A 144,179-nucleotide genomic window follows, 5' to 3' on the forward strand; every position below is an offset into this window, starting at 1 on the left:
TTGCTCCTGACATATAGCACCAACACACACTCATGCACACTCAGTGGCGTACGCAGGATTTTTTCAAGGGGGGGGGGGGGGGGGGGGGTTTAAAATCGGGTCCAAAATTTCGCAACGACTCAGGAAAATTTGAAAATCGCGCCGGCCAAAAAGTCGCTCAGTTGGTCTCGAAATTTGAAAATTTGACATTTTGCTCCTTTGGGGGGGGGTAAAGGTCACCTTTCTTAGGTCAGCCATGGGGGTAATTTTTTTTTTTTTTTTTTTTTAATAATTAAAAAAAAAAAAAAAAAAATCGAAAGGGGGGGGGGGGGGGTTTTAGGGATTTTTTAGGGAGGTTTACACACATAAAAATACCAAAGGGGGGGGGGGGTTTAACCCCCCAAACACGCACACTCCTCTTTCTCCTCAACAAGCCGAATTTGTGCATTTTAACCGACGAATGGTAGAGGCTGAACTAGACCGAATTTTTCGTCTCTTTCGTTCGTTAAGCCTCTATTTAACGAACGAAAGAGACGAAAAATTCGGTCTATAAGGCTGAACGTGACTCGGGGCGGGTGTCCATCTTTTGTTTGGGGATACAATCACACCATGGCTATACACATGCAATCAGATGGGAATGGTAGCAGTGTGACAAAACCGATCCTTCATCTCAACCTGTTTACTTATGGGTATTATCTGATGTTATATGTATTGTAAATATGTTATTTTTGTTATTGTTGTTCAGAAATGTAACTGACTAAAAAGAGAAAACCACGAGAAGCAAAACCAGATAATTAAAACCAGATAATTAAAACAGTCACTATCTAAAAAAAGAGAAAACCACGAGAAGCAATGGCATAAACAGTTACTGAAACCGCGTCTTGTGTCTTTATTTACCATGTTGATGTTGACGTGCTGGTGAGGGAAACGAGTAAGAGAGAGAGAGAATGAGAGAGGGTGACACCGATTCCGATGTAAAACAATGGGAGTGAAAGCAAGAAATTGAAATGAGTGGAAATGCTGATGAGAATAGACCGACATGGTAGAGAAATTGGGAGAGTGAGATAGAAAGGCACAAAGAAAAAGCTTAACACAGGAATGGTTTAAAAGGTATACAGCGAGAGGGAATGATCTTGTGCTGCTAATTAAGTGGCTGGTCCCAACAAACGTATATGGCATATCATACATTTTCGAATCATTACATGGGCATTCTCTTATTCTACAAAAATTTGATTTGTCAAAATCATACGAGAATTCATATCATATCCCTTTCTTTGGCAGGTTTCGGTATCTCAATTTACATTTGGGAAATATTCCCTTAGTTCGGGGGGGGGGGGGGGGGGGGGCTGTTCACTCATTTTCCATCCCGAACCTTGATGTGAAAAATTGTAGGCTTCGATAGCCCTATAATTTGCAGGACTGCGTGACTGCGTCTATTCGACACAACTAGAAAGTGTGTGCCTAGCTGCAGACTAAAATAGCCAGGCCGCGTCTTTTTTTCCTAACCTTGCCATCCTAACGCTGCATATTAATATTTGAATATATAAATATTTGCGCTGGTACGGTGTGGTGACGTGGAGATCACAAAATAAATCGGCCTGATTCTGGACAAACCAGTAAAGTCGCAATGGTTATGGACAAGTTACGACCTCGGTAGTCATTCGTTTTATACGGTAAGCCTCCCAATTTTATCACAATGTCACTTATTTTAAGTTAACATAGCACTGGACAATATTTAAGTAATATTGACTGCCTTCTGGGCAATACGACATATATCGCCCGAACCGAAGGTGAGGGTGATATATGACAAGTCGTATTGCCCTGAATTAGGCAGTCAATATTACTATTATTAACCACATCAGACATCTAGAGCAAACAAGAAACTCTTACTATCTTATACTCTTAAATTATGTAGGCTACACAGGGTTTCCTAGCATTAGAAGTTGCAAAAACATTGTCAAACCAGCACTGTTCATCCAGTGTTTGACAGATTTTCGATACACTGCAAACAGTTTGCCTAGGGTGTGATTGTTACGTCACAATGGAGTTCGCGCAAAGTGCGCATTTTCTAATACACGATGCGCGATGTAAATTACAATAGCTGATGCGCGATGTAAATTACAACTGGCACTACATTATTGCGCACTAGTTTAACACGCATTTTGCCATTGACTTTTCAGAGCGGGCTAAAATATTTGTCCATTGACTTACTGTATAACCTATATTGCCCGCCAAATTACACACAAATCCCATTGACTCTTCTGAGCGGGGTAAAATATTTGCGCATTGGTTTTCTATATAACCTATATTGCCCGCCAAATTACACACAAAATCCCATTGACTTTTCTGCGCGGACTAACTTATTGTAATTTTGGTGACTTATCCATCAAAACCTTGAGGGCAATACCATTTAAAAATTGCCCTGCTCAGATGTCTGATACGGTTAATAATATAGTATTAATGACTGCTTTGAGAGAAATAGTTGTTTTATTACGCTCAAGGGAAGGTTAGAATTGTGCTATTCCCCGAGGCTTGCCGAGGGGAATAGCCCAATTGTAACCTTCCCGAGAGCGTATGAAAACAACTATTTCTCGAATATTAAAGCAGTCATTAATACTTTTATATGCCGAAAAAAAATAGACTAAAAAATAAAAAATAAAAAATACTTTTTTTTAGTCGAAGGTGAGAGTCGAACTCTTGCGTACAATGAGTGATGAATCTTGCACCAACGCCTTACACCACTCGGCCATCGCGCGCTGTTCACATGCCTGGCAGTTTTGTACAATATATACATTAAAATGGATTAAAACCGGCTTCGGCGTGATGAATGCTTCGCAAAAGCACCCTTCTTTTACTTTTGCAATGCATATTGGCACGAACTTAGATCAAGATCTATCGGCAGATGTTTTTTTTTTGTTTTTGGAAGTTTATTTTCGTCTTCATGTCAACAATGCAAGATAAAATTGTCGGTAAGATCGATCGAGATTCAATTGTATTGAAATTACCGACCAATCCTTCGCACACATACGGTATCCTCGATCGCTCAAACCATTTTTTAACATGTAAACCTATGGGGTAACCATGGAGGCTGACCTATTTTTTTAATAACCATGGTTATTAAAAATATTAAATGTTTTATGCATGGTTACCGGGAATTTTACAGGAACAGTTGAAGTTTATGAATGCAATTCGACCAATCAGATGGCTGGATTTCTTAAGTGAGGTATATAATATCAAATATCGCATCAGATTCGGTGTGCGTGCATATCATGAATATTTATGACTAGTGCATGACGTAGAGTTCCTATTGAGCCAATCAAATGCAGCGGTAGGATGGCAAGGTTAGGGGGGAAAAAGACGCAGCCCGGACGCAGCCCGGACGCAGCCTGGCCCAAGCCATTCAGGGATTCTTTTTTTTTTCTGGACAACTTACCTATAACCAAGTCAGAGCGTAATAGGGGGCTCCTTGGGGATGACGGCCCTTTCCATATTTACCAAAGTAATGGATAATGAAAATAGGCAAATTATGTTGGCATTTTTAACATCCTAGCTACCACCCTCATCGGGTATAAATACCTTGCCAGCCCCCCTCCAAAAACTTAGAACAAATAAACGATATCATTGACATATGGGAGAACCGTTCAAAACACAATGGCCAGTATTCTGAAGTCTGGTTTAACTTTAAACCTAGGGTTTAAATGAAAATGAAATGAAACTTAGACCTGGGGGACGTTTCATGAAACAATGAGTCGGTGGTTTTCACCGACTAATATCATTTTCACTGACAATTTAGTCAGCGCTGACTAAATTTGACCAATCAGAGGCCTTGAAAATAGTCGGTGGCAATAGAATTGTCGGTGAAAATTGTATTAGTCAGTGAAAACCACAGACTAATTTTTTCATGAAACACCCCCCTGAAGTCTGGTTTAGTTAAACCCGCGTTTAACTCAGCCAGACTTCAGAATACGGGCTAATGAGTAAGCCTTTTTCATCACTGTCTTTTTTTAATGAAGCATTGAAACTCGCATAATTATTTTCTTCTCTTATTCACTTTGCAGCTTGGCCTATTTGTGTATTGAAAGTGCATTTAAATAAAAGACGAAGATAATGCGTGCTTCTCCGAGGAAAGGAGAATCATTTCCTTCTCAATTCATTCCTTGATGCTATGTCAGAAGAAGCTAAGAAGTTTTTTGGGGGAGGGGTGCCCCAAATCACTTGTTTTGTACTGAAAAATTAAATGTTTAGAATTTGTCTTTAATTCATGCATTTCTGTGTGGTATGCGGGGGGGGGGGGGGTATCGCCCCGTAGGACTTTTTTTAGAAGAAAAACTGAATATTAAGAATGTGTCATACATAAATACATACATACATATTGGTATTTATTTAGCGCCTTTACATGAACATGCTCATTTTATGTGTGTTTGTCTGCAATTGTACTGACTCGATATCACACCTATCAGCTATGACTATGTTCCTGGGAATGATATAACTCCTAATCAAATACACAAACTCTGTCGATCACTTACGAACAGAAAGCCTTTTAAATTTTAACACTACCCCTCTACCTTCCACTTAAATAAGGGCCTATACACAATACATGAATCATTATTCACAGACAGATTGCGTGTTTTTAGGCAAGTGCATTTTATCCGAAGACGAGGGTGTAATGCAGTGTGACTTAATTCAGCACTGTTATTTGTTTACGTCTCAGAAATTTGAGGTGAACCTACAATATATATATATATATAGAGAGAGAGAGAGAGAGAGAGAGAGAGAGAGGGGGGGTATAGGAGCACAGAAACATGATCATTCCGTCCGCACCATGCAGCCTACTCACTTGGCCCAAAAGAATATAAAATGTCGTGTCAAAACGATTGATACAATTAATAAATAATCTGAACAAAGCCTTCTGTATCGGTAGAGGCTGAATGGCCCTTAATTTTAAGCTAATTAACAGAAGAAGAAGAAGATACAGCGGATAGAGAAGAGCAGTTATAGCACAAAGAATGCACTTGCTTGATTATTTCTATTTATAAACTATATCGTTATTAAAAAAACAGCAACAGCAATGAATTGCGAATTCACAATGGTACTGAATATGGGGGAGGTGCGCGGGAGCCCTGATTTGTCTCTTTCTCGTCCTTTAGTTTCCCTTCTCCCTTTCCCTTTTCTCCTTTTTCTTGCCTATTTGAAACCTTAAAATCTGCCACAAGAACCCGACCGACAACCATAGATCTCTGCCGACATCGACAGATGCTTTTGCATCCATTTATTTATTTATGTCTTTGAGTTGAGGACTCTTGGAGTGTGTTGACACTTTTCAGAAGGTTAATTCATGAGACCACCAAAGAAATCAAAGAATTATGGATCCGCACATCTCAAAAAATCGCAGGGTATGGCAGCCCCCCTCCCAATGATAAAAATCAAGTTTGTAAAATGGAGTAAGGCCGACAGTGTTTTTTTAGAGTCAAATGTATTTGTTACCCTGTCCGCCCCACGCCCCAATCATATCGCCACACTACATCCCTAAAAAAGTTGATGAAAGAGCGCTATCTGTCAGGTTGTCAAGAACAAACTTTGTTTAAAAAGCATGCTTAAAACAGGAAGCTGTAATATCATGCTTAAAACTTGAATATGTTGGTATACATGCCTAGGGGCGGCGAATTCTTTTCATGACCGGGGGGGGGGGGCGAAATGTGAGGGACGAGGGAGCAGTGGCGTAATCAGCAAAAACGTTTGGAGGGGGGGGGGGCAGAAAAAAAATCCGCAACACCACCACTCGTACATGTTACATGCAGTCCACGAGGAATGTTACTCAAAGTGGGGGGGGGGGGGGTGGTGGGTGAGGGGGCTTAAGTATTTACGATCAGGTAGACCAAAGCGAGCGAAGCAAGTGGAGCGTTAATTGGCGTGGGGTCCAGGGGCAGAGCCCAATGAAGCTCAGGGGTTTTAGGCATTTAATTACGGTCAGATAAGCATCCAGGGGCCGTGGGGTCCAGGGGGCAGAGCTCCTGGAAGGTCAGGGAAAAACCATTCCATTTCAGCAACATTTGTAAATAACTGGTATCGAATTAGAAATAAACCTCATTTGAATTTTATTTCCAAGCCCCCCCCCCCCCCATCAGTACGCTAGTACAGTGCGAGGGAGCATAGTGAACGAGAGGGGTGAAGGTGACGGAAGTGACTACCCCCACGGATGTGACTACCCCCATAACATTTTCTTGAAGTTTTGTTGTATTAAAATAATGATTCATTACATTCCTTAGCAAAACTATAGTATAAAAACAAGCAATATACTTTTTTCACACTTTTCTACAATCCCGAGCGAGAAGAGTTTTGCATTTTTATACGCTGCACTCTTGGGCCCTCCAGAGCCTAACAGTGTGTTGCAGTCTTTAGTCAGTATTTGCTACAGTGGCGGATCCAGGGGGCGGGGTTAATGCTCATCTGACAGTAATTTATTGCCCCAAACCCCTGTGCTTCCGGGGGCTCCGCCCCCTGGACCCCACGCCAATTCGTGACCTGCCAGTGTCACAAATAAGGTATAAAATATGCTCATCTGACGATAATTTGATGTATGAAACCCCTGAGCTTCTGAGAGCTTCGCCCCCTGGACCCAGTGGCGTGGAAAAAAACACATGTTAATTTTACCTTTTTTTTTGGAGATGCCCCCCCCCCCCCCCCGGCGCTTAAGGGGGCAAATTTGCGCTGATACAACGATATCCAGTGGTATCCAAGTTGTGTTTTGGTGTTTTTTCCCCTTCGAGCTGGTTTTGAGAGGATATCATTCTAAAATCATGTGCTACTTTTTTATTTAATGGTACATTGTTTTCTAATAACAAACTTCATGAATCATGTTTATGATTGATGCACCTGATGACTGCCATTTACGTATGGCCGCGCCCCTTCTCCAAAATTTCCTGATTACCATTCTGCCACTCTTTCGAGGGGGCCGGCTTTTACACTAACCTTTTCAGGCATTATACGGCCGCTTAAACAAGCATATGCCTAGTATTTTTTCAAATAAGCCGAATTCCGACTCAGTTGTGCACAAACTAAAAATTATAATACGATCAGTCCCCCCCCCCCCCCCCCCCCCCCCCCCCCCCCCCTATCAATGAGCGCGCATTCCACACGCGCATATCCAGCCCCAAAGACGTTTAAATATAATCCTTTTTTCTCTTCTCCGTTCTTTTTTCTCTTCTTTTCTTCCTAATTGGGAGGGGGGCGGCCGTTGCCCCCCCCCCCTTGGATCCGCCACTGCTGTAGTACAGCATTATTCTCACATTTTCAACTCTCCTTTGAGAAGAAGAAAAAAGTGACTGGCATATCCTTTCATTAAATATACTCACAAAAGTAGGTTTGATGACCATTGTAATGGAAATGTAGATCACAAGCTAGGCATAATGCCAGATAGAAAATGATGTGTTGCCCTCTGAAAACATTTTTCCACAATGTTCAACTCTCTCTCTCTCTCTCTCTCTCTCTCTCTCTCTCTCTCTCTCTCTCTCTCTCTCTTGATCTTGCAAATAGACAATAATAAATTCGTACGGGCGTTAATACGTACGCAATTTAATGCAATAGATGTAATACCCAATAGTGACGCACACGTACGGGTGCGTTCAAGCAAGCAATCACGAGAGCAGAATTTAGCTGATCTAACTCCGGAAGAACATCAGAAACTCTGTTTATATTTGTAAGTAAAACATATTGAATGAAATAATTATACTACAAATAAATTTGATATTAACCATTCACATTTCGTAATCTGCCATGTTTTCTCATGATGTGAAGGTCAATTCAAGTATTATTAACCATTTAACGTAGCATCTGCTAATGATAGGGATTATCCCTGAAGAAGAGACGTAACCTGTAGTGTCTTGCACGGGGAACTCCCGGCGGCGTAAGCAATCTATCACTGGTACTGCAGGATTCGGCCCCCGATCAGTAGATCTGCATCTGTAATCCTTTGACATAGACTAGACTAGGTCTAATTGGATTAGCCTATTAGGTTTTACTTAGACCGAAAATTTCTGTCTCTTTTGATCGTTATCCTCTTAAATAGGTAGAGTCGGCTCCTCTCTTTATAATAGCCTAAATAGGGAGGCCAATGCCCGGGCGTAGGGCTTCTACGCCTACGATTTGTGCGCTCGTCGTCCAAGTCAGAAAATTACCAGAAGAAAAAAAATGGGGAAAAAAAAGAAAACAAATATCTATGGAATAAAATGTATAACAAATACACAATTACACACTCCACAACATACCTATAATCATGGATCTGTAACGGTCTTTCACCATTTGTTGACGATCTTGCAGATTTTGACGTTTTTAGATCCAATAATTCTGTTAGCAGACGACCTTGGCGCGCACATATGAGAAACTAGAAGGGTCCTAGAGGGCGATGAGGTTAGCTCACTAAAATCCTTCTCAATGACTGAAGGTAGAGCCTAAAAATATGGAATCAATTTAATATCAAAGAACTTTTGATAGAGATTAACATATCAGTTGTGCACAAATGTCACTTTTAACAACTAGAAAATATAACGAAAAACAATTATATCTTTTTAATTGCAGATTTTTACAAACTGCACATACGAAGGTAGATAGAGTACGATGTTTTTGTCAATCTTGCGTTGGTTTGAGCCCCATAGCTAGAGCCATCTCAAATTGGGGAGCAAAACTGTGAACAGATACGTCATTGTTCCAGCCCAAAATAGAAGTCTTGCGACATCATAATATGAATATGTATGAGGTCCGGTCTCATCGCGCGCAAAACAAATTTGACGTAGTCTCACACATAGTACCTTTTTCTCAGCACCAGACACCAGTGTCGTGCAGTAATGTATGAGAAGTGTAAAAAAAGACATTTTAGTAAAAAAAAAAAAAGTCTACGTGAGCAGTCTATACTCCAATTGAGAAGTGTAATGAATGTATGGTTTGAACGTGTGTGTGTTAGTGTATGATATCAATCATATCATCATATGGTTAGTGAGAGAGAGAGAGAGAGGGAGAGAAATATCTCCGTCAGTACACGTCTATCAATGCGTGCAGTCCTATTGACTATGTTTGATTCCGTATTGTGTTTGCTGCAAAGTTCTGTGCAAGTTGGATTTATCGATCGTGGATTTATCGATCGTTGATAGTGTCAAATTGATCTTTACTCATGAGGAAATAATTGGAATACAAACTAAGGTAGGCCTATTTATTTATTTCAATCATTTTCTTACTTTACAATGAGTGGCTTTCGAGCTTTCTCTCATTATGTTTTAAGTTTTGACCCTCCATGCCATGGCATGGCTAGCATGGCTCGATTGCGGCTTGCATGCAATTACCGTACCTGGACGGCCTGTAGTACTGTGTCGGTGTGTGCGACTAATTCAAGGCTAGCCGGTGATGATGAATGTACTTTCGCGCGAAGTTTTGAACTTGTTGTCCAGGCAATGACCATGATGACAAGCCCATTCCCTCGGGCCTGTCTAATTCTCGACGTAATATTTGGGACCATGAAATTGATTGTTTCAAGGCTCTTACGGACGGTCAGCCGTAGAAGGAAGGGAGTTCTTAAAAGCTGGATATCTCCTATTCGATGGAACTTCTGGAGTCGGCAGATGGGTGAATTTTCTTAGTGAAGGTAAATGCTTTCTTTTAATCTTAGTTTTATTATAAACAAATTAGTAATTAAAAAGTTAGATTTGGGCATTGGCCTCCCTATTTATAACTCCAGGGAGCTCCGACCCGACGCTAAAGCCTTAAGTAAAGGCAAGCCAAGGGGTGGAGCTCCAGAGTCAGCTTCTAAAAACGATTCAAACAGCGGGTTGGGCACGAAGAACTTTGCTCATCGAGCGCTGTATGAGTGACTTTACACGCTCTCATTGACCGATTTCTACATGCATGTGACACGATTGTCCATGTCCAGGTCGCTAGTGCTCATTGATTAATTTATCCCCCTTACAAATGCACATCTGCCAACAAAAGATGGATTAGTATTAAAGGGGACTCTTGGAAGTATGCGCACCTGACATGTCGCTAGGGAGGCCAATACCAAAATCTAACTTTTTAATTACTAATTTATTTATAATAAAACAAAGTTTGAAAGAAAGTATTTTCTTTAACTACATGTAAGACAACTCACCCATCTGCCGATTCAAGAAGTTCCATAAAATAGAGATATCCAGCTCTGAAGTTGGAGGTTTCTTCTACCCTAATCTGTCCGTAAGAGCCTTGAAACAATCATATTTCATGTCGCAAAATTACGTTCATCATTAGACAGGCCCATGGGGATAGGCGTGTCATTGCCCGGACAAAGTCCACAATTACGTTTAAAACTTCGCGCAAAAGTACATTCACTCGTCTACGGCTAGCCTTGAATCGTTCGCACATGAACACACCGACACAGGCAAGCCCCGATCCAGGCTGAAATCCAGCCATCAATGTGCGTACGACTACATCTTCTACTACTACTACTACGAACCGAAGGCGAAGGTTAAAAAATGAAGAAAAGATATCAAAATTGGCAGGAAAGAAATAGATCTAATTCATTGATATTTACCTTATTCCAATAACTTGATTTCCTCATAAGTATTCCTTATGATTCGGTCGGAGATCTACTGTACAATCAACAAGAACGACCTCCAAAATCAGCGCAACACATTATTTAATCCCCGGAATGATACTATGCGTGCATATCGCATACGTACCTGGATATCTCTTTCTCTCTCTAGCTCTAGCTATACGTGACAACTATGTATCATGCACTCGCATCATCATCCAATCGTGTCTTTTCAACCAAACTTCTCAATTGGAGTATAGACTGCTCACATAGACATTTTTTACTGAAATATCATTTGTAACATTTCTCATATATGACTTACTGTACGAGCGCGACACTCGTGTCTAGTGCTGTGAGAATAAGGTACTGCGTGTGAGACTACGCTACATTTGTTTGGCGCGTGATGTGACCGGAGCTCATACATATTCATATTATGATGTCGCAAGACCTCTATTTTTGGCTTGAACAATGACATCACTGTTCACAGTTTTCCTTCTCAATTTGAGATGGCTGTAGCTATCGGGCCCAAACCAACGCAAGATTGACGTAAACATCGTACTCTATCTATCTTCCAATGTCCAGTTTGTAAAAATATGTATTTAAAAAGATATAATCTTTTTTCTTTATATTTTCTAGCTGTTAGAAGTGGCATTTGTGAACATCTGATATGTTAATCTCTATCAAAAGTTCTTTGACTTAAATCGGATTCCATATTTTTAGGGTCTACCTTCTGCCAATGAGAAGGATTTTAGTGAGCAAACCTCTGCGCCCTCTAGGATTTTCTTAGTCAGTTCTGTGTGCGTGTTATGTTCTTCTGCTACCACAATTATTGGATTCAAATATGTCAAAATCTGCAAGATTGTCAACAAATTGTGAAAGACTGTTACAGATCTGTGATTAAAGGTATGTTGTGGAATGTATAATTGTATTTTCTTTTTTTATTTCAATCAATTTTTATTTTATATCTTTTATTTCTTTCTGCTAATTTTTTTAAGTGGACGACGAGCACACAAATCATAGGTGTAGAAGCCTTACGCCCGGGTATTGGCCTCTCTAATGTCACTTAAAATTTACAAGAATTTTCTTTTATGTTCTCCTTATGTTTGATGTCCACTTGTAAAGTGTGCCCAAAATGTCTAAAATCAAGCAATGTCAATTTCACAAGAAAAGGTGGCAGTGTAATTTTGACATTGCAAAGACAAAGGTTTCCAATGTAGCTTCTAAAAGTCGGGTCAGCATCCGGTCGCAGGCCCCTTTCATGGCGGCTTAAGAGAATTAAGGAGGAAGAGAGAGTGATGGAAGAAAAGGAAGAGAAGAAGAGAGGAAAAGTAAAGAGAGGGAGAAGGGAAAAAAGAAGAAATATAATCGCTACTCTTAGTAATGGGTCGGCTACGTATTTGATAAGATGGAAACCAAATCCCACGCAAGTTATGCATATAGCCTGCACGGCTGCACCAATGAATGAATCATAGGATCGGAGGAGGGGGAGGGGGGATTCGGCCCTGGCCCTCCCTTTTTGGCAGCCTAAATACATGAAAATGGGGGGAAAGAGAGAACAAAAGAAAAAGGAGGAAAGAAAGCGACAATAATGTAAATAAAAAGAAGATAGAAAGTGGAGGAAAAGGAGGGAGAGAGAGAAAAGGAACAATATGAAACTTAAATTTACACATACAGATCACATAAATTTTACGTAGAGTTGACTCAACAAAAAGAGTTTTTATAGAATTGTCTTTAAGAGAAAGAGAGAGAGAGAAGGGTTATTTCTAAAATGAAATGAAAAGGGCTATTACAATTTCCATTTCTCAGGACGCCAATTTTGAATTTGCCATATATTGTTGAAAAATTAAAGAATTTTCTGGGGCTCCACCTCTCAATGCAAAGGCTGGCCCCATCCGTAAAGAAAGAAGTGGTTTCCAAGACAACCTTTTGTTGTACAAAATTCTCCTTGGCTCGGGAGATGGTGTGTGTTTCCTGTTGTTTTAAAACCTTCTACCAACCTTAATATTTAATAGGCAAGGTTTCGTCCCCTCTTTTGGACTTTGAACTACTCACACTATTTCTCGCTGTTATCTGCCTTAAAATCACTGGAGCAGACAGAGATAGGTTGAAATTAATAGCCAGAGACTTTATTTATTTATTCAAGGATTAATTTTTTATACAGATGGATTCTTCTACCATTCTTGACCAGAAGTTCATTTTAAAGTCAATATTGGGGGCATCATCCCATTGAGTGTTGTGTCCAGTATTAAGGGTATGTTCTGCTACTGATAAATAAGATGGAATGCTCAATCTGAGGGCTTTTTTGTGCTCTTTAAATAGAGCACACAATAGGGGTAGTACAATTTAAATTTCAATGGATGGATTATAGTTTTTATCGCTCAAGACGGTTATTTGTCTTAAGGTCCTGAACTGCTAAGACTCGAGAGCGTCCTGGGGTTCCACTCTGGAACAAATACAAAAATCCACATAAGAGGCATTTTTAAGATCTTCAGAAAATTTCATCAATTTCCAAGAAATTTGGTGTTCATTTTCAGGAAACTCTATTTTGATAAGTGGAAGCACTGGCCCTGGAGTCTCTTTTTCATTAAAAAAGAAACTTTAACAAGTCAGATATAGACCTAAAACAAGCCTCATTATCTTCAGTATACAAGTGTCATTACTGTAATATTAAGAAGTAGATTGTCTAAGTCTGAAACAAAATTGAGTGATGTTGGAGTTGTGGCCGGCTTTCCAGCGATCAAGTGTACATTGTTCTGCTTAAGTTGAAGTATACGATTGACTGTAAGAGTTTTCAGGCAAATGGCATCCCATGTTTCATAGAAATCACAATAATTGTGCCAAAAATTTTGATCAAAATTCAAGCAAGAACAATGAAAATTTTACAAGAAAAGGTGGCAGTCTAATTTTGACTTTGCAAAAACAAAGGTTCACAAATTAACCTTAAGCCAAAGCCAAAACGCCGACTTCTGACAAAAGTTTGTGATGTTTATTCTGCCAGAAACGCTAATGCACGCAAACCATGGCAACAAAATATGTCCAGAGTCCAGATTACAAGGTAGAAAAAATGTGTGATCTACTAACTGATAGAAGCTGCAAAAATTCTTACATATAAATTACCAGCTGTGGCAAGTTGAAATACAGCATAAAAGCTTGCTGACATGAAAGTACAGTGGCTGAATTAAAAGCGCATTATGAAAACACTTACGGTACAGATCCAAATCACTGACTGAATCATCTAGCCTTATGGGCTTGGTGATTTATCATGGTTGATGAAATATGATATTGATATCACGAAGCCTTACTAGCTATCCATTAGCCTGCACTATGAACATGACTGACAAAGAAAGCGGACAATATACAGTTCCTCAGGTAGACAAAGGAATATCCCTTCACTGCTATTATGTAAAAATGTTTAGAACAGGTGTCACATGCATATTCACTTTTTACATAATAGCAGTGAAGGGATGTTCCTTTGTCTACCCGAGGAACTGTATATTTTGTCCGCTTTCTTTGTCAGTCATTTTCATAGTGCTGTCTGGAGAGTTTTAGGGTATAAGCAAAACGCAATTGTGAATTACACATTCCTGCACATAACGAACCTTGCAAATTCGGCGTCGCTGATGAGGGAGTCTTATTTCTACTGTGATGCAACAGACTTCAAAACTGATCAAGAGTTACTGACGAAAAATGCGAAACACATTTTACTGGAGTGATAGACCTTTGCTTACTTTTCTTATGTTGGCTAATTATAAAAATGTTCACCTCTAACTCTGCTGAGAGTTTGCGATGTTAAACGTGGCCAGAAATACAAGTACCTGTAATGATCTGATCTTCGATAAGGTTGATTTTGCATCGCCAATTTGATGCTGACTTCATGACATTAGCGATTAGTAGTTCAAAAAAGCGTGTGCTTGTAGTGTTGCAAAATCAGCTATTTAGCTGTTAGAACCTCTTGAGACTGAGAGTTTTCCTGCGCTAGGGCTAGGCCTAAGTTTCTGGGGAAAATATCAGCATCATCTGATGGTATGCTATGTTTATGATGTGTATGTGTGTGTGTAATTTGGTTTCAACGGATACATATCCAGCATATATGATTATTTACGTCTAGGACCAAAAGTTTAACATTACCATCCAAAAGACTTGGCTCAGTTTCAAACTTGTGGCTGATCAGAGTCAGTATGTACATGTAGGGTAAGATAGTGTTAACTGTGCCAAGGACATTACCACTACTACTAGACCAACTCGCATCTCCCAAAATTAAATCATCTTTCATTCGGCATTGGTTCAAGGATGACATTGAATTTGTTATAGAATAATTTCTTGATTACACGAGCTATGGCATGCTCGTGTACACATTTTATGAAGGATAAAATCACCACAATAATGCTGGCATCCTGTATCAAGTAACAGTAACAGAGTTTTTAATGGAAAGATCTTTGTTTTAATTGGCCTCTTATGACATTGCACAGTGCAATTGAATATCTCTATGTTATGTCAAGCACTTGGCTACCAGCTATATTAATGCCTTAAAAATTAATTACCCAGGTGTTTTAGCAGTTTGCTGCAGAACTTCTTTGTGTTATTACAGGACATTCATAGTATGCATACCGGTATTGCACTGACAAGCATCCCATTCCCTAGATGACAAGCCAAGTTGTTTTGCTAGTTTTGATTATTTGGAACCTATCGCTTCATATAAATTACCTGTGTGGGAATAACACGAGCCTGTTGTAGTGGATGTTTAGCAGAATTACACGTTTAGGGACAACAAATGGCACCTGCTCCAACTCAGAAGCGTTCCTATCTCTCTTACCTTTCAGAGTCCCCTGTGGATGGTCTTAGTCAGATATACAGGAGACCTTTCGACGGAGACGAGATGCCGATCCTTTACGCCGTCATCGCCCGCGGCACCACGGTGCTTGCAAACTATGCGGCCTGCCAGGGAAACTTCACGGAGGTGACGGAACAAGTCCTGATGAAGATTCCTCCGCAGAATGCCAAGCTGACCTACTCACATGGAGCCTACCTCTTTCATTATGTCTCAGATGAGAGGATTATCTATATGTGCATCACAGATGATGTGAGTTCTTTTCTTAGACCCAAGATGTGCAGATCCTTTTCATCATTATCAATGTGTAATAACTAGAATATTTTGATGGTTCTTCTATGATTATAAACACAACGATATAGTTTCTCATATATTTATTACATATTTTTACAATGTGTGACCAAAACAAATTTCCATGTATTCTTGTGGATTTGGATGCATAGGAAAAGAAAAAAAGAAAGAAAGAAGTAAAGTATCCCTAGATCAGTTTTCCAATTTCCATAGACTTTCATATGATTTCTTCATTTTCGTTTAACAGATTTGTCTGTTTATCTGGTACAGTTATTTACATGTTTTCCTTGACCTGATTGGGCCCTTAGATTGAAATGCTACAAATGTAAAAATAGACTTATTGAAACCAGCATTTTCCTTTTTTAAGTTACACACAATGTGTCATTATAGCAGTTTGCTTGAAGATTGAAATTATTCTGCATGACTGGAAGGGAATCATAACAAATGCTGTCTGCAGATTTCCAGGTTTCTGTAATGATTTAATGCAATGTTTGACAACAAAATAATGTTTAATGAATGGAGAAAGAGAAAGATAATCAAAAGTGTTTTTATTTCATATTTCTATGGATTTTCTTTAAGTCTTTGTTTTTATTCTTTTCAGGACTTTGAAAGATCAAGAGCATTTGCATTTCTACAGGAGATCAAGAAGAAGTAAGGATTTGTTCATTCCTTTATTTCTAATTGTAATTTGAAGTTTTTGAGATGAAAGTTCTTTTTTTTTCTTTGATTTTTTATAATGGAACTGCATTTTTAGTTTGAGATAAGTGGGCTCTAACTATTTCTAGCTTATTTACTCTAAAGTATCAAAAGGATTGAATGTGACAGGAAAGTTTCAACAATCTTGCCAAAGACTTGCTGAAAAGTGTACATTGTCTTGATTGGCCTGTTGGTAAATTTGTCTCTGTTTTGTTGTTGTTTTGCTCTTTACTCAATAATTAGATACATTATTTATATTGAATTAGGATGGCAGGTGTTATTGATTTTGTTTACTGAATATCAGCTTAAATTCTGTGAGATTATACTTATTTCATTTATTACCCTTGCATTAATAATGCAAATTTTCTTGTCGTCATTTGCTACAGGATTATTCCAGGTTTAAAATAGTTTGAAAAAATAATTCAGTCAAAAAGAACTTCTGGGGAAATGCCATCATTTCAACAAAGAAACATGTATCTAAATTGCTATCTTTCAAGTTTAAGTGTCATTGAATTTATGTGTATTTTAAATAGAAACTGAAACAAACTTTCCTGTAGATAATTTTAGAGTTCATGTTGTATTTGTATTATCCTACTCATAGATTCACGGCTACCTATGGGTCCAGAGTACATACAGCGCTTCCTTTTGCAATGAACAGTGAATTCTCAAGAGTACTAGCTGCACAAATTGTAAGTCAAGTAAACAACAAATGCCCACAATGGGAGTTTGCTCATTATTTTCAACATGTTTATTAAAGCAGAAAGAACAAGAATTGCAGACAAATTGTGCCCATAAGTGTTAAAAAAGATACTTCACATACAATAATGAAAATGCAAAAAGAAGAGGAATCCAAGAACAACACAAAGTTTGATTAAATTCATTGATAAACACTGACTAAAGGAAACACATCGTGCGCAATAATTAGATATGATACAGATGCAGGCGCTCATAAGCGGCTCCCGTGGCTGAATTTACTTTACAGTGGAATTACCCAAGAGGTAACTCTGTTTTCTATTTGATGGTTATCCTTTTCATGAGAGGGCTTTGTTTCAATAAGAGATTAAATTTGATCTTATATGATATCACACAAGCATATACGTAAACATGAATTTCAACCTGTGAAATCTTGTGCATTGATCTACTACTGCTGTTTGTGCTGTTTCGACTAGACTGCATTTATTGCTTGTTTAGAACTGATAAGAAGGAGCATTGTCTAGATCAAACCTGATAAGGATGCACTTGAAGGTATGCTAATCTTAATGAATACACATGTATGAGATATCTATGTAAAACAACACCTCAGTAATACATGTAGTGAGACTACTCCAAAGCCACTTGTATTTATTTTGATTAAGATTTTTCTTCTTGAACATTTATATGATTTTTTTTCTGTGGGGGGGGGGGGGGGGGGAGGATATTTCTTCACTTAATCATTGTATGTGTTAAATTAATGTCCATAAGACTTTGGATTGGCTTGCATCAGCCACTTGTTGAAGACAAGAAAACTTTCAAGCATAGATTTAAATAACTGTTTACATGTATGTACTTTTTATGACAGTGTTGGAAAGTCAGTTTATTGTATCTTGGAACTGTCAGGAAGTGGTGTATCACTATCATGTGATGTGATACTATGAATGCCAGATCTTTTTCCTTCATTTCCTGTACTTTAACTGAAAATTCCTCCTTGACTCTTTCATTTATATTAAATGCTTCTAAGAGACAAGTATTACTTGCTATTATGAAATATCTGGTGTGAAACTTATTGGGGAACTTTGCAAAGATGCAATCTCAGGCAAACTTCCATAATACTCAAGTATGCTCCCCAAACCACTTCATGTTGTATCACATACTGCACACTCAACAATGTTTCAAGAGACATGATGAGATACATATTTACTTGCAATTGTGGGGAATCTTATTTTTGAAATAATTTTTGTGGCAATATAACCATGACTAATCAAAGTTAGTGTGATTGAGAGTTGATATGTACACCATCAAGTAAAAAGAAGGGGCAAAATCATAGTTTGATGTGAATTTTTTACATGAATTTCTTTCAAACTTTGTTTATGTTGACGGAAAGTATATCTACCATTTTATTACTCACGTAATCTGTTGAAGTGAATAATAGCCAAGAAACAAATGTGTATATCAATGACAGATATGAAAGTGAGATGCTAACAGAATAAAAGATGAAGATTATTTCATTCTGTTCATGGGGAGAATGATACAATCCTTACTATCCTGTAGTTTAATATTTTGTTGATATCCTATGTTTAAAAATTGATGTTTTTGGCAGAGATACTTTGCACAACCGTTGTCTGATCACACGAGGATGTCAGAAGTGCAACAGGACCTGGAGGAACTCAATCAAATTATGGTCAGAAATATTGGTAAGAATTAATGCTTAATTTTGATGGTAGTGTTAAACTGCCCTCAAGATTGTTGAAACTGAAATTATCATTTCATGCTTTGTAAAGCCAAAACCGAATTATGCTTTTAATATGAACTTCTTCCTTAGTAAATTAAAGTTTATAATAATGCTTGTGACCAAACAATTCCTTTAACCAATACTTACCATTTTTCTAAAGAGAGAAACATTACTATGTTGCAACATATGTCTACTACTGCCAGTATCACAAGGCAGATAATATCCTGAAACAGCCTTGAACACTCTTGAATAGTATATAATAATAATATAAAATACAAGGTTAATGTATGTTTGCCAATATTTGATTATTACTGTATAGGACCTTCAACATTATATTTTTTTAAAAACCTGAGTAAAATCAGTAAATTAATTACAACATAAATTTGACTTTATATTTATCAATCTATCAATTTTTGTAAACATATGTTTATTTTTCATTATTGGAAAACAAAATTTGATTGGTTGTATCAGGGAAGCCGTTTAGTTAGTTATTGTTTAGAGCACTCTGTAGTATTCCAAATCTGTTCTGAATGTTGGTTCCCTTCAGGGTGATACATGTATATTTCTTTTCCCCTCCATTTCAATGCGTTTTTCTCCTTGCTCTTTTAGAGTCTGTGTCAAATCGAGGAGAAAGGTTAGAGCTCTTGATCGATAAAACGGAAGACTTAGAAACCACAGTAAGTTTATATACTTTACTATGTGCTGACATGCATTCACGATACTATCATATGATTTTCTTTATTGTATGGGCTTTCAAAAAGAGTAGCTCAAGTGCCCACAGCTGGAAAAACAAGGCATTTACCGTGTTTGTCAGATAAACCGTACAGGTGTTGTTTACTTTCTATGTAAAGTTGTCATGGTCGAGTGGATACGTCACCAGACTGTCGATCACAAGGTCTGCGGTTCGTGACCCGCCGCGGCACTAATGTCCTTTGGCAAGACATTGATATACTTTTGCCACACTCAACCCAGGTGATGTAAATGGGTAACTGGCAGGAATAAATTCCTTGAAATGCTAGAGCGCTGTAATGGCAGCCGTGCTAAAGCTAGGGTAATAATCTCCCTCTGCACCTCAGAATAGTTTACTAGATCGATGGCGCGTAATAAATTCTGTAATATTATTATTATGTGTAGCTTAATCTTCTCTCTCTATCATACATACTGAAATTAATTGATGAATACACTAAAATAAATGTGTTTTCTGACTCATATTGAGAGAAAAGGAGAGACATGAGTGAGATGAAGGGCAGAGGATAAGAGGGAGGATTAGAGATGGGGCGAGAGAGAGAGGGGGAAGGTTCGAAGAAATGAAAAGAAGAAAACAGAGGAACAGATCGAATGCTTTTGATATAAACACCTTTTTTAATCTGTACCCAATTGTATGTTATGTTATCTCTTTCAGTCACTTACATTCAAGAAGAGCAGTAAAAGCCTGGCCCGATCTATGTTCATGAAGAACTTGAAATTGATCATCATCTTGTCAATAGTTGTAATTGTAAGTACCAGTATTTCTTCTCAGGAGTTTGTGATTGATTTGACAAAGTTCTTATTTAAAAGTACTGATCAAAATCAATACAAAATTTGCTTCATGAAATGGTCATCTATTTTAATATAAATATGAAGAGGAAAGGAAAGGAAAATCCATACCCTCCAGATTTCTTTATTTGTATTCTATTTATTAAAAACAAAACAATCAAGAGTACATGTTGTTATTGTCTTTTAAAGATCTTGATAATTCAATACAAATGCAGACCTTATTGAGAAAATATTTAATCTTGATTAATATACCAATTGCATATATCTGTAAATTTTCTAGTGTAACTTTTTTCAAGAGATGCAGAAGAAAAATAGTCCTACATTTATGGTAGAAGTGATATTTTGTGATATGCAGGAACAAATCAATTTTCCCACAGTAAAAAATAAACCGTGATTTGACGCTTGCTCTGATGATATTTACTCTGAGATTACATCTTCAAAGATATAGGGTTATGGCTAGGGGAGCATCTGGGTTTCAGATTAGGTTTAGGATTAGATTTATGTTGGTACCAGGATTCAATTGAGGAGTTCAGTTCATGAAAGAAATCAACTTTGGAGACATTTTTGCTGGAGCTTGTGTCGTGGAACTAAAGTATTTTCATAGTTGCACTGGAACTTTAAGTTTTTATAAAGAGCATACTCCTGATATGTGAGAGACTGTAACTGAGCAAGTGATGGTTTGGTTGCTTCATTTCAATTGGATATACCAGTAATATTAATGAAAGCTCTTTTTATTCACATTCATTTTATAAGCTTTTGTATCATTGCTGTCTCTCCCTCCTTTCATCATTTCTTCTTCTATCAAAGACCCTGCTTGATATCCATTATTTTATCTGGCATTTAATTCATCAAGTCTAATTTTTCTACATCAATCCTCTTTTTCAGTTGGTAATATACTTCATTGTGTCTGCAGCATGTGGTGGACTTGACTGGAATAGGTGCGTCAAATAGTGATCAGCAATTCAAAGACATTTGTTTTTATAAAAGACACTTATTTTCTATTCTGTGGATTATTGGAGGAATGCCAAGTCGATGGAATCATAGTACAATTAGGTGCAGAAATGTTCACAGAATTTGACTTATTTCTATGCTCTGTGAAAACCAAGCAAGACATGGAGAAGTAATTGTGCTTGAAAATTTGGGGTGATGCTTTGATGGAACTGCTGCTTTTGACCATACTGGACCATGTAGACAGAAGGATTAAACAGGTATTTTCTCATCAGCTCTTCAAAGCTACCATAGTATAGCCAACATGGTATGCTTCTATTGTTGTTGTTCATTGTATAATAAACATATCCTTGAAAAGATACAACTTTTATACATTCTTCATTCTCAGCCAAGCATAATGAAATGGTCATATTCTATTAAAGCATGTATTGATATTTTTTTCTGTCCAGTTTGTCGTCAGAATCTGTCAAAGTTCAACTCAGTACTTGTACAATGTAGTTATGAAGCCTTTATCAAATATATTGTGATTTTATTATGAAGATTTAATATTTCAGGTGCCTATTATAGCAGAACTCATCCAGATTATCAATGACAAAGACAATCATAATTATCTCTTCATAGTGGAGTACAATAACTAGATCATCTCCCACTTAAAATAGATAATTATGCAGGTCTGTAGCAATATAGATCATACCAGCTGATTTTTGTAATGGGAGATTTTTCATTTCAAGATAAAGGTGAGCTCTGGTCATCGAATTGCATTGTGAAAGAAAAGGTGTGAAATGGATCAGAAAAAGTTGATCATGTAAGTATTGGTGTGTACTGCAAAGTTCTGGAGTCATTAAAATCATAATATATTTGGCCCAGTCTTGGTAAAGTAACAAGCACTGTGCACAGAAAGATGTATATAGGACTACACAAATGGTGTCGGGGCTACCAACCTTGATTTCCTAATCTTTCTATGCTCATTACTCAGCCAGTATACATTTTCTACCAAAATTGTTTGGCAAATGACATTTATTTGTAATCTTGAACATTTGATGTAAGTTTCGTTTGATTCTGTGAGAATTTATTTTCTTTTTTTTACCAGAACTCACCTTTATCTTTAAACTATGAAGCAGTCACAATTATTGATACTGAATGATACCAATGAATATTTTTTTTTCTTCACATGAGTGGTATTGATGTTTCTATATGTATCTATTGCAAAGCCACAAACTTGAGCGAATTGTTTAATATTTGCTGTTGGAAATTGCCAAAATATACCACTTTCATTCAAGTATTGATAAACTTTCAGGTTTTTAATAACATATTTTTGTTCATAATTTCGACAAAATTAGCTAGATCAAGTGAGTCTGTGATCGTTAGGTGATTTGAGCATCATGTTTGCAGATGTAAGGTCTCCTGTTATACTGAATATTTTATTTAAAGGGTGTTATGTGATTGTTGATTTGAAACAGTAAACAGGAGAAAATCATAATATTTATCATTTATGTCAGACCTGTGCAAATGCTTACAACCAATTGGAGTCTACTTTATCAATTGCAATTCAATAGAAATTTTAACTTCAAATTCAAAAACTCATGGATCATGGCTGTGAAAAGAACATTCAGCTCAGTATTAAAGTGTGAGAGATTTGTTTTAATATGAAACAAATCTTAAAACTTGGGAGTGATCATGAACATTGATTATGATAAAGTGCTGACTCACATCTGAGAGCCTTGATCAGACGTACCGGTAGTATGTTTCTATGTTGGATCCATCCTGTGTAAAATCTTAAATTGTATTGGAATCATTCTTGTTTCTGTGGCAAGGACATGGGATCTTGCCCTCTGAACATTGCCTCTAGAAGTGTTTTTTTAAAAATAGATTTAATAAAGTGATGATGTAAAATTCAAAGACCAGAAAATGCCCGGAAGATAAATACTTTTTCGCTGTGTCATGAGATTATCTTGATGCTTATGAAATGAAATAGAATCATGAACTTGATGCATGATATTGCAGAAAATTAAATGCTTTGAACCAGGATGTATGGGCATATATTTAAGGGTTTATTAATATTACATGTACCCTTTCCAGAAGGCAGTGTCAATATCGCTGGCTTCCTTTCTGAGTCGATAGCCTTGCTGGTAGGTTTTTCCCTTGTAGGAGCTTTGGAAATTTGAATGCACACTTTTCCTACCAAAATACAAATAATTTGATCTAAAATAGTCTATTGATGGTTATCATATAACAAGATGAAAAAAAGAACTATATCTGTAACTGTATCAAGGATGAATCATTGAGTATTTTTGCTGGGTTGCTGGTTATGGAATGATATGCTCTTTGAAAAAAGGTCTTTGAATGTTAACCAGAACCTGACAACTAAACCAGAAAGAGCTTGTAATGAAAGTGGTGGGTTAGCATATTTGGGCACATTTTGATAACTCAATTATTGTGTAAATGTGAAGTTATTGTAAGGCTCTCTTTACGGCCACCCCATAAATCGATCACTCGGAAACCAAAATAAGTCGAACAAATCATCAGAAGAAGCACTAAAATAATCATCAAGTAACTCTCTTATATTATCTAGCAGAGTATATCATTCCTCAAGTGAACGACTCACAAAATATTTGTGCATTTACATTTAGGAACAAATATTCATTCCGTGATATGCAATTCATTGTCTTGAATTTCAGGTGTTTCAAACCTTGATCATGTGAATGCTTCACTGATATTGTCAACTTCAGAATACAGACATTGCTACATTTATAGAATGTTGGCATTTTCTAACTTCTACAATTTACCGAGATGTCATCACAATTTTCTAATTTGTTCTGCTTTCTTCAAAACTTTCATAATATATATTTTTTTAAACATTTAGGGTTGATAATCCTTTGTTGCAACGAGATGCTATTCAGTTGCACATTATTTTGCGCCAATTTAACGCTTCATATCTGAATATAAAAGTATGTACATGTGCAAGATAAGTATGCTATTATGTTATTGATATTGAATGTGTTGTAAAATTATTAATTATTTTTGGTAGAACAAACCATTTTCTGTACAGTTACATTTATAGAAGTCTAACTTCATACTGCATTTTTTATTAGTTTCTCCCAAGTGCTTCCGTAGGTCTTTTATTATGCGTGAATAATACTGGTTTATTAAACACTTCACACACTTGATCTATCGAATAATTTTAATTTTGATTGTCTGATTAGATGGGTGTTCCTTCATCTGCAATAAAAAATAGTGACTGAATGGGCTTGAATGAAATGGTGCATTTAGTTGAGAATATGAATTTGTGTTTGGTCTTGTAGGCAGTGGGACATTTATAGTCTTGGCGATGAAAGAAAATAGAATACCTGACTGAATGTTAAATTTGCATTTTATTAGATGCATTCTAATTGTATTTTTTTTTTTATCCTCTTTGCCATGCAGAGCTAAGCATCCCGGTCTGGTTATCTCATATCTATGAACTGAAGTATCTATAATGCAATGTTCTATGTGCTGTTCATATCATATCATTACGTGATTATGTCATTTGTATACATTTCTTCTGAAATTTCAATGGTATGGGATTTATACAAGGATGATGCTGTTTCATGTTATGGTGTAATTAGTGTAAAAATGTAATGAAAATATTTTTATTATCAATTTAAGCACATTATTTATCTGATTTATGAAATCACTTTATCAAATATTATGTTTGATCTTGAAATATTTTGTTTACAATTAAAATGGATATAACTCAAACATTCCTTTTGAAGCCTCTTTTTTAGACTGATGTGCATATATGTCTTTGTAATGTGCTTTAGTCTCTATACAGACACCAATAGCATGTTAAAAATAAAACTTATATATTATGTATACGTATTACACTTAACATGATAACAAAGACTTAACCTTAGGAAATGAACCATTTTCAAAATGTAGTCAATGTTATACACATTCACACAAATTCACCTGCGATCTTCCCCCTTTCTTTCATGCTTTTGACAATCCCTTTTCTAAAACCTCCCTCTTTTCTCACACCTCTCTTATCCAATTCCTCACTTTTTTTTTATTCACACCACATTTCTCTCATTCTCTTTTACTATGATGCTTCTGCTGATTCAAGCTAACTATGTCTTACATCGGGAGGTCCAATGACAACAAAAGCTATGAGACGGCTTCATTTGTATAAAAGCAAAGAAAAACTAATTTAATCTATTCTCAGTTCCAAGCCCACATGCTAATGGATGGGGGTACAACATACAAGGTTTACCTACATGACATGTCGAGCACTCAAGCTCTCAATGAATGCTCAAGGATTTTTACTCCACTACATAATTTGTTGCCAACTACTTAAGTCATTCAAAAAATATATAAATGTTTTACTTTTCCCTCATGTGTACGATTTGAAAAAGGCTGCTTCTAACTTCAATCTCATTAGACATCATGCATTCAATGACATGTTGATTATGGCTTTCAACAACCCCTTTTCACAATAAGTCGGGCACTGCACGTCTTAATTAGAAAATTTGTTGCAAATGTTTTCTTGAAGGAGTATTTTTTTACCTGAATCTGAGTTTTTGCCAGTTTTTCTGATCATTAGAAGCTTTTGTCAAGAAAATAATGAATATTTAAAGGAAGAATTGTACTAAAAAGCAGAAGTGTCATATACATTTCTAGAATATCCACCAATTAAATGATATAAAGACAATGTAATGCATATAAAGAAACAATATCAAGTGCTTGTATATGACAAAGATTCAACAGGATGACATTAAGGCCCCAAGAAAATGAAATTCATACACGCGTGACAATGTAAGATTTTCTGATAATCGAAAGCATGTCTGATCACATGTAAAAACAGCATCAGTTCAGCTTTACTTCAAAAATAGATTTTTTTTTTTTCAAGGTAAAAAGAATTAAATTTTTATTTCACATCAATTTTCAAGGAGAGGGTTATTGATCCACAAAATCATCCTACAATCAGGACAAGCAGTGTAGCTGGTAGATCAGCTTCCAGGCTTAGATACATGATGAATATAAATACATGAATATGCATATGAACTACAATTAATATGCACCAGCACATAAAACGGGAGAAAACAAAACAGGAAAAGCAACTTAAAACAATTATATACAAGATGACGTAAGGATACAAACGTGAAATCAATAAATAGAAATCGCCAAGCTTATATAGATCAAAGCATTCTTTGGCAGGTATACTGCAAACTACAATGAAAGTATTTTTAACATAGAACACGAATGCATTATGAATCTACTCTACTCATGATAAATATCTATTTTCAAAATTCTTTTATATTGTTCCTCCATAGGTACCCTCCCCCCCCCCCCCCAAAAAAAAAAAATAATCAACAAAAATCATGAAATAATAAATTGTGGTTATCCTGGAAGAATTTACATTAATATCAGATTAGCAAAAATATATTTTACATGAAACATGCAAACAGTTGACAAAAGAGATTGAATTGAAAAATTGGCAAGACTATGATTTTCAGATTATACCATAACAAAATTACTGATCAACTTACTTGTTTACTTGTATGTAAATTATCAATAAATACTGCGACTCTACAAATTTTTCAAAGTATACAGTCTATCCAAGTTTTTGATAACATAAATAAACATGTCAGTAATAAAGGATTGTATATATCATACACATACATAATAACTTTTAAAATATGATATATGACTTACCATATCATAATTAAACAATGCATCTCTCTACTGATAATCATATGTATACATGTATGTGAGTGGGTGGGTGTCGGTGCCTCACACGTTCCAAATCTACAAATAAAGTTTTTCAGCATAGACCAAAATTGGTAAAAGAAAAAAAATTGACTTAACAAAGGTTGCAGTATGATATTGATAATATAAAAAGGGGGAAAAAACATCCTTCCATACTTCCAAATAACTGAAAATAAGGACTGCATATTAAAGAAAAATTGATGTTAAATCTTCCAAATGGCAACAATTTTGTTTATAAAGAGCAGTGCCACATACACAATATCAACTGGTTAAAAGAAAAAATTGAATAGATAAGGATAAAGTATAGTGAAAGATTGATACAGGAACCTATACAATATTCAACAAGACTTCCCTACAGTGAAAAGGATATATCCAAAAACCAGTCAAAAAATGTCAGAATCATGAGGATTTCTTAGGCACAAAGTGAAGATTAAATATGACAGTCAAATTTTGAAATCTATACCGTGTATGAAGAAAAAATGACAATACTTGTTGAGTTGTAAAGTGAAGGAGTAGGCAGAGAATTAAATGAACAGATTTGGCACAGAACTACAAGTATATTTGAAACTGATTTCTGCCCAGCATAAAGATTACATGATTGTTGTAATAATGGACTAGAGAAATACAATATTATATAATTAAGTGGTTAATGGTGAGCCGTGAGGAAGGAAACCGAGCCCAAACAGATCTTATTCATTTGTTTTTAATTAAAAGACTTCAAGAACAGCCAATTATCTCTTTCCTACATTACACAGAACTCAAGGCATCTGCAGAACTCAAGAAAAATGCCAGTTGCTTATAGCTCCTATTAATTTATTTGAAGTTTGGAAATGATGAAGGCAGGCATACTACACACAGGAAATTGTTGCATGATTTGTGTTTCAGAAATATGCTAATGGACAATGGTCCCACTTTTTGTTCACTCATATGCATTTGCAAAAGCAGCAGTATAAACTACTTTAAAAGAGATTCTTCCATACTGTTAATTTCTGCAATGCAGTGAATGTATGCAAAAGAAGTGATAAATTACTATAAAGTTGAAAGACCACAGATTTAGTACTTGTACATGATGTACATTCTCATGTACTATTCGGTAAAAATACATTGAATTCCTAAATGTCCCTAACCCCATGTCTACATGACATTTACATCCTTTCAACATACTGGGCTGACAATCTGAAATAGTAGCACCTTCTGTTATAACATTGTATCTTTTTCTTCATCTACTAATGCAACCTGTGGCTTCATTCATATATTTCATTATAACATTTTAGAAAACTAATCCCTTGCCAGTATAAATTCTGATGGAAATATGGCACCGATGGATATGATTGCTTTCACGTTCACCAGCTGTAGAAGACTAAAGAGATTATAATATCACCACTTTGCATATCAGTAACGTATATCTATTTCCCTTGACCTTGAAAATTGTCATATTCCATCTCGTAAGTCTAGGCTAACATTTCAGCCTTCACATCTAAAATTGTGACAAAGAACGGGTCCCATCTGATATTACAAAGACTTATCAAAATGAATAAAAAATGATGTTCTATACAAGATTCATTGTGACACTATATTTAGAAAACGTTACATGCATCCATATTCATTACATTCAATCCTATGCAGTCATTCAGTCCATCATTTCATTCCTTGTAAAAGTCTCCTACATCTCTATTCAAATTCCTACATGTTATCCAGCATTTAATGTTGTGCATGCAATTGGCGTGCCATCTATATGAACAAATAATGTCTGAAGTCCCAGTCTCGATAGACTTTTGTCTCATATTGACAAAACAATGTTTGTAAATTTGCACATTTATAAAAACACATGTGACCATTAATAGGTTGATTAACTCCCGAGTGTGTGATCTTCAAATTTTTTTCTCACAAAAAAAAAGAAAAAAAGTTTAATGTCAACATTCTTTTTTTTATTGAAAATAGAAATATATGCTCAAGGCAATATATAAACTCATCATGCATCATTACATATATAAACAATAATAATTGGAAAAGGGCAAAGTAAATATCTATCATAATTGCATAAACCCAAAGTGTGAGGTTTTATGGTTCATGGAAAACAATGAAAATTGTAATTTATAATTATTGGAAGATCTATCACAGTATTTGTGACTGTAGTGGAAGATATGACATACCAATTGTGTCGATTGTGCTTCCTTATTATGTCCATGCCCATGAATGACCTATAGTTTTCAACTATATGCAGAATATATGTATATATATATATATATATATATGCTGAAAATATGCTTCTCTGTAGGCTTGAATCAGCCTTCAATATAAATTTCAATTTTAATAGAAAAGTATGTGGTCACAGACCAGCTTGATTCTGCGCTCATTGATGTCCAAACTACTTTCCAGAACAGAACTTTTCTTCACAAGTTTCCTTGTCATATTTGATTGTTGCTTTTTCAATTTAAAGTTGAAAAGACTATATCTGCAATCCTTGATAGTCAAACTTTCCACTAAGATACCGGTGGTATGTTGTTTAGAACATTTTAAAAACATCATCTTCCATCAACAAATTATCTGAAATCCTGGATCCTGCTATACGTAAGTAAACTGTACTTTTACTTATCAGTTCATTTCACTCACAAAATGCCCAAACTTGCCTTTTTTTTTATCTGGTTACCTAAAAACTAGAAAGGATCGTTTCATCATGAAGGGCTACACTGGGTGAATCTATACCAATCACTTTTTCTACCATTCTGATCTTCATCTAAAGATCTACCTTTAAGGTAGAGATCGGGTGGAACCATGTCATATCACCTTATTGGAGCATCTTGAGCACCTTGCAAGGTGGATAGGAGTGCTGTACAACATCAATCAATCACCGATACTCGCCAAGGAGTGGGGCAGGGGTGAGTATTTGGCGCCTGCCCAAGGGGGTGTTTCACAAAGATCCTAAGTCAAACTAAACTCAAAGTTGGACTTAAACATTATGGAGAGTCATTTGCAGCCTCAAAATAAAATATATCAAAAAGCGTAAATTCAAGTATTTTAGACTTTTTATAAATTCCACATTAAGAACATGAAATCTCTTTGATAATATAAAATATGATTGATTTGAATCACCATTTTATGCCTTTTAAAATAACTTTTACAAAATATTTTCATAGATGCTAATGGCTTTCCATAAATGTTAAGTCTAACTTAGAGATAAGTTCAACTTAGGATCTTTGTGAAACACCCCCCTGGACACCTATTCTCAATGATCGCTTTCCCGTAGGATCCTAGTTAGAACGCATCCTCTCCAAGATGGGCATGATCATGTCAAACCTGGGTCGCTTGGTGGAGTCCTCGTTCATACAGATCTTGATCAGCTTGCTCATGTGAGGGGAGGAGCCTGGAGGTACATCAATCCTTAGACCCTCTCCAACAATCTAGACAGTGACAAGTACAAAATAATAATAATAATAATAACAGCTAGTTCTTATATATCACTTTTCAGGACCGAAGGCCCTCTAAAAGTGCTTTACAGATTTATATATTACCCTGGTCATCAGATTTAGGCTTACCCGCAGACAATGTATGCACATTATCCACTCCCTGGGGAGCATTCCAGCCAGGCGTCATTTTTACGAATGAGAAGGATGTATATCAGAGAGTTCCAATGATGCCAACTGATTCCTAGTCAATCACATGACGATATTTCAAATGTGATCAAATATCAATGCTATACAGTAGGCTTGCAGATGCACCATGTGAGAAAGAGGGAGGATTGGGGTGTCCTGAAAAGGACTCTCTGTAATCTTTCTTGAGGGTGTTTAGTCCTGAAAATGCTATCAATGCTGTTTGCCATGTATGTTTTCTTTTACAGGTATGCACACATAAAACAAGAATTCCCACTCTATACAATTTTATGCCATAACTTTAGCAAAGTGTCATCCTACTCAATCATTCAAATGAAAACAGAGCTATCAAAAATAACATAATATCCCATGGGAGTAAGACTGGTGATCCCTTCTCAATGCCATACCTTCATTCCGACCTCCATAGAGGACATGCCAGCAAATGGTACTTCTCTGGTCACCAGCTCCCAGATCAAGATAGCAAAGCTCCACATGTCTGCTGAGCGAGCATTCATCTCTTCAGGGCTTTTCTGCAAAGCTGAGGAAATAATATGAACCATAGAGAAAGGGTCAATTAGGTGGCCCAATAAGAATGGCTCATATGCTGACACCCCAAAGAATATTAACTCTACTTGAAAAATGAAGTTGAGTTCTGGTCATGCGATTGCATTGTAAAAGATACGGTGTGGAATTGATCAGAAAATGTTGATCATGTAGCATATAAGTATTGGTGTGTACTGCAAGGTTCTAGAATCATCAAAATGATGTCTTCGTAAAAGTAACAAGCACTGTGACTGTACACAGAAAGATGTTTATGGGACTACACAAACATGTGGCCTCATTTTTAGAAGACAAGCTTCACTTGTTTTATTTCAAATAGCTAAAAATTTCTGGATTGACGAAGAGTTCTGTTTTTTGTGCCATCCTATTGATAGAGCTTTTATGTTTAGCCCAAATAATGACACTGGGACACTTGATAGCAAAACCGTGAGTGGAACAGGAGATGAGATTAACAACAAGTATGTGTTTGTAATCAATCAACAATACAAGTAATATAAGTACAAAACATTTTATGGCAGAAATTCCTTAAAAAGTGAAAACATTTCATGTTTTAAAACAAAATGTAAAACATTCTGAACAAATATTATTTGACAGAAATCTTTTTCAAGATGTTAAAAATTATCTTGTAGAATTTTTTTCAACACTTAGTAGAAGTGAAATAATCTGTCTGCTCTCCTTCAAGGGTCTTCTTTGAACTTACCTTCTGGTGCCATCCAAGCAGGATTGAAGAATTTAGCTCTATTCTGAAAGGAGAACCTGGTATCACCCATGTTGATCTTAGCTGTCAGCTCCTCATCAATCTACAAAAAACAAGATTTAAGATTACTGTCTAATGATATTTATAATAAAGAGCTTTGCTCTGATATAGCAACAAGACTCAAGATTAATGTCACACTTGGTGAGGCAGCAGCACGCACGTCTACAGCACTTGTTAACAAAACAAGGGGTGTCATTACTCCCAGGGGGATTTTTTTTTTGGGGGGGGAGGGGAAGGGTGGCATATGTTATTTGCAGTTGTATTAAAGAAAGTACTGGCACTAAAATATGCATTTGGTGTTTGATAATGGAAATGAAAAGGAATGGGGTCATTTGGTTAAAAGGTTATAATTGCTCTAAAGTACATAAAGTTCTAGCATTTGTGCTACCTTCTACATGGCACTCTGATTATCAGGCTTTTTTGATCAATTCATTATGATTTCTTACATTAAACCTGATCTTATTTTTACAACACACAAAACAGGAATTCAGCAGAACAGTATCTCTCTAAATATCTCACAAAGTCGTCTACTGCAGTCCAAATTGACTTATTTTAGCAGAGAGAAAATACCTCTCTGCCAATAATCAGACAATTGATGCTGACTATGTAAATGTTTGATTAATTCAATGATGTCTTACTTACCATGATATTCTTACTGTTGAGATAGTATCTTGGGATGAGAGGATCCATTGCATGTAGGAAGGACATACCTCTCGCAATGTCCAATGCAAAGCTCACCATCTGACCATGATCAACAACAATACCTGCAAAAACACACACATATAATCTACTGTTAATCTTGATTTTGATTTTATTCAAAATGTACTGGAACTGGGTTTAAACCCGAGTCGCCAGTTTTTAAGGGGTTTCATTGAAGGTTTGAAATGCTAAAGAACATACAGTAATGTAATGTGGATTTAATTTAATTTGAGGAGCTTTTTGAAACCTTGATAGAACATTCTTTCATACAGTCACCTTGGGGATTCCATTATGTGCGTTTCCAAGGACAGTTCTTCTATTACTGTCCATCCCAATCAATCTACATAACAAGACTCTATAGATGATCCTAATGACACAAATGACCTTGGAACATCCACATGGGCCTGTCTAGGCTTTGATTCAGACTAAAAATTGAGAATCTGAATCTCCTAAGCTCTAAATGTACATCATTCATCAATTTAAACTCAAGCTAATATACCATATACCTGGTACAATCATTTCAGTTAAAACAACAGTTTTGATGAATAAAAATAATGCTGAGGCAATTTAGAGCATCTTTGGATATGAAAACTGACTACATACACACATACATGTAGACAACTTCAGAATCGATATCTCAATAATTCCTAACAAGGTTGCTGAATCAGCCGGTGATAACATATACACTGCAAATAAATGTACATGTAGCTGCTACAAGTCTAGTCTACTTAAGGACATTTATAATTCCATATTAAACTATTACAACACTTTAATACATTAAATATTGAGGGGGAAATAGACAAAGGTCTGGATCTCAGACTAAATCATACCATAAAATAGACAAAAAACATTCAGTGAGTAAAAGACCCAAGGGCATTTCAATTTACAGTCATTTGATTGTATCCTAACAATTCTATTTTATCTTTTCTTTTGCTCCTTTATTAGGATGCAGGAGTACACACATAAAAAAAAGCACAAGAGAAGAAGAATGAGTAAAATAGCTACATGGACAGAAGGAGGAGATTTTGTGACTTCTTTAGATTGACTTACATGTTATTCAATTTGTAGTTCCCTACTGTGGGTTCAAATGGCGGTGGAGAATATGTGCCAAAAGAAAAAGAATCCTTGCAACGAGACTCTACAACCAAAACCAATTACAGGTGAAGGAAAAGCCAAACAAATGAACTATTTATACAGCTACATGTACATATTGTTGAAGTGGACATACCGGTAGCTATTTCCATTCATCTTCAACAAGGAATTAAAGATGTAACAAATTATATCAATAAAACTTGCTTCTAAATTCCTTCCTTTTTTCAATTACAACACCTCCTGAAAAATCATGTACTCTTCTGACTTAACAGAGGCAAACAGGGGTTGATTATACCAACAGTGTTTCCCCCTGTTAACTGATAGCACTCAAAGTGTGCAGATTTGAATGACCTGATACTTATAACAATGGACAGTTTCTACCATCTTCAGTTGTTTCTTTTTTCTCATCTGAGAGGAAGAAATTTTAACTTCAACAAAATACTGTTAATGCACACTGGATTTTCCTGGTTAAAATCAAATAAAAACAAAAAGGGGCACTCACCGGAGGCTTCATGCAGAACATGAAAGAGAGACCCATGCTGAAGCGTCTCACTCAGCACGACAAGATTCGGGGGTTGGTTCACACATCCAAGCACAGGATGGATGTTAGGATGGGAGAAGATGCGTAGCCGTGGGAACTCTTCACCAAACTCTCGAGAGATACGAGAGGTCACGTTGGTGACCTTGAGTACCTTAGCCATGACAGCAGTCCCCTGCCAGATACCCTTCCACATCTAGACATCAATATAGGCATAAATAAAGGGTTACTCATCTGTATTTGTTTTTATAATCATGGGGATTCAAGGTTCCACAAGTACCCTCCAAATAGCAATCTTATGCTGTAATAGGTTGTCTGTGACTTTGCATATGAAACCATATCCAATTGGTTATCTGCATTTTTTTAATACATTTTATGAAACCATTATTATTTATAAATACACTGAAAGTGCAAACTACTTATGGGCTTTTTTAGACTTAGAGCTTGGAAAAGATGAAAAATGAGAGAAACAGAAATGAGGAGACGTAAAATAGAACACGCCATCATTATCATTTTCTTTTTCTTTTAAAGAATATGGACTATACTTTCTAAATAAGGTCACATGTATTCTTCAATATTAAGAGGTGTATTGATCTCAAAGACATTTTGAACTACAAGTGTTCAGTTCATCAGAGAATAACTTATCTGAGGATTGTGGATACTGTACTTACATCCCCTGTAGGGCTACTGTTGATCTTGCTTTGTAGCTTGACATGTTTCAGATCGATACCAGCAAACCTTGATAGGGTTCCATCACCTGAAAACAAAGAAATGTAGAAGAACTAGATACTTCAAGACAAACTAAAGCATCATTTCTCCAACTTATCCTGATAATATGACATTCTCTTAAACATTGAGGACATGTTGTTGTGAGAGTGAAACATTGTAGCAATAACAGCAGTTAGATTCATCAATGTATCTCATTTCCAAATGACACAATGGCATCTTTCACAATCTTCCTATAAATAAGCTTCTCCTTGCTTTGTTCTTTATCAAATTTATTCATGTTTTATTTCTTCCACTAATCTCTCACTTCATATTCTGCCAGTGCCATCTACATCATCTTCCTTTTCCATTTGTTCTTTTCCAATACCCTCCTTGACTCAGTATACAGTCCTCTGCACACTACATATACAACTGGAATTCTTTAGTTGACCTTTATGTATGAAGCTTGTGTGGGCAGGTGCATTGTATGACACAGCTCTGTTGAGAGCAGGTTTTTAAAGGTATACACCAGTAGTCATTAGTTTAATGTAAACAAATTTGACAACATGGGAGGAGGGGAGGAAAGTTAAAGGAACAGATGGGAGGACAGACAATGAGATTTTTTTTAAAAGAGAATGGAAAAGAAAAGAGGAGTATGTTTGTGTGAAGAGACAGAAGGGATAAGATAAGAATAAAATGAATATTAATTGGACAGAGTAAAGAAGGGAAGAACAAAGAGAAAGATATTTAGAAGAGAAACAAAAGGAAAAATAACAGCACCTTGAACAATGTGGATATCATTATTTGGTAATATCTGAAAACATGCATCGAAGCTGATTGCAACTTTGGATAGTACATGTTCATGAGCACTACATATTAGGAAACACATCTGTTTAATAGAAAAAGGTGTTACCTCACGTGCAGGCTTTTCCTACAGAACACATGTGCCCTGATAATGACTCATAATTCCTTACATAATTAGATTCCATCATGAGTGAGAGGCTTGTTTTTGGGGGGGATTGGATCGACATTGTAGAAGTAGGATACATGTATATGCCACAGGAGTTGTTTCTCTATCAACCAGAGCCCGGTTTCACCAAATAACAAGTTACAATAACTGTTACAAGCTACTGACATAACAAGTTACAATGACTGTTATAAGCTACTGACATAACAAGTTACAATGACTGTTATAAGCTACTGACATAACAAGTTACAATGACTGTTATAAGCTACTGACATAACAAGTTACAATGACTGTTATAAGCTACTGACATAACAAGTTACAATGACTGTTATAAGCTACTGACATAACAAGTTACAATGACTGTTATAAGCTACTGACATAACAAGTTACAATGACTGTTATAAGCTACTGACATAACAAGTTACAATAACTGTTACAAGCTACTGACATAACAAGTTACAATGACTGTTATAAGCTACTGAAATCGTGGTGTTTGATTGGCTGAGAGCAAATTTGTCATAGATATTTAGCATTTGTATGAATAATGTTTATATTTTGTTTACATTTCCACCATTCAGTCATTCATATATTTTTGTCTACATGAGATGAAAAAAGAGATGGGATACTTACGACTTCTCGTCTTTGTACCACTCCAGTTATTCCTGTATTGTATTTTTGTCATGTCTTGGCCCATGCCTGCTGCTTTCTCTGTTTATACAAAATTGAAATTAACATCAATATCATTAATACTGCAATGTCACATATTTAAGAAATTAATCATATACAATTGTATATACAGTATTTAGATCAAACAGTTGATAATGTGTAATGAGATTCATGAAATTCATCAGAATTGAACATTCAAACTTCACATTAAACATGTACCTATTTTAAGATATACATATTTAAATACAATTTATCCAGCTTTTGACACATTTTTTATTTTCATGGTAAATATCGGCTAAAGCTGGGTTTATAGTATGATTGCAGGGCCCTCAGGAGGAAATACTACTGATGAGACAACCATTAGTAAACAATACACATCAGCATTATTAATATTATTATTATTATTGTTATTACTTAATTGATTAAAATTAAAATATTATGTTTTGGGAGCTTTGAGCTGTTTAAGAATTTTTCTACAAATGTACATGTCCATGATGTAAAAATATAGCTACATCCACATGTATGAGATGAATAAGTTTACTCTGTATCTTACATACTGGTAGTACACTAGCTGCTTCATTTTACTATGCATGGCTTTCTGCAATATAAATATCCACAAAAGACAAAAACAATGTTCATTATACACTGTTGAAAGTTCATCTCTTTATTGTATTCTTACCTTTTAACATATTCCCCATGTCTTCCTTAGTCTTGTCCAGGGGTGTGTCATCATCTTTATTTGACAGGGCGACGAGGGCACCATTATTGATCAGATCCTACCAAACAAGATAACACAGATATAGTGAAATTTGATGAGGATCTAAATGCATACACAATCACATGCATGATACAGGGCTAGACACTAACATGAGGCCGGGACACATGAGCGCCCAAATCTAAGTCCGGACACCCAAGAATTGAAGAAGACAAAATACTTTTACATTTACATGCATATAAAGATTGTAAAAAGTTCAATCCTAAGCCCCTTCCAAAACAGTTAGTGTTTAGCCCTGCACATGATATATTTCTGTTTGTTTATTATATTTTTTTATTAGAGGAGCAAACAAACATTATAATCCCCTATGAATATCGTTCAAGACCATGAGCTAACTTCAACTTCAGCTACATGTATAAAACATAAAAATAATGAATCAATCTGTACTTGTGACTTTATTAGAAAATTTCAATTCAATTCTGTAATAAATTAACGTAAAATCAAAACAATTGCATGTAGGCCATATACTGTAGTCACTGTACAAGTATTTGAAATGCTATTTTCTGTATGGTAATCAAATTCCATGTACAATCACGATTGGGATGAAATGCCCATGAAGTCGAACTTTTTCACAAAATCCAGAGAATGTGAGTTATGCATTTGCTTACCTGACATATTTGTTCATAATTCCAAAAGCATGCATAGTGTAGAGGTGTGTTTCCATGTTCATTCATTGCATTGATGTCTGCTCTGTGCTGAATAAGCTACAATGCCAAATAAAGAAGTTCATTCATTTTAATATGTTCAATTATCCTCTGTGCATTATCAGCTTCAACAGTCTCTATATATACTGTTAATGTGAAGATTTTTAAAACTTATTTAATCTAATATGATGATAACATTAATAGACTGATAGTGTGATCTTATACAGTACACATGTCTGTCAGACTCTACACTCCTGGCACTCCACAATCTGCCTGAAAGCAACTTAAATATCACAAGCAACTAAAAAGATCAGTACTCATTTAATTTAAAAATCTTTTCAAGATGTACAGTAATGTATCAAATAAAAATGCTTGAATAACTTGCTGTTTATTTTGTTTATTTTCCCATTTAAAAAGGAGCATGGCAAACTTTCATAAAACAATCTTAAAATCCTTTATCTGGATTCTATAAGGAATTGGGAGGTACTTTTCTTTTTTTCACCATTATGAAGTAACAGATTGCCTTAAACTTTCAAGACTTTGGGGTCATTTTCAATGATTTCACTAACATTTCCCAAAGTTGTATGTATTTTAGTATTTTTTTAAATATTTGTTTTAATGAAACTATTCATCAAATACTGTATGTCTGCCATTACATCATAAAATAACATAAATTGAGTGGATCGGAATAAAACAATTCATTATGATTCTTTGAGAGCAGTATCATTAAAAGGGCTGCTAATTTTACCTTGAGGACAATATCTCTATGACCATGTGCAGCGGCTAAGTGAAGAGCTGTATCATCACCCATGTTAGTAGCATTAATCTTTGCTCCTCGACTGATTAACATATCAACGATGTTGGTACGACCCTCCTTGCACGCCCAGTGCATGGCACTGAAGCCATGGTCATCTCTGGATAACAGAGAGAAAAAGAAGAAGTGGAAAATAAAGTTATATATATACTTATAGATCTACTTATAGATAGGTCTACATCATACATGTATTCAAAATCTTTAAAAAATCATAATTAAAAACAAAAAATAAAATGATTTATAAAAAAAATCATTTTAAACAATGTACACATACATGTATAGGCAATTTATACTGTCTGTAAGACTTCAAAGCAACTTGATGATTTAAAATGGTGGCATATTTCTGTTGAAAACATTTCACTGTAGAGTGTAGAATGCTACAAAACCAAGCAGATATAAATACAAATAGTAATAGTCACATGCGATAAAACACTAATTACATCTTCTCTTTTTCAATTGAAAATATAATATTTGTTAGAGACATACACTGTACTCCTTTTCTTTAATTTGACTACATGTCCTAAATATACAATTTCAAGTACATATTTAAAACAAAAAGGTTTATACCACTTAATCACATTTTCACACTTCACTGTAAAATTAGACATCATCAAACATCCAGCCATGAGGCTTGCGCATCATTTTTTCCTTTTCATTTTTGTGTTTTGTTTTTATTTTCATGATTCAGAATTAAAATTTCTATTCACAGTTTCGATAACCCAAATGATGTACAAAAAGGCTACCATACTCGACATACTGTACATGTAAGAATAGGAATTTTACTCATTTTATAACTCTTTCCTTAAAAAAAAATATCCTGCTTGTACCACACAAGGTGCTGGAGCGCGACTGGTGCTGTAAGCTCAGTCTCTCTAGTCTTTTGATAGCAGATTGAAATTTCATTACAGCCATCATTCATACTCTACATCTAAGCATTATTTACAATCAACTGAGTGAGAACATAATCTAGGTAATTTTTCTTCAGAAGCCCAAAATGCGCCTCCATACATGTACTCAATTTTATAAGAACTGCACTACAAGAAGCCTGTCATATTTTAATGCAAGATGAGCTATTGGTCACCTTAACATTCCCTCTGTATGACAAGCTCCCCCTTAAAGGTAAAGACCAGTATTGGAAACGCCCCAATTTCAAAAAATGAAATGGAAGCTCTCATTACCAATCATGTGAAAGAATATGTTTTGACTAATACATGATGATAAAAAATTTGCCGCGAAACCGCCTACTAATACATATATTTGGTAAATTTGTTTCTCTCATGGTCTGTGAGAGATATAGGATAGTCCCATATACATCTTTCTGTGTATAGTGCTTGTAACTTTACGAAGAATGGGCCAAATTTCTTATCATTATTCCAGAAGCTTGCAGTACATCAATGCTAGATGATCAACCTTTTCTGATTGATTTCACAACGTTTCTTTCACAATGCAATCGCATGACCATAACTGGTCTTTAGCTTTAACCAGGGATATGTGAGTTAAATGGATATTCCGTCTCGAAAGAATTTCCCGAGGGAAAGATATTCAAGATTAACTTGGCTTAACAACAAGTAATGTAACCCTCTTCAGCCATCAAATCCATCAACAGCCACCCTTATCAGACCACAGATGCCCTCTGGCAATCCAAATGTTACGAAATGTTACGCAACACGGCCTGCTTCCCTAAGCTCTCCAAACACTTGGTCGTAAAAAAAAGGCTTTGAAGCCATGCGAGTCACCGAGAAAATGACGTCATACTCATGGAAGATGTATATAGCTATAACATATAAAATACAAAAATCGACAACTTATGGCACAATACAACCTTCTATTGGTTATCAAATGCTTTCGCTGTGCTCGGATAACTCTACTGAAGACGTAGCCATCTGAACCAACGAAATCGACCAAGGAAATCGTGAGTTAGAGTGAATGCAAGTTTCTCATCATCATCGTGTTCTCTTCTAATTATTGACATTTTCCGAAAGTTTCCGAAATTTTTACATAGCTAGGAAGGTAGTCCATAAGTTTATCTCTTAAAATAACTAAATGAAATTGTGTTGTATATTTGCGCATTTGGTTTAATGAGGGTTAGAAGTTGTCAATTCATCACCACTTTTCACCCCGAGTACGGGCAGGCGACGCGCAAGCCGCCGTGCTCGCTGGGCTGTACATGCTGCATGTTGTGGGAGGAAACACACACAGCTGCATTACTACCCTGGCCGTATATTAAAAATTGTGCTATTGATTCTCAACATTTCAAACAGCACTGTACAAAACTCAACAGATTTCACTCAAAGTCAGTACTTTAGTGACGATTGATGACACCTAAAGAGCATTAAAATACAGTTTGTTAAACTTTCCGATGTTAGAAAGAATAATTAAAAAATTAAAATCGTGAGTCTACTGTCAAACTTGCCGATCAACCGCATCGGTATAATTACCGCATCGGTCTCCAACTTCCCATAAATTAAATCTTCCTCAAAACCAGTCAGAAAGTCTAAATCGTCGCCTAGCAAATACTCATCCCTACTGTATGCCGCCATTTTTGTTGATAGCAGCCGATGTGTATTTCCAACAATGCATTTCGCGAGCCCTATGTCACTCAGTTTCGGGAGTGAGATTTACGAGCTGTGCGGTCCGGGAGGGGGATTAAGGGGATTATGATAGGGGAAAAAAAGACTCTCGGTGCCTCGCAGTGCTTCAAAGGGCCCTCTTAGATGGGGTATCCATTTAAACTCACATATCCCTGCTTTAACGGAACACCCTAGTAATTACATATCATCTTCTGCAGTCCACAAAAGGAACATAGCATGGTCCATACATGTGTACATGTAGTTCCACAGAAAAAAGAGACTGTTTTTCCATAAAGGTATATATAGTCAAGCCTTTAAAATGCAATGAATTATATAGTTAAATCATTTTCATACACATGTACTGTACAGTGTAGTTTAGTTTGATGATGAAAATTTCTTGTGCACTTTTTCTAATTTTCTTCTCCCTACTTGACTTACATACATGTACCGGTAGACTTAATTTTGAGGTGAAACTACTTTAATAGTCAAATTTGTTTTGATTGATCGCATATTAATATATCATTTTTATAGTCTGACTGTTTTTCTGTCTTTTTCTCTGCCTGAATCACAAAACATTAGTATACATGTAAAGCGAGTGGAAACAACAATTTTGAGAAACAGAAATAAGAGTGGGGTAAGGTGACTAAGGTCTGAATCTGTGCAATGAACTACATGTTCAAATGTATGTAATGACAATATTACATTGTAAGTTGTAACATAATTTTAACACATTTTTGTCAAAATTGAAACAAACAGAAAAGTTCTAAAAAAGTTCTGAATGTTATCTCACACAGGCAATCAGGAGATCATGTATAAGACCTGCATTCTTAACACAATTACATTCATTACTGTACGCTGGAAGTTCTGGAACATGTATTTGCAATTAATCTATGTATTAAAAAGAAATCTTCAAAATCAGCACATTTCATTATTTACTTAGAACTAAGTTTCACATGCATTTAGCATTGTCAAAGAAATATAAACAAAGTACATGGGTCTGGGTGTACATGTACATGTACCGGTACATAAAACATATTGTTTCCCTTACAATATAGTTGCATGACCTGAACGCTCCATGTCAATGTACATGTACACATACATGTAGGTTACGTGGCAATTCCCCCTTTAAGCGGGCTTCTGATAGGGCTGCTGTATACTTGGCATACCATCGCTGCTACATCATCAGCCTTAAAATGAATTGATGTATCTCCCACATGTCAAGATAGTTAACAAGCCGGGCTTCTATCATCCTCCCAGCAGCAAACTACCAGGGAGGGGAGATGAAATTTCATCACACTGACACAGGAGGCCTGTATGCTCATGCCTACTGTGATCATTGAACACTGTAGGCATATACAGTAAGCTATCACAGGGAAATTGATATGATATTACTGTAGTAAACCAAACAATACTGAATACTGTAATAGACAGGATATTTCATAGAATTCCATGTTTAGTGCTTTCATGGCTGGTCTTTGTAATTTTGTTCTACCATCTCCTTTAGTATCGTGATTACATGTACATAAAAAATACCTGTACATGTATCATTATGCTATATCAATTCAAATCTTTAACAAACTACATACAATGCACATTCAAAACATTATATTGTTGGTGATTATTCATATGTACATACTGTACAAAACTGTAGTACTGTATGTACTATTCAATGTACAATTAAATAGCATTCAAGGACCTACAAGTACATTGTACACGTATGTCATTACAAGTACCTGCACTGATTTCATGTACATCAGTTTCCTGTAATGTGTATAATGTTCAGGAAATATTGTGCCTAAATGTAAATGTAGATGTGATATGCGTTTTTGAAAGGAAATATGAAGTCTCCTATAGAGCCATGTTTTGCATACCGGTAAACATCCTGTGTTTAAAGCCACACCTTTGCCATGAAATGATATGTACACGTATGTACTAGATACGAAAGTCTCTAAATCTTGAGGGAAAATAGATTTCTAATAAATTTAGCCCCTCAACAGGACCCTGTATGTACAGTACATTTACATTCAATTGTATTATCAGATCCTTAATAATAAACTGCTCTAAAAGAAACCAGAAAATAGCAGAAGGTATTATTTTAAAGTTGTAATCACTATACATACAGGTTGTACATGTATTATACGTATCGGCACTTCAAATGGGCTGAATTGATAATGTCACTGTGACAAAGTGCCAGACAACTTAATTTCCTTTTCGTTGAAACGCACAAATGACAAAAAATGGCAATATTTCAGAATTTACAGGAGGGCCTTTACTTTTGTAGACCGGTAATACTATGCTATCCAGTATGCATACTACATTTTGAGGGAGAAGGCACTTCACAGAAAAACATATATTAATGATAAATTTTGTATATATGAGAACAGGAGAGTTGTCCGCGATTACTGTACAGTGTACATCACAATTCACTCGCCAATTTGAATTTTGCATCCGGTAGATTTAGTGATCTCATTTTGAAAAAAGCTCATAACTCTCTTACATGTATTATTGACAATTTTGTTTTAAAAATGCAAATGATCTGTTTCTCTTATTCTGCTTTCATACTAATTGTACACAGGTGGGATTGTCCTTTTTTTTTAAACAACAAGCTAACTCTGTTAAATGCAACCAAGGAGATATGAAGGTATTCAAGGCCCTGTTACATGTACATGTATGCACTGTACCTAACTTGCTTCAAACCTGTCAGTACTGGACAAGAGAAGAAAGCAATATCCCATTTTATTTTCAGAAGGCAGGGATATAGAATATATAGCGGGTATATAAACATGCATATGCTGTACATGTACATAATAAAATATTCCATCCCTTGATCCTTTCTTCTACTGAATTATGAGAAAATAAATTTACTTTTTATTAAGGAAATAAATGAAGAGCTTGTAAATATTACGCATGCATGCATTCCTATAAATTGTATCATGACTTTCTTTGCTGTAAACTTTATCATATTTTTACAATACATGCAATCATTTTTTTTAAGTGAATTCAAACATTTCTGAAATCATTCCCAATTTCCTATCATCATATACAATAAAAAGAAGACAAATATGATGTATAATAATAATTATTAAAAAAAACATTAGCATCTAATCGACTACAAATCAATTCTCAACATAAAAATACTATTATTACTATTATATTATATTATATTATATTAATACATATTATTTGAGATGGATACTTTAAAGTCTCAAAGTCAAAACCATCCCAAGTAAGACATTTTTTGTATTGTTTAATAATAATAGTCAGGCGAGTCATTTTTAATGACTAATTTGATTTTGAAGGCATAGCATAAATATTTGATCATGCCTCTCATAGACACATGTCTGTGAAATAACTTTCGGTTCTTTCATGCATTTCATTCTTACCCTTGGTTTGGATCATTCTCAACTTTGTCCAACCAAACTCTGACGTACACTGCATTCCCATCACGGATTTGTGAAAAAATGTCATCCATTGTTGTATAAAATTGTTTCAAATTCAGCTAAAACTCCTCTTTAGGAAGCAAGTCTATCAACTGTAGTAAGTCAAATGCCTGGACAATTAGTCACTTATATATATATTTATTCGTTCAAGTGATTCATAATCCTGTTGTTGATAAACTTCTCCTTCACTGCACTGTGCTGGTACTGGTGTCAATCAAACACGAGTAACTGTGGAGCAAATCCAAAGTTCTCCAGACCAGGATACTGGAAATGTCCATATGAAACAAGAAGAGAAGAATATTGTGTTATCTTTTCAACAAAGTCATGTTGATGATCATAATGATGGCTGTCTTCAAAACAATAATGAAGTTCACTGACTGCCAAGTGTTATTATAAACCACTGTCACTGAGTGATAACATTAACAACAACAGTCTACACTACAGAAAAGATTTCAATCATGAAATTAAGTTGAGCGGTTGATCCTTCCGCATCTGTTCAAATCAAATCAATGCTCCTCTCGAGCTCGGCCTCGTCTTGTTTAGAATTAGATGCTCTAAGATCTAAACAACTTTATAACATGAAGCTTCATGAAGTGCGGGTCATGTCATTGCCACTGGCACGTACTGGTTCAATAAGTTCCAAAAGATCCCAGCTAAAGTTGCAACATTATCAAGTTCACTGAGTTGCAGTAAGGTTACTCGCGGTAGAGCTAGGATACGATTACGAGCGCGAGATACACGGGCCACTCCTCCACTCTTTTCAGACGAGATTCCCGATAATGGATGACCTCACGCCTACGGGTCAGGATTCTTCGCATTCCAAATTAGGTTGCGGAATGTTTACATACGATAAAGGGAATTATTTTTCGAGTTCAAATTTTATGATAAATTATTAAGTTATTCTTTAAGTATCTATAATTAAAGTTTGTTTATTAATTTGTTATTTTTTTAATTGTAAAGCTGTTTGTTTTATCTGGAATAAATATTTCTTATAATCTAATCAGTGGTGTAACAACTCGACATTTCAAGATGGCAGCCTCCATGGTCTCCACGAATGTGATGAAATTGCGTCTGTTTCTTTCATGTTTACGGAGAATCAGTTGCGAAAAGAGTGAATTTTCACAAATAATTAATTCTAGGAGAATATCTTCACTTAAGAATTGTATTAATGTGAGGTATTACATTGAAAGTAGGAAGTTATATCGTTTGTATTCCACATGGCGTATCAGAACTGCGGGAATAGGGGCCACTGCAGCAATTGCCCTCGGGGCGGTAGCGGCGTGTGCTGAGTCTGTCGAAGCTGGTGAGCTTACGGGTGCTCATATATCATTTTGTATAGAGTCTAGACTAGATTCTACACTTTTATTTTTAGTTTAAGCTTTTTCACTGATGACCCAAAACGACTTTCTATGTCACTCTGTAACAAACTATACATTCAATGAATGGTTGATCACAGGAAATCCAACACCAATACGTTGTGAAAGAAAGGTCATGCATTTGTTGTACTTGTAGATCTTTCTGGAAATCCAGGAAATGAAAAATAATGTAATTCTGTAATGCTTCATGCTTGGCCTTGGAATCGGCCTTAACATACATTTAAATTTAAGGGGAAGTCCTTTCTCACAGTCGCATCTAATATCAAGTCATTAGTTGTGTTTCAATAAAACATGCAGGAAATTATGAACAGTTGAGTTATACATATTATTATTACATATGTAACCTAGTCCCCAAGTGCAGGCCCAGGCCATGGTCCCACCATCCCAGACTTGACTCCCAGCCCCAGGCTGGTGGTAGGGTAAATTAAAGAAGTATTCAATGTGATGGTAGAAAATGAGAAAGTTGCACAGTATTTCAAAGTTTCAACTCTTAGTTAGACTAGAAAATAGAATATATATCCATAGCTTTCAGTGTACTAGATTTCTTAATCTTCATTTTTTTTTTTTTAAATAAAAGACTGAACTCAATAATCAATTAATAAAATCACTAATAGAAATAATGGAGGGAAGGTCATAAATAATTCAAATTTTTGTGATTATCTCGGCTAAGTTGTAGCTTAAATTATAGCAAATTAATACTTATTTATTTAACAAGATCAAGAACAATGTTAATCACAATATTGACAAGGAAAAACTGAATACCAGATTTCTGCAAACACATGTTAAGTTAGGAAAGAACATTAAATCACACTTTTATTCAAGTAGTATAAGTACCACTCTGCAGGGTTGAAATGTACCGGTACAATAGATATCTGAAAGCACATAGACTAGTACATAAGGAGTGCACATCTCATTTCAAGAAATGTAATTTCTTCTTAATACAGTGAAGGCAACATGGTTCCTTGCATCTAGAAAGGATGATGTAGATGAAATATCCAGGTAAGCAGAAATAACAGTATGCATATCTGACTCTCTACAATGTTACAATGAATGTGTGTTTGAGCCTTGAGGTTATCAAGGTAGTTTGTTCAGTAAAATTACAGTGCTTCATTGTTCTCTCAACATGTATGACCCTATGTTTTGTTAATCTAAAACGTAATGAAAGGATAATGTGATTGTAAGAGAGATGATTCCTTGTACTCAATATGATTAATGTTAATATTTCCAAAATTGTATATGTCAACAATGTCTTAAGTATGTTGTTCTAGTTCTATGTTGGAACTGTGCTCCAGTTGTGACTTTGAGTAATGCTGATATTTTCATATTGTTTGTTAAAGTTGAAACTTTTACATGCCCAATATCTCCCTGTTCCTGCCTTCTCTTTCCCACCCTCTCACTCTCTCTCTCTCTCTCTCTCTCTCTCTCTCTCTCTCTCTCTCCCCCTCTCTCTCTTTCTGTCTCTCTTTCTGTTTCCCTCTCTCCCTCTCTTTTTCTTTTTCTCTCAATCACACTTCCCCTCTCTCTCTTTCTCTCTCAATCTCCCTCCCCCTCCCCCTCTCTCTCTCCCCCTCCTTTCTTTCATGAGTAGGTTACTGAGGTCAGGGTTCAATGTGAATGCCAGACATCAGCTGGGATGGACAGCCTTGCATGTAGCAACTATCAACAGACATGAAAAGTAAGATTAACAAAGTCAGAGAAGTTTTTCACACCACCCCAGCCCTAAGGTGTATACATAGAAATCATAATAGAGATTGAAAATGAGGGCAGTGATGTTTTATTTTTATTTTAGCAGGGCCTTCTTGTCATCCTTTATCTGAGGAGTGAAGCAAAATTAACAGGCCTACATAAACCACATAACAATTTGATGTAAGCTGTGAGATGAAGAAGTTAATCTTTTACAATCAGTTTATCTTCAATTTGTTTATTTTAAAGAAATCTTGAGCCCCTAAAATTACCACTTTGATATTAGATCAGGGGAATTAATTTTGTTTCAGTTTAACTGAGTCAACTCTGAATGATACAAGATTGTACTTTGGACAGTCTAATTCACATCTGTATGCTTAGATGGATTTCTCAGAATCCATTCCAGATATTCTCTTCAACATTTTCTTTCCATCCTGCCTAATTTCAGGGCTCTGAGAGCATTACTCAAGGCAGGAGGAGACCCAAACATCGGAGATGAGTTTAGCAGTGTGTGGCAGACAGCGCAGGAGAAAAGCCTCAACTCATTACAAGGTTAAGATGCAATTCAAGGAGCTTATTCAGAATTAGCTATGATTTGAATAATAAATGTAGTCGACGCATATTATGAAATGTGATTACGAAGCAATGAAATTTCATCTGCAGTGTATAGTATACGAGATGATACTTTATGCAATCCCTTTCTGCTTTTTCTATATAATTGAAGATGATTTCACTTACTCAGCAGATATTAAAGATTTTGAATATGCCTGCTTTTGTCCACTTCATGTCTTATCATTGGAATATTTAAAACTCTACTCTGACCTGATAACTAAGCCTTATTTTATTTCTCTTGTTCTAGTTTTATATGATAGGGAGGATGACTTCAGTGACAGACTGAACAACAGAGCCTCATTCCGTGGCTGTACAGCTCTCCATTATGCCGTCCTCTCAAATGACATCAATATCGTCAGGATTCTACTTGAAGCAGGTATGGTAATGTTTATTTTATGTTGATATTAGAAGGTGGGAATAGAGAGCATGAGAGGGAGAGAGGGGATAGAAAAGAGACAGAGGAGGGAGATAAATAGATAAAGACATCATTATTTCACAGATACATTTGGCTGTCTACATTTAAGAGAAATTGAGTCCTTCACAGAGTTTCCATTATAGAATACCTTTCATAATGTTGGATCCCACTTTTCACACCATTTCTAATTACCTATGGATTTGTTTAGGTGCTGATCCAATGATAACCAATGAGAATGGTCATACTCCTATGCAGTATGCCAAAGGTCAAGCCATAAAGCAGCTACTTGAAGAAAACAGCAAGAAGGTCAGTACAGTAGGTCAAAGAAGTGATCCCTGGGTTATAAAGACTTTTAGCTCCCATGAGATGAGATATTGCCTAACATAGAGCAATATTTTTTTCTTTGAGTAGAGTGGTGCCTTTTTATGTACAGATGAATGCACATCCCTGTATCAATTTTGGATCTGCTAGGAAACAATAGTATAGTGTAAACTCAATTTTTTTTTTTTTTAAATCTATGCCTCATGCGTTGATGGTCCACACCCTCTCGATAGCTGATCTGATTATGTAAGATATTAATTCATTATTTTAAATAAATGCTGGAATATCTGCAATATAAGTCTTTGTTCTATCCTCTGCCCTCTTCTGACTTCAGTGTTTCCTATATTATATTTCGTATTGTTATATTTCATATTGTCAGTTTTCAGCATTACAAGCAAAGAGAGCAGCAGAGGAGAGACGTCGCTTTCCATTAGAGCAGAGACTTACAGAGTTTATCATTGGACAGGATGGTGCCATAGCAACCGTTGCTGCAGGTAACAAGGTTCTTTAACATGCAAATACTGTCTAAAGATTATTGTCATTTTAAATTTCATATTGCCAGAACCATTCATGAATGGTTCTCAGAAAAAAGAAAGGATAACGCAACTGTGATCAAAAGATAAATAAAACTATACTGTTTCTCCAAACAATTTGAGAAGCTGCTCATGAAATATCGATCATATACATTAAACTAATTGACCAGCATTCATCGTTTACCATGCCATAGAATTAATTAAAAATGTACTATTGAACAAAAGTAATTTTGAGGAAAGATCTATTTCATAGATTTCTCAGGTGGTAAAATTTGAATTATTTAATATCATGCATCTTTAGTGTGGTCCATCAAAAAAGTATTATACAATGTTTGAAGGATTTGTATTATCATGAATAAAGAGAGACTTTTAGGGGGACATCATTTCTGTAAGTTTGGATGATGGTTCAAACACTGTTCTTTAAACAAATGATTATTAGAATGTTTAAGAGGAAAGTATTAAAGCGCTTTATATCCGCTGTGTTAAAAGGCACTACAAAATGTTTTGTATTATTATTAAGTAAATTGTTGAGGTACTACAAGAATGTCATGCAACTACAGGTGCATGTATGTAAGATTGATGGCCCGTTTTTATCTTTCATAGCTGTTAGGAGGAAAGAAAATGGTTGGATGGATGAAGATCACCCTCTAGTCTTTCTCTTCTTGGGCTCATCAGGAATAGGTGAGTATGAAGGAGAATGGATAGAGAGGAGGAAGGGGGCGTGGCAGTTAGTTTAATCTGACCACATTTCTTTAAACAATATTCTAGTGATGCATATTTTAATGATTTGAAGTTTTGAACCTCAATATTTGATGCTCTCTCTGTTTCTTCCCCCAAATTTTTTCAAATGAAATGGTAATAAATTGCATTTCTTACACTGTTTCAGTTACAATATTTGTACAAAACAACATTTTAGAAATACACATGCATTTAGGAGAGAAGAGAGATATGGTCATAATTATGGTGTCTACTTTCTCTCAAACTGTAAAGAGTCATTCTAAGTCGGGAAAAGACTGGCACTTACATGTATATCACAAAAAGAAACTGTTCCTGAAAAGGAAAGTATATTACTGTAAATGCATTGAAAGATGACAATGTTATACTTATTTATTTATTTTATTTATTTCGCATCTTTATACAGAGTATCATGTTCAGCTACATAATCATTACGAAACATTGTTAAAACATTAAAATAGGCTGGTCTACAACAGGGCTCTATTTAAAAACAACATAAAGCATGGAGAGCTAAATATGACATGTACAACCCTAAAGAAATGTTTCCTTGCTATTGCATTGTCCGAAGCTCCAACGTAGGCGCAATCACCAGTACATACAGACATTAATCCTGCTGCAGAGGGGCATATAAGTAATTATACTTGAAGCCCAACATCAAGGTAAATCAAGGTAAATAAAAATGACAATGAAAAGTATTATATATAGAAATGATTTGAATTGTATGAACCCTTAACCAATTGTTGCTTGCTGCTCACCTTTGCATGACAGGCAAGACGGAACTTGCCAAGCAAATAGCACGGTACATGCACAAGGATGTCAAGAATGGCTTCATTAGGATGGACATGTCCGAGTACCAGGAGAAACACGAAGTGGCCAAGTTTATTGGGGCACCACCGGGGTACGTGGGTCATGACCAGGGGGGTCAGCTCACTAAGAAGCTCAAGCAGAATCCCAATGCTGTGGTGCTGTTTGATGAAGTGGACAAAGCACACCCTGATGTACTCACCATCATGCTACAACTCTTTGATGAGGTAATCATAATAATAATCTAGATTTATATAGCCCTTATAAAATACCGCCTCTAAGCCTTTACAGATATTATTACCCCAGTCATAGGATTCACTCAAGCACATTGTGCACCATCTCCACTCCCTTGGGAATATTTCTACCATATGGTCACCATGAGGGCATATGGCAATTACTGACAAAAAGGATTTTGTCATCCTACCAAGTCCCCATTTCTCTCCTGGGTATGGAGTGGCAAATGAAGATTAATGCCTTGCCAAAGGACCTTAGGGCTCCATCGGGTGTTAAAGGTCAAGTGATTTTTCTTCTCTGCCAGTTGGGTTGTAAATCATGCCCAGGAAATCTCTTTGCAAACTGCTTGTTTATGTTAAGAATGAGATACAGAAATAGAACATGCACTGTGTAGCATGTTCCAAGTAAAGATATTTTATGCCCTATCAGAACATGTGAAGAAAAAAAGTTCACCCTAAATGTGACATTTGAAAGTTCACTTAATAGCACAGTAAGATTTGTAGGAAGTTGTGGACTAGATGCTGATTTCATCACTCAGTAAACCTCTAAGCATACATTCTTACATTTCAAATTATCAAGCCATTTCCAACCTGATATCTTTTGTGATTTGCATTTGTAATCGCCAATTGACCTCAAACTGTATGACCTTTATAGGACCTGTAGGAGGATATCTCTAGTGTAAATCTAGTTCTTATTAATTACGATAGAATTTGGTTATATCGTTCATTCTCCTCACCAGGGGAGACTGACAGACGGGAAAGGCAAGACAATAGAATGCAAAGATGCCATCTTTGTGATGACATCCAACATTGCTAGTGATGAGATTGCCAGTCATGCATTGCAGCTAAGAAGAGAAGCCAAGGCTATGATGAAACAGAGACAGACTGCACAAGTAGAGAGTGGTAAACCATCATGTTATTCATTTGTTCATGCATTTATTCATTTATTGGTCCAATGTACATTAAAAATTTATGGAAATTTGTTATGCTCACATTATTCAGGCCTGATACTTACCCAATTTAAATGAGGTTTCCTGATTTTTTTTTCTTCCAGATTTTTTTTTCTTTCCGATTTTACCACGATTTCCCTGATTTTCCCCTTATTTTCCTGATTTTTCCTTAATTTTCCCTTTTTTCCCCCAATTTTCTTACTCAAAAGGCGGGGAATGTTGTTAGATGCCATTTTTTTCCCCAAATCCTCTTCTTTTTTTTTAACTCAGGGAGGGGTTGGTTGAGGGGGAAAAAAATTTAGTGCTCACTATCACCCCTGATTATTAGAAAGGCACGAGCAATTACATTGTATTTATATTATTGATACAGAAACATTAATTGCCTTGTGAAATTCTAACATATAATCGCTGTGTGTTTGGACTCATAAACATTTTTTGATTTATCTCTTATTCTCTCTCTCTCTATTTGCTTTTTTGTGTGGCTCTTTCTCTCTGTTTCTTTTCCTGCCTTTCTTCCAATATCCTGCTGTTTGTGTGGTTCATCTTTAAACGGATAGTTGAGTTCTGTTGCAGAGGGCGCCACACAAAATAATTTTTTGTGAGATAATGAAAAACTGAGTGTCAAATTTGAAAGAACATAATATTTAAATGACAAAATCATCTTTGTTTGATCAAAATCGGTTCAGAGACGGCTGAAATATAATGATTTCTAATACTTGTGTACCACCACAAATATTAGATATTTTGAAAAATTTGAAAAAACCGTTGAAAAAAACGAAATAATGCTTTTTACGTCGTATTTCAGCCAATGCCGATGTTGGCTTTTTTGTTGAAATTTTCGTGTTGCTTATATTACGCACAACCAGTCGGCCCATGTATTGTTATTTTTAATTAAATAATTAATTAACGGTCACCATGTTTTTTTAAAGTGGAGCTGAATTGGAGCTCGTATTGGCTAAATTTCACACATTTTGGGGTCTAAAATTACCTTCATAGCAATTTTAGGTTCTAAAAGGGTACTAGAAATGTCATAGATAAGAATACAGCAATAACCATGCACTTTGAAGGTATTTGCGGTCTGTAAACATAACTCAACTATCTCTTTAAGACATAAACACATGACTATGAATGGAAAAACTACATGCTTGACTGTTTTTTTATTATCTCCAACCCTCTGACAGAATGTAAGAAAATATTTCTTTGAATGAAAGAGCTAGATATTAACTTCAGGTACATTTAGATTTCAAGTGGCCTGCTTTTTAGAATTGGAATCAGAGTATCAGACAATGCACAAAGTACGTCTTTAGTGATTATCTGATGATATGTTACTTGCTTGTCATCTCATAAGAAACTCATACAATGAAACACCACACCGATACATTTGCTAATATACAGTGGTTTCATTCAACAGAAGCAGCTGAAATGACAGAGCAGGTGACGATCTCCAAGAGGTTCAAGGAAGATGTCGTCCAGCCGATCCTCAAGAGGCACTTCAGAAGAGACGAGTTCCTAGGCAGGATCAACGAGATGGTCTATTTTCTACCATTCTCTCGCGCCGAGCTTATCAGACTGGTCTCCAAAGAGCTCAACTTCTGGGCAACGAGGGTAGGTTTGCTCTGAGATATTTCTTTTATTTGTTGAAGTTATGAATTCATAATAAAATATAGATATTTTGTTCTTGTAGAGTACATATCACTTCAAATCATGCCTTAAAACTTACTTGATTTTGGCATAAGTGAAAATACTGACTTCATTGGAGGTACCTGTGCATGTGAATGTTTTTTTTAAACAGAAACATGGCACCATGTTAATGCTGTGAATCATCATCATCGTCATCATCATATCATATTATGATATGAATTCTCTTTGTTCCCTTGCTTTGGCTCTGTAAACCTGTATTACTGCACAGTGCATTTCAAGAAATAATCCTACCAGGTACCCACTTATTTCATCTAGCTCGAGACTGGCAAGTGTAGATTAATGTCTTGCTAGTGGACATTGGTGCCTTGTCAGGGTTTGAACCCAAGACCTTGGCATCCCCAGGCAGGTGCGTAAACCACTTGACTACACTTTGATTTAAAATGCTGTCTATAATTCAGCTGGCTTCTAATAACTTTTTGTATTCGTAGTTGTTTTGATCACTCATTGCAATATGTGATTAAGAAAGGAATTCCTCTCAATTATGGAAATGTATAAGGACAAGTTTCTTAAGCTTTTGATGATGCTGAATGAGGTTAATCAATGTTTTGTAAGATTTATGAGCATTTTTATCTTGCTTAGGCCAAAGACAGACATGAGATGGAGTTGACATGGGATGTTGAAGTTCTTGAAGTTCTTGCTGATGGATATGATGTCCACTATGGAGCAAGGTCTATCAAACATGAGGTCAGTTTTACAGAAGAGAGTGAAAACAAATTTAAGAAGATTACTGAAAACACACTAGAAAAAAATATGTGCAAATTCATCTGTAAACGTGATCACACAAAGAATTGCTCATTTAACTAAATAGTTACGTTCCTAAAGCCCTTTCTGTAAATTTGACATGAACGTGCTGCCATATTCTTATTGTTAAATATTGGCATCTTTTTTCACCACTGAATTACAAGCTATTACAAACCTAGACACAGATCCTGGGGAATTTGACAAAATTTGAAAAGGAAATCATTGACTGGTGCCCCCCCCCCCCAAAAAAAATAGATAATAATAATAATAATAATGATGATGATGATGATGATGATGATGATGATGATGATGATGATGATGATGATGATGATGATGAATAAATAAATTAAAATAAAATGGAAAACAAATAGATAAAAAATGAAAAAATATTTATTAATCTATTGTAATATTTTAGGTTTATAACTTTCCAATGCCATATTTTGTGCTCAAAGCCAGAAAGATGTTAACATCCTTAAAGATAGGGTTAGTAACCATCTGGCTCTCAACATGTTATAACTTTGTCACATTTCTTTCAGGTTGAGAGAAGGATCGTCAACCAGCTTGCTGCTGCCCAAGAGAAGCTCCTCATCTCTCAAGGATGCAAGCTCCACATCGCTGTCGATGCAGGTTCCCATGACAACAAGATGAGTGGAAGTCAAGATCTGCAGCAGACGAAACTCAAGCTTCAAGTCATCAAGAAAGGAAAGAAAGAAACAGTGAATATTCTTCCATCAGTACCAGGTCCCGCTGATGTCAACCATCATTCCAATTTTTAGGCAATATTTTACCCCTGTTGATGTGGAGCAAATGAACTTGAAAAGAAATACTTGAGATTTTTCTTGACATTTCAACTTGTGTGGATAAAGCCAGGACAAATCGTACTTTCTTCCAGAAAAATATTCATGTGCAATTTTAAAAAGGGAGTCATTCAGCTCTGTGCTCCAACAAATATAACTTTCACAGTGGCTGTTGTACCCTAAATTTAGTGTGATACATTCAATGCATAGTTCTGAGCCATAAATGTACAATAGATAGTTTTTATCTTGTATGTAAATGAAGCATCACTGCTATCTCTAACTTTCACCCAGAAATCTATTTATAGGGAACATTAACTGAAACTTACTTAAACAAGTTACTTTTGCAAATAAATTATCATGTCATTGTATGTTTTTGTATGAAATGTTCTCTATGGTTCTTGCATGCTAATAAAATTAATGGATAATTACAAAGACCTGGGAGAACACTATATTAAAATCATTGAAACTAGCAGCATGTGTTTTAATTTAGTCTGTAAGACAAAGAGAAATAGAAAAGACAGGTTGAACAGAGCAGACAAATATTTAGATTATTTATAGGGCAAGGAACAGGGATGTATATATCTTCAGGGTTTGTCATGATATATCACTAACCGGAGTGTTGGCTCAGTCAGTAGAGCATCCGCCTCACAACCAGGAGGTCGTGGGTTCGAACCCCGGCTGCGTCATACCAAAAGACGTTAAAATTTGGGAGTTGTTAGAGGGATAGAGCAACGTCGATCTGGCGCTGCTCAGTGGCTGCCGGGCTCACGATCAATTGGGCAAAAAGAATTTCCGTTTCGGTTTAATAAAATTTGGAGTGGACTATTAGGCTATTATTATTATTATTATTATAATTATTAACTGGACATATATATCAACCGATAGACTCCTTAATTCTCTGGCTCCTAATGGTTACTGACAGGCAATGGGTTAAACAATTTAATTTCTGGCATTGCTATGATCTAAAAACTTAAATAAAATATGAGTTACATGTAGATAATTGTAATAAAATAGAACATTTAATAAATGTGATTTATTGTGGTTATTTGATACTGATATAAGAAAAATGTGTATATCTCACCCTCTACCCATGCAGGCATTAAAAAACACATTAATGTTATTTCTTGTTATGCTGTTTGTTTTTAAAATGTTGTTAGAAGTGGTTAGGCATATAGGGTTCTAGGACAATTACCCCCTGGACAATTGCCCCCCCCCCCCCTGAAGTTTACCCCTTAAAGGGACTTGGTAACATTGTTAAGATGAGAGATAGTGGTGCTAAGGTAGTGACTTCAATGCTACCATTATTCATGGTACAAATTAGGAAAAACTGATCTGATCGATTCCTTAATTCTCCCAACTATATTATTACAATTTAATTACATTTTAGATGAAGGGAAATCTCACAAAGTAATAAAATGGCTCTACATTCCATTCCAGACATTTAAGTGTTGACAGATTTTTTATAGCCTGTTTTATGTCTTTTTTTCATGGAAAAACGGTTGGGAAAATTTATTGTTAATCACTGTTAGAGGGTGTCATACATCAACGCCTTCAAAGAAAACCATAGATATCTTTGTGGTTTGAGAATTTTTCAGGACTTTTTGCATGTCAGACGGTTAGTACTGTACAAGGAATATAGTAAGTAAAATTTTATACAAACATTAAGCAATTTTTTTCATCTACTTCAACAATGTTACCAAGTCACTTTAAGACAATTACAAATTAATTTTTAAAAATCGGTTTTTATCAAAACCAAGTTATTATCATGGTAGACTAATAGTAGTAGGGGGAGGGCATATTGTCCTCGAATGTTTGCGGGGTAGGGGGTGGGGTAATTGTCCTGGGGGTTCTTGTCCAGGGGGGGGGGGGATCGTCTTGAGGAGACATGAAGATGCAGGAAGAGAAAGAGAATTGGGAAGGGGGGAAAGCGAATTTAGGAGGGGGGGGGGCTGAGATAGAGAGAGAGCAAGAGATGGAGGATACAGAGGGAGATGTATATATTTTTTGTTGGGGGGGGGGGGGGAGAGATAAAATTGTCTTGATATGGGCATAAAGAGAACATAAAGATGCAAGGAGATAGAGGAGAGAATGTGAGGATTTGGAAGTGGTGGTGGGGGGGGGGGGGGTTAGAGAGAGAGAGAGAGAGAGCAATAGATGGAGGATACAGACATATTTTTTGTTGGGGGAGATAAAGGCTTGGAAAGAGAGAGAAGTAAAGGAAGGGAGGGAGAGGAGAAATGAGCAGAGTCAAAATGATGGGAGGGGCAGGGGAGTGAGCTTGATAGAAAGCGATAGGAAATGAAATACACTGATATAATTCCGGAATTTGTAGGAAAATGAAAATGCTTAATCATATGAAATTGAAACTAAATTCAAGCTTAATGAACATAATCTAAGTCAATTCCTTTCATCAAATCGTTAATGTTGAACTGACTGTAAAACAAATAACAATAGGCCTACTCAAACATAAATTAAAGATCCCAAAATATAAACACTGAAGTGCAAACGATGTATCTAATTTAAGATATTTGTTTTTTATTGGTGTTAATTCACGTTTCATTTTAGGATGTCTTAGTTGTATGTTAAAAAGGGATCTTTGGCCTGTACCAGTGTCCCTATATCCGGGGGGGGGGGGGGAATCACATATTAAGAATATTTGGGGTATAAACAAATCCCTAAACATGCATGGGTCCCATTAAAAATAAATCACTTAACATGGGTCGATCCCGCGTTTTTTCAAATTTTCAAAATTTGTGATTTGTTGAAAATAGGCCTTACTTCGAGAAAAAAAACTACCAAAATGACACTTAATGGGTTGGGGTTTCAAGACCTGAGCTGCACCCCCCATGTAAACCAAATCTGAGTACCCCCCCCCCCCCTCCCCCGCCGGGCCCTACACACACTAGCGCATACTGATTTCCTCTTCCATTTGGGAATATGTTTCTCAATATTTGTTATATTCCATGTTATACAACGTTCCTTTAATACTAACAAAATTGGTGAAGACCAGTATAGGAAACGCCCCAATTTCAAAATGACAGCTTTTATTACCAATTCATGTGAAAGAATATGTTTTGAATAATTTGATGATAAACATTTTGCCGGGAAACCGCCTACTAATTGATATATTTGGTAAATTAGTTTATCTATTGGTGTGTGAGAGATAAAAACGCACGTGTTGCACACGTGTGCGTAGTCCCATATACTTCTTTCTGTGTACAGTGCTTGTAACTTTATGAAGACTGGGCCAAATTTCTTATCATTTTGATGATTCCAGAACCTTGCAGTATACATCTATGCTAACCTTTTCTGATCGATTTCACAACGTTTCTTTCACAATGCAATCGCACGACCATAACTGGTCTTTATCTTCAACGGATTAAAGATATCAGGAGAATTTGAAATGGAAATAAGTACATGTATCATAAGGGTGGCTGCTCATCCTGTTCCTCATAACCAGCATTATCATCTCCATCTGATATCTCTCTTCTTGCTTCACCGATAGAGGGCCCTAATATTTCAAGTCTATATTTGATCACTGTGCCTCATCCAAGGTGCCATGGTGTAATGGTTAGCACTCGAGACTCTGAATCTCGCGATCCGAGTTCAAATCTCGGTGGGACCTAATTACTTTTATTTTTTGTAAAGTTGTTTTTTTCGTTTATGCAAACTATTATCGACGAACACCTATTCTTCCGTGTACACATTTTAATTCTGATAAGATACTGTTTGGAAGATGTCTATTTCTTTATAAAGCCATAAAATGAGGGGGAAAAAATTACCCGTAATGATAGGTCGGTAACTGGCAGTTCAAGTTTGTGTTTTTTTCGTTTGTTTTTATGTTGTATTTGTAGTTGTAGCTGTAGACTATGTTTATGGAAACAGATTTCTTACAACATTTGTACATAATTGAATAATTCTGTTGAAGATGTTGCTTTTCAAGAATGACAAATATTTTTTAAAATGTATTGCTTGCAATGAGAAATCTTTGAAATATAGTAAAACATATTATAGTGAAATGTTGCACATTCACACAGAAATAAAAATGCATTTTTTTGCTCACTTTCATCATAACAACGTACATTTTCACAGTCCGTGAATAATTATCACATATTTATATATATATGTATATATATATGAATCTTGCTTTAAAAAAAAACAGCGTTTAATCAAACTAAATATCCACTGCTTTCATACTGGTAAATTTCTTCAGAAATAGTCTAAACTTTCATATTTTGATAATAAAGAGGATGAGTAGGACGTGAATAATTATGACCATTTTGAAATGTGAGAATTAACTAAGTACCTCTAAATCTTTATCATGCTGTGAGTAGTGCTGCCTTTTTGTAATTGTTTTCAAGGAAACTTAATAAAAGACCTTAGAATATCATTCAATGATGATCAATATCAATGCTAACATGTAGCAATATTTTAGTTACTCCGCGCCTTTTTTGACATTTCTACAACTTACTTTGTATCATTATGTTTTTGTTTTATATATATATTCTTTCTTTCTTTTTTCTTTCTTCTCATCTTCCTTTTTCTTTTTAGTAAACTTCAATATGATGTGCAGTGTATTACGAAGATGATTAGGATGATGTGATGATGATGACGGTGGTGGGGGTGTCGATAATGATGATGATAATGATGATGATAATGATGATGATGATGATGATGATGATGATGATGAGTTGATGATAATTACAAACATTTAAAGAATAGAAGGCATTATAATATTTAAAGCATTGATCGTTTACAAATCGGTTCCATGGTGTAATGGTTAGCACTCGAGACTCTGAATCTCGCGATCCGAGTTCAAATCTCGGTGGGACCTCCTTTTTCTTCCCGTTCTCTATGTATATACATCAAAAGTTAATGAGGGCACATTACGTTTACATTTTTTCAATTATCGGTGTGCAAACATGATTTTCATACTGCAAGACAAATGAAAGATAATAAGAGGAACATTAAACGGTTGTGGATACAAATACTTTTTTTAAAGCACGATACCGGTATAATAATGTTATGTGGATGATTTTTCGGCAAATAATATATGGATATTAAACCAAATATAAACTTCTTTCTGTAGGACTTCTATCTTTCACTGCCCATGCGTGGCGATTGCCATTTCTGACTATACTTTTCCCCATAATTATGAACTCTGTGTTATGCATATTTAGCGTTTCGATCAATAACAAAGTAACATCGATATCATGTCTATAAAGAAAATATAAGACAAAATAAGATTAAAGTTTTATTTCCAATAGACCCTGGCACAAGTGTGTACAAGACCCAAACAAGAAAATATACGCCATTTCTTTCACCACCTGTGTACGGAGCATCGATGGTCTTGTTATTGGTGTCGTACATGCACATTTATGTCGTATTCTCAAGAACATGTAAAATAATTGTTTTAAATTAAGCCTTTTTTTCTTCTCGGAAAGGAAAGCAATTGGAACACGTCTATTTGCAAAATCTGAACAAAATCTGAAAAGTGGTCTCATGGCACATACATTTAATACAGTAGTGTTTCATCGTTTGAAATTTTCAATGAATTCTTTTTTTCAATGTTATTCTTCTATATAATTCATCTTATTAGGTAGCCAGCATGTGTGTGATTGTGTGTGGAATTGGGAGTATGTATTTGTTATTGTGTGTGTGTGGGAGTGGATGTGTTTATGTGTAAGTATCAATATCGTAGCTACGGGAGTACGGGGGTACATGCCCTCCCACTATCGTTTTGCCAAAAAATACATGCAAGACCTGCTTACTTGCGTATAGGTTTCCTTAATCTATATTGTCATTTGTTAATATTCTCATTTAAGTCATAAAAGACCATTCAATCACAAATTTGGGATAATTGGTTGAGTGAGTTCAATTCCATTTATTTGGCATAATAAGAAAATCTTAAATACAGAATACATAATATGCCCTGGACCTCTCAGAAGCAACTTGTGCTTGTAAATGAGGCGCTTATCAAGGTTAACACAATATTAAATTAAATCACACACGAAATAAAACTTACAAGGTATATAATATGTATATTTAGGAAGAAAACACGGCCATTAACTACAGCAGGTATCAACCACGTATATACACACATCCCAAAACACACATACTCACACAAGAGCAATACCAACAAATGGAAGAGGTGAGAATGAGAAAGAGAAGAAAGGGAAAAGGTGGGAAAATAGCGTTGGGTATTGTGTTACAGAAAAAAAAAACAAGGTTGAAATCACAGACACTGAAAATATACATTTTTCTCACAGCGTATGGCATATTCTAAATCAATATGTACGGAAATGTGTCAAGCTCTGTATATGCTCTAGTTCTATTGGCGGGATGCCATACTATGTTCGACCAGTGCATAAATATAGTAATATACTGCAAACTCCTGGATAAGTACTTCTGGTGATAGTTTCAAACAATAACGTGAGTATGTAGGGTCGACATAAAGTTCAAATACTGTTTTTTCAAATGGGATGTGTTTTGTGTTATAGTTGTTAAAGTTTAATCAAGGTACATTAGAGCCTACACGATCTACTTGCATAAATACTTATATAAATAAAATGTATTGATCAGTACGGTAATAACAACAGGTAGATGTTACATGTAGCTGTAAAAGCTCGCATCGTCCTGTTAATAACCCTATTTTTTCGTTAAATTATCGAAAATGTTTTGGGGTGATCAGATCTATAAGAGAAAAATGAATAAACATTGAAACCTTGAAACAATGATGTTAATAATATCTGCTTTTTAATACTTGTTTAAGGGAAGATTGAATGTCGTTGATATAACCAAGGCTTTTTTGGGAGGCGGGGTGGGGGAGTTTTATTTGTTCTTCCTTACTCCCAGTGCATTTCACTATTTTGTGTATTGGTCTTGGTACATCTTATCATGAATATCGGCATGTTCCCTTGGAATAATTTATCTATATTCTATCACCTTGTATAGGCATATTATTTGTATAAATCTATTTGACCATCTTTTCCATGAAAAGTGAAAGGTCCGCATAGACTGGGAATGGCCGAATCAGAGTGGACCTGCCAACATTGCACTATCCGCAATTTAAGGGAATGGTCCAAATGCATAGCATGCGATTCGGATCGAATAGAGTTTGGAGATGTATCAACTCTACAAGAAGATGAGGTGGGTATTTTTTCTCTCTTATCCTCAAGCAAGAATAGATGAGGTGGGTATATCAGGGGCGACGTTCCGAGAGAGGGTGGGGAGACACATCTGTTGGAAATTTCCACAAGGATTGTCCCCTGAAAATCGACATTTAATATTCTAATCGCCACAACGAAAAAGGAACGATCTATGCTTCATAACAAAATTAGGAAATACCCGTTTTTGATACCTCATGCACTTACCAGCTTATATGCTATAATTTATGAACCACCATTTCAGTTTAGTTGTTGACATCTTTAGCAGCGATCCAGAACTCCACAGACTAAAATGGTGTGTGTTTTTTCGTGCTAGACAGCAAAATGTCATTAATCTACACCCGTATTCATAAGTATGGTTAATTTTTTATGTCACTAGGGACTTTATGATTCTGCACGATGAGAACGTGGACTGCCCTTTCAAGGCAATGTGACGTCCTTTTAAGGCACTGGCAGTGACGTCACATTGCCTTAAAAGGGCAGTCCACGTTCTCGTCGTGCAGAATCTCAAAGTCCCTATTGTCATTATAATCAGTGGTCGTGCTCAACGTGTACTCAGAACAACAGCATCTACGCGTTACAATGTCCGGCCTGCTTCATGCCAAACCCACAACCAGCAGTTATAGATGTCACAGAAGATCATGTAGATGATGTTGCTGAAGATGAGCCGATCGGCGCTACTACATGGGAAGAGATGGGTGATGACTGGGTTTGTCGCTCTTGTTTCATCTCGAATCCTGGGACGTCGTTGTACTGTCTCCATTGCAATGAGGGTCGAGGTGTTGATGTACGGTCTCGTCCTTCTGGAGCCTTTGACAGCCCATGGAGGTGGGGGCCTTTCGGGAATGGACACCGACCACAGTTGCTGTCAACTCGTGGTAATGTTGGTGTCCAACAGACGCAACATCATGAAGCAAGTGTAAGTATCAGCTTTGTCGATGACTTAATGCCCGTTACACCTTTTCAACTCTAAAGGAAGATGAGGTAGGTGTATATCAGAGGCGATATTCCAAGATGGGGGGGGGGGGGGGGAGACACGTCTGTTTGAAATTTCCACAAGGATTGTCCCCTGAAAATCGACATTGAATATTCTAATCACGACAACAACAAAAAAGGAACGATCCATGCTTCATAACAAAAACAGGTATTACCTGTTTTTGATACATCACTTACCAGCTTATATGCTATGATTTATGACCACCAAAACTTGCTCGCACGTGCTAGACAGCAAAATGTCACTAATCTACACCCGTATTCATAAGTATGGTTAATTTTTCTGTCATTGTCATTATGCCAGTGGTCGTGCTCAACATGTACTCACAAGAACAGCATCTACTTGTCACAATGTCCATACTGCTTCATGCCAAACCCACAACCACCAGGTGTAAATGCCACAGAAGATCATGTAAATGATGTTGCTGAAGATGAGCCGATCGGCGCTACTACATGGGAAGAGATAGGTGATGACTGGGTTTGTCGCTTTTGTTTCATCTCGAATCCTGGGACGTCGTTATACTGTCTCCATTGCGAGGAGGATCCATGTGTTGATGTACGGTCTCGTACTTCTGGTACCTTTCACAACCCCAAGGATGATGTGGCCTGTGGGGCGTATGGACACCGACAGCAGACGCTGTCAACTCGTGGTGCTGTTGTTGACCCACAATTGCAACATCTTGCAGCAAGTGTAAGTATTGTCTTTGTTGATGACGTAATGCCTGTTGCACACGAGGCGCTATTTCCACTGCACCATTCAAGGACATATATAGAAAAACAGTTGACAGGCGAAGTCTCTATAGGCACTGACGCATGTCCTTGACGCAGGGTTGCGATGCATACATGTAGCATCGACGGTACACTGGTATCGTAAGTCGGAAGTCATTACATCTGCTTAGACCAATTATTAGTTCATTTAAAACATTGATTTGTCATGTTTAGCCCTCTTTCTTCTATTTGTACAGATATATATGTATAATTATACATGTCACCGTATCCGGACACCTACCCCCCGGACACCTACCCCCTGGACATCCACCCCCGGATAATTACCCCCAGTCAACTACCCCCAAGGACAACTACCCCCTAGGACAACTACCCCCTAGGACAACTACCCCCTCAGACAACTACCCCGGACATCTACCCACCGAACAACTATCCCCTAGGACAACTACCCCCAGGACAACTACTAGGATTACTGAAACAAGCCAGAAAAACAGAATCGTCTGTTTCGGGCCACAAGGGCATTAACCCTGTGGTAAAGGTACTATGTCCCATTTGCAGGCCAAAAAAATGAAAAAGTTTAATTCCAACGGCATTTGAAAGATAATACTAATTTAGAACTTCCCTAAAAAAGGTCGGGCTTGAAAATGTCTTCAAGTGGAAAAATAACGACTATTAGTTGTCAAATCGACTTTAGGGCTACAGAGCCCAAAAGTAATAGTCTTGATTTTCAGACAATTGTACCGAATGGTCATACGTTTTATGCTGTGCAAAGATTCAATCAGTTTAATCTTGGCCATCACAAGAAGTGGGTTATTGATGTAAACAAATGCTCATGTACCCTTTACAACTCTTTTCATGTATGTTATTACCAAAGAAGAAAAAACAGCCAGTCAGTCACTCAATAGTGTCTGACAGTGAAGTCTTGCAAGTTAACGGGTTTTCTTGCATAATTTGAATATGAGGACACTGCTAACGTTTAAATTTCACAGATAGGACATACATGACATATTCATAATTCCTGCAAAATTCTACAGAATTTGAGGTTGGCTGCAAAAGGGACATAGTACCTTTAATACAGAGCTAACGACCTTCTTGTACTCAACAGACGAATTACTCCTACATGTTTTGTTTTGTTTTTATACAGCTCGGAACAATGGGACTTTCTAGAAACAAGAGACCAACTAATCTTGAAAAGCATCTTCAGGAGAACATTGTTGGTCAAGAACATGCGGTATCTTTGGTTGCTCGAAGTGAGTTTGATTTGCTCTGATTAGATGTGAAATATATGTGAATGAATCTTCGTCAGCTTAATCAAAAGCTTTAATCTGTATTTTATTTTTAATTGTAATCATAATAAGAAATAGTGTTAGATTACACCATTACCTTGGTAGTTATGCGAAGACAAATTTCAATTTTAATAAACGTAACGGGATAAAATCAAGCAGATTTCATAAAAGATGAGATTTGTTGTGTATTACCTAGTACTTTTCTATGGATCGTTGAATATTGCATCGACAAAAAGATCATAGGATACTTTTACTAGTTGTGCCAGGAGTGGGAATTAAAGACCTAGCCTCCTCTGCACCTTTATGAAACAAAAATATATGAAATTGCTGTTATATCTTCCGTCTTGTAATGATCATTTCCAATTTATTATTTTAAAAAAAACGTTGATTTGTATTGTGTTTTGTTGTTATTATTGTTACTCTCTATTCCCAAATTCTTGTTTTTATATGTGTATGTCTCTTTATCTGTCTCTCTCTGTCTCCTCTTTCCATTATATTTCTTTTTCTTTTCTCAATCCCAGCTATCAGACGAAAAGAAGCAGGTTGGCAAAGCACGGAGAAGCCGTTGGTATTCCTATTTTTGGGTTCATCGGGCACTGGTATGTCATTAGATCTATCACGCTGTGACCTTATGAAAATACATGTAACATGGAGCTATATATAACCATCTATAACGGATCAACAATTCCAAACTTTATGACCCATTTCTATTATTGTACCAAAGTGATAAGTTTGTTCAAATAGAGTTGATAAGAAAATAATGAAATTGATACAAGTCATGTCAAAGTAATATTTTCGGAAAGTGCAAATACCATTTGACTTTCAGTTTAAGTACAAACGTTTGTTGTTTGACTTAAACAAAAAATATAATCAGACATTGGTTTCAATTTTTTTCAACATATTTCAGGTTTTGATCATAACCAACAGTAAGGTGTTTTCGTTGAAAAGCATATCAACTATTAATTGGTAAGGCCGTTCCACTCTCTATATCCCTGTTTCAATTCTTATAACTCCCCCTTGTTCGCAGGGAAAACTGAGATGGCCAAAGCGGTTTCGACCCACTTGAAACTAAAAGAGACAGCTTTCATCAGAATCGACATGTCCGAATATCAAGAAAAGCATGACGTTAGCAGGTTTGTCGGGGCTCCTCCTGGTTACCTTGGTCATGATGCCGGTGGTCAACTCACAGAGAAACTAAAGAAGACTCCGAAGGCTGTTGTTCTGTTTGATGAAGTTGAAAAAGCACACCGTGATGTTCTGACCATTATGTTGCAGCTTTTTGATGAGGTATCTAGTTGCTTTTTTCCCGACCAGTTGAGATATATTACGTGGCATTACCTTGTCAGTCTTTTCCATATTTTATTGTACATTATATTAAATTTTCATTTATATTCTGTTGGGCAACACCTCATACTTAGAAATAGAGACGTGATGTTTTCCCCATTTTTCTCCAAAGGGAAGACTGACAGACGGAAAGGGGGAGACTGTCATGGGTAACAAGGCTATATTCTTCATGACATCAAACCTGGGAAGTGATGCTATTACTGACTTCTGGAAGAAAGAAAATAAGCAATCAGGTTTGTATCGATGTCGTACACATACTTTCAGTCATGTTAGGAAAAGGAACAAATTTTCATTTCATTTCCGTATTCGGTCACTCCTGTCTACTGCGGCCACCAATGGCAAACAGAGAAAGTGGCCACTGTAGACAAGTAGCCTTTCTCAAGAGAGACAACTTACATGATCATTTTAGACAGTTGACCTTTTAGAGACCTTTATCTGTATGTTTGTATGTTTGTATCATTATAGCGATCCCATCAAACACATTACGATTTAAGGAAATATCGCCCCGTCCTTCATTCCTTCATTAAATGCCTGGGTGTTATGATTGACGAGGAGTTACGTTGGACGGAGCATGTGGAAAAAATTATTAAAACTGCTCAAAGAAATATCAGTGTAATTAAGCGAGCCAAAAGTTATGTTCCAACAAGATCTCTAAAACTTCTGTATAATGACATCGTACTTCCTCATTTTGATTATTGTTCCTCGGTGTGGTCTGAGCGATTTCAAAGACAAACGATTAAATTACAAAAGGTTCAAAAACGAGCTGCACGTGTAGTGCTGGGAGAAGGATTTGAAGTATTTTCAAATGATATTTTTAGTCGCTTAGGATGGATGCCTATTCAGACACGTTTCCAGTTTGGACGTGCAGTGATGATGTATAAATCAATGCATAACATGGCACCAACATACTTAAAACAAGATTTACATCATGTTAGTTCACTGCATGATCACAACACAGGACATGCTGTAAGGGATGCATTGTGTGTACCCAAATTTAGGACGGACACTTATAAAAATAGTCCTCTAATTTCTGGAATTAGAGTATGGAACCAACTTAAAAGTCCTGTCAAAATGTCAACTACTTTGAACAGTTTTAAACACGCTCTAAAAGCCCTGTTATCTGTAGATAACGTGTAAGTGAACTTTTGGTGGTTTCGTGCAAAGGTAACCATTTTTTTTCCTATTTGCAAAATTATGAAATTTGGTTGACATGGTTATCGTTATATCATATATTCATACATGTAATGTATCCATTTTCAGCTATCTTGTAAACAACCTAAGTGTATTAGTTAAAGAGCAATTGAATGTAAATATGTATATAACAATTTTGGTATCCCGTGCGTTAAGCTTTATCAGACTATTAAATGAACGTTTTTAAAAATTATATTTAATTTGAAAATTCCATTCACCTATTTCTTGTAAATGATCAAGGATGATTCTTGAATGATCAGTTATTTCAAGGGGATACCAATTATTTTGTATTTTACCTGTTTATATGCTTGTGTATTTATCTATTTTGTTTTTGATGCTGTTGTTTGTTTTTATTATTACCAAACAGGGCCTCATGGAAGACCACCAAATTGGTGATAATGTGCCACCCTGTATAAATATCAGAAATAAATAAATTAATTAATTAATTAATTAATATAACAATGATCTTCTTAACATTCTTCTTATAGTCATCATGTTTGTTCAATACAAAAAGGAGGAATCATTTTTGAATCTGTATCTTGAATCTAAAACAAACATTATCTTTCGATGACTTAGGAATATTCAAAAATCTTATCTTAACATAGGACAAGTGAAAATTCCCGACAACTTCCAGCAAGAAGTCATCCAGCCTATTCTCAAGAGGCACTTCAAGAGAGACGAGTTCCTAGGCAGAATCAACGAGACTGTCTTCTTCCTACCATTCACCGAGGATGATCTTGTTCAACTCGTTACCAGAGAGATGGATAAATGGTCGAAACTTGTGAGTTAACAAGTTAATCATTCGATCACACTACATAGTTGATTACATTACCTTTTTACTCTAAGCCCTCTAATATTAGGATCCCCCAGGTTCTCACTAATGTTCATGCAATAACATTGTCATTTTCTTTTGTATGTTGATGTAAAAAGTATGTTTTTATTGGGGAGTTGAAATAAACTACTGAAGATGACATTCAAATATGAAATAAATGTCTATAGCTGTTGGATACTGGAAAATTACGTTTTAAGTTCTTGCAGTCTTCTATTCGTCATCGTAGTGATAGAAATAGCAGGAGTATTAATAGTAATAGTAGTATTCGTAGTCATAGTAATATTATTAGTAATAGTAATAGTAATTATAGTAGTAAAAATATTAGTGAGAATAATAATAATAATAATAGTATTAGTAACGTTAGTAGTAGTACTTGCAGGAAAGGTAGTAGTGCTAATAGTATAGTAGTAGTCGTCATAGTAGTATTATTATTATTATTATTAGTAGTAGTAGTAGTAGTAAAGGTAGTAGTAGTAGTAAAGGTAGTAGTAGTAGTAGTAGTAGTAGTAGTAGTAAAGGTAGTAGTAGTAGTAGTAAAGGTAGTAGTAGTAGTAAAGGTAGTAGTAGTAGTAGTAAAGGTAGTAGTAGTAGTAGTAGTAGTAGTAGTAGTAGTAGTAAAGGTCATCGTCATCGTCGTCGTAATAAACTTTAGGTTGAGAAAACAATTCTTATCTCTTTTCATGAGGTTGTTATGATAATACAGTTTATTTTGTATGGATAAAATTGATATCATCTCAGAAATGTATTGATCACGCTCACGTTAATGAGCAGCGGAGTAGTAGTATAGTAATAATAGAAGTAGTATAGTGGCAGAAGTACTTGTAGTAATAATAATAGTAGTAGTAGTAGTAGTAGTAGTAGTAGTAGAAGAAGCAGTAGAACTATTATTAGTGGTAGTAGGAGGAGGAGAAGTGGCAGCAGTTTTAAAGTTCGTCAACAGATTATATGTTTGATTTCTCCATATTTTGCAGGCAAACAGCAGACATAGAATAAGAGTGTCATGGGACGATTCTGTCTTGAAAGTACTGGCCAATGGCTACAAAGTAGATTACGGGGCTCGTTCGATCATACATGAGGTAATAACCTTTCATACAAGAGGATGAGAAAATTTATGATGACGTGAACAGGATGATCAGATGCGGATGTGTGTGCGTTTGTACCTTTGTACTTAAATAACCTCCAGATTTTTTTTTTTTTAATGTACATTAGTGAATAACATGTACCATTGACTCATAAATTATGTTTCTGTACTTAAATTTGTTTGCTCAGTTATATACTGCAAATGAGTTTTTGCTTAATTATCTTTATGTATAAGTAATTAATATTGAAAACTTTTATTCATTTTATTAAATTGACTATTGTTGTTGTTTGTATCACACATTTGGAGGAATAAAACGAAATTTCTATAAAAAATAAAAAAAAATAATAAAAGAGTGTGTTTGTGGTCGTGTGTGTGTGCGCGTGTGTGTGTGTGTGTGAGAGAGAGAGAGAGAGAGAGAGTTACAATAGTTGGACGAGAAATCAACATTCTGTATTATTTTGTGTTAACAGGTTGAACGGAGAATCGTTAACAACCTGGCACAACTGCAAGGTGAATATGAAGATATCGTGAAAGGCATTCGTATATCTGTGGAAAGGGAAAGCGCCACCTTGCGAGCGGTAATGAAGATGGAGGTACTCGATCACCATGATCGTGTTAGGAAAGAAATTTCAATATGAAAATATTTTGTAAAAGAAATATTTAAAAGTAAAATAGTGATAAGAATATTTTACAATTATACACTATTTTCTAGGAAATCTCATCCGTAGGCCTACATCGATAGTCAATTTTAAAAGTATATATTTTTATACATAAATATCTGCAGATATGTTACTTTTTAATTGTATCCATGTATGTGTCAGGTTAAGCATATTTTTTATTGGGGTCTTGTTCTCACTCTTTTTAAAAATCTTTTTCTTTATCATTGAGCTATCATTATTGATTACATTTCATAATTATTCTATGTACTGTTACTTTGAACGAATAAAAACTTGCCACTCAAAACTTCTCTTAGAGCTTATTAAGAGAAGAAGATGCCCCAAGACAAATAATAAATACAAAACTCATGTTATAATTAGGTTTTCTTCAATCAAAGGGAGAGGAAAATGTACGTATATCTGTGCAATAATTATGAATTGAATATGTAAAACATCATATTACTTCATTGACTCTAAATTCAAAGGTATAGGGTTTCGAATCCCAGCCCGCCACTAACGTCCATTTGCAAGACATGAGTCCACATTTGTCATTCTTCATCCAGGGGGGTGTTTCACAAAGATTATAAGTCAAACCTAACTCTAACTTGGACTTAACTAGTATAGAGAGCCATTTGTAGCCTTACAATGAGATATATTCAAAAGAAAATTTCAAGTATTTTAGACTTTTCATAAATTCCACATCAAGAACATGAAATCTCCCATGATAATTGAAAATGTAAATGATATGAATCAACATTTAATGCCTTTTAAAATAACTTTTACAAAACATTTTCAAGGATGCTAATGGCTTTCCATAATTGTTAAGTCCAACTTAGGATCTTTGTGAAACACCCCCTGGTGTAAATGGTACCCGGCAATTGCTGGGGTAATGATAATTACAGGGGAGGCAGGGAGTGCAGTATTAATACTGATGTGGCTACCCTGAATGAATAAGACCTAATGATTCATTTTTAATTGTTTTATTATCTATTCCTTGTCATTGTTTACAGAGCATTGTAGGCTCGAAGGCTGTATTTAGTTTTACTATGTGCTTTCCATTCATAATCATGTATGCATTTACTTTTTTCCAGTCAGTTCATTGTTTCCTTTCTCATTCTTTATAAAATTATAAAGTGTATAGGCATATTTCATTTATTAGTCTTTTTGTTTTCTCTTCAAATTGGCACTATGGCAACTAAGCAATTTGGCACTTTTTGCTGTTAGCGCTCCTAAATTATAAATATTATTACTATCATTAAATCGTTATACTAGTATTAGTAGGGTGATCATACTGCCTGTGCACACAGTCTGCCCGACGAACACACACATACACACAGCAGCAGTCAGTTGGTAGAAATAGCCATTTTTGTAAATTTATTTAAAAAAAACTAAACAATATTTTTAAATTTATATTTCACATATATTTCAAGCATACCTTTAACTACGATTTTGTGTTGTTTCGTTGTTATAGGCATGTGGGATATATGTTAAATTATTCAATTAGAATATTGTCCTTTCAGCCATGTGTGACATGGCCCGCTGATCGCCCATTGACTCGCACTGCTATTCTGCGTGGTGAAAATGCACCTCAATGTATAAAACTTCCCTACAAAAATGCAATATCCTCATGTGTTTCACTCATTAAATCAATTTGTTATTTACACTCAAGGTAGCCACAACTGTACTGGGGTCACCACATTTTTTTGTACTCTGAAATTCAGTCCCTGTGGAATGTTATGGCCTGTTAAATGGTTTCTCGGAAAATCGTCATAAATCCTCAAATCTGACATCTTTTAAATAGCCAAATATACTGTGATGTAGCTGAAAGTCTACAGATTCTTATCATATGATTGGTTTTTCTGAATAATTTGTGAAACACATGAGAAAATAGCTGTGACGGTGATCCAAGTAATTTCCATCGCCATATTTTATTGGCATTGCAAAAATATTTGGAATTCAAGGATACTATTTGGTGTAAATATGATCTATGGATATATAATTTAAAAAATGCAAAAAAAAAATGAACAGTTTGACTTTCCTAATTTGCATAATGAGTGCGCGAATATATAATTAGCTGAAATGACCTAATTTGCATATTTGATGAATATTTCATGATTTTTTTTTTAAATTTTTAAATGAAATACAGTTCCATACTTGTCTGATATACATAGGTTTCACTGATGCATCATGTTCGGTTTTGATTTGATTACATATGCGCATATTAATTAGGCGGACTTAGTTATTTTCACAACTTTTTCATATCTGCAGATTCGCAAAAATGGCAAAAATTACTTACTTTGTTGGCTTCTGTTTTCAAAACGGTATATGAATTTCCTTTTTTTGTATTTTTTACCACAAAGATAATATTTTAGGGTCTGATAATTTAAATTATTATTTGTGTCCAAGAAAGTGATGAATTAAGTTGTCAACTTTGTCGAATTTTGCCATTTTTGCCAATTTGGCCATTTCTGGCAGGTTTTTCGGTAATTTTGCGATTTAAAAAAAAATGGTATAAAATCCAACGCATTGACCGATTTCAATTCTGTTTTTTGTTTTTTGAAGCTTTCATAAAGCTTGATCATTTGCAATCATCAAATAACATGTGTTTGTTGTACTTATTTTTGGTGTGCTATACCTACTATACTTTCCCATAATCATGAACTCTGTGTGATACATATCATCTTTAGCGTTTCTGTCAATAACAAAGTAACATCGATATATTTTCTGTAAAGAAAATATAAGATAAACTAGGATGAAAGGTTTATTTCCAATAGACCCTGGCACAAGTGTGTACAAGACCCAAACAAGAAAATATACGCCATTTCTTTCACCACCTGTGTACGGAGCATCGATGGTCTTGTTATTGGTGTCGTACATGCACATTTATGTCGTATTCTCAAGAACATGTAAAACAATTTTTTTTAAATGAAGCCTTTTTTTTCTCTCGGAAAGGAAAGTAATTGGATCACGTATATTTGCAAAATCTGAACAAATCTGCAAAGTGGTCTCTTGGCACCTGCATTGAATATTTTATTGTTAGAAATTTTCAATGTTAAACGAATTCTTTTTTTCCAATTTTATTCTTCTATCTAATTCATCTTATATCGGGTAGCTACCATGTGTTTGTTTGTGTGTGTGGGTGGAGAGGGTGTATTTGTGTATGTGTAAGTATAAATGACGTAGATACGGGGTTCGGGGATAGGTGAACTCCCCCAATCTCATGGCCCAAAAATACCTGCCAAAACTGCTTACTTGCGTATAGGTTTCCTTAATTCTCTATTTATAATGTTATTGATTAATATTCTCATAAATAAATAATTTCCATTTATTTGGCATTATACAAAAATTCAAAAATCTTAAATACAGAATACATAATATGCCCAGGACCTCTCAGAAGCAACTTGTGCTTGTTAATGAGGCGCCTATCAAGGTTAACATAATATTAAATTAAATCACAAAAGAAATAAAACATACAAGGTATATAATATGTAAATTTAGGAAGAAAAAACGACCATTAACTACAACAGGTATCAATCACGTATATACACACACACACACCCCAAAACACATATAATCACACAAGAGCAATACCAACAAATGGAAGAGGTGAAAATGAGAAAGAGAAAAAATGGGAAGAGGTGTGAAAATAGCGTTGGGTATTGTGTTACAGAAAAGAAAACAAGGTTGACATCACAGACACTGAATATAATAATACATTTTTCTCACAGCGTATGAAATATTCTAAATCAATATGTACGAATATGTGTAAAGCTCTGTATACGCTCTAGTTCTACTTGGCGGGATGCCATACTATGTTCGTCCAGTGCATAAATATAGGAATATACTGCAAACTCCTGGATAAGTATTTCTGGTGATAGTTTCAAACAATAACGTGAGTATCTAGGGTCGACATAAAGTTCAAATACAGTATTTTCAATGAGGATGTGTTTTATGTAATAGTTGTTAAAGTTTAATCAAAGCACATTAGAGCCTACGCGATCTACTTGCATAAATATATATAAATCCAATGTATTGATCAGTACGGTAATAACAACAGGTAGATGTTACATGTAGCTGTAAAAGCTCACATCGTCCTGCTAATACCCTATTTTTTCGTTAAATTATCGAAAATGGTTTGGGGTGATCAGATTTGCGTCATCGATGTATCATATATCAGAGAAGAAAAAGAAAGGAAGATAAAATATAAAAGTTATACTGGAAAAGAGGCACACAGAGAGTATGTATGTAAGTCCGTTTTACATTAAAATGCAACATCTCCCAATCTATAGAGGCAATGACGTTATTCCCTCTCGGCCTGGTCAATCTGCCCACTCAAATTTGGATACATTTAGTACAGAGTTTTTCAACCGGGGTGTCGCAAGACATCTCTAAGATTGCCACAAAAGATATTAGGTTATATCCAATAATATTGATAGAATATCGTCGATTTCATGAAACTGAAGGTTAGAAACTGCGAGAGTAAGTATTTTCACGGGGAAAGAGCATTTTGAAGATAACAAAGAGTATTTCTTCCTCGTTCGTTCGCAACATTTAGAAACAGGATGATTTTACTGGTAGCCAAGTACATGCATATCTCCGTAAGTGGGCAACGAGGTGCCCGAAAATCCTTTAACTGTCAGGGAGGTACCCGAATATCTCGCATCTTTTTTGTTGGAATAACATTTTTACGACGCTCATTCGCTTTACTGAGTTTACTCACTTGCGATTTTGGGGCTATCAGATGGCCGAATAGCCTCATATTCGTGTATAGAGGTAACCGAATATATATGAGGTTATATATTCATGGATATTCCTCTGCGAGGTGCCCGGATACATTATTGTATGCCTTATGTTAATGCGTTGATAACAACAAATTGTTTACCATAATAATGTCAGTTTTGTTGGCTCACTCGCTTCACTCACTCGCAAAATTTAGAACAAATACACCCGTACGTGTGTACCTGGGCAAAGACGAGCACCAGAGTGATGTAAAGTGAATCTTGTGTGATGAATTCGGGATTTGGTGACGCGAAGTTTATAATTCCTTAAACAAAAGGGTGCCGTGACTGAAAAATAGTTGACAGAGACTGATCTAGTAAACTAAAGACTGTTGCTCCCTAACATGAGTGAGCCCACGCTACGGAACTGGTATAGGTGTTGTACGCAATAAAACAAAATAATAGTTTAAAGGTGACCCAATTTATTAGCTGTGCTTAATGGGCCCCCTTGTCTACTCTAACTCTGTAAAATATATTAAATACATTGTTAATGTTTGAATGTATAAGAGAAAATAAATGAACCTTGAAACAATGATGTTAATAATTTCTGCTGTAATGCTTGTCTAAGGGAAGACTGAATGTCGTTGATATAACCAAGGGTTTTCTTTTGGAGGCGGGTTGGGGGAGTTCTATTTGCTCTTCCTTACCCCCAGTACATCCCACAATCTTGTGTGTTGGTCTTGGTACATCTAATCATGAATATCGACATGTACCATTGGTATAATATTTATCTATATTCTATCACCTTGTATAGGCATATTATTTGTATAAATCTATTTGACCATCTTTTCCATGAAAAGTGAAAGGTCCGCATAGACTGGGAATGGCCGAAGCAGAGTGGACCTGCCAACATTGCACTTACGTCAATTTAACCGAATGGTCCAAATGCATAGCCTGCAATTCGGATCGGATAGAGTTTAGACTTGTATCAGCTCTACAAGAAGATGAGGTGGGTATTTCAGGGCAACATTCCGAGAGGGGCCGGGGTGGGAGACACATCTCTTGGTAATTTCCGCAAGAATCATCCCCTAAACATCGACAATTAATAATGATAATAACAATACTCAGTTTAAATATAGCGCTCAATCACTAAGCGCTTCCAAACTTGGAGTTTCTTAACATTGTAATCATGACAACAACAAAAGAGAAACACCCATGCTTCATAACAAGAACAGGTAAAAATCCGTTTTCGATATCTCACTTATATGCCATGATTTACGAACCACCATTTCAGTTTTGTTGTTGACATCTTCAGCAACGACCCAACGAGTTTAATCTACAGTTCTACACCCGCATTCATAAGTATGGTATATTTTTCTGTCATTTTCATTAATGTCAGTGGTCGTGCTCAAGATGTACTTACAACAGCAGCATCTATATGTCACGCTGTCCAGTCTGCCTCACGCCAAATAACCCACAAGCACCAAGTATAGATTCCGATGAAGAAGATGATGAAGATGCTGATGAAGATGCTGATGAAGATGCTGATGAAGATGCTGATGAAGATGAGCCGATCGGCGCTACTGAATCGGACGCAGTCGTTGATGACTGGGTTTGTCGCTCTTGTTTCAACTCGAATCCTGGGATGTCGTTGAACTGTCTTCATTGTGATGAGCATCGATATGTTGTTGTACGGTCTCCTCCTTCTCGTGCATTTAGCGATCACGTGGATGATGTTGCCAGTGGGGCGTATGGACACGAACAACAGTTGATGTCAACTGGTGGTGATCTTGATGACCCACATACGCAACTTCTTGCAAGTGTGAGTATCGACTTTGTTGATGACGTAATGCCTGTTGCACACGAGGCGTTATTTCCTCTGCACCATTCAATGATATTCATGTAAATGCATAGATAATTATACAGATGACAGGCGCAGTCTCTCGGACACTAGGGACTTTTAGATTCGCACGAAAACAATGGGGATTGCTACGATCGACGTCCTTTTAATGCACTGCCTTGAATGGACGTCACACGTATCAGTCCACGCAAATCTAAAAGTCCCTATTGACACAATGTCCTTGACGCATGGTTGTGTCTGACACGGCCGGTTGTATCAACTACTCAGAAGATCAAGATACTAATCTTGATCTAAGGAGACACGAACGAACGAACGGGGGTTGAGAAACATAGCATTCACAGTATACATGCGGGGAATCATTAAATATGCTCAGACCAATGATTAGTTATTTTAAACATTGGTTTGTCATGTGCAGCCCTCATACTTGTATTTGTATAGATCATACCTGTATGAATACCTACCTCAGTCAAACCGCGAAACCGAACGCACACCGGCTCCAAAAATTATTGCAATTCTTTGTCCGGTCTGGTGTCGGTCTCGTGTCGGTCTCGTTGGCTTGACTGAGGTATCGCTATGACATTTTTTCTCCTTTTTTGACACTCCGAGAAACATTTTTTTTAAATATGAAAACATAAATGATTTTCATGATTATCATTGGGAAACGAGATTAAAGTACATGTAGCATGTTCCATTGTAACAAAATTATGACGTACGGTAAACTGGATAATAACGTATAGAACATACTGGAAAGGGATTTTAAGGATTGCGTTTTATATATTATGTGAGTATCCCTGAGTGACATATTTTGGACGCTAAGATCGCAGAAAAATGCCAACCGTGAAAATGTCATCGTCTATTTGGGGCCATTCTGCTCTCAACAGACGAAATACTCGTCCATGTTTTTTGTTTTTTTTGTCTTTTGTACAGTTTGAAACAATGGAACTCGCCATACACAGGGAACCAAATTATCTTGAAAAACATCTACAGGAGAACATTGTTGGTCAAGAACATGCAGTCTCATTGGTAGCTCAAAGTGAGTTTGATTCCGTTCTGATTAGATTTTGTTTATTTATATAAGGTGTGAATAAACGAAATATACATGCATGGATCGTCGTAAGCTTAATCCAAAGCTTTAATCTGAATTTGACTTTTAATAATAATCATAATAATAAATCCTATAATATTTCACCATTTCCTCGGTAGTTATGCGAAGACCAATTTCAATATTAATAAAAGTAACGGGATAATATCAAGCAGATTTCATAAAAGATGATTTTTTGTGTGTGTATTACCTAGTACTCTTCTATGGATCGTTGAATATTGCATCGATAAAAAGGTCATAGAATAGTTTTACTAGTTCAGCCAGGAGTGGGAATTAAATTAAATTCTATATGTAAATTTCGGTCTAACTTCGGTATTTCCCCCAATTCTTTTATCATGTATATGTCTTTTTTATTCTGTCTCCCCCTCTCTCTCTCTCTCTCTGTCTCTCTCTCTCTCTTCTCTTTCCATTTTCTTTCCATTTTCTCAATCCCAGCCATCAGACGAAAGGAATTAGGTTGGCAAAGCTCAGAAAAACCGTTGGTATTCCTATTTTTGGGTTCATCGGGCATTGGTATGTCAATTGATCTATCACGCTGTGACCTTATATATATATATATATATATATATATATATATACTATAACCATCAATAACGGATCAACATTAGATTGCAAACTTTATTCAACCCATTTCTAATATTGCACTTAGGTGATTATATTTCTCAAATAGAGTTGATGAGCAGACTTTAGGGCAAAGTGCAAACACCACTCGACTTTCAGTTTAAGAACAAACGATGGTTGGTTGATGTTAAAAAAAGGGTGATCAAAAATTAATTTCAATATCCTCCAGTGTTTAAGAATAGATGTTGTATGTGTGTGCGTGTGTATGCGTGTGTGTGTGTGTGTGTGTGTGGAATGAGCTTTAATCTTGCCTATTTATTTATTCTATTTGTATTTGTATTTTTAGATTAAAAACTGCTTTCCACAATGTCTAAATTAACTAAACATAAATATTGAAATTCTATTATTTTTAAAGATCTCTATACATGTACCAATAATTTTAAGGCGGACTAACTACGAATAATATATCAATAATGAAGGTGAATTCAAAGTTTTTCTTCGAAGAAAGAAAAGTAAAACGAAATCCAAAACCAAAGGAAAAACAATATAAAAAACAACAACAACAACAAATAAATGGACTAAAAACCTAACCATACTGTTTAAAACTAACATCATTACAAAAAAATGAGTGATGTGGAAGGGAAAAATGACTTGATTAAATATTACAATAGTAGCAATATATTTCAGGATTTGATCGTAATCAACAGTTGTCTTTCATATATATATATCAACTACTAAATTGGTAAGGCTGTTTTATTTCATTCATTTCATTTATTTATCTATTTATCTACCTACCTCAGCCCGCGGACTGGTCTTCCTTCCATAGGGCCGTGTATATACATGAAACATACAATATCAAAATAACATATATACAATTTATAATACAACATAATAATGATAAAGTAAATATTTACAAAACAAATACAGCATACAATAAAAATACATATGAAATATTTAAAGGGGGATGGGGACTTCTCATCAGTGGCTCTCGATTCCATATACTTCAAGTTCAAGTTCAATTTATTTCACATCCAATAAAAACATCATTATAACATTCAAAATACAATTATACAAAATGCAATATATATAAAATATAATAAGAACAAAAAAAACAACAACAGTAACACTAAAAATGATTAATGGGTGGAGTAGGGATGTGAGGGACCAGAAAAGGCCATTGACCTATCTAGGCTGGTCCCCTTTTTCTATAACCCCAAAAGTAAAATCTTCAGTAATTAAAAGCAAAATATTGACAATATAGACATTACATTAACTAAGACATATAAACACACATACAAGGACAGGCAGAATTAATAAAAGCTAAAAAAGTATCATGTAACTTGATATTTGTTTGTGTTTAAAATTACGCTTAAAACTAGACAATGTTGGGCATGCTTTGAGAGAATCTGGTAAGTTATTCCAAATAATGGATCCTTTATATTTTATTACTGTTCTTGACAAATTATAGCGAAATGAAGGAACATAAAGTTTGTGTGAATTTCTAGTACTATATTGATTTATATCTCTATTAAAAATAAAATAATTATTAAAACAATCAGGTAAAGTAGTTATATTGTACATGTAAGAGAACATAAAAGCTCCAATACTTATATAATATAGATCATAAAGTTTTAAAAACTTCAACTTAAAAAACAATGTACCTGTATGTGCTCTATAATATGAGTTTGTTATAACCCTGACGGCTCTTTTTTGTAATAAAAATAGCTTTTGAAGCAGATACGAAGCGCAGCTGCCCCATACAATAATACAATAATTAAAATAAGGCAAAATCATAGAGTTATACAATTGTACAAGTATTCGTAATGGTAAAATATCTTTGAGTCTATTTAAAACACCAATGACCTTTGACAGCTTGTTAGAAATATAATAAATGTGGTCCTTCCACGTTAAGTTTTCATCAATAATGACGCCTAATAAAGTAACTTGGTGTACTTGCTTAATTTCTTTACTATTTATACAAATCTTGATAGCAGCTTCGTTTACATATTTATTTCTTGTTTTAAAAATTACATAGTTTGTTTTTTCAAAATTAATCAACAATTTATTGACAAGGAACCACTTGTGTATTTTAACAATTTCAGAATTCAATATTGAGATTGCGTTTAAAATTCATAATATATAACTCACGTTTAAGTTCTTGTGAAATAGAGTTCCAGCGCTTCGCACCGAAATAGCGGAAACTCTCTTCTTAAAACATGTTTTTAATTTCGGTAGTAAGAAATTATTAATTGAATTTCTCATATTATAATTCCATTTTTTAGTTCAAATTTTAGTTCCACTCTCTATATTACTGTTTCAATTTCTAATAATTTTCCCTTGTTCCCAGGGAAAACTGAGATGGCCAAAGCGGTTTCGACTCACTTGAAACTAAAAGAGACAGCTTTCATCAGAATCGACATGTCCGAATATCAAAATAGGCATGAAGTTAGCAAGTTTATCGGGGCTCCTCCTGGTTACTGTAATCATGATGCCGGTGGTCAACTCACAGAGAAACTAAAGAAGACTCCGAAGGCTGTTGTTCTGTTTGATGAAGTTGAAAAAGCCCACCCTGATGTGCTAACCATTATGTTGCAGCTTTTTGATGAGGTATCTTTTTGCTTTTCTTTCCAACCAGTTGAGATATAATCATGTGGCCTTCCCTTGCAAACCTGTTCCTTACATTGTTGTACATTTTATTCAAGTTTTCACTATCATTCTATTTGGGCAATTGTCACATCGTATTCGGGCAACATCTCATATTTAGAAAGAGAGTTTTTGTGATATATTACTGTGGATATTGAATGAGAGGTTTTCCCCCCCTTTCTCCAAAAGGGAAGATTGACAGATGGAAAGGGGGAGACAGTCATGTGTAACGAGGCGTTATTCTTCATGACATCAAACCTGGGAAGTGATGCTATCACTGACTTCTGGAAGAAAGAAAAGAAGCGATCAGGTTTGTATCGATGTTGGATCCCCTATGCCTTCATTCATGTTAGTAAAAGAAACGAATTTTCATTTTATTTCCGTATTCGGTCACTCCTGTCTACTGGGGCTACTCATGGCAAACAGAGAAAGTGGCCACTGTAGACAAGTAGCCTTTCTCAAGAGAGACAACTTACATGGTCATTTTAGACAGTTGACCTTTTAGAGACCTTTATCTGTATGTTTGTATCATTATAGCGATCCCATCAAAAACATTACGATATAAGGGAATATCGCCCCTTCCTTCATTCCTTCATTAATATAGCAATGATCTTCTTCACATGCTTCTTAAATTTATAGTTTATTCAATACACAAATACATATTTACTCAATTTAAAAAGGAGGAATCGTGTTTTAAATCTGAATCTTGAATCTGAAAGAAACATTATCTTTCGATGACTTATGATTTTTTTCAAATAAATTCTGATCATAGGACAAGTTCAAATTCCCGACGACTTCAAGCAAGAAGTCATCCAGCCTATCCTAAAGAGGCACTTCAAGAGAGATGAGTTCCTGGGCAGAATCAACGAGACTGTCTTCTTCCTACCATTCACCGACGTTGATCTTCTTCAACTCGTTACCAGAGAGATGGATAAATGGTCAAAATTAGTGAGTTAACAACTAAATCACTAGATCACACTTAGTTCATAACATGTTTGTGTTTTGTTTTTTACTCTAAGCCATATAATTTTATAAGGAATTTCTTCCATAGTTTTCCCTTAATTCATGCAATTCATGTTTGTTAATGTCAACAAAATCTCCTTTTTATGGAAGGGGGGGGGGTGTGAAAAAAGAGTACCGAAGATGATGTACAAGTATGAAATAAATGAAAATGACATATATTATAGTATATGCAATCGTTGTACTCGTCATTGTCGAAGTAACAGTTATAGCAATGGTAGTAGTAGTAGTACCAGCAGTAGAGATAATATTAGTAGTAGCAATAATAGTAGTAGTAGTATATAGTAGTAATAACATTAATGGGTGCTTGTATAGCACTCATGTCTGTCAGATTTGACACTCAAGGTGCTCCCGATTATTACCCTGCCTAAGCACGGCTGCCATACGGCGCTCTAGCATTTCAAGAAAATAATTCCTGCCAGGTACCCATTTGCATCACCTGGGTTGAGTGTGGCAAATGTAGATCAATGTCTTGACAAAGGACATTAGTGCTTAGAACCACGGACCTTGTGATCGACAGTCCGCTGACGTATCTACTCGACCACGACACGCACCTAGTATAAGTATTATTAGTTTATAAGTATTATTATTATTTTTATTATTATTATTAGTAGTAGTAGTAGTAGCATCAATATAGTAGCATTATTATTTGTATTAGTAGTAGTAGTAGGGGTAGTAGTTGTAGTAATAGTTATTGTAGCAATAGAAGTAGTAGTAGTAGTAGTTGTTGTTGTAGTAGTAGTAGTAGTAGTAGTAGTACTGGTAGTAGCAGTAGTAGTAGCAGCATCAATGGTAGTAGTAGAGGTAGTAGTAGTAGTAGTAGTAGTAGTAGTAGTAGTAGTAGTAGTATAGTATTGTAAGTATTAATAGAAATAGCAGTAGTTGTAGACGTAGTAGCAGCAGGAGGAGGAGGAGCAGCAGCAGCATTTTTAAAGTTCATTATCAGCAGATTTTGTGTTCGTTTTCTCCATTTGCAGGCAAACAGCAGACATGGCATAAAAGTGTCGTGGGACAATTCTGTCTTGAAAGCATTGGCCGCTAGCTACAATGTAGATTATGGGGCTCGTTCGATCATACATGAGGTAATAATAATATTAATCTTTTAAAGTCCACTCCAAATTTTATTAAGTTAAACCGAAAATGGAAATTCTTTTTGCCCAATTGATCGTGAGCCCCGCAGCCACAGAGAAGCGCCAGAGCGACGTTGCTCTATCCCTTATTGTTGAACGCCAAACATGGTAGCAGCAACTCCCGTCTTTTCAGTTCAGTTCAGTTTTTCTCAAGCATAAAGTTCAGTTTTTCTCAAGCATAAGAATAAAAACAATATTATAATACATATAATACATACAAAAACTCTTTTGCAGTATATATAACTTTAAACATATTTTTGGTAGGACGCGGCCGGGGTTCGAACCCACGACCTTTCGGTTGTGAGGCGGACGCTCTACTGACTGAGCCAACACACAAAATAACCCTTCGGATGCGAGGATGAGGAAATTGAAGATGAAGTGAACAGAATGATCAGATGTGGGCATGTGTGTGTAACTCTATTTTGAAGTGTAACTGTATTTTGCGGCCTGGTTAAATAACTTACTTATTTGGTATATTTCTCTTGAGTTGAGAATGCTAGCAGACATCCACTGAGTGAATAAGTGAATAACATGTACAATTGACTTATAAATTATACTTTTGTACTTTAAGTCTACTTTGTTGCTCAGTTATATATACTGCAAATGAGTTTTGTGTAATTATGTTAATGTACAGTGCGTCCCAGAAAAAAACGAAACCGAGAATGATCGATGTTTTATCATAAATTTATTAATCACAATTATAATTAATAAATCACACATATTTGTAAAGCTACGATCCTCGTCTTTCTGGGACGCACTGTATTAGCAATTAATTTTTGTATGTTCTTGTTTGTATTACACATTCGGTCTGGAGGAATAAACAAAATTACTAAATATATATATATATATTGATAACGTGTGCGCGTGTGTGTGTGTGTGTGTGTGTGAGTGTGTGTGTGTGTGAGAGAGAGAGAGATAGAGAGAAACAGAGAGGGAGAAATACAATATTGGGCGAAAATTCAACATTATACAAATAATGCACGGCCCAGCATGCGTTAGTGGTAAATGCAGCGCACGCGAGGTTTCTTCAGATTGGTCCCACTTCTGTGCACGAGCCGCTTGCAGCGAGTTCACAGTGCGCACTATCTGAATATATCGAGCGTACTCTGCAATTACATTACGCACAAAAGGGTCAAGTGCCTTATTTGTTTTAAAAAAATAGCGACACATGAAAATCAAAACAAACGAAAGTCTAGATTTAACGTTAGAGCAAACAAGAGTTAAACGGTGGTCACAACCCGCCGTACCTGCAAGTGCGTGCTGTCTACGTTCAAAAACGTGGGCAAAATTTGGGTATCCGTACGTGGTGAGTACCGCTTCCGTACGGATTTGGGAGCACGCAGACACACCGTAGCACTTTTAGTGCACGAGGAACTTTCGCTGCGTTCAAGCTGCGGTCGGGCTACCGATTCACCCCCAGTGCGTGTGACGTGCGTGCCCGGTACTGCCAACGAGCGCACAACGCACTGACTCCGTGCGTCTTTTAAATTTGTTTCCCAAGGTCGCTTTGTCTACGGAAGGCGCACTTAGCACGGGCGTGCTGCGCATGTGATAGGTGCGTGGTCCGTGCTTACTCGCCACTTCCCCAGTTCAACTGTCTAATGAGCACGCAGAACTCACGTGGACAGTACCGAGTAAGCACGTGCTCCGCACTTACAATGCACGTATAGTCTCTGCGGTGGAATGGGCGGCATCTTGAGGCAGCAGCAGCTGGGACTTCGAGTGGAGAACATCGGAATGTCGTCCTATATATATATACCCCGACATCGGGAGGAAAAACTCACCGAGTTCATCGCACGTGCACGCACTTACAACGTGCGAGTGAGTAAGGACACCGTACGTGAGCAGCACGTGTAAGTACGGCCTCCGTACGATAACGCGGCAACCACACGGAGACCGTACGTTGTAAGCACGTTGTAAGCACGTACCCCCCCCCCCCCCACATTCAGTGTTATTTAGGATACGCATATGCGTGTTTCCTCCTTTTGAAAACACCCCCTAAGTCCGGTGTGTAAAGTCAATTTTGTGTCCTACGAGCCGGACTTTGGTGCGTGAAAAGTACCCCTTTACCGGACATTTTAGTAACACGCTTCCGGTCATTCCGACCCCGGAGTTGGGGGGGGGGGGTGGGGGCACGTACAACGCACTTACCACGTGCGCAACGTACGATGCACGCAACCGCTCACGACCGTGCGTGTGACGTGCGTTGCCGGTACTCCCTCCCTGCCTTTGCCACTCCCTCCCTACGTTTTCAGAAAAACATGGCGGCCGTGGCCTCCCCAAAAACTGTACGGACTAAAAACACGCACGGTGGGTTGTGACCAACGCTTTAGACTTAAAGTTATGTTGGTTCTAGAAAATAAAAAGATAAAAACTTTGCTACTTGCTCTACGCGTACGCTGCGCTGTAGCGTGCAATGATACTAGTTTTCGCTGCGTTTTTTTTGCACTCCGTGCAGATTGCACAAAAAAGTTGCATGTCATGCGACGTGTTTTGACCAATCACGATGCTTAAAATACTAGAGCTATTTTATAATCTGTATTATGTTGTGTTCACAGGTTGAACGGAAAATCGTCAACAATTTGGCACGGCTGCATGATGAATATGGAGATATCGTGAAGAGCTTTCGCATATCTGTGGTTCAGAACAGAGACGTCAGCCGTCTTTCGCAGAGTACGACGTCATCGGGAGCGAGAAAGAGAACGGCGACGAGCGCGAGCCCATATCATGAGAGGGATAGCGCCACCTCGCTAGCGGTTATGAAGATAGAGGTACTTGATCGCTATAATTCTGTTAGGAAACAAATTTACATTTGAAAATGTTTTGAAAATCACGATGCTTAAAATACTAGAGCTTTAGAAAAAATATATTGATAACTTTATTGTATTACTATATCCCTGTTGATGTACAAATGATCTTGAAAAGAAATACAAAAGGTTTGAGACTTCTCTTAACAGGCTAACTTGTGAGGATGAAGGCAGGGCAATACGTACTTTCTTCCAGTGCAATCTTTAAAATGGAGACATGCAGCTCTTTGCTCTACCAAACATATCTTTCACAGTGACTATCTTACCCTAAACTTGGTGTGATATATTCAATGCATATTATAAGCCATTAATTTACAATATTATAGTGCTTTTGTTGTTGTTGTATGTAGATCACTATTATCTCTAACTTCACCCAGCAATATATAGGGAACCTTAAAGGTAATACAAAGTTTTGGTATGGGGTCATGAATTTGGTTCAAATGAACATATTACAAGCATACGCGATTTTACAATATTCAGTGGTCGTTGTCGTGGTTGAAATCGAGTCTTAAGTTATGAAATTGTAAATAATAAACTCTTTATGTTGTATAGCTCCCTCCCAAGGTCAATATATTAATTAAGCCATAAAAACAATGTTTCTTGACTAAAATTGACCGATTAGCTATTCCCGTTTGGAAATTGTTTATCACAACTACATATTCTGAGATTTTCATGGGCGCAGCTACCATTGAACGGCCGTACGCGCTATTGCAAATTCATCAAAATTTACCGGGAGCACCGGTAAATTTGGGTGCATGAAGATCCCAATCAAATAGAGAAATATGATTGTGATTATGAGGATGATTAAGATGAGGATGGTGATAATGATGATGGCAATGATGATGATGATGATGACAATGATGATGATGATGATGATGGTGATGATGACAATGCTGATAATGAGAATGACGATTATAATGATGAGGGAGAGTGAGGATGAGGAAGATTATGATGCTGCTGCTGATGATGACGATCCTTCGCAGAATAGCATTCGCGACCAGAGTTCAATTATCGGTAGGACTTTCCCTTTCCTTTTGTACAAAAAAAAATGAACGGGGCACATTATTTTTTTTCTCCAATTATGGATGTGCAAACATTATGTTCACACTGCAATAATGATTGGAACTTAAACTGAAGAATTATTTTATTTAATTCTTCCATTTAATTCATCTTAAAGGGTAGCCAACATGTGAGTATATGTATGTCGGGTGGGAAGGGTGATTTGTGTGTGTATGTGCGTTGCGTGTGTCTGTGTCTGTGCGTGTCTGTGTGTGCGCGTATGTGCGTGTGTGAGCGTGTGTATGTGCGTGTTGCGGTGCTGTGTGTTGTGTTATTCCACCATACTATATGGAAATGTTGCAAGCATGGCAAGAGACAAGTAATTTAAGATATTTGGAGGGTTATATTAATCCAATTATTTTTAATAATCGGAATATATGTATAAATGGAAAAAGTATATTTGATAGAGGGATTGTTCAACTGAATCACTTGGTTGAGAAAGGCCATGTTAAGTCTGTTAAATATTTTATGAACCACGGTATGAAAGGTAATAATTTGCTTACGATTATTGATATTTATGATGCGATACCCAGGTTATGGAAGGATGATTCAGTGTTAATACAATTCCTCGAGGTTGATTTGATAAGCTTTAATACTTATTTCTAGTAAAAAAATACAGTTTGTGGATGTGGGTTCAAGAACAATTTATGATTATTTTATCAAAGCACTGCAACAAACGTATGATTTGCAGGTAAGGGATGGGCAAAATGATTATGATTTTATAGATAAAGAATTAAAAGAAATAGTTGTTAGACCAAAAATTACTATACTCATTAGAAAACAACGAGAATTTCAATTTAAATTATTGCATGGAGCCATATACACTAATGAGCATCTTCATAGATTTGGTTTTGTAGGTGATAATTTATGTTCGTTTTGTAAGCAGGAAATAGAAACATACAAACATTTATTTTTATCTTGCGGGAGCGTTCAAAGGATATGGCAAGCTTTAATACAACTTTTTGAGTTAGATGAAATTAAAGATTGAGAATGGCGAGATATATTTGTTGGGTTGGTAGGTAGTTCATATAGAATAAAAATGTGTAATACTATCATTTTCATGGTGCAGTATGTTACATTTATGTCAAGATCGGGGGGGGGGGGCGAGTACCAACTTTAGAAAAGATGAAAAAAAAAATTAAGTATGGGGATGAGGAAAAGAAAATAGCAATTAAAATGGGAAAGCTGGGATCACATTTCTTAAAGTGGGAGCAGCTTAAGATTGATTAAGATTGTTTTCTTTTTCTCCACCATGAGCCTGTTAAAAGGAAAACTCTATTTTGCGGCCTGCATAACTTATTTAGTATATTTTTCTTGAGTTGAGAATGTTAGCAGACATCCACTGAGTGAGTAGTGTGTGTGTGTGGGGGGGTGGGTGGGTGAGTATGTTTGTGTGATGGAGGGGGGCAGGGAGGGGGTAGGATTGTTTCAGTAAAATTACCTCCAGATTTGTTTAAGTTTTTTTTTTTTGTATATATAAGTGAATAACATTTACAATTGACATATTATGTTTAGGTACTTAAACTTTTACTTTGTTGCTAAGTTATATATATATATATACTGCAAATAAGTTTGTGTTTAATTATGTTTATGTAAAAGCATCAATATTGAACACGTTTATTTTATTCAATTTTATGTTATGGTTTGTATTGCACATTCAAGATTCAAGATTCAACATTCAACATTTGGAGAAATAAAACAAAATTGTTAAAACAATTTTTTTAAAGTGTTAAAGAAAGAGAGTTATAATGTTGGGCGAGCCTAGATCATAAGAGGGAGAGCGCCACCTCGCGAGCGGCTATGAAGATGGAGGTACTAGATCATAATGATTGTTTTTGGAAAGAAATTTACAAATGAAAATATTTGAATGGAAAATATTGATGGGTTTATTGTATTATTAGACACTATTTTCTAGAAAATGTTATTCTTAGGCCTACATCGAGGGCTAATTTTAAAAGTATAAATCTTTGTCATATATCTGCAGATATATTACTTCATCAATTGTATCCATGTACGTATCAGGTTTAGCATATTTTACAAACATAGGTAATGTATTTATTATTAGGGTCTAGTTCGCATTCTTTCTTTATTCTTCATCATTGGGCTATCCTTATTGATTATTCCATGTACTGTCACTTTGAATGAATAAAAACTTTGCCATTACAAACGTTCCATACAGCTTATAAGCTGAAGAAGAAGCCCCAAGACAAATAATAAATACAAAACTCACGTTATGATTTGTTTTTTTTCAATCAAAGGGAGAGGAAAATGTACGTATCTCTATGCAACAATTGTGAATTGAATATGTAGGACATTTACTCTCGATTCAAGGGTATATGGTTTCGAATCCCAGTCCGGCACTAATGTCCATTTGCAAGACATCAATCCACATTTGTCATTCTTCATCCAGGTGTAAATGGTACCCGGCAATTGCTGGGGTAGTGATAATTGCAGGGGAGGCAGGAAGCGTAGTATTAATACTAATATGGCTACCCTGAATGAATAAGACCTAATGATTCATTTTTTAATTTTCTTTTTTTTTTATCTATTCCTTGTCACTGTATGCAGAGCATTGTAGGCGAGAATGCTTTATTTAGTTTTACTTTGTGTCTTCCATTCATAATCATGTATGTATTCACCTTTTTCAGTCTATTCATTGTTTTCTTTCTCCTTCTTTATGAAATCATAAAGTGTAAGCACATTTATTTTTATTGGTCCAATGATTAGTTTTCTCTTCAAAAACTCTTATTTTGTAGGTAGTATGGTTTTTTCGCTGTTAGTACTCTTAAGTTATAAATATTATTACTATCATTAAATATTTTTACTAGTATTAGTAGATTGCAATAAATATATCAGATTTGCGATACAGCACCTATGTGGATGTTGTATCTGTTAGAAAAAGGACATATTCTGTTGTTTGCTGAAGCTAAAATTTTCTTTAAATATTCGTTCTTGTATAATTATTCTTTAAAATCATGTAACGTGTTAATTAAGTAGCGTTTGTCATTCCAAACATTCTATTTGTTCAACTTGGAGGCAACATACAAACTACAAATTAATTCATTCAAATTCTCCATATCTCTCTACGTTTATTTTATTTATTTTCATGTAAATACTCCCTTTAACTTACCCAAATGTATCCAAACATCGTATGTGTACGTACAGACTAATATTTAACTGTCCATCCCCTTGTACACATCGTAATGCATGCTTACACCCTTGTCTCATTCCGGGAGACGTTTAATTAAAACTTTGATTTAATTTGAAGCCAGGCGATCAATACTGATTTAGAGATCGGCATTGGCATGTCAACAAAACATTATCTTAGACAAAACGGTAGTAAAAACAAAGCGCGCTTCATCGAAACGAGACTTTATATCGAAGAGCGCTTTTTCAGAACGAGGCTCAGCCGGTATAGGCAGAAGAAGAAAAAATACTTTAAAGGTGCGTTTAAGATTTAGTAGGCACTGAGACAGGAGGTCAATTTTCTAATTCCCTATAAGATTACAATCTTCAAATGAAAACATATGAGCTAATTATTTTAGGGCACTTCATTAACTCGCACTTTCTCATAGTCAGTATAACTTTTTGTTCTGCAAATGAAAACGCATGTGCTCGTTATATTGAGGGATTCATAATTTCCCGTTATTCTCTGAAAGATTACGTTTTTAATAATATTGCATTATACTGTGTAATACATACAACTTATCATTTTGAAATGAAATAGGAATGCATCACTCAAATTTAGGCATTTCATAATATCGCATGATTCCCTATAACCATGATAACTACGTTTTTCCAAGGGTCTCGCATAGTTCTGTGTATTTCTTTTTATGTGAAAAGGCATTGTATATGCATCCCTTGTACCAATGAATGTATTCACTTAACTGGTTCACCAAGTGAGTCATGATGAAAATCAAGATGTTGATACCTTTCACATATGTAAAAAGATGGCTCGGGATCTTACTTTTTAACCCATGTTCTCTTTGGGTCCTGCCAATCATATCAAAACTTTATTCGATCGAGCATTTTGCCAATTCCGAGGACAAATCGATGGGGTGACGTTACATGCCACTTTACCTCGAAATTGTTTTAGTTATTTTTCAAATAAACGGTTTCATATAAGGTTCTCCTATTCTCACAGACATTACAATCAAATCAAACCAATTTATGTATGTACAATTCAAAACACATCGTATTTTTATTTTACTATTGTGAAATTTGTATACGATGTCTGTGAAGGCTCGGAAAATGTTTCTCTTCATTTGACTTCTTTGAAATTAATTTCGCGTAAACTCACGAAGATATTATTTCGTTAGTATTATTACAACTTCTTATGCGTAATCAGAATCTTTTATATGTGTTGACAATGATTGTGGTAAAAAAATTATTAATTAAACTGACTTATTCCGAGAAAAAATTAGACTCTATGAATTTTATTTGTTTTGTTTTTGTTAGGCCTGTGTAGGTCTGACCTTTATATGGTTTATGGACTATAATTCTCCCTTCAATTATGAAAACCAACATGTCACAACTAATTTCGTCGGCTGAAGTGTTTATAATGGTTTTCTGTTGTTAAAACAAAGATGCTCTGTGTATATTTCAAAGCCATACCAACTCCAGTAAGCCACAATAAACGGCTTAATTCAGCGCCATGTTCGATGATAATATTTAGCTTCTCGTCGTCTTGTTATTGAATCAAACAAATTATTTATCAAAATTCAAATAAAGTTTAATTATGAGTTAGAAGTCAATAGTTTAGTTCTTTAGTTTATATTTTCTTGCTCAGACTTTATTTTTTCTTGATTAGATCACTTTGATTTGTTTTTGATAGTCATTACCACTATTCTGTCAACATAATAATCTTCGCTGTTTTCTTGTCTCTTCGCAACTGGATGTTCACAAAATAATAAAGTATATGAAGATGATTACTTCTCTTATAATTATCTCCCTTTTTCTTCATTCGAACTATGATGTTGTGTTTCCTTTTCATTTCTAAAGTAGAACTTTGAAGCGATTAACGCTTTGGATCTCAAGGAAAGTTACTTGACGTAGACTTGAAGCAGCTTCATGGTCTTATATAGTAGTGTAAGGATTAATATATCTTGTAGCTGTATTCACACCCGGGCTATTGACTCATAGACTCAGGGCTGTTTCCTTTGCCAGCGGAACCTCCAGGCTTGTCAACACCACCACAGAGGTCTTCCCTCCACTCTGTGATTTCAGCATCGAGTATAATTGGCCCATTTTCCAGTCCTCTTCTTCTGTCTCCTACATCATCACGCTTCATGCAAATTCCTCCCGCCTCCACCGGTTACCCCCTCCCGGGTATGCGCGGTTCTCTCCTCCCCTCTCCAATGTAACCCTTTGACTACATCCCTTCTAGATATTCTCATATTTTAATAAAAGATGAGACTTCTCCTTTTTTGTCTCCCTTCTTTTTCACCGACATGTGAAATGGTTTTGTTTCCGGGCATTTAATGTGTATTTAACCACTTCTTTCATCCTGTTAGTTTTTTTTTGTTTCTTCTCAATTGCTATCATGGCAACAAGATCCTTGAGTAGGGTTTGTATTTCGGAGAAAGCAGGTTTCATTTAGTTGAGAAGCTACACAAGCTGAGTGATACGGTCATAGATACTTATTGATCGTTTACTTTACCGTTTTACATTACATCTACTTCAACAGTCTGTATTATAATGATTTTTTAAAGGACACAACTTAATAACGAAAAGAACATTTCTAAAAGTTCTTCAGTGGAATCAAATCTTTAGAACAGAATGCTAGTGATTTAGGCAAAAGATGCAAAGATGCCTCCGGGGATGCAGGAATTCATTAAAAAATAATTCAATCAAAGCATAACTACATGTGTTAACGTTTAGCTAATGAGATCATCTTTTATTCACGTTGTATTCTGGCATTCGCTATTGATTTTTGTTGCGCGATAACCCTCGAGCAAAATATGATTGCAACAAAATGTCCATGTTGGAAAATAAAAGAAAATCTACATGGGACAACTATTGGTCGAAATTGCCGAGTCTGAAAGTATCTAAAAAAGATATTAAACTATTGATGCTTTCACAATTTTGAAAGACCAGTTACCCTTCAGGTAACTTTTAATCAATTACATCTCAGTGTTCCCTATCCGTTACATCTTTAGAAATACATAGTGTATGAAAGGAATTTCGTTTTAAAGCGAATAAGGTATTTTTGTTGTTTTTGAGAGGATAACAAACTCGCCTGATTTTGTTTGACAAAATATTAACAATAAAGTAAAGTATATATATTCGCCGAATGATTTTACACACTATAATTTTCCCCAAATGTCACAAATTCTTAACCACCATCTAAACAACTACAATATTCTAAATCACTGTAAATGTTATAAATGTTAAACTGAAAAGAGGAAGTAAAATTCTTGAATTATTCATAAGAAGACCCGAACCCCCCCCCCCCCGAAAAAAAGAACTCAACAAACACACAAATTCGCCAAAAAACATAACAACACACACTTTGATAATTAATGAAAATAAGAAAGAGATTAGAGGCTAAGGAGGAGAGTAGCGCAATAGACAACATACTGTCAAGTTTATCTTTCTTATTATGTTCATGTTTTATATACTAATTTTTTTTTATCTAGGCCTATTTATTTTTTCATCTATTGATTAATTAATTATCTATTATTATTGCATTATTATTTTTATTTTGGGGATACTGTGCAACGGTTTTCGAGTATCAATCCTCAATCGGATTAATGGGGGTATATTGATGCAAAAAAGAAAAATAGATTCCCAGGTTATTGAGACGCATATCACTTTCTCTATAATCAATGGTGTTGAGTTAACCGGAAATCATGAAGCTTTTTCTTACCCTTTCCCAAGGCACACAGGTACTTTCCTTGCAGCTTCAAACACAAGAGATCCAAAGCATGGTTTAAGAGCAGCAAACACCTTCTCTTAAAAGCCACTCCAAGGTGTGTTTACATACACAATAAGAGCCCATTGAGAGGAGCTGGCGAGTCAAGAGAGAAAGAGAGAGGGGGAGAGGGGGAGAAAGGGACAGAAGGAAAAGAGGAAGAGGAGGAAGGGATAGATGGTGGGAGGGAGAGGAGGGAGGGATGGATGGAAGGAGAGGAGGGAGGGATGGATGGAGGGAGGGAGAGAAGGGAGGGATGGATGGAGGGAGGGAGAGGAGGGAGGGATGGATGGAGGGAGGGAGGGAGAGGAGGGAGGGATGGATGGAAGGAGAGGAGGGAGGGATGGATGGAGGGAGGGAGAGGAGGGATGGATGGAGGGAGGGAGAGAAGGGAGGGATGGATGGAGGGAGGGAGAGAAGGGAGGGATGGATGGAGGGAGGGAGAGGAGGGAGGGATGGATGGAGGGAGGGAGAGGAGGGATGGATGGAGGGAGGGAGAGAAGGGAGGAATGGATGGAGGGAGGGAGAGAAGGGAGGGATGGATGGAGGGAGGGAGAGGAGGGAGGGATGGATGGAGGGAGGGAGAGGAGGGATGGATGGAGGGAGGGAGAGAAGGGAGGGATGGATGGAGGGAGGGAGAGAAGGGAGGGATGGATGGAGGGAGGGAGAGGAGGGAGGGATGGATGGAGGGAGGGAGAGGAGGGAGGGATGGATGGAGGGAGGGAGAGGAGGGAGGGATGGAGGGAGGGAGGGAGGGAGGGAGGGAGAGGAGGGAGGGATGGAGGGAGGGAGGGAGAGGAGGGAGGGATGGATGGAGGGAGGGAGAGGAGGGAGGGAGAGGAGGGAGGGATGGAGGGAGGGAGGGAGAGGAGGGAGGGAGAGGAGGGAGGGAGAGGAGAGAGGGATGGATGGAGGGAGGGAGAGGAGGGAGGAAGGGAGAGGAGGGAGGGAGAGGAGGGAGGGATAGATGGAGGGAGGGAGAGGAGGGAGGGAGGGATGGATGGAGGGAGAGAGAGGAGTGAGGGATGGAGGGAGGGATGATGGAGGGAGGGAGAGGAGGGAGGAGGTAGAGAGATAATATAGACTGGAGAAGAGAGAGGGAGGGAATGGGATTGCATGAGGAGTGATAGAGAAACGAGAGAGAGAGAGATAGAGAGAGAGAGAAGGAGAGAGAGAGAGAGAAGAAGAAGAAGAAGAGAGAGAGGGAGAGAGAGAATGATGAATGATATTAAGCAGAGAAAGTGTGTGCGAAAACGGGGGTAAAACGAAGCTTAAAGGGATCACGGAAGAGAGCAAACTAGCGAAATAGCAATAATAAGAGAGAGAGAGAGAGAGAGAAAGAAAGAGAGTGGGGGAGAGAGGGAGAGAGAGAGAGAGAGAGGGAGAGGAGGAGAGATGTACATATAATCTTGTATAACTTTGTTTCATTTGAAATGGCGTGGCGTGCGATGAATGATAACTTGAGCATTATCAGATTAACTAAGATGCCTACAGGAACGAAAGACAAAAGTGAATTGATATGTTTCGTCTAAAAAGATTACCTTATATTCTTGTTCGGTATAATGTACCATATATAATATCAGAACTCAACTACTTGCCATAACCTTAGTCTAAAAAGACAAGGCCGTCCCTGGGTGGGCTCGAACCACCAACCTTTCGGTTAACAGCCGAACGCGCTATCCGATTGCGCCACAGAGACAACTATGTATTTCCATACTTTTCAATTCTTTAAATTCCTTTCTAACTCTCATCATGTGACTCACATGAGCATGAACGTTTTTAATTTAAGTTGTTCCTGTTTTATGACGTCATCGTGGTGACATTCGATCTATGAGTCCAGTTTGAGTCCCATGTATAGTCATTATTTGTAAAGATGAACTTCAATTGATTATCCGAATCAAACCCTGCCATTTTCATTTAAAAAACAAGATTTATAACTGATTCTAGTCTTATAAAGCCTTTTAATATACAAGTCCACTAAAGAAATCTGAGAAACACAATTAGTTATTAAGCTTTCTGAGAAGTGAGTACTCTATTGTATTCTGTTGTTTAAAGTCCATAATCGAAATTTAAGATGGGCACAACCATGCATTATGTGGATATAAATAATGTTAATCAGTTAATGCAAACACATGGTTAATTACTTATTATAGTAAAGGCATAATACTTGTAGCACAATAAATGAAATTAAATGCAAGAGAAATCGATTGGAAAGATCAAAGCATTGATTTTTTTTTTTGTTTTTTTTGTTTCTGCTGCTTATGCTGCTACTGCTGCTGGTTTTTGTTGTTGTAATCTTTATACCCAGAGCTATGACTGTGAACGCACTGTTGGTTGGATACTGTGTAAGCGCACGGGATTTACATAAGAAACGTTATATTGTGATATGCGATTTACAAAAATAGAATAATCGTTTCTACCATTATGGACTGTAAGCTTTTTTTCAGGACCATTACGATAATAACTTACTGTCAAGAATTGAGAAGAAAACGAGAATGAAAGAGATGAAAGAAAGGAAAAGAGGGAAATAACGAAGAAGAGGAAAGATAGAGAGAAAGGGGAAGGTAGAAAGCTTTCAAGTCGGCGTCGATTCAAGTGTGTGACGAACTCGAAAGCGAAATCGCGCTGACAATAGGTCAACGAGAGAAAGGGAAAACGCGCCTATGCCTGCTCCGCCAGACGATAATCAAATTTGTGACAGGCCGGTTTCCCGCGCTTCGCATCTTCACCGGGCTATTAAAGCTTCTACCTTCGCAAGCAGGTCGTGCGTGGAATATTCAGTTCCCTCTTTTTTTTTTCTTTCATCCTCGTCATCTTAACATTCTCTTTCCTCTCCTTTCCTCCTCTTTTCCCTTCTCTTATTATTTGTCCTTTCTTATATTTACAAGTGTCGGAGATGTTGCTCAACCATCATCGCTCCGTATCAAGTGTTTTTTTCCCTCTTCCTTTCTCTGTCTCTTTCTTTTGATCGTTGAACAAACTTTACTGAGGCATATTTTTCGCGTGATTACACCAAGGATTTCCCTCGACGTGTAATTTATATTTTGTTACACAAAGACTTTAGAGAAGAAATATGATGGAAGTAAAGGGTTTTCCTGTCATAGGCCATTAAAACATGATACGAAATGAACATCGAACTCGGGCCGGCTCGTGGATATGCATTGAAATTCAAAACCTGAAAGTGAGATGTTGGGATAGAGAGTTCCGATGCTCATTTTTACCGCCAGCTTCTCTTGGCTAGCACTTTTTTCTTTTACATCGTCTGTGCACTGCCCGTTTATTTTCTCCTTGAATATACAAACGATTGGTCCGCTTCTGAAATGAATTATATCAAACAAGGTATTTTAATAAAGATGTTTGGTTCATTTTGAAAAATAGACAAACAAGGCTCGTATCATTCCACAGTATTTGTTAATTGTCATATATGATATTATCTGTATTGATCTTAATTTAATGTATCGTTTTTTTTAACAAGGGGTTACGTGATGTTTGAAACGAGCCACAAACTTTACATACATACTGTTTGTTACCGGTGTATTTACATACATACTGTTTGTTACTGGTGTATTTGTGTGTGTGCGCGTGTGTGTACGTGCGCAGTGCGTGTATGCGTGTGAAGGTGTGTGTGGGTTTTAATAACTATAACAGTATTACCGCCGAGAGTTTTTTAGAGTACACCGTATGGCATTTTACTTCTTATCTCAATTTATTATTTATGTGAGATACCCACATGTATTATTGTAGGACGTTCTGCACCTTAAACGAAAGGAAAATCTAACAGTGTTCGAGATGCTCTTAACACTTCCTTCTTCTTCATTATATATTGGTCGCCAAATCGATATGATTGATGTGATATCAAATAGTCATTTGGAAGGGCATGATATTAAAATGATAATGTAATAGAAACTGTAAACACTACTGCCCATATTGTCCTCCAGTAAGATCCGTTTATATTTCAAAAACATTGAATTTCATAATTTTGCATCGAGACGTATCGTATCAATTCATTTTTGTTACAATTCTCTTACGAATGTTAGGCGATCAGTTAATCTTATAATGGATAAGTTAGCACTCATGGCACGTAAAAACACGCCATTTCAAATGATCCACATTCGATTTCTACTAACTTATCTAATGCTTCTTTCTTTGTTTGTTTGCTGATACGTCCTTTTCTTGTGAATGACAATATGATATTTCTGAATATTACAATTACTCATGGCAAACAAAGTAAGTAGCACAACTATAGAAACTTCTCTTTTTTCTCTTTTTATTTTGGCACGAATCAGAACATAATACAAGATCATTCATGAGTATTATTTACATGCATACACTGTACATACATCTTTGTGCAAAAAGTAAGCGAAGTTATAATTCTTTTTAGAATAGTTTTGTTCCTTATTCAGCCTCTCTAATGTATTATAATACTTCTGACAAAATTGAGAGGTAATATTTCAAACGAATTTTTAGTTTAAAAAAAAGAAGAAGAGTTAATAAAATTGTGTACCCCTGTAAAAATGAGAATGTGAGTTAGAGACGAGAAGGTAAATTCTTTATAAGTAAACAACACCTAAAAATTGTTCTTTTCTTTTGGTTCCAAGAGGGAGTTTGAGAAGTTAAACTCTAAAGAGGAAACAAGACTCAGGAAAGAATAATTTATAGATATTATTATAAAATATTATTACAAGAATATCGTGGTAATATTTGGTTCTGACACTCTAGATAAGATTACTCATAATCTATCCTCAACAAAATATATCGTGAAAGTAAAAGCATTGTAATTTGGCTAATAATTATTGATAAATAACAAATTTAAGGTTATTAGAAGCTTAAAAAACTACATGTTATCATTACCCCAACTGATAAAAGTTTTCTGTATTTATGGATTCTCTTTCTCAATTTTAGAAAAGCCAGTCCAAAGATAGGTATATAGTCCTTAATCCATTGGAATATTGTAAATGAAGAGTTAAATAGAAATATCAAAGGTTCTACTCAGTTTGCAACAAATAAGAGGTCAAACCAGAGTACATATTGCATAAACGGTCCCATCAAATCAAATGTGAGTAAGTAGTACATGACTCTTTTGAAATATCGTAAGAATAATTTTTGTTTTAAATCTTGATTCAGCATTATATATTGCACCTTTCCCTTCATCATTTCAAAATTTGCTTTTCATTGAAGAAACATTTACCCTCACACAAAATGTGGACATTCAGTGAAGAAAAAGAAGATTTAGAAATAATTCTGTTTTTTCTTCAATTTTGTAAATAATTATATACAATTTCATAACAACAACAGGCATGTAGCACTAAACCCTGCAAAATACAATAAAGTTGTAACAAAGAAGTATAGACTACTTATACATAAAGGTGTATGCTCAAAGTCTATAAAAGATCAGAAATATACAGAAAAGACATTTTCACAAAATTAATTCGTTTCCTTTGGTTTCGTAGATTACGAGATATAAATAATAAATCTACAAACAAGAAAGAGTCGCTCAAGAATTCCTTTAAAATGGAAAGAGACCAGTTTTTATATCAATTTCGATTTTCTTTAAATATTCTAACCATAATGTTGATATAATATGCAAGTACATGTGCAATACTTTCTTTTTAAACCAACGGGTTGAAATCAAAACAAATCAACCAAATGGCGTTATGGATGATACACAAAGATTTAGTATCATGAATTGTAATTATCATGAATTCCCAGACATTCCATCTTTATTTTGCCTGTTTTCCCTAGTATGAAATATAAGAAGTAAAGGGATATGGTTTAGTATCTCGATATCATGTTGTCATTTTATTTCCTTATCTATCCATATGATATAAAACTGAAGTTTTCTTCCATCTTGTGTATTCAGAATACACATTTACCGTTAACGTTTTACGTATGAAACCATGAGACGTTGAATAGCCTAATGCGATTACAACAAAGATGTAATATAACACTCTCTACACAGTTCTAACGATGAGAATGGTTGTTTTTTATAAATAAAAAGACGATCAAATTCCATCAGTAAGTGAGAAAAAAAGTCATTTTCACACAGTGTTCCAGTCATCCTGTAAAACAATGACTTCAATTTTGCATTGATAATCACAATAACATATCGCGAATAGCCGAATTCCGATAGAAAAGAGGTGAGAAAATAGCACATACTAACAAAATCCCTCCTCATGACTTCAATAGTTCAACGAAAACAGACTCGAATGTGAGGTGGCTTTGGCGTGCGAGGTCTTAATTTGACCATGTCCAACCGGGGCAGTGGCGGCGTGTTGCAGTGCTGATGCCGAGGGGAATATAGTGGAGTATGGACTATGGAGAGCGGGATGAGTAGCGGCCGAGGCGGAGTTTGCAGCCGCCCATGAACCACCGCTGGTCAGCTGTGAGTGAGAGGTCGGGTGGGACGTCGGGTGGGAGTGCGATGAGGGATGCTGAGATGAATGACTTGAGACAGACGAGTTGGTTGATGAGGAATGGGTAACTGCGATGAAAATAAAAACGAGAAATAGAGATGATTAGAATAATAAAGATGACGATGACATGTATGAAAATATGTTAGTAAGAAATTACTGTCCATCAAAAGACAGAGTAAAATAATGTAGGATAATGACGAGAGTTACAGAAATAAGTAAACAATATCACCTTATCCTCGGTTTTATATTTTGTGGTGTGATTTATTTGTATTTATTTAATAAGAACTCAATTCAATTTAACATTATTCTACTACAATTAGAATACTTTAACAAAAAAGATAAACAGATATTTTAGTATTTTAAGTTAGCAAAAGTGGGGGAGAGAGAGAGAGAGGGAGATACGCACATTTTGTTTTAAAGGATAGATGAGCTAAGGCTATAGTTGAAAGAGGAGTTATGAGATATATAATTGAAAACAATAATTGAGAAAGGACAGCAACAGAAGCAGAGTAGGTGGAAGGCCTTACCTGATGAAGCAGACGAACTAACACTGGTCATAGATCCGACGGTAGTGGGCGCTACAGGTGACAAATCTTCGGCCTTCAGTGATTTCTTCTTCACAGGAGACACTGCTCCTCCACTCGTCTTCGCTTGACCACCGGTCTGAGACAACTGACCAACACCACCATGCTGTTGACCCGTTGACCCAGTCGTGCCGTTGGTCAGTGTACTTCCGGTTGTTGTCCCGCTGGCTGGGCTGTTGCTACTGTTGCTAGTGGTGTTGCTATTGTTAGTGTTGCTGCTACTGTTGTTGGTGTTCGTGGTGGTGTTGTTATTGTTGCTGGTGCTATTGTTGTTGTTGTTAGAAGTTGCTGCAGCATTGGCACGTTCTGTTTTCCTGAATTTTGCCCTCCTGTTTTGGAACCATACCTGAAAATATAGGGGAAAAAGACGGTAATCATTTACCACGAGCTAACATTGCGCAGTTATTTCTGAACAAAAACATTAAAACAAATAAAACTATTTCAGAATGATTACAGACATAAGAGTAATGTTGCAAAAATGCTTGTATTTTCGAATGTCATCATAATGAATATATTGGTGAAATAACACAGAGAGGAACGCAAGAACTGAAGAAAAATATATCACATCTGGGATTTAAAAAAAATAAAAGGATGGAATGAAGATATAAGGATATTGTTTTGTGCTGTGATTATCTTCAGATATGTTTTTATAATTAGGGTAATAAAAGATATCAAATGTTGAAACAAATATAGCAATAGTAGTAGTAGTAGCAGCAGCGGTAGTAGCAGTAGCAGTAATAATATAAGAAGTAGTAGTAGTAGTAGTAGTAGTAGTAGTAGTAGTAGTAGTAGTAGTAGTATTAGTAGTAGTAGTAGTAGTAGTAGTAGTAGTAGTAGTAGTAGTAGTAGTAGTAGTAGGCCTATGAGTAGTAGTAGCAGCAGCAGCAGCAGCAACAGCAGCAATAGTTGTAGTAAGTGGTGGAAATTGAGTAACAATTAATTAAAAGAAAACAATTCATAACAAATATATCAAACTCAACTCACCTGTACCCTGGCTTCAGTTAGATCAGTCTTCAAGGCTAATTCCTCTCGTTTATAGATGTCCGGATAATGGGTCTCATTAAAGGCTTTCTCGAGCTCCTTGAGCTGTGCACTGGTAAATGTTGTCCTGATGCGGCGCTGTTTCCTCTTCTCGTGCAGACCGTTAGAGGTGGTCGAACCCTCGTGGAGTATTCGGTGCATGTACGGCATACCGGCTGAAACAGAAAGAAGAAAAAAGAGAGGGGGTTTGGATAGTAAATTTTAAATTGGATGAAGTTTAGTTTGTAATGAAAATATTTTATGATTAGTATAAAAAATAAATAATAGGACATCTTTCTACGTATACGTTTTTTAAATGATGATGATGATAAGGAAAATGATAGTGTTGGTGTTGGTGGTGTTGGTGGTGTTGGTGGTGTTGGTGATGTTGGTGATTTTGGTTAAAATGATATTGATGATGATGTTTATGATGATGATGATGGTGATGATGATGAAAATGGCAATGCTGTTGGGATGATGATGGTGATGATGTGGTGATGACGATGTGGCGGTGGTGGAGGTGATGATGATGATGATGGTAGTGATAATGGTGATATTGGGTGAAATGACGATGATGATGATGATGATGATGATGATGGTGGGGGTAGTTAAATGATGGTGATGAATCTGATGGTGGTGGTTGTTGTGGTATAGTGTAGAGAGGAACTGATACATAATGATCGCGGGAGGGGTGGGGTAAACGCATTAACCCTGAATAATACACTCCACACTACAGACAATTCCCAAAATATTGTAAGGCAACTGCCCTCTCCTCCACTTGCCCCCCCCCCCTTCCTCCTCTCCTGCTCACCATATTTCGGTCTGGACATTCACATTCATTAAAGTTTACTTCATACTTTATGTTTTCTTTTAGATTTATGTGTTAAAATATTTATGGGCCAGTTGAGCATAATGGTCGAGTCGAGTGGATTTATTTACGATACATTTTTTTTCTTCACATTGTCTTGTTTTTGTTTACATCCGACTAACTTTTATAGTGATTTAATCATGAATTAGTTATGTCATGAAATTTAACTGGAGTCAATTCGATGCCTTTATTATCCCTTAATAACTATAATAAGTCAACGCAATACATTTATTATCCATTAATGATGTAAGATGAAATCATTAAATAATGATACACAGTTCCAAAAGTCATGTTTATAACTGGATTTAACCACACAGCATGTATGTAAATATATTGTAAGAAATGTGTGGATTTACAGATAACGAGAGTATTTTTAAACAAAAATTAACATAATCAATTTGAATAGTAATCACTAATAGTAATTTGGTGACTATATCTTTCATCAATTTGTTATTTTCCGTGTGATTGGATTGTTATCATCTGACAGACAGAGAGATTCATATTTTATACATAATTATCTGCAAATTACGATCAATTGCGATGGGGTCTTAGAGACCCACGGACATGAGGAAAGGTCTAATGCAGTGTCACATTAATTACCTTACATTTCTAGGATTGATATAGTTAGTTACTCGACGACAAAACTCAACTAATGAGCGGAAAGTCGTTCAGTAAAGTCAACGAAAAAATGGCGCGATACAAAGGTAAGTGTGCGTGAGAGAGCGAGAGAGAGAGAGATAGAGAGAGAGAGAGAGAGAGAGAGTGGAGAGGGAGATGAAGGGAGAGTACTAAAGAGGATAGAAAACTGTCAAAACGAGTTAAGTTATTGCACAATGTTTGTATGTCAATCGAAATGAATATGATCCACAATGAGAAGCGTGATAAAGGCGATGCAAAGAGCGCGTGATCATGGGACGGTTTCTCTGATTAACGACTGGGCTGGAGCAGGGAGAGTGACTCGAGGTGAAAAGGAGGGATACTGTATTTTACCAAGCAGCGAAACTTCATCTCATCATCTAAAAGCTTATGCATGCATTAACACGATCCGTTCGTAGATGCATCAAATATTATGCAAATGAGTAAACGGAGAGAGGGAGAAAAGAAGATACGTTGAATCATTTTGCGCGTGACTTGATTTTATACCTTAAATAAGTTTCTTTGTTTGATGATTTTGTCTCATTTTGGTTTTATGGCTCATTTTCGAGGTAAACCCCATCAACATTATTCATGCCATAGAATAGGCCTAAGTTTCGATAATTTACACCTTTTTATGTTTATTACGATTTCTTCTGATTTAGATATGTGGAGGCAAAACGAAAGCAAATTAATACATACGAATTCTTTGGTTGGTATGATAAACAAAATTCAATGAAATATTATTGTCCTTTTGCAAAGAAAATTTAGCCTCTATCAAAATAAGAGAAGTATTTTCTTTTTCTTTTGATGACGCTATTTTATACATGGTTATGTGAGAACAATATTCAGCCACTGCAAAGAGACCACCTTTTAAATCAGAGAGTCACTGAATGAGCTAAAACTTGACAAAAATGCTTGTCTCATGAGGATAGGCTGCATGGTACAAACAGAATGCACCACATCAACTCAAGCTCAATATTTATAATATTGACTCAGTTTGATTATTTTCTCTCCCTTTCTATGTCTCTGTTATTTCCCTTTTCTCTAGTTCTCTGTATAGGTAGATTTACAAGTATTACCAGCATCACAATCATTTTAAATATAAGCATAGCTTTTTAACATGCCTTACTATTTAAATAAAAGTCAATTATCATAGATGCCATACGATGTGAATGATATATCATCAAGTTATTAATGCTCAACTTCGTCATTTGTTGAGATTTACGTAAAACATCATTCTTATCAGTAATATGTTTTGTTATATTATTTATGTCACGCGCTATTATTTGAAATTAGTACATAAATGAATCTGAATCCAAGTATAAAATCTTTCGGTTAAGGCGTTCGGAGACACTTTGTAAAACCATCTTAAGGAAAGCTCCATTTATTTATAAATGCAAACAAATAAAAGCAAAATACATTAAATAAACCACCCAATTATAAGACAAAATACGTGCATATAACGACAAAATTCCATATAAGCACATTCGCACTTAAGAACCTGAAATATATTCGTATATAGAGCAATTCTTCTGATATATTTTTATATTGTGTCAAATAGTATTGGTATTTCTATCACAGACCTATATTGCCCTCCGGCCGTTATGAATTATGGATTGTTATTGCATCCATTCTTAGCAACCATTGGTATTTCAGACACGTCCATCGTTTGCATGTATTCATTACAGAGGACAATGGTCATAACGATGGACATAATTTGAAGCGTTGTATATTACTGTCAATGCATCTTTATCTATACATGTATAATGCAAACGCCGCCTGGAACTGTGTCAGATACGGCAATGCATGTCTATTATTCAGAGCAAATCATTGGTTTGAAAGACGATATTTAGTATGTATAAGCGTTTTCAAAAGACTCTGGACTTCTTAAAACATTAATGCTGTCTGAAATGTGTATTATGTACCTCTTCAATGTGACTCATGTGTTTTTATACACAGTGAAAAAAAAATGTTACTTACCCTATACCTATCACATAAGTTCCAATAATGCTCCACTGGAGCTATGGTAAATAATAATTGTTAATTTGTAATATTTCTACGTGATGATTTCCTTCACTTTTATGAACTGAGTAACTAATTATATACCTGTATATATAAATTAACACTTATGTGATAATCTGAAAAAGAATAATAGAGACGGACCATGAACGGAGTGTTAAAGAAAAATTCAAGGCAGATATTTGAACAGCGGCAGCTATTTTTTACTCTACTACTTGATTTAGTTCTATTGCTATTCTGCATGTGTTTCTCTATACGAATCTCTTTCTCTTTCTATATCACCACTGCATGCATAATACTAAAGGCCTTCATAGCCATGCAGTATATCCTTATAGGGGAACATAAACTCTTGATCGCGTGTGTTCTCGCAATAATTCTGGCGTGGTCGGCCGCCGAAATAAAATTAGATATTACTCAGAATTTAACTTAATTATTTCCATTTGACAGAAATCCGATGGTTTCTTTTTTCCCTTGCAACCATGGCAACTACATGTGTTCACGAATGCTCCAAGGCGCAGAAGAAAATGCAGCCATGCAAGTTTATAAAATCTACCCAAGAATATGGAAATCATCGAAGTATACAGGTATATTCAAGCAACAATACACATACATCCCAACGCTGTATAGTGGCATCTTAATTTTGAATATAGACGCGCAAAATGGATTTCTTTTGTTGTGATGACTATAAGCCATTGCTGTTGATCCTTTCACCCACAAGACAACGCATATCAGTGAGGATGTATAGTTGAAACTCAGAATGGAATGAAAGAAAAGAAGAATTTAAAAAGTAGTAAAACACACTGCAACACAAAAAACATGATGTCTGTATTGAACGATGTAATTTCCAGAATTTCTGATTATATCACTACCCTTGATCTCATAGATTAAAAGAAATTTGAAGAAATATTTTTAGATTTTTCAAGATGATCAATCTATACAAGCAGGTTTTTTAGGGGGATTAACAAAAACAGTTCAGATTTATATTAAAAAAAACCCGAACAAGGCCTCAAAATGAAGAACATTTTTGAATTCATACCTTCTGTTTTACACCAGAGAAATTAGTTTCTCATCGCTAGTTTCTCTTCAAAAATATTTACAAAATAAAAGATTGAGATAAATGTATGCGATATGATCGTCAATCTGATATATCTTTAAATCCTGATTATATGAACAATGGTCTAATAATATTTCCCTATTACATTTGTCTTTTAAATGTTCCGGGTGTAGAATGGAAAACACAATATTGCTGCCCTCTCTAGTTGTATCCAGTCAGGTTAACAACTGTACTCTTTGTTTTGGAAATTTGAGCACACCAAACAACAGCTGACCTGTGAAATCACTTTCCTCTTCTAAACACATAATCAATAACTAGACATTAAAAATACATTCCTTTGTTATAACGAGATAATTATCCAGCTTGTTAGTACCTAACACACAATGGATCTTTGATCGATAAAATGAACCTCCATGATTTATCGCTGAAACCATTTCCGTAACCCATCAATAAATCAATATTTCCTTTCCATAACCAAGAGGTCTGCTGTTAGACTGCGTGAATAATAAATTCGTTCAACATAAGTACCATTATTGATGAACATGTGTTCTTTTAAACAATGTTTTCGTCATGAATTGATGATATTATGACATATGTTAATAAATCTTTTTGTTCGAATAGAATTAATGAGCATTAGGGAGCATTTTGGAGACCTTAAAGGTAAAGACCAGTATTGGAAACGCCCCAATTTCAAAAAATGAAATGGAAGCTCTCATTACCAATCATGTGAAAGAATATGTTTTGACTAATACATGATGATAAAAAATTTGCCGGGAAACCGCCTACTAATTCATATATTTGGTAAATTTGTTTCTCTCATGGTCTGTGAGAGATATAGGGTAGTCCCATATACATCTTTCTGTGTATAGTGCTTGTAACTTTACGAAGAATGGGCAAAATTTCTTATCATTTTGATGATTCCAGAACCTTGCAGATGCTAGATGCTAGATGATCAACCTTCTCTGATCGATTCCACAACGTTTCTTTCACAATGCAATCGCATGACCATAACTGGTCTTTACCTTTAAGGCAAACAAATATAAGAATTAGACAGATGAAGCTATTTAAGAGTGAAAATGAATAAAGACCATAATCAAGAAGAAATATTGATAAGAGAAAAGGAGAGAATTAAAAAAAGAAGATTTATATAGAGAGATGAATGAGTTTATAAGGGGTAGGATAGATAGAGGAGTGAGGGAGAGAAAGAGAAAGAGCGAGGGTAGGGAGAGATAGAGAGAGAGAGAGAGAGAGAGAGAGAGAGGGAGAATGTAGGTGGGGTAAACGTTTAAGATGGAAAAAACGAGGTCGATGAAATTATTATTTGAACAAAGAAACGCGACATATTCCTTCATACATAGAAAATACCTCAAACCTGACGAGATAGAGATTTTTTTAAAGATCCAAAGCAGTGGGGGTCCAATGAGTATCCCCCTCACATTTTTTTGCCGCCAATTGTCATCCTCCTTCGATATGAATTATTTAAGGATGGCAGGCGGTGATCTTAACATCTGTTTAGTAATTTACAAGCTCGATTATTACTCGTCTGCTACCAGTCTTTCATAGAATATTATCCGCACTGATTTTAATGAACGAACGGCAGGTCTTTTGCTCATGCTACCCGCGAAACTAACCGGTTTCTATTCTGAAAAGTTACTTAAGCGAACTTAATTCCCGTTCAACGCGAGTGTGGCACAGATCAAATAGGTACCGAAAGTCAACAGTGGAATGGGGTCTTTTTAACAAATTAATGGTCCTAATTTTCCGCACCAGTAATGTAGGGCATTGGTTAGGTGACGATTAATATCCTTTGGTAGTTGAGAGGGCAAGGGTAAATATATACATTTAATTTTCTCTAAATGGCTGTCTCCTTGTTGTTGTTGTTGTTGTTGTTGTTATTATTGGTGGTGGTATTGTAGTTGTTGCTTGAATGCATTGAAATTGAAATAAATCCTGGTAACATAAGACCCTATAGGTGGGGTTTGAATAAAGTATAATATTTTATGAGAAAAATACAGAACACGGTTTTAAAAAAATATATTTAAAAAAAGGAAGAATTTTTCGGTTATTTCATCCATGTCGTTAGTTTATTCAACAATGCATTTTCATTATTTGGTTTGGTTTGTTTAATTAACGTAGGTCAGACTGCTAATTTTGATAACAAATAACTGTCGAGCATTAATTATCCCCTTGGCCATTTTCTATCTTTAGTCTTTTAATCGCTTTGCATATGTGTAGTTGAAAGCGGAACAAAAAGATGTGTAAAAACAGGAATCAAGTATATTGTTCTCGCTTTCTTTGAAAGTTTTAAATTGGCGATACACGAATTGAGCAATAAGTCATGTAATCAATATTGCTATCAATTCAGTCTGATGTTGAATAAAATTGAATTGTGAAAATATCTCACAAGGGAAATCGAATACACCTTTATCTCCGGGGTAAGAACAATATCACAATGATAATGAAAACAGAAAATAGTTATCATACAGACTATAAACTGAAATCTTATCAGTCCATGCATTATCTTGATACTCAATACCTTCAACAATATTGAATCGACAAAATCATTGTGGCTATATTGTGGTTGTCTATTATATCGCCGTACTTTTATTTAAAACACAAGTTAAGAGCATCGTGATCATGTGAGGGTCTCGTAACCAAATCGTCATCGAATCCCTTGTCGAAGATCACTGATATGATGAGCAATTTATCCCCAGGCCTCAACATGTCTCTATTTTCATATCCGATAGAGTAAGAGAGGCTAAATCACATCACCTTTTTATGTGAGCCATTTTTTCCCTTCTCAACAATCCATCTTCTTTTCTCATCTTTATCTTATTTTTTGTTTAGTCATCGGAGTTCAATCTTCTTTCGACCGGTTTAATCACGGCCATATTGAAATAAAGATTGCTTTTTTAGACAACTCAATTCTGGGCAATGATTTCATCTCTCACATAGCTATACCCATAGGCATGTAATGTAAACCTATTTCTTTAGTCACCTAGAAGAGGCCTCCAAATCAAAGGACCTGAAATATATACACCTAGTACAGTGAATCAACTTTAGAGTTTGGAACAAAAGGCTTACGTATATAAAATCGACCTAATCCGATTTAGTAGGACTGGAATAACATAACAACCTTTTGTTCGTAATAAGTGACCATGGCATAAAATATAAGAACGCTAATATGCCATTAAAAAATTCTGGTTTGAACAAAAAACTTGAAATTCAGTTATGTGGAGTCTACATTATTATGATCTAATGAAACCGTCAATGTATGTGCCCCAATCTTCAATTTCTGTTTATTATTTCAAACGCATTTACATATCCGTCATATAGACCTGCGCACAGAGATCTAGTTTTGTTTCTCTTATTTTACTCCTTACACGGTATCAAAATATAAATTAATCGCACTTGATATGATGATAAAGCAATGATGAAGTCATTAAAGTTTCCATGTCTTTTTGTGCTGGATTCTTCCACCCTGTCTCATTTCAGTCTTATTGTTTTTAAGTTGTTCCTTATTTTTCTCTTTGCTTGGTAGAAGTGTTATTCTGAATGTTTTGATGGTATCGTCTATCCCTTAATTTGTTTTCCTGTTTTCTAGGTGAATGTCACTGATAGGTGATATTGACTAGCAGACGATATTTGACACTACCAATGGATTGATTCGAGGAAATTCGCGCGCTCTTTTCGCGCCCTTTTTCAACTTATATCTGAGTGAAACGCTAGAAAGTAAATGGTGGTAGGTTCTCTATGACACAGAGAGAGAGAGAGACAGAGAGAGACAGAGAGACAGAGATAGAGACAGAGAGAGAAAGGGGGTTCGATTTAACAACTAGAGGGAGTAGAGTGTTTGGGCAATTAAAAGCAATTGGTTCGTTGTCTTTTTTCTAAATCTGAGTTTTTGTTCATTAGTGAGAAAACACGTCGATTGATTTGGTTGAGATCTAACTGCTAGGGATTCCACGGGTACACAGAAAACTGAAACCACCATGGCAGTATCAGGTCAGGCCCTTTCCCCTTTATTTCCTGGAACGTTTTCCATCAGGATAATAAGAACCGCCTCCATTTGTGGAAGTGAGAACACAATTAATGGGGATAGTATTTCAGTGAGGCGTTTAAGCAATCTTTGATTTTGCTGCTGAAGTAGGTAATTTGTTTTTATACCATATCGGCTTCTCTCTTCCTCTCTCTCTCTCTCTCCCTCTCTTGTCCCTTTCTTGAGAAGAAGTTTTGCCAAGGGTGGAAGGATATATCTATTACTAACCTATGGGTAAACAGACTGTTTCCCCAAAAGCCATTTTACTTTTTCGTATATGTGTTATCTCATGAAGGGGTGCAACTATAACTGTAACAAGTGTTCCGGAGACAGAAAATCAATCAAGTGAAGAATTCGATACACACCTGACCAGAGCGCTGTTCCGTGGCGCCGCGCTTGTCTGTCGTCTGTTTGGGTTTGAATGGCGGTTAATGATGTCTTTGTTTTTCACTTCAAACAACTCCCAAGACTAGAAACAGGAAACTATCTACTTTTATATTTATTTATCCGTATACCTGTTTGTCTCCACACTATACATATTTACGAAATTACGCTGTATTACAAGCAAATAAAGTTTGGCGTCCATTTGGTTTCTCGAAGCTCTTTGCTTCTAGAATTTTAGAACCTTTCTTTCATTCTCCGACTACACCAAAATATCAAAATTTCCACCAAATCTGCTGATCATTTATTTTAATAGATGGAATAAAATGCAAACAAAAATTGTTAGATATTTTTCTCATGTTATGATGTTACCCCTAAAATCATCACTAAAATTCTTCACTTTTTACTTACTAATCTTAATAGTTTTAAAATAAAACACTAGCCTTATCATATTTGTTTACGTATTACATAAACATTGGGGTTGGTGTAACTGCCTACGGCCCTTAAAGAGCATGGCAGAGTTAAGTGACTTCTAATAATTTAGACTACAGGGTTTTACACTGTAAATGACTATTGATTTCATTTTGAATTACAGCGTGCAGGTTTCTTAAAATTAGATCGAATATCAATCGATTGTCTATAACACGAAACCCGCAATTAATCAGAAGTTTCTTTTCGTCTTCGTTAGCCTGACATGCCTGATTTTACTTGGTATTATATTTTCCCAATTTTGTATAAGTTCATTCTGAGTGAGTAACAGAGGCGCAGCAGGGATCGAGTCATGGGGGGGGGGGGCTGATACTGGTCTTATGTCGAATGAATTACATGCAAGGAGTAGAGCGATCGAACGGGGAAGATTTTGAAAGGGGTGATATCATTCCCTTTTCACGTATTGTCACCTCTCCCTTTCTCTCTCCCCCTCTTTCTCTCTCTGTCTGTCTCTATTCTCTGTCCTCGATTATAGAGAGGGCGCGTGCCCCTCTAATCTGACAAATTTGCTGACAAATTAAGTCTTCAGATCAGTAACTGTTTCAGTCCATTTTGTTAATGTCATTGATGTCATGATCTCCGAGCCTATCGAATATGTTATCAAAGCTATGAGTTGTTATTCACTATTGATATTTTTTTTAAAGTATAACGAGAATAAGATAACAAGTGTCATCATTGATTATGTACCAACAAAGTCATAGCTAAATAGTTCCTTTAATTATGCTGAATTGACCTTTGTTCATTATGACCTTGTTTATTTAAAATCATCCATCTAATAACAATGTTTATTCGCAAAAATAAAAAAATAATTCTCTTGCTCCTCCTATCATCTTCTAATATCATCATCATAATCGTTTTTCTGTAATCAAATCTTTAACTTCTGGTACATGTAGATGTTGATATATTCCGGATGAATAAACGAGAAGAGAAAACCAATCTTTCAAACGATGCGTCCTAATTAATCAACGTGGTATGTATGGTGGGTAAGATTAATTCATCATCATGGGTCTCTCTGTATCTACAAATAGTTTCTCAATGGCCACTTCATGTCCTGTTCAAGCTTTCTTCATTTCAATCAAACCCTTCCGCAAACATCGACATGTGTCATACTAACGCACGAATTCTGCTTCCAAAGTCATCATCCTTATTAATGTATCATCCCGAGCGAAGGAGAAGAGATGGGGGAAATAGCAGCGCAGTATTATGAGTATACCCTTCACCCCCATTCCATACTACGGTGTCCCTGAATATTTAATTTGCCAAAATGGTCTATGAACAAGCATACACAAACAAGCGTATTTACAATGACGGTTGTGATTCTTTTTTTCCCCTCGCTTACCCAGCGCACCACTCGGAAGGCGGCCCTTATTAATTCATTGATTGATTGATTTTTTTTCTTCCTCTTCTTCCTCCCTTCTCTGTGTTTCTCGCTGGGTAGATTCACCACCCGCTTGCCATGCTAGCGCTCCGATGAGCGAACGAGGGGTAGTATCGTACCGTCTGGCACGGCGGGGAAAGCCCAGCCATATGTCCTTATCGACCCGCTCTCTCTCCATCTCATCTCGCTCCTATACACCAACACCAATGATATCATCACCATCCTCTCTCATTCTCTCCCCTCCTCCTCCTCCTCCTCTCTCAGTAACAAGCAAACAATAGAGATGATGAGGGTGATCGTTCGAATATGGACCCCAAATGTCAACATTTAAACATCTCCTAATTTGCACAGAGTGAACCGTATACTCCAAACAATCTTGACGACTTTTTTTTCTCTCTCTTTCTCCTTCAGCAATGATAGAGGAAGACTTAATTAATTTGAGTGCTAGTGTGAGGGGCATATTTTAGCCAGCAGAAATATAATATTGGGAGAGGAAACGGATTGCATCCGACCAGAAGTTGAAAAATCAGTAGAGTACAAATGCTATAGTCAAACAATAACATAATCAAGGCATACATCTGTGTTGGCAATTCGAGTGAAATTTGCATAATCTCAATTGTTATAAAAGATACAACATTTCATTATCCTATTTTATGTGCCTCAGCTATTGAGAAGAAAAAAAATATTCGGGGCATATCATGCAATATCTGTATATCCATTGATGTCTCATTTAAGCAAATAAAACAAATAGTCAAACAAAAATATATGGTATTGACGTGAATATCTTTGTGATAAATTATGAAACCTTTGAAACATTTCTATTAACATGATTAATTTGAATGACTAAAAAAAATGCCTAGTTTAATCAGTGTAATAAAGATGTGGAGCGAATATGATCTCACTTTGTTTTGGTTCTAATTGTTATCATAAAATGCATTTCGTGATTGTATGATTTGCCACGTTATGATTATCATTGCCCCAAATGTGGTCATGTTTTGATGACAACATTATAATTAGTTTTAAGTATATTTTCTAGTGAGAAAAATGTACTTAGATGTTATTGTGTTACTATGATTATCAATTTAGTGACAATTAGTAATGTAGTATTAATCGAATACCCATGTAGTATTAGTTGTACTTTCTGTTAACTTTCTTTAAACATATCTGGAAAGAAAAAGAAAAAGAAATATATGGGTACATGTATACAACATTTGCAAAGAATTTCAAAAAATCAAGATAAGGCAATTTCAGTAAGCATTACGTATATCCCATTGACATTACAATGAATTGTTACGTAATACAAATATTGTACAACAAAATATTACTATGGTATTGAAATTGCCATTGAGTTAATTTGAAGAAATTCTTTGCGATAGTGTTGAGTGTGTCGAATGAATTTTGTTCAGAGGACTTTTCTTTCCAAAGAATACAAAATATGTATAGTAGGCATTTTTAAATATATTTTCAAATAGATATTAAGAAGTGTTTTTTAATTTGTGGATGAATAGTATGAAAACAATTGTAGTGCATTAAAAGCATCTTCGTTTCATCCTTTGACAGCGATGAAGATAGATTATAAAGAATTGGTTGTTAATGAAGCGTAGTATATCTCCTTCTGGTCACCAGTCGAAGAGATTATCCCATGTGCGATAAGGATCTAGACCGGTGACGCAGGCGTGAAAAGGTGGGCACATACGGGTGTGTCCATCCACAGAGTTTGCTAGCCGCGATCTTCACGAAGTCGCATATGGCATTTTTTTTTGGCGCCTCTTTCTTCGGCTGGAGATGTGTCGCGTGCGGGAATGCGAATAGCCGGCTTCCCGCAAGCGCCCCGGTCGGTATACGGGGCGGATTAAAGACCTGCCTCGCTGACAGGATGGTGTAAAGATAAAAGAAAATCAATGATTGGTCGCGTGGGCTTCCCTTTGAGTGGATTATAACCAGCCTAATTTCGACCACCCCCTCAATTTTCTTTGATTGATAATAGTTTAGACAATACACGATTCATTTCCATAATTGACCTGTCATGGCCTTGGAATAAGCTGGACCTCCAAAGGCAAAGTAAAGGGATATATACAACATGAACATATTTTTTTGAAAACCGTCAAACATGAATAACAATAGTTTCAAAAAGGGAATTGACTATTGATCTTTTACTCTTAAAAAAAAAGGCTCTTAAAGTTATCTTTTTGTAATTTTCATATTACAGAGCTTGGTTATAAATCACTATGTCATTTTGACTAGCTATTATGTCTGTGTTTGAATTGATAATGGAAATGAACGAAAAATTCAAATTAGTTTTGTCAAATGTTCTCCAAACAAATTTCTTAATAATCCGCTGTTAAACAAAGTAAAACAAAGAGAATATTACTACCAGTTAATTGTTTTATTTATTAATCTTACAATTAGTTACATGTAAGATAGGGAAAATCTAATTAAAAAGTGAGGTACTCGTGCATGCAGTCAGCCAAAAATAAATAAATTTCTTGTTACAGTAAATAATATGCATTAAATGTAAAGTGCTCCAAAAATTATGATACTTAGCTAAACAGCAACCGTTTTAATCACTCATTCCTGTAAATAAAACATTAAGTTCATCCAACTTTATGAAAACAAAAAATATATTCTTTTACTATTAGTGTACATAATACACATTCCTCATTTATTCCTCATATCCAATCTCAATCCTATATTATTATCATTGTATTGCTACATCTTACACCTCTTTGTGCTTAAACTAAACGCAACAACTTTTTTTTAATAATAAAGTATGACTATACCCCGTAAAGCCAGGGACATCACATACATAACGCTAATTTATCTTTAGCTGGGGCGTTTTCTTGTTGTAGAAAAACAGATAAATCCCATTAGACATAGCAACGCCCAATCGAGTTATTCACTTCCCAAAAGAAAGGGGGGAAAGGAACGCAGTTGTAGGCTAACTTCTAATTTAACTCTCTCGTTTAGGGATTACTCGTCAACTGATTAAGTTTTCGTCCAATCTACGATGAGGCTATTCCGACACAATACTTGTTAACATGTCTCATGTGGGTTTAGCTTCCTCTATGTTTCTCCTCCGTTTTCCCAATGCCAAGGAGTCGTTTTCTTGGAAGTAAACCACCAAAAGAATTAAAAAAGCTGCCATCTTAGAAGTGATGTTAATATAGATGATAGGGAATGTTTGGTATTTGATGTAAATTAAGGTAAAGTTCCCTCATCTTCTTCGCCTAGCTTCCTGCTGGGGGAGGCTTGGTTTTCAACAGGAGAAGAAAAAAAAAGCGGAGGAAAACTTGATTTAATCAGGGATAAAGTCTTCTCCACACCTCCGGGACAATCTTATCGAAGGGATGGCTTCTTAGATACTCAGGCTTGACATATGACTTTTCCCTTTTGGATATGAAGAAGGAAAGACATGAGGAATGGAAAGAAAGAAGAAGACAAACAGGAGGAAATGCACTCGGTGGAGGAGAGGAGGGCTGGATTGATTGGATACGTGTTTCTTTGCGGGAATTCGAGTCGCGAAAGCCCGCGGATTTAGCTTAGTACAGCCGTCTGCGCACGGGCACACACTATCCCTTTACATTAATTAATCAGTATTCATTTTTGAAAAAGCACACATGCACACGTGGAAGAAGACGGTCAAGAAATACGTATCGCTAAAGGGGGCTTGCTACCTTCGAAACTTTTAGAGCTGGCACTCATGAAATGAGAAGATGACAAGATGAGAAGAAGACTTCAACACCCAAGATTCTTCATTTGATCAAGTTTAAACGCTGGTAACCCTCACTAAATCCGTGCTCTCGTTTTTTATTGTAGAGCAAATTACACATGAAATGCGCGCCGAAATTCGAATCGGGATGTCTTTGAGTCATTTGTTTGAAGAGTGGCTTGATTTGGCAGTCAAATAGCGTTTAATTCGTTTTGCATTCTCGGCAATTATTTGAGCAAACTAGAAGTAGGGACTGATCGGCGTACTCCGCTCACACGCTCAGATAATATGATAGGAATAGACTGCGAAAGTCAAAACACTGAGGAAAAAGAAAAACATGTACGAGAAAAAGATTGAGATTAAAGGAAATGAATGAAATAACATAGAAAATGGAAAATGGTAAAGGATAATGGTAAAAAGAAAAACAATTGAAGACAAAATTAATTGATTGTGTCTTAATTTAAAAGAGAAATCACTTTAAAAGAGAGAATTCTCTTTGGCAGGTGGCGTTCAATTTTCGTATTTTATTTTGTATTTTGAATTTCTTTTACTCTTTTATTAAAACCTAGAATGTTCCATAAGATAAGGGATAGCACATCATTAATAAATGTTTGAAACAATCACATCTAAAACAAAGTTCTACTTGGTTTAACATTAAAAATATGTCAAGATTAGCGTCTGGTATCCTCACTGAGTCTCGTGCTGCATGGTGAATGTAAAACGCCATTGTAAAGTCATTTATATAAAACAAAATGTAAAAGGAGTCTAGGGAGAAACGGAAATACATAGTTAAGTTTGCCTGAGTGGGCTTTTAAAGTATTCAACCATCTTAATGTTATTACCGAAGAGCTAAACGTAGCTCAAATTGAGATTTATTTGATAACTGTTACACCTCCCTTTTCATGACTCGGTGATTCGGTAGAGCCAAATTCACTTTAGTCCTCTTCATATGCGTAAACAATGCTGTAATACAATTTGTCTGAATAACCAATTCGCTAATTTAATGTTCTCCGCCTTGACAAAACTCTTGCTTGCGTGTGAGTCTTTCTTCGGCAAGAAAAAAAAAAAGGTTGTTCTCCGTATTTATTGAGAGATAAAAGGGGGTGTTTGGGAGGGGAAAGAATGGATGAAACGTGCTCATTTAGATTTGTGAGAAGTTAAGCTAATCAATTACGAATGCAAATTCTCTTGTTGAGAAGGCTACGTCTCAATTTTACAGTTGTAGGTACGCGATTTGACGAGACCTGTCAATTATAATTACATACAATTATTTCTAAAAATCATCGAAGTTCTAATAAATGCTTTGGTGATTAAAACGTTTTCTGCTGTTTTAAATGTAGTATTCTGTTCTTAAACTGCCGGTATTTAAGCCTTTCTTGTTATTTTTGCTTTGTTTTATTTTCTTAATAACACTTATAGAACTTAAGACAAGTATCTACCACATTCGGAATGCATATTATGATAATCTTGCACGTTCACTTTCGTATATAATTTACTGATCATGAAATGCTTTCTTATCTACACTGGACGGATTGAATTCCACATGTCTACTTGCTGGACACTTCGTCGATTGCCCGGCACAACGTATTTTGTTCATTATCTCTAGAAATTCTTGACTATTACATCAAATATACTTTTACACTTTTCTTATCGTCACGATAATGAAATAAAATTCTAAGAAAAATTGTTTTACAAAACTTTTAAACGTATGCTTCCGTCAAAATAATGGAAGTTAAAAGTATGAGATTCGAAATATTTGGCCATATTTTAACAGAATAACATCTCGTATTAGGGATTGTTCTGTTAATCTCACTGAATAATCTCTGATTATTAATAACAAAGTTAGTATATCTTCACTTGAAAATTTGAAAGAATTAGGAGACCAAGCAAACAAATATTTCTACCCTTCAAGATTCATTTATATTTAAATTAAGATATCTAAATATCAGTATTAACACATACAGTGATTTTCCTTTCAATGTATGGTTTATTAATGTACCTATTAATAAGACAAATAGGAACCTTATGAATTATTCGTATGTATTTTTTCTTCAAATCAAGAACCATTTTAATGCAGACGACATCCCTTTGGTTTTATTGTAATGCTTCAAGTAATAAAAGTAGAATATATTTTATATAAAGCTGAACATGCTAAAATACACTATTAACGGCCATAAAATCCATCCCATGCTTTAGCAAAAAATAAAAGTAAAACTTGCTTGACAAAATCAATGTGGTGATGAATGAGAAGCTTGCACACCGCACATACTTTAAACATCAAAATTTCATTTATTAGAAGAGACGTGTGTGTGTTGAGCATACTTCGAAGGTAAGATGAGCGAAAATAAACAAATAAAGATCGGAAAAGTGGTTTAGTCGATGTTGAGGTAGAAATTGTTCGAATTAGTGGGGAGTCCGAATTGATAAACGGACCTAATGTCATTGTTGGTCGCGCGCGCGGCTGGTTAACGAAATTACCAAATAATTTACCAACAAATCAAATCAGAACAGGATAAATCACATAATCAACCATCATCAACGACACTAAAGCGCTCAAAAAACAAACCTAGGCAAAATTGATCGAATTATCTTTGGTGTAAATGTCGTTATGTAATTTAGCGAACTGCAAACTGTATTTGGGTTTGATCAACTTAGTTATAGGTTGGTAGGGACCGGGGAAAGAGGGAGTGCTAGCTAGACGAGCGTCGATCGCTCCGCGCCTAATTCTATCATTGAAGAGGGAATTTAGAGATATACAATTGACTTGGAACGATTTGATCAGCAATTGGGAACGGGAAGAGGGGAAAGCAAGAGTGACATTAGTTCTGTCTGACACTTCCATCTAGTCTTAGCCAATAATCGTTATCATCAAACAGAGAAATTATTTTGGATTACTTACCACTGGAATACGGCGAGCATTGTGACATTTGCTGGTGCTCCATCATCGATGCTAGGTTGCATGTACCGGCCATGCTGCCTGCTCCTGTTCCGTAGCCAACCGATGGTCTCAGGCTGCTGTAGGGGTAGGCTTGGGCTGGTTGAGAACTCACAGAACCAGGGAACTCTCCATAAGAAGTCGGGATACCCAACCCGGCACCCTCCACCCCGCCTAGACACGAATCATAGGCATTTTGACCCAGGTATGACGAGTAATCCATCATGCTACCAGAGCGACTAAACACCACTTGACGATCAATTTTGCCGAAATTTCTTCACAAAGGTGGAACCCCAAATTGTGTTAAAACAAGGAAAAATTAGGAGAGATTGGGATAGTTTTATTTGAATCGGTAAGTTTTTGTTCTAGAGGATGTTGATGATGATGATGAAGAGAGAGAGAGATGAAGATGAGAGACGAGCGATGTGATGTGATAAGATGAGATAAGACGAGTCGATCTAATTGAGAGATGAAGATGGTGTTTAACTCAGCTTGTCTGTGACGTAGTCAACGAGACGTCTCTTGATTGGCCAGTTAATGCTGTTCGTATTTGTACAGATAAGGAGCCTTTCGTGCTGGTTTCAAGACTTTTCAAAGAGAGATAAGAATCGGTCTCTATGATCATGTCATACGGGTAGTTTTTTTGTATAAACTGTAAGTACTTCAAATTATTTACACAATCTGCAAACAGCAAAAGGGTATTACGATAAAGCTATGTCATCGGTAAAACTCGTATTAGAGACGAAGTCACTGATGCCTTGAAGACACGCTAAATTCAACTGTCAGATGAGCGAAATGGTTAGACTGAAGACGAGACTAGCTTGCAATCCATGGACCAGGCGAAGCCAAGTAATCACAATTTAATGCACTTAGGGAAAATATCGAGAGATGGCTTGTAATACCCAGTGCATTTAGATGCTCTGAGATGAAGTTTCCGCGCGCGATGTCGGAGGTTGCAAACAGTGAAGTGAGACATGTTTTGCAAGGAAACGAGGAGAGAGAGAGCGCGCTTGGAGTAGCACCGTGTAAAGTGTGTGTGTGTGCTCGGTTGTGTGTGTATACGCGCTGTACATGCAAAGATCCGTGGCGTCACGAATACCAGCACCGCTACCACCGCCACCAACATCGGTACGGTCACGTGATAGAATCACTGGGCGTATCTCATCTTTGCACCGCTGATTTGTGTGTATGCATGCCCCGTGGCGCCCAGCAAGCCCTTCTTATTTGGTGCATCCTAGAAATGTACTCTCCCTTTCATCCCTTTCGCGCGACATGTGTAAACTGCTAGCTGACAGGAATCCCCCAGGCGCCAAGCTCCGCTACCCCTACCCCTGCTAGAGCATTGCCTACCACCCGGTAGCTACCCCATACCTGCTTGTATTGCTCATTCCTTCATATTCTTTAAGCACATGACTGTCGAACGGCACTTAATGTCGAGGTTTTTTCCTCAACTTATGCTAGGTGATCGCTAAACAATACTCCGCCTGTCAACTCACTCTTTCTCTATCCCCCCTTTTCTTTCGTACACTTCCCGCCAAGTTTTCTAATCGTAATTAGTAGATGGTCCTAGCGGGATTTTACCTTTCTCGCCTTGTTAGAAGGGCTGGGAACATATAAAAGCACCGAGGTTTGACTTAGAGCCCGGAGATGTTAACAAGGGTATCGGGGGGGGGGGGGGAGCGGAGGAAGTTTTATAACGCTTCTCTTGCTTGCTCGAGAGGGCGTGGCTTTCCCCATGTTACCGTCATAGTTCATTCGGTGAAGAAAAATACATTTATATGAGTTATAGTAGGCATATGGGGTTGTCATATTAGTAACAAGTATACATTTACAGAAATACACTTCACCCAACGTCTGTGTAACTCATTAGGATAATTTTATAATTCCGACATGGGCTTGGAAATAATACTATTGTTATGATCACTGTTTTTTGTCGGTAGAATGCTTTAGAATGATCTCTGTCCCTCTCTCAAATTCTTCTCTTTGACTATGTCCCTTGTCTGTAATCTTTATTTACAACCCTTTCAGCTTTTTTACTCTCTTTTCTCTCTTTCTTTTTCTCCTGCCCCTGTATCATAATATTCAATTTCATTTTCTCTCTTTTTGAAAAAATATTCTACTTATTCTGTAACTGCTCGGAGTCTTTTGTTAAACATAAAGCACGTAGTTTCACCTAAAGTACCCAAGGACCTTTTTATTTTCCTGCGCTCATGTACTCCAAAAATTGAAGAAAACCACTGAAGTGGAAGTTAGTGATGGAAAAGTAGCGCTCTTTCCAAACTTTTTTCTATCTTCTAACGATTTTCATATTCCCCCTACGTCTAATACAATAAGTTCAAACAGATAGAAGCAATTTCCGCCGCAGGTAGGGAGTTAATCAAAATTTCTACTAGACCATTCTAGCCCTTGTCATTGTGACTCTATACGCATGAATGCATTCTATACATCAGCAAAACCTTCTATCGACCTTTTTATTTTTTACTCATACTTTGGGGAAAGAAGAGAAAATATATTTCAAACTGAAAATGGCAGTTGTGGAAAGCTTTACAAAAGAGCGCGAGGGACTGAGTGAAATGACGACGGAGTTTTGTAGGTCTCCCTGCTGAATACTGCATTATGAAGGTTGAAAAAAGACACACCTCTTATTAGATTGCCAGTCCAAGGTCGGTCTCACTCAACTTTCTTTTGCCTCAGTATCATTCTCGCAAATGACTTATTTTTTACCTCTTGTCATAATTACATTTGATTCGAAGTACACTTCTTTAACCGTGTGGTCATAAATTGGCATAAAGGAAAGTACAAATCAACCATTTTGCTTGTATTTGCAAGGAAGCAAATATATACTCTTAATTAGTACTACTTTGTGGGAATGAGGGCATGCGGTACAAGGAACAATATTTCCGGGGGGAAATAACCAAGTCGTTTTGTTAAGTTTGTCGCTCAACCAGAGCGCGAACTTTATATTAGAGAACATTTATGATACCAATCAAAACGAAGAATAGCGTGGTGATATACAGATCAACAACTACCACCAAATCTTTGGTAAAGCATATTTCATTTTTTAAATCGAAAAATTACAAACATATATAGCCTATCCATATATATATTTTCAAATTCTTAGTTCAGTTTATATTCAGTGTTAATTTAATTTTTCATCAGGTAAATAAGCTCTTGAACTTAATCAAAATGTTTGATTAAAATTAGAGCAAAAACGTTTTGTATTTATTAAAATCAAAGCCATCTTATACCTTGTATGTTATCTCTATTTTTCCCCTAAAACTTAAAAAAAAAATCACTCATCTAAGTGTTTAAACTATATTCATTATATTATGGATTCTTTTGTTTTTTCTTTCGTTTTGGTGCAAAAGTGATGGAAAAGAGATGGATTTTGTGTTCATTTACAAAAAGCAAATGTACTAATATATTTGAGTATTAAGATACTATGCATATCACACACGCACATTTTGTGAGTGTGTGAATTACATTGAGCTATACAAGATTGGTCATCTTGGTAATCTGAATTACATGGAGATGCAATATATATATATATTAATTTAAGATGATTGATTTCAGATAACTGCCAGAAGAGTAGAAAAGAATAAATCACTGAAAATAAATAAGAAGGTTAGATGGAGAGCAGAAGAGAGGAAGAGAGAAGAAAAAAAGGGGGAATGTGGAAAAATGGAGGGAGGGAGGGAGAGGCTGGGGGAAAGGATGAGAAGGGGGGGGGGGGGTAAACAGAGTCAAACAAGAAAAACGCGCGCCCAAAACCCATATTATTCAGAGACCAAGAGTTTTGTAAGAGGGAAACAATCCGTTTGGACGTGGTAGCACTATCTGCTAATGACATCGAGTAATTTACTAAATTGATTTTTATTTCTCATGTAAATAACGTCTCTATTTTGGGGCAAATAAAGTGTACCTTGGAGAATTACAACAGAGAGGGGGGAGAAAGAAAGAGAGAGAGAGAGTTGTTCTTGGACGTCCGCATGAATGGGTGCCCCACATGACGTTAGAAAGCTAAGCGAGCTAGCTAGGGTAGGCCACTGACTCACTAAACTAACATAACGTTGGAATAATTGGACTATGGTTGCTGATCACGAAATTGCTTCATCTAATAAACTTTACTAAAATTACATTTTTTTGTGTGTGTTGATTGATAATTCTAAGTATACCTTGTAGATAACCTGGCTAAAAGTGTAGTGAGTGCCATTGTGATATAATTAGAGTCGTGATTATTGAAATAGATACTGAAAACTAGATTAAGACTTTTATTGACGTTGTTAACACGTTGCTGACGCGCAGCCGTACAAATGAGTTATTAATCTTCAATTATTTGTATATTACATGTGAAGATATGCTGCTAATATAAGCGGACTTTGAGAAAGTGGGGGGGGGGGTGGAGTAATACAATTATAGAGATCAAAGAAAGATGAAATAAATGCATTTTATCCTTGTTCATATTTATAGAAAACAGTAAAATCGAGAAAATTACACCACTTTATATAATCCATGTAAGTCATATTAATATCATATCAAAATCGTATATTGATTTTCAAGTTAAGTGATGGGGATAGGACTCAAACTAAATTTATTTCCTTGAAAATAACATTCAAAGTCATGGGAAAATTGTCTCATGAATAAGATTTTCCTTATATTGTCAACCTCATAATGCAGACAGGCTATTCTGAAAACCTTTTTAAATCCAGTGTTTGAAGAATAAAGTGCTTTGCTTTAGATCATACGATCCAATGCTTCCCAAACACATATCTTTTATTTTTCTGGAGTATGTCTATATTTTACGAAAGTCAATGGCTCCACCGTGTTTATTCGTGGAATTGTGCCCTCTTTCATTTGGTGATATTAAGCGTGATGATATGCAAACAGGGATGTTATATCATTGCTTTTTACGATGAGTAGGTAGAACTTTCATGCATAGACGAGAAGGTGTGATGTATCGAAAACAAACATTGATCTCGCAGTCTCAAGCGGTTGCTAGGCTTCATCGCACGCCCAGCTCTGGCGGTCGCCGCCAGCAAGGTTCCCGCTGTCTCGCTATTCCCCATAGAATCAAAAAGAGGAAAAATTATTCTCAGAGCTTTTAATCTAAACCCGATTTTACGCAGTTTTGCCCCAACTTGTGTACTCGCTTGTGGTAAAGCGGGGAATACACAGCCTCAGTGATTACTTAAAATGGGGAAAATAGTCCCTCGTGGGATAAGAACGCATTTACCCATAGCAGTGGTTAATATCCAGAAATCAGAGGATTTCATTTAGAAAAAGAAAATTAAAAAAAAGAGGCATACCCGAACTAATTATCAAATTACATAATGGTAAAAGATGCTTCATTTTACGAGTCTATCATGTTATCACGCTTTCCATTAATCAAACAGTTCATCCTTTTATCTGTTTTGGAAATTGTTTTATAATATATTTAATTATATTGTATAAATAAATAAATATATATATATGGGCACTTATACAAAATGTATTCTTTTTTACTTATCAATACAGAAATAATAAATATATAATGAATTTATTATTCATGTTTCATTGTAATTGTATTACTCTTGATGATGAATTTGAAATCTACAATTTCCAGATTAAAAGAATCGTAATTGCAACGAATCAGTTGGAAATTATTTTACAATTTTTTACCTTAGAGACGTAGTCTTTTTTTCAACACGACATTTTAACAATCATTTATAAATATACAATTTTTGATAGTACCACTTTTACATCAAAAATGCCAAACGTAATGTAGGCTGTGTATCGAAAACATGAATCTCCCTTAGTTTGATAATGCTTTAATTTTATCCATAATTATTATTGTGGAGCGTGTGTGCAGCGCTTTGTAACTGCAAGGAAAAGGCGCTATATTAAATATCTTATGGATTGGATTGGATGATAAGCGGACATATACCTCTTATTTGTTTAGGTTAATCATAGTCTCAATAATAATAATAATATTGAGCTAAAGGCTGTGTGGCTTCTTATATACCTTTGCTGGAAAATAATGTAAGCTATATTATATCGTTTTTGGGATCGCGGGGATTCACCTTCAATATATTCTCATCATAATTCGTCACGGAACCATTTTAATACCGTCATAGTTCATGTTCAAAAAGAGAAATAATTTAATAGGAAGATTATTGTTTTGCCTTTCCCTTTCCTTTGTCGCAATTTTGGATGATTAATTGAATAGATACCCACCAACAAAGACATTTTCCGGGCAGTATAATCAACAACAGTTTAGCCAGTTTATGGTTCATTAAACACCCTCAATACCTCCTGATTAATCAAAGCTAGGCAATCGGAGCGGATTATTAGCGCAAAAATGATTAATCTTCTCTCCGTCTCATCAAATTCATTTCCTCCAACTGCGTTGTTTGAGTCAGGTACATTTTCATCTCTCCCCTCTCTCTCTCTCTCTCTCTCTCTCTCTCTTTCTCTCGGCTTCCTCCCTCTGAGCTGAGTCTATGGGTGGGACTTCACGTCATCTTAAGCAGAGGGTAATTACGTAGATTACCCCAGTCTGTTCGGCCACCTCAAGCTCTTACTCCTTCGAAGAAACATACTCCACCACTAATGAATTAAATTTAACACCAGAGACTCCCCCTTCCCTCATTGCGTCCCTCCGCTCGTCGACGGAATAAGACGCATTCTATCGGAGTGCGCGACGGGATGGTATGGGAGAGCGTATGATCGGAGTTAGTCACCCCAGTGAAGCAGCGTCTTGCATTCAAGCGTGATCACTTGATGTATCACTCGCAATACCCATTCGTCAAAATTAAATTCTCTTTATCTAAACAAACGACAGACACGCGCACACATGTTTTCCATGCAGTGTAGAAATGGTGCAGTTTTGTTTCCCTTCATGGGATATTGATGCCTGTTAGAATGTGTGGTATGCATAATTCTGAACGAACGACTCAATTCATTTTCTGACAGCATATTATTATCTGTACCAATAACAAAGGTTTAAAAAAATGAAATTAGAAAGTTACAGTAGAAACAATTATAGAAATGTACTATCATTTGACGCAGAGTATAATTATTATTGAGTTTATCGACTTGTGAATATTAGCGTAATCATAAAACAAGATGATAATCACAAATTTTGAGCATTTTTGATCAATTTTACAACACATTTTTACATCATTATCAGAGCAGAAAGTGTTTTTTTAATAAAAAAAAGTGTTCTAGATTTAAAATGAAAAATAAGTACATTTTTTTAATAATTGATACAACCTAAGGATTTTCCACTATCCAAGCTCCATTCAGACAGCAAGTCACAAACAATATAGGAAAACTTATAATCAAATGACAATGACGAAGTATACAAAAGTTAATTATATATTTCATTCTAGCATGAACCCCGTGTTGATATTGTGTTCCATGATTTCCCGCAAATAATTAAAATGAAAAAAGAAGAAGAGAAATAAGAAAAAATAAGAACAAAGCATGATGATGAATTCTTCAAGAAAATATCTAAACAATTTTGTTTTCTTCATGAATAGCCTTCTAATATCATCGTGTTTTTCCACCAATAAACCCCTTTTCCACCTGCACAACCCCTCCATAAAAAGCATTGTTTGATGAAACAAATAATTTCAAATTGAAACGGAGCTGTTTTCACAGAAGTGACAATCTTATTCAACCTCTGTTTTTATCCGATGATATTTTACATAACTGTATAACTGTCCAGCTGAAATCAATAACAAAATATCAATTTTTGAATCATACATTTTGCATATTTCGACGAATCGCTTTTTTTTTATTCAAATATAAATGTGTTTGGCTTATATGTCGATTCATTTAAATATAAGATTGTCTTTTATTTCTTTGATATCTGGATCTTAAAATTCAAATTCTGTTTCCAAATGGCAGGTGGACACTCTCAGCTTTCAGCTGCAGTGTCATCTCCTGAAAGTGCAGGGGGAGGAAAATGACGAAACGGTGAAAAGGTAGAGAGAGGGTGTAAATAGAACGATGTAGAGATCATGGAAAGGGGAGAATACAGAGAGAGAGAGAGAGAGAGAAATACACACTGAAAAAGATATTGAGCAATAAGCCATGGCGACGAGCAATAATCAAACAAGAGCTTTGACTTGCGCAGTTTGATACAAAAACAACTTGAAAATAGAAAGAAAAAAAGGCAAACAAATCACTAATGTGTCACTATGTCATCGTACTTTATAGGGGTTTATATTGTAGTACGTTTCCATTTTAAGCATACCTACGAATGTATAATATCAGAGGTGGGAGGGGGGAAATATGAAACAGTGATAAAGTTGCTCTTTCCAATAATCCTTATTGTAACTGCATGAGTATAATATTAATCAAGAAAATCACAATCTTACAAATCAAGATAATAACAATGAAAACAACTCAGAGAAAAATCTTGAAGGCCGAGGTGGTAGAGATGAAAGAAATGGGAAGGAAAGAAAAGAAATCTAAATGCGTGTACCGTGTACCCTCAACTTAAAATATTCATTACTTAATTGCCTTTTCAATTGTGTGCTGCTTGGGATTCTATCGAGGTTTTGTTGTTCTTTTAGGACGGTAGACTTGACTGCTGTACTGCCTAACTCTCCGCCAGTGCAATTTGTTTGATTAGAGAGGAGCAGTAACAATAATGTCAATCGTGGTGATTACTTTAGACCAATCAATATACACTGATTTGAATCTAGAGCTATTCAGAAATCCTGAGCTCTGATCATATAGCGTGTAACTCCTCCGTCTTCGAGTATTTTCTATTTCTAAGTAAATTAAATCGATGAAAGCTTGTGTTTGTTGCAAATGGTATATTTGTTGTTCGCATTGTAAAACCAGAATCCTTGGGTTTGACTTGGTATTACACTGATACTGATGTAAGTCCCTATAGACGGATGGATTGACATTACTTGAAAACGTGATTCTTTTTTAATCAAATCATATTTTTGGTCTACTTTGAAGTATATTTTCTTTTTAGTCTGTGTTAGTTTGCCATCTACTTTGATCATTCCCAGTGTGCACTAATCACTGCGGATTGATATTGATACTGTTTTACTATAGAGAACACTAAAATGAGCATCTTGATTTTTCTTTTCTTATTTGTCTTTTTCTTGTCTTTTCCTTTGCGTTTCCGTGTTGGTTCATTCATTTTTATGTTGCTTTAAATCAGAGACTGTTATATTATGACAGTGTTACAATTATTGATACTAATGTTTATATTTATGAGCTAAACTAAGTGGTTGAAATGTAATAATCACATCCTATTTTCATTTAAAAATTAAGCGTTTACATTTCCTTCCTTAAGTTCCTTTGTTTCTGATTTCCAATATGCGAATTTTTTAATGCCAATTACCTTTTCTTTTTGTCCATAACTTATGGAGAATTTTTTTATTTATTTCACTTCCTCTTGCCCTTAAGCGTTCATTTTTTAAATACTTCTCTTCGACATAATATAGATTTATAGTCCCCCTTTGTCTTTATTTTCAACGCATGGTTATCAAGAACTTATCATGAAGGCAAAATAACCCCGCTGCGATTTTCTGAATATTTCTAGAGCTTAGCAAATTTGTAGCTGAATAGCTATGCGTGTCAAACACAAATATGATCGTAATATCTGTTCGCCCTTTCTTCAGTCTTTTACAAGATGATAATAATCCATCTGATGGCCTTCTCTAGGAGGATTTTATGGAGAGTCACGTTTTCTAGGATAAAACCAACGCCTTTCCTCATGCTCACCCTGAAGCATTAGCATAAACCCGTGCCTCCATTGAGTCTTAAAAGGGGGAACTTAAGTGGAAGGGGAACACCCCTCCCCGATTTTGTCTTTCCAGTCAAAATGAAAAGCAACATCGTAGAATTGCCATTATTCTTTGAGCTAGGGTTATACATCAATTAATGAATGTTTTGACGATCAATCATTTCCATTTTGGCTTTCAGATAGAGCCACTATCATCATTCCTGCCGCCAGTGTTTATATCTCTGACACTTTGATGTTCGGCTATGCCCCCAGTATATAGCGGGATGTATTTTGTGGGCATATGCGACAGCGATGGTCTGGCGTGGCTAGGCAGCTCGCCTAGCTATGGTGACACAAGGACCGCAGAATTCTGCTTAAATCAAATTATAGAGCCTTGCGATGAATAGGCCCCTTTCCATGCCATTTTTGTTTATCCCCTCTTCACATTTTTATTCACCTCTCTCTCTCTCTCTCTCCCTCTCTCTATATCTCTCTATCTCCTCTCTCTCCTTTCTGTCACTCCATATTTATCTTATACGTACCCCCCCCCCGCCTTCTTCGTGTCACCCCTTCTCTCACTTTCTCTAAATCCATCTTTCATTCTTGTCCATCTCCCTTATTTCCTTGTCTTTTTCCCCTTCCTATATTATTGCCATTTTTTTTTTGTAAACAGCGACAACGTCACTCATTAATGTTGTGGGCAGAACTGTACTGCCATGGCCTTAGGTCTATACAGCAATATAAAAGAGTTGATGAAAAAACGGTTGGAAAAGAGGAATACAGAAATAGGAAAAGACAAACGAGAACAAGAGATTAGAGAACTAAATGTTGAACTTTACTTTTATTTTTATCATGAAAGTTCAATTATATTCAATGTACACTATTTTGTATTGCATATAGTATGTGTGCGCGTGTGTGTGCGTGTGTGCGTGTGCGCGTGTGTGTATGTGAGGGTGTGTTTGTGTGTATGTTGTGCTGTGTACGGTATGTGTGTTGACTAGTTAAGGCATTGAGAGAAAACAAGGTGGACGGACAGAAAGATAAAGCCAAAAATAAAAGGGGACGCAAGCGTAAAGATAGAGTGTGATAGTTTTGTATGTATGATTTTTGACTATTTCAACTTACATAACTTTGAATCGTGAAAACAAAATGTCGAAAATGTTGACTTTGGATTAATGGATAACCAGCAACAAGATTCCATAGATTGTCGTCAAAATTGAATGATGGATAGATGTTTGGAAGAAATTCACGAAAGTACTTTTAAAAAGAAAAACCTATACAGAAAGGCTGGTAAGTCAGGCTTTTAACTATATACCGTCGAGCACTCGATCAGCTACCGTCCTGGAAAAATAGAAAAGTCAATATATCTTGCAATGATTAATATACATGCGGATAATGTTATATGATCTGTAAAATGATGTGAATTCTGTGGTGAAATGGAAAATAAAGAAAAAAATTCTCACTCTAAAACTAATCAGAGAAAGTGAAATAGTGAGGAAAACTTGGAAAATAGGGAAAAGTGAGAAATCGTTCGTCCATTTCCTTATATAGTTATATTTGTTTCTTTTCTTTAGAATGACGTGTGCAAGCCTTAGGAATCATCAGTTCCATCTTTGTCTTGCTTGTGTTGACTCCATCCTCCTGCCGTAAGCAAGGATTTAAATCGAACCAAAAGGACAAGGAAATACTGAAATCTATATTGCCAAGCAGGGAAAAGGAATAAGTGAGAGAAAGAAAGAATCGGGCCGAAAATATTAGGTTCCTTTAACTGTCAACGGTGAACGACAAGGAATCAATTTGGTGAAGAAGTTTGTTTCATGTACTTGATAGATATGGCTTATTGACTTACACGTAGGGAGAGAAAACGAAATCAGGCGAGTTGGTCGGGAAAATTGGAAATGGAGATGATGGAATTCATCATTTTGCTGGGTTGCTGTTTTGTAAATTGTACAAATCATCGTCGATGTTTTCGATCAGTTTTCAGGCATCGGAGAGCTCCAGGGGAAATCAGAAAGATACGTTCAAATTTTTTTTTTCTTTACTCGCCATTTTTACTCTTGCTCTATGATTGTTATCATCGTGATATCACACTGTTAAAGGTCGAATCGATTGCTGACCATAAGGGAGACACTTTATCCGCTGTTGAATCAAAGTGATGGGGATCGTAGCCTAAAAATAGGGGCATCCATGCCATTAGCGACACCAAGGGGTGGGTGCACCATCTCAAGGAGTGGAATAACTTATTAACCCGCATACTCATCCAAGTGGAAAGAAATATCTGGGGTTATTTTGTATCTACTTATTGACATATTTGGAAAAACAGAAAAAAGGGAAACTCAATATCTTTAAAGTTATTATTTGGTTGCAGAATTCATCTGTTTTGCGCCTACGTACAAACACATTTGCCTCAACAGTTAAAGAAATGCGTTTATTTCAGCACTATATACAAGGCATTGTACATCGGCAATGTTTTGCATTTTTAATTCTAAAGACATGGTAGATATTACTGAATTGATTAGAATGTTGTGATGATAATAAATTCCACTACCATGTCCAAATTCATCCCCTTCTACCTGCGGATTCCCCACTCCATCGCTAGTTGGTTGTGTGGAGAGGAGCACACCTCCATCTTCCGCATCCATTCACATCGCTTGATGAGGCAACATCAAACTTCTTGACATAAGAAGGTCTCCATCACTCTCTCCCCCTCCCTCTCTCTCTCTCTCTAACACCATCTCTCCTTCACAATATCTTATGATTATTTATACTTTTCGTCTCGATGTTCATGCTGTTGCGCAATACATTTTATTTTTTAAATATTTGTGCATGCCCCTATTTATTCCCTTTGTCTCTCTCTCCCTCTCTCTCTCTCACTCAGTTACTCATTGTTTCCGACTCATTATGAATGGAACACTGTTCATCTGCAGCTATAACTATCATTATTCCATCCCCTTTCTTCCACACCCTCGTTCGTTCCACTTTGTTCTCCCAAATCATTCTCCACCACAATTCTCCCGTTTTCTCACTTGAAATACTCTCCCTCTCTCTCTCTCTCTCTCTCTCCCTTTCTCTCTCTCTCTATCTCTCTCTCTCTCTCTATCTCTCTTTCTCTCCCCCAGTACCCCTTCCATAACACTGCCCCCACTCCCTACCCATTTTCATACCTCTACGTCTATATGCATCCTCTCTCCCTCCACCCAGGGAAATTTCCCTGCATCCATCCATCCATCCATCCATCCATCCATCCGTCCATCCATCCATCAATCGCTCCAATCGGCGCTGAATTTTCCACACCATCGAGTTGTCAAGGAGGCGTGCATCATCAGGAGAGAGAGGGAGAAGAAGAGCAGGTGAGAAAACGTCTGGAGGAGCGGGAGAGAAAGTGAAGAAGTGCGAGGGAAGATGTTAGGTTGTCATGGCCGAGTAGAAGCCATCCTCATAAAGATAAACAATCAAAATTCGTTCCACGACAAATTTTCATCTACTAATATCTTCTCTCCAAACGATGCATGCATAAACATAATAATTAAAATGAAACGTGACATTACTGCGTGTATGAGGGATGCCAACCTGATGATTATATGTGGCAATCCTAAAGTCTAAACGGTTGTACAAGTCTCTATGTTCATATTTGTGTTGAAGCTCATGATATCAGCATGATGACAGAAGCTGAACGAGCTACAGAGTGTTGAAATATATGAACGATCAGACAAGTAATGAGTTCAGCAACCTTCTTGAATATCAACAGTTAAAATATAAGTTACATTGAATGAAATTTCTAAAAACATTACAATAAATTCACACGAAAAGTTATTACAGGGGTTAGCCGTTATTAAAATTCATGTTGGGTAGAAGCTGAAAGATAAGAGAAAAGAGAAAAAAAGGGCTTTCGAAATATGAATAAAGAATACGAACATTAAATTGGTACTTATTATATTAAAAGCGATTTCTGTTAAAGTGATAAAGGGTTAGTTCTGGAGCTCAACTATAAATCGAACTAAAGCAACTCTTATTAAAAAAATGTCAGTGTAAATACAAATGCGTTGAGTCTTAAATTATTTTAACGGACAATTAACGAGAAGAATATGCTTCATTTTCCTCTGTTGCTCCTCGCCTGTGGAATTCCCTCCCATCATTTATTCGCGAAATTGACAACCTGGACCACTTCAAAGTTTTACTCAAAGCTCACATCTTCCTTTAGACATTTAAATGCTAATTTTATTGGAGGAGCTGGCGCCTTTGAATGTTTTCTGAAACATATGGCGCTATACAAATGCTGTTCATCATCATCATCTTCATGAGATTAAGGACGGGATTTGCTTTGTATTTTTGTGTTTAATATCGGGCAATCGAATTTACATGTTTAATTTCGGATAATTAAATTTTCTAAATCAGTCGACAAACAAGCATTTCAGTTTCGTCGTAGAGATGCTGTGGTCTAGTAGATACGTCGTCGAACTGTAGATCACATGGTTCACGGTTCGAGTCCCGCCGCAGCACTACCGTCCTTTGCAAAGACATTGATCTACATGTACATTAGAGGAGACGCCATGGCTCAGTGGTAGAGCAGTGGCCTCGAAACCGTGAGGTTCCGGGTTCGAAACCAAGTCGATGTGCTAGTGCCCATTGGTAAAGCATTAATCCTCATTACCAAGTGCCTCGGAGAGGACTTAAAGCCGTAGGTCCTCTGGTCACCTACTAACAAGCATACACATGATTTCTTAGCAGTCTGGTAACAACAGACCTTCAAAATTAAATTTGCCACTCTCCAGCCAGGTGTTTAATGGGTACCGTTAGGAAGGAATTCCTTGAATGTTGTGGGCCCCGAAAACGATAGCCTGTAGAGCCGGGGTAATATTGAAACGCCCTGAGCACCTTGCGTTGATTTTTGCGGTATAAAAACATCCAATATTATCATTATTATTATTTGCGTGTGGAGTCATTGATTGGGGTTAAATAACACTACATGGTAAAACAAAAGAAGAAAATCAGAATATTAACTTAAATGCACAGACGATATAAATAATAATAAAACAGAAGTGAAAATATGATAATTGAGGAGAATAAGAATCAATCAATCGGTGACAAAAGGGAGAGCAAAGGATGGTATAACTTCATTGGGATAAAGGGAAAACTTAAAATGCGACAAGAAAGAAACAACAAGCTAAAACAAAATAGAGGAAAAAAAGAGAAACACAGAAGGAAAATGAAAGACAAAAAAGAAGTACATACCGATTTAAACTAAACAATTTAACAACTTATATAGTATCCTGTAATGATTTGACCTATTTATAAAGATGATTATGGTGTAGACGATTGTTTACCGAGTCGTATTCCGAAGTGGATACGGGAAGTACTCCGGAAGGAAACGACGGAAGCCGAACAGGAAACGAATAGAGCCGAACAGGAAACGAGCTATTGAGCTGTCGGCATCGCCCGTTTCCCAATAGCTGGTAAAAGCTAGAGTTGGAATTAAGACGACAAGATATTTAAAGTGGTATTCCAAACGTGTCCACTCTCTTTAACTTTTCAATTATATTAAATTTGTATCAAAATGATTAAATATTATATAATCCCAAGTGAGAAATATACTTATATGATTTATTCAATGACCATAAAACGGAAGACCATGTGAGATAAGGATTTAAAACTGTTATTATCATGTCATACGCTTGACAGAGAATTCAAATTGACGAAACTTGGTTGGGTGTCACCGCTTTGGCATCGGCTGGTCCAAATTGATAATATTCGTTTTTAGATTGAATATAGTCTACAATAATTTTAAACAAAAACGCAAGGTGAAATACCTCTTTTACAAAAAAGAAAAGAAATATGAAATGGTCTATTGATGTATGGTTTGGGTAACTCTAGATAGATCTGATAATTTAAGTCTAGTCTGGGAAGCAAACTTTAAACCAGCCATCGGAATGGCCAGTTGCCGAAGCAACGGGTCAAACTCTGGCCACTGATTGTAAGTAAGCTGACCACTATACACCAATTAAATATATAGAAAATATATAGATTCATACAGGATTGAAAGGTGTGTGAACAATAATCAGGGGAAAAAAGAAACACGGAAAGAGACAAAAGATACAATACTAGTTAATAAAAGAATAAATGTCAAGTGGCGGAAGTATGACGGGTAGCGTAATAAAAATACAGAGATACCGATGTTAGAAAGAAAATTAAAGCATTTAAGAAAGGAAGAGAGAAAGATAAAGTAAGAGAGAGAGAGAGAGATAGAAAGAGAAAGAGGGGGAGAAAGAGAGCCAGGGGACATGGCCACTCCGGATGAGGAAGAGAGAGTGTAGGGACACATCATAGTATTAGGTCCTCTCGTTTGTACCTTCTCGGTATGTGCCGCGGGTTAAGGCCCTGCTTGACTTTCATCTTCCAATTTTCTCGATGGAGTTGAATAAAAGATGAGTTTATACACGGCGAGGGCATGTTGAACCGTTCAATCAAAACATACTCACCAATGTATCCTTGCAAGCAATCTTACCATGTCTATTGTAGGCGTATCCAGAGAGTGATAAACATGGGGAGGGGCGCTATGTTTATTAAGAGCCCCCACTTTTCTTTTTGGGAGGGTGCTTGAAATTGGAGGGGCTCCATCCCACTCTAGACATTGCTTCAAAAACGATATCTAACCCCGTTTTTCTTTGTTCTCGAAACTCCGTTGGTCATTTTCGAATCTCTTAAGGTATGGAAGGAGTCCAATAAAATAGAATACCTAGATATCGGACACACTAGAGGCGATGGGTTGTGTATCATCGCCCTCAGAGTATGAATACAGGTAAAGCATCCTACCTCAGAACCTCTTTGGTATTCTTTTCAGCACCTTGAGCCCGAGTTTTTGGCCTCCATTGTTTTAAGACGGAGATGCTAATGCTAAGTTTTAAAGACAAACATCTGAAGGGCATATAGGCAGGAAATCGATATGCATTTATGCTCATCAATATTGACCAGGCATTAGTTTGCGAAACAGAGAGATGGGGAGTTCAGAAGACGTAGCGACTGAAAAGACAAACAAAGCTAAAAGGAACCGAGACCGCCCAAAACCGATGCGTGTCTTGGCAAAGATTGACCAATATTTGACATGAACCATGGAGGACCGAAACCACTTTTAACAATCTAATTATCCCTCACGTTCTATGGACAATATGGCTCCAAAAAAACGAATCCATTGTTTCAATGATAACACTAGAAATAAATAATACAAATTTTTCTGATATGCCGCCTTATTTAATTTAGATATTTTAGGTTTGTATTTGCATTTACTTCTTTACACCCAGTTCAAGCTTAGAGCCAATAATATAATGTTGTTTTTAAAACCTGTAGAGACGTTTCTTGTGGAAGGGTTAGAGTGATTTTTTCTGAAAATATCCCTTTTTTTTCTTCTTTCAAGTGAGTGTGACGTGATGAAGATTGGTAAAGAAATAAAAAAAACGGTTCCGTAATTGATTTGGTTTAAATGCCGCTGGATATTATTTGATAATCATCTTAATTGAACAACGATTATGAGAGAGCGAAACATATGGTTGCCGATAAACAAAATATACGATCGAATAGAACTCCATACGGAAAATCGGAAGAAGAAGAAGGAAGAGACGGAGCGATTGAAATGAAGACGAGTTTGGAACAGTAGCCGCTCGGGTTGGTCTATTAGAATATTCATTTTATCCGGCGATATGTAGGGGAATTAGATTAAAGCCAGCCCGGTTAACGGTCGCTAACATGTCTCGCCATCTAACCAAATTCTCCCTTCGACAAGGTGTTAATCGCTCTTCGAAACCTGGAGAACGCTTTCAATTTGTTAAAGATGGAGTGAGGGGACAGCGGTATATACTCAGGGCAGCAATCAGGCCCTATACACCTCCCGAGTTTGAGGATGAAAACGAAGCGATGGAGGAGGAGGAGGAGGTATCGCTGAGCGTCTCTCGCGCCCAATCCGAGCATTGAAATGGATCACACGTCCAAAATCAATCAACAAAAGTAACTTGGGGTAAAATGTAACACCGTTCGATGGCCTCAAGCCCGGGAAATCGCACACCCCCTCCCAACCGTGTAGTAGTACACATACCCTCCAATAGACACCCTTTTCGGCTTTATTACTATTTGGTTCGCCGGGATGGATGCCCGCATGCATCCATGCCAGAGTGGCACTAAAACGCCAGCAAGACACTATTACTATAATAAGTAAGAGTGTCAAATCTCGGTCCTTTAACAGTCCGTTTAATCCTTTGACTACTTACCGCTGTAACTGCATATTTATTTTGGTTTGTTTTCTTGGGGAGGGGGGTGGGGGCTCTGTATGTTTGGGGTGACAGTTTCATTTCTATTGTTTGGTCGTCTTCTTTTGAGGGTATCAAAACATTTAATCTAGTATTATTTTCTTTCTTTCATCTTCCTATTTACTTTACCTCCTCCTTTACTTCATACATTTTGTCAGATTAATCCTCATCTCTTGTGTCAGTTCATCTATACCTCCGCTTTTCTTTCATAAAGAGACATGCATGATAATGACACATAATTTGAAGTGTTTCGGATTTGCGCTGAAACCAATAATAGGGGCACACCTGCAATAATCCTACAACATAGCGAATAGGAACCCTTCCTGTAAGTATTTTTCATACGCCAGGTGAAGATGGGAAAGCATTTAATTTTCAAGAGAGGGGCAGTCGAAAATGTATAATTCATAAGCACATTATACGTTTGTGATGTTCTCTGACAGACTTTGTTGCTCCATATTTGTCTTGCTTATAGCCACCATAAAGGCTATTTACTGAATTTTGCTATGATTATATGATTAAAGCTACTTAAGTTGCTGTAATAGGTATAGAATAATTTCATTCTTACATGTTTTTTGATGAATTTGGAAACATAGATTTACATCTTAAAGTCTCATTGATTTGCTTTTTGCCATAAGTATAGAAAGGCGAAATGGGGGGGGGGGGGGGGGGGGGGGGAGGGGGTAGTTGATTGTAGTGTCGATTTATCGATTCATGTATGAATCTGATTGAGCGGGCAAACTTGACATGGTATGATTGGGGCGGCATCAAGCTCAGGGTCGGGCTACATACGATGAAGGGCGGCAAACACACTATATACTACCGACAGGGAATCATATACCTTCTATCTACTCATACCACGCATTCATCATCTATAACTGAATTATATAAATTAATATTGCCTTCCCGGCTTATGCACTTTCTCTCACGGTCGCATCATGAGATGGATGAGCTTCAAAGATCGATTGAGATGGAGCGAGGGAGATGAAAAAAGAAGTACATGAATGAGAGAGAAAGAGAGAAAGAGAGAGAGAGAGAGAGAGAGAGAAGAGATCGAGAGATAGATAAAAGAAAGAGAGAAGATGAGAGAGAGAAAGAATATTAGGGAGAGAAAAAGAGATATATAGATAGGAGAATGATAGAAGATGAGAAGAGGGATGGAATGATAGAGAGAGAGAGAGAGAGAGAGAGTGTGAAATTGAGAGATGAATAGAGGAGGATGAGAAGGGAGAAGAGAAATGGAAAACGTCAAGGGTTGGAGAGCGATGGGAGATAGATAGAAAGATAGATAACAAAAAGATAGAAGGTGGGGAGATAGAGAGAAAGATAGAGAGTAAGTACAACAGCTACTACAACGACAACAATAACAAAATTAGAATAACTTTTTAAAGTAAGAAACAGTTTTGTAATTTAAGAAATTTAAAAAATAATGTTTAGTTTCAAACATATATTCCAGAAAGATCGACAACCGATCAACATAAAGATTAATACTCAGCGATGTACAGTATATACCTTATTAGATTAATGTCCGTTGAGACAGACAGTAATAACTTTCTTTTCAACCATCTACAAGAAAAGAGGGGCTAAAAGCATTGGAAGAGATAGACAATGCGACATAAAAGAAATGTAAAGCATGTGCAAAATAGAGTTTTAAAAAGTCATAAGCGTAAAAGAGAAGAATTTTGATGGTAAAATCAGTAAATGAGTAAAAAAAAAAAATTATGAAGAAAGAATGATGGAAAGAAGCAGACATAAAGGTCTGTGGGTAGGATCATGGGATGGACAGAGGAAGAAAGGGAGAAGGAGAAGACAAGAAAAGGAGAAAGATACCGAGAGACCGAGAGAAAAGTAAAAAGGAAAGAGGATAGATGAAGACAAGGAGATGAGTTGGAGAGTAGAGTGTTGGTAGAGTTGATACAAATTAGCGGAGGCCTGGGGGATGGCGGTTCGGCTGAGAAGCCATCACGTAGGATGTTGTTTTGGTGAAGGGGTGTCCGCCATCACGCCATCATCCCTCGGAGAATGGAGAACGAGAAGGAGGAGGAGGATGAGGGTGATGAGGCCAGGCCCAAGGCATCATCGATCGTTCTTTAATAGGTGCATAAACGCGTGAAAGGAGTGAGAAGGGAATGGAACCACCTCGAGGGATAGAATTGAATGTCCTTCTTTCCCCCTTCCCATTTTTCACGGTTTTGTTCATTTTGGGGTTTGTATAGTCCAGTCTTTTCATTGTTTTGTTTCATGCCCTGTGAGATGGCGATTGGGATGGGTCACCCAGTCGATTCAGATAATGGCAAGGTGATGAGAGGGCTGGCTGACCATCGATGATGTTGAGCATCATGACGATGATGGAGATGGTGATGATGATGATGATGATGATGATGATGGTGATGGTGGTGGCGGTGGTGTTGGTGGTGATGATGATGATGATGATGATGGTGGTGGTGGTTATGGTGGTGGTGGTGATGATGATGATGATAATAATGACGATGATGGTTATTATGATGACAATGATGATAATGATGATAATGAGGAGGATTAAGATGATGATGAGGACGACGTGGATTATAATGATGATGATGGTGATGGTGATGATGATGACAATGATGAATCACTATATCATTGGCTGGTGGGTATGTCAAGGCATTCATGAAAAAACATGGCAATAAGTTGAGAAGCTGGTGACCGGTAAATTGGTGAGATGATCATATTACCTTTACATATAAATTATTGATGATGCATTGAAACCTGGTCATGAAGTTTTTTACAGAGGATTGTTATATGAGATAATATGAAACAAATGGCAAGAAAGGGAAAACTTTATCGTAATATTAGATTGATCAAGCCATAAGAATTCGTAAAAATAATACGTCAGCTAAGAAATATTTGATACATATACGTGTATACTCTAGGACATCGATAAACCTTAACCAAATTGTACCGTTCCAAAATTAATCGCAAATAGGAATATAAAATCATAATTATTTTCGCATATTGGAGGTAAATATCACGAGGCTTAGGTCATCCCACTTCCATGTATTGTGTTGTTAATTACTAAACATTATTTTTCTGAAAAAGATCTTTGTCTTGAAAAAAAAAAAAGATCCCGCAAAAGAGGTCGAGCAAATTTTGTTCTGTGAACGTCGTATACATCCTGATTTGTATGCGTCTTATTACAAAAATACAATGGCGCTAAGTAACAAGCTCATCTTTTAAAATTAACGCAAGTCGCACTTTCTAGACATGGACACGTTTCGGCCTTTTTCATATTTTTATTAGGTATAATGAATCAGCCTACACGTGTATACATTCCTATTAATTCAACCAGATTGGAAAATCATGCATTCATAGGATTCGAGAATCTAATAATACAAAATTAGATAAGGGAGTGCACAGCGTAGCCCAGGCACGGAGCAAAGCTTGCGCGCTCTTTTTGCGTTTCATTTTTTTCTTCGTTTTACGTTAACGTGCGGACTTCGAAGCTACAGTATATAGCCAGACAAGTTGAGTGGCTGTAGTTTGAGCGACCAGGGACGGGGGAAATTCCACAAGAGAGAGCTGTAATTTTATCAACTTGTTTTAATGGATGTGATGAAGCTACGATTGAGATGATCCGGCATATTGCCACATGTAGGGATAAAAGAGGGGGATATTGTAATATACGGAGAGTAGATTGTGATACAGAGACAGAGAGAGACAAAGATAGAGTGAGAGAGAGGGGGTATAATATAGGGATGTAAAGAAAGAGAGAGAGAGAGAGAGAGAGGGAGAGAGAGAGAGAGAAGAGAGAGAGAGAGGGGGAGAGAGAGAGAAGAAGAAATGAGGGCAGAGGAGTTGATGAAGAGAGACTAAAACAAAATGTTATTCTTTACAATTCACGATGGGTAGAATTTATTAATTCAGAAATATTTCACAATGGAGATTTAAAATAATGAAGTTGACACTTAAAACTAAAGAAAACTATCAGATTAAAACCAAGGTTCGGGCCATCATAATCATCTCATCAATTTCTGAACTCGAGGAAAACAAAGTGACATAACAGTCAGAAACTATATGGCATTAGTATTTAAGATGTGGGTGTTTCTGAGTAATTCAAATTAATTTATGATTGATAAAACGAAGATGAATAAAGGTCGGGGCAACTTTCTTAGATAATGTACACAGCCCGTGAAAAATAAAATCTTTGAAGTTCGAAAGAGGGATGTAGATGTATTACAAGAGAAGCCGTTTCTTTTTTCTTGTTTTATCTGTTTCATTTAGTTCTTGACAGCGTTCATCTTGAGAAGGATTGAAACGGAAAAGTAGTCCATTTAAAAGCAGAAGAAGAAAAAAGGAAATAAAAAGGGAAAGAGAATTCAGCGAAGCGGAGTCTATTTCTACCAGTGACTGATTACTACTCCTTATTACATTAACTGCGGTCCATCGAACTGAGAGCGGTGTAACCCGACCCTACTGCTCGCCCCGATCCCTCGGGTAACTTTCCCGCTCCAAGACCCTTCATCACGAGCCATAATACACCACCTTCTTTTTCCATCTCCGTTTTATTCCTTCTTCCTAAATATTTCCCACCTCCCTTATCCTACATCGTTCTATTTTTCATCCCATTCCTTCATTCTTTCATCTTCTTTGGACTAAGCGGATGACCCCAAAAAGAATAAAACGATTCCGATATCCACTTCGATGTTGGGTAGTAGGTATCGTCATCTTCTGCTGATGAAGAATCATTATAATAATTGGCAGAACAATAGCTTTCACTTTAGCGGATGGGCGAGAAATCTAAACCACTTAAAGTAATGTATTTAACATCGCGCCCCGGTAATAATTTCCTGTGCAAACAATGCGTAAAAATAACGCCATCATCTCCCTCTCTCACTCCCTATCTCTGTCTCCCTTTCCCCATTCTCCACTTACCCCCCTTCTCTACTTCAGAGGGGGCAAGGGGTCCTTATCAAATTAATTGCGTTAAGTGGCGCGCGCGGGTATGCAAATAGTAACGGGGATACCCCTCTGCGCGTGACCCGGCTAGCTCCCCGTCTTGGGCTCACCTTACACCGGTCTGGGAGCTCCGTACTGATGGACTACGTCATTGCAAATTTGACTGTAAACTTGACGTTTTGAATTATATTCTATATTAACACCTTTTCAAACTCTCTGTTTCGACATCTTCCAATGTCGCCATTTATCAGTCACTAATGTGGATAATAAACTATCAACAAAATCAATGGAGGCAAGTGATCAATCTATAATTGTGTAAGAATAGAAACAGCATTCGTTTATTGAAACACGATAATGTTCAGTTTGCTACAATATCTGAACTATATATTGGCTATATAATTTTTGGCGAAATAGTATAATGAAAGAAATTTATAGATTCCTATATGCCTTATTGTCAACAAGGCGATTGCATATTAGTTAAATTTGATGGGAAACGAATTCAAAATGACAATAGCAATACATGTACACATCATGATACATAATTATTGCAAGAAGTGCCAAAAGAAGTATTGGCGTTACCATTTTTACATGTAATTTCATCATATTAAAAAAAATGATACATACATTTCTTTATTTTCCCTTTGAAATCCATTTGCTACAAATGAAGATATGACAAAATGATTCGCTAACGTATATTACGATATATTTAATAAAATATACACCACATTATCAATTCTTAGTAGAACGTAACGTACAACAAATATCATAATCCATTTCATATTATAATGTACTCTAGAGAATGATTTGGTATAGTATTAATATCTATGAAGAACAAGTACCTAACAAGTATCCAAAATATTTGCACAAGAAAAGAAATCATGAATTGC

The 144,179-nt window shown here is 36.2% G+C and overlaps 5 protein-coding genes and 3 non-coding genes across 10 annotated transcripts; 5 read left to right on the forward strand and 3 right to left on the reverse strand.

Annotated features, from left to right (window-relative positions):
• Positions 1-7,592: 7,592 nt before the first annotated feature.
• On the forward strand, positions 7,593-22,053 carry LOC591136 (vesicle-associated membrane protein 7). 2 transcript variants are annotated; one of them, XM_790716.5, is made up of 8 exons: positions 7,593-7,675; positions 15,349-15,608; positions 16,249-16,298; positions 16,945-17,032; positions 18,640-18,733; positions 19,381-19,448; positions 20,174-20,266; positions 21,193-22,052. In XM_790716.5, the coding sequence occupies exons 2-8, from the start codon at positions 15,405-15,407 to the stop codon at positions 21,256-21,258; spliced, it is 663 nt and encodes a 220-aa protein (XP_795809.2). In that variant the 5' UTR covers positions 7,593-7,675; positions 15,349-15,404; the 3' UTR covers positions 21,259-22,052. The 2 variants fall into 2 exon arrangements, with proteins under 2 accessions (XP_795809.2, XP_011681933.1); XM_011683631.2 differs by lacking the exon at positions 7,593-7,675 and having other exon boundaries at positions 15,094-15,608; positions 21,193-22,053.
• Positions 22,054-30,145: 8,092 nt separating this feature from the next.
• LOC581345 (integrin-linked protein kinase) lies at positions 30,146-45,651 on the reverse strand. The gene is made up of 11 exons (XM_781351.4): positions 44,762-45,651; positions 38,743-38,908; positions 37,959-38,054; positions 37,255-37,351; positions 36,540-36,617; positions 34,909-34,994; positions 34,202-34,433; positions 32,551-32,672; positions 31,852-31,951; positions 30,998-31,128; positions 30,146-30,401 (listed from the first exon to the last, which is right to left on the reverse strand). Exons 1-11 carry the CDS (start codon positions 44,848-44,850, stop codon positions 30,252-30,254), a joined length of 1,347 nt encoding a protein of 448 aa, XP_786444.1. The 5' UTR covers positions 44,851-45,651; the 3' UTR covers positions 30,146-30,251.
• Positions 45,652-45,840: 189 nt separating this feature from the next.
• LOC581286 (caseinolytic peptidase B protein homolog) lies at positions 45,841-56,402 on the forward strand. 2 transcript variants are annotated; one of them, XM_011683634.2, is made up of 13 exons: positions 45,841-46,121; positions 47,139-47,193; positions 47,783-47,869; positions 48,326-48,429; positions 48,737-48,865; positions 49,113-49,210; positions 49,605-49,719; positions 50,362-50,439; positions 51,262-51,524; positions 52,271-52,433; positions 53,892-54,085; positions 54,761-54,865; positions 55,459-56,402. In XM_011683634.2, the coding sequence occupies exons 1-13, from the start codon at positions 45,848-45,850 to the stop codon at positions 55,696-55,698; spliced, it is 1,905 nt and encodes a 634-aa protein (XP_011681936.2). In that variant the 5' UTR covers positions 45,841-45,847; the 3' UTR covers positions 55,699-56,402. The 2 variants fall into 2 exon arrangements, with proteins under 2 accessions (XP_011681936.2, XP_030836247.1); XM_030980387.1 differs by lacking the exon at positions 54,761-54,865.
• A 2,870-nt stretch (positions 56,403-59,272) lies between these two features.
• TRNAQ-CUG lies at positions 59,273-59,344 on the forward strand. Its single transcript has one exon. It is a non-coding gene; the product is annotated as a tRNA-Gln (tRNA).
• Positions 59,345-60,481: 1,137 nt separating this feature from the next.
• TRNAQ-CUG lies at positions 60,482-60,553 on the forward strand. Its single transcript has one exon. It is a non-coding gene; the product is annotated as a tRNA-Gln (tRNA).
• A 5,201-nt stretch (positions 60,554-65,754) lies between these two features.
• Positions 65,755-70,976, forward strand: LOC100892042 (caseinolytic peptidase B protein homolog). Its single transcript, XM_030981235.1, has 7 exons — positions 65,755-65,854; positions 66,412-66,489; positions 66,918-67,177; positions 67,347-67,471; positions 69,002-69,206; positions 70,229-70,333; positions 70,809-70,976. The coding sequence occupies exons 1-7, from the start codon at positions 65,758-65,760 to the stop codon at positions 70,974-70,976; spliced, it is 1,038 nt and encodes a 345-aa protein (XP_030837095.1). The 5' UTR covers positions 65,755-65,757.
• A 25,457-nt stretch (positions 70,977-96,433) lies between these two features.
• Positions 96,434-96,507, reverse strand: TRNAN-GUU. The gene has a single exon. It is a non-coding gene; the product is annotated as a tRNA-Asn (tRNA).
• A 4,406-nt stretch (positions 96,508-100,913) lies between these two features.
• On the reverse strand, positions 100,914-121,017 carry LOC593067 (paired mesoderm homeobox protein 2B). The gene is made up of 4 exons (XM_792561.5): positions 120,298-121,017; positions 102,790-103,001; positions 101,749-102,151; positions 100,914-101,289 (listed from the first exon to the last, which is right to left on the reverse strand). Exons 1-4 carry the CDS (start codon positions 120,557-120,559, stop codon positions 100,988-100,990), a joined length of 1,179 nt encoding a protein of 392 aa, XP_797654.4. The 5' UTR covers positions 120,560-121,017; the 3' UTR covers positions 100,914-100,987.
• Between the last annotated feature and the right edge of the window lie 23,162 nt (positions 121,018-144,179).

This window comes from Strongylocentrotus purpuratus, unplaced genomic scaffold (assembly GCF_000002235.5).
Source record: "Strongylocentrotus purpuratus isolate Spur 01 unplaced genomic scaffold, Spur_5.0 spur5_scaffold_11, whole genome shotgun sequence".
Lineage (NCBI taxonomy): Eukaryota > Metazoa > Echinodermata > Echinoidea > Camarodonta > Strongylocentrotidae > Strongylocentrotus > Strongylocentrotus purpuratus.

Excerpts from the sequence above, each read along its gene's own strand:
- LOC591136 (XM_011683631.2), top strand. The coding sequence starts at position 15,300 with ATGGCACCTGCTCCAACTCAGAAGCGTTCCTATCTCTCTTACCTTTCA. Across the intron at positions 15,609-16,248 it reads ATATGTGCATCACAGATGAT|GACTTTGAAAGATCAAGAGC; the intron begins GTGAGTTCTTTT and ends TATTCTTTTCAG. Across the intron at positions 20,267-21,192 it reads TCTTGTCAATAGTTGTAATT|TTGGTAATATACTTCATTGT; the intron begins GTAAGTACCAGT and ends CCTCTTTTTCAG.
- LOC581345 (XM_781351.4), bottom strand. The coding sequence starts at position 44,850 with ATGGATGACATTTTTTCACAAATCCGTGATGGGAATGCAGTGTACGTC. Across the intron at positions 34,434-34,908 it reads ACAGTAGCCCTACAGGGGAT|ATGTGGAAGGGTATCTGGCA; the intron begins GTAAGTACAGTA and ends ATTGATGTCTAG. Across the intron at positions 30,402-30,997 it reads CTATGGAGGTCGGAATGAAG|ATTGTTGGAGAGGGTCTAAG; the intron begins GTATGGCATTGA and ends GTCACTGTCTAG.
- LOC581286 (XM_011683634.2), top strand. The coding sequence starts at position 45,848 with ATGGCAGCCTCCATGGTCTCCACGAATGTGATGAAATTGCGTCTGTTT. Across the intron at positions 49,720-50,361 it reads CATAGCAACCGTTGCTGCAG|CTGTTAGGAGGAAAGAAAAT; the intron begins GTAACAAGGTTC and ends TATCTTTCATAG. Across the intron at positions 54,086-54,760 it reads TCAACTTCTGGGCAACGAGG|GCCAAAGACAGACATGAGAT; the intron begins GTAGGTTTGCTC and ends TATCTTGCTTAG.
- LOC100892042 (XM_030981235.1), top strand. The coding sequence starts at position 65,758 with ATGGGACTTTCTAGAAACAAGAGACCAACTAATCTTGAAAAGCATCTT. Across the intron at positions 67,178-67,346 it reads TGTTGCAGCTTTTTGATGAG|GGAAGACTGACAGACGGAAA; the intron begins GTATCTAGTTGC and ends TTTTCTCCAAAG. Across the intron at positions 70,334-70,808 it reads CTCGTTCGATCATACATGAG|GTTGAACGGAGAATCGTTAA; the intron begins GTAATAACCTTT and ends TTGTGTTAACAG.
- LOC593067 (XM_792561.5), bottom strand. The coding sequence starts at position 120,559 with ATGATGGATTACTCGTCATACCTGGGTCAAAATGCCTATGATTCGTGT. Across the intron at positions 103,002-120,297 it reads ATGCTCGCCGTATTCCAGTG|CCGGTATGCCGTACATGCAC; the intron begins GTAAGTAATCCA and ends TTTCTGTTTCAG. Across the intron at positions 101,290-101,748 it reads TAGTTCGTCTGCTTCATCAG|TTACCCATTCCTCATCAACC; the intron begins GTAAGGCCTTCC and ends TTTTCATCGCAG.